This window comes from Lithobates pipiens, unplaced genomic scaffold (assembly GCF_037356315.1).
Source record: "Lithobates pipiens isolate NorthernLeopardFrog02 unplaced genomic scaffold, aLitPip1_a1.2 Scaffold_4, whole genome shotgun sequence".
Taxonomy (NCBI): Eukaryota; Metazoa; Chordata; class Amphibia; order Anura; family Ranidae; genus Lithobates; species Lithobates pipiens.
Genome location: NW_027507852.1, coordinates 1400656 through 1506993, shown reverse-complemented (window position 1 = coordinate 1506993; position 106338 = coordinate 1400656). Strand labels below are relative to the sequence as shown.

At 44.5% G+C, this 106338-nt stretch overlaps 2 protein-coding genes across 7 annotated transcripts; one reads left to right on the top strand and one right to left on the bottom strand.

Moving 5' to 3' along the window:
* Window positions 1-13902: 13902 nt before the first annotated feature.
* On the bottom strand, window positions 13903-19731 carry LOC143956688 (uncharacterized). 2 transcript variants are annotated; one of them, XM_077466885.1, is made up of 2 exons: window positions 19441-19731; window positions 13903-16221 (listed from the first exon to the last, which is right to left on the bottom strand). In XM_077466885.1, the coding sequence occupies exons 1-2, from the start codon at window positions 19559-19561 to the stop codon at window positions 15245-15247; spliced, it is 1098 nt and encodes a 365-aa protein (XP_077323011.1). In that variant the 5' UTR covers window positions 19562-19731; the 3' UTR covers window positions 13903-15244. The 2 variants fall into 2 exon arrangements, with proteins under 2 accessions (XP_077323011.1, XP_077323010.1); XM_077466884.1 differs by lacking the exon at window positions 19441-19731 and adding an exon at window positions 18796-18971.
* Window positions 19732-21538: 1807 nt separating this feature from the next.
* Window positions 21539-105622, top strand: LOC143956686 (uncharacterized). 5 transcript variants are annotated; one of them, XM_077466879.1, is made up of 9 exons: window positions 21539-21687; window positions 34249-34317; window positions 38097-38132; window positions 66589-66858; window positions 83407-83697; window positions 92938-93207; window positions 102950-103003; window positions 103495-103591; window positions 105319-105622. In XM_077466879.1, exons 2-9 carry the CDS (start codon window positions 34290-34292, stop codon window positions 105356-105358), a joined length of 1086 nt encoding a protein of 361 aa, XP_077323005.1. In that variant the 5' UTR covers window positions 21539-21687; window positions 34249-34289; the 3' UTR covers window positions 105359-105622. The 5 variants fall into 5 exon arrangements, with proteins under 5 accessions (XP_077323005.1, XP_077323008.1, XP_077323009.1 ...); XM_077466882.1 differs by lacking the exon at window positions 66589-66858; XM_077466883.1 differs by lacking the exon at window positions 83407-83697.
* Window positions 105623-106338: the final 716 nt, after the last annotated feature.

Below are 106338 nucleotides of genomic sequence, written 5' to 3'. Positions count from 1 at the left end.
AACTGCAAACCTACCAAGACAAGGCCGTCCACTTAAACTGAACGCCCGGGCAAGGAGAGCATTCCTCTGAGAAGAGCCAAGAGGCCCTTGTTCAATGATATGTAAAGGTAAGTCTTTTTTTTTTTTTTTTATAAAATCAAATTAACATACAAACCTCCTCTGTGCATTTGTTTTTGCACAGAGTTGCCCCGATCCTTCTCTTCAGATTTTATTGCTCAGAGCTCATGCATACAATTCAGCTCGAGTGCGGCCTTGTAGAACCTATTTCCAGGGTGGCACTTGTGCGGGTGCGCTCACGTGTCCAGCTTCTTCGTCCATTGACACATAGAGCAGTACTCTGCTTAACCCGCCCCCCCAGCCCCATTGGATACAACATTTTTTTATGGTATTGACAACAGCGAGAGTCAATGGCTGCGCTGCTATCAATATATATAATCTGGAACCCATACCAAGACCCAATCACTGTCTTCTTTAAATATGATATCTGTCGCAAAATGCAAGAGTCACTGCCAACTGTTCTTTGCCCACCATCCGTGCCCACTATCAATGCCCATAAGTGCTTCATGACTGTACATCCTCTTAATGCAAACTAGTGCCACCTATGAGTCCACACAAGTGCCACCTATCAGTGTACTCTAGTGACTCATTGCACACCATTACCGACTCATCAGTGCCCAACAGTGATGCCTCATCATAGCCCATCACTGATAACTTATCATTGCATCCTATCATTGCCCATCAGTGTTACCCCATAATCGTTGTATACACGCAATTCTTAATATAAAATTAAGAATAAGAAAAAACACTTTTAATCCAAGACCTAATGAGTTAGTATGCACTGTATATTATCTTATTAATAAAAAAATAAGTTAGAAAAAGGTCACAGTATCGCATGCAAAGTGAATATATCCTAAAACGTATAGGTTTATTCTAAAATTTAACCTGTTGCCGCCCGCCCACTGTCAAACAACGGTGGGGCAGTTCTTGTTCTGATACGCTGTCATATGACTAGTGGCCCAGAACCTGCTCTTGCGTGACAGTTATCGCACTGTTTTGCTAGGACACGGCGCAACCCCTAGCTTTATAAAGAGAAGCGTATGCGGCTCTTTAAAGATGTGATCGGCTGTGTATAATCACATCTGGTCACATTTAAACAAGGAAGTGTTTTATATAATATATGTAATATAGTTATTGGCATTAATGAACATTATTTTTTATATTTTGCATATTATAAATATACATTTAATTTTATATTCTTAACCACTTGCCGACCGCCTCACGCCGATGTACGTCGGCAGAATGGCACGGGCAGGCATAAGCACGTACATGTACGTGATTTGCCTCCCGCGGGTCGGGGGCCCGATCGGGCCCCCGCCCGGTGCCTGCGGCGGTCGGTTTTCATTCGGGAGCGATCCCGGACGAGGGGACGGCCATTCATTCATGGCCACCCCCTCGCGATCGCTCCCGACGAATGGAAATCCCCGGTGACATCACTTCCTCTCCTGTAATGTAAACACAGGAGAGGAAGTGATGTATTCTCTCCTCCGTGTCGGTATTTTTCGTTCCGACACGGAGGAGAGCGGATCAGTGAGTTGCACCAACACATCCCACACACAGTAGAACATGCCAGGCACACTCACACCCCCCCTTTACCCCCCGATCACCCCCCCAATTACCCCTGCCCCCCCAGTCACAGTGACACCAATGTCATTTTTTTTTTTTTTTTTTTTTTTTTTTGCATTGGTGTCATTTGTGACTGTAATAACTGTTAGGGCAGTTAGGGTTAGCCCCCTTTAGTTCTAATGTACCCCCCTAACCCCCCCAATAAAGGTTTAACCCCGTGATCACCCCCCGTCGCCAGTGTCACTAAGGCTGGGTTCACATTGCAGCGGTTTATGAGAACGAATGTGATTCGCACCGCACTGCAGTGCAAATCACATCCGATCTCTGTGCGATTCGAGTTCAGCCATTCGCCGCACCCGCCGCACCCGCCACACCCGCCGCACCCGCCGCAAATTCGCACGGGACCCTTTTTTTGGCCCGCAGCAGAATCGGATCGCATGGGTGTTCACACCATGCGATCCGAGTTTGCAGATCGCACTGCGATATGCGAACTGATCTGGGGGTGTCAGTAACATTTCACTGACACTCCCAGCAGTTCGCATAGGGCAGTGTGAACTGCCGCCGGGAGGCATGCGATGCGGGAACCCGCCGCGGATTCGCGGCGTTTCCGCATCGCTCCAGTGTGAACCCAGCCTAATAAGCGATCATTTTTCTGATCGCCGTATTAGTGTCACAGGTGACGCTAGTTAGGCAGGTAGGTATTTAGGTTCGCCGCAGCTTTTTATAGCGCTAGGGACCCCCATATACTACCGCATAAAGCCCCCTGATTGCCCCCTAGTTAACCCTTTCACCAGTGATCACCATATAACTGTTACAGGTGACGCTGGTTGGTTAGTTATTTTTTTATAGTTTCAGGGCACCCGCCATTTATTACCTAATAAAGGTTTAACCCCCTGATCACCCGGCAGGTGTCATTTGTGACTAATAACTGTTAGGGCAGTTAGGGTTAGCCCCCTTTAGTTCTAAGGTACCCCCCTAACCCCCCCAATAAAGGTTTAACCCCGTGATCACCCCCCGTCGCCAGTGTCACTAAGGCTGGGTTCACATTGCAGCGGTTTATGAGAACGGATGTGATTCGCACCGCACTGCAGTGCAAATCACATCCGATCTCTGTGCGATTCGAGTTCAGCTATACAGATAGTATGGCTGAATTCGTGTCGCACCCGCCGCACCCGCCGCAAACTCGCACGGGACCCTTTTTTTGGTCCGCAGCAGAATCGGATCGCATGGGTGTTCACACCATGCGATCCAAGTTTGCAGATCGCACTGCGATATGCGAACTGATCTGGGGGTGTCATTAACATTTCACTGACACTCCCAGCAGTTCGCATAGGGCAGTGTGAACTGCCGCCGGGAGGCATGCGATGCGGGAACCCGCCGCGCATTCGTGGCGTTCCCGCATCGCTCCAGTGTGAACCCAGCCTAATAAGCGATCGTTTTTCTGATCGCTGTATTAGTGTCACAGGTGACGCTAGTTAGGCAGGTAGGTATTTAGGTTCGCCGCAGCTTTTTATAGCGCCAGGGACCCCCATATACTACCGCATAAAGCCCCCTGATTGCCCCCTAGTTAACCCTTTCACCAGTGATCACCATATAACTGTTACAGGTGACGCTGGTTGGTTAGTTATTTTTTTATAGTTTCAGGGCACCCGCCATTTATTACCTAGTCTCACTAGTGTACCCCTAAATTTAGGGGTGTCTACTTTCTAAAATGGGGTCATTTGGGGGGGGGGGGGTTTGTGCCATCTTGGCATTTTATGGCCTTCAAAACTGTAACGCCCTTAGAAAGCCTGAAGGCGGTGCTTGGTTTTTGGGGCCCCGTACGCGGCTAGGCTCCCAAAAAGTCCCACATATGTGGTATCCCCGTACTCAGGAGAAGCAGCAGAATTTATTTTGGGGTGTCATTTCACATATGCCCATGGCATGCGTGAGCAATATATCATTTAGTGACAACTTTGTGAAAAAAAAAAAAAGTTTGTAATTTTCCCGCAACTTGTGGCAAAATATAAAATATTCCATGGACTCAACATGCCTCTCAGCAAATAGCTTGGGGTGTCTACTTTCTAAAATGGGGTCATTTGTGGGGGTTTTGTGCCATCTTGGCATTTTATGGCCTTCAAAACTGTAATAGGTAGTGAGAAGTGAACTCAAAAAATTACGCCCTTAGAAAGCCTGAAGGCGGTGCTTGGTTTTCGGGGCCCCGTACGCGGCTAGGCTCCCAAAAAGTCCCACATATGTGGTATCCCCGTACTCAGGAGAAGCAGCAGAATTTATTTTGGGGTGTCATTTCACATATGCCCATGGCATGCATGAGCAATATATCATTTAGTGACAACTTTGTGAAAAAAAAAAAAAAAAAAAAAAAGTTTGTAATTTTCCCGCAACTTGTGGCAAAATATAAAATATTCCATGGACTCAACATGCCTCTCAGCAAATAGCTTGGGGTGTCTACTTTCTAAAATGGGGTCATTTGTGGGGGTTTTGTGCCATCTTGGCATTTTATGGCCTTCAAAACTGTAATAGGTAGTGAGGCGTGAAATCAAAAATTTACGCCCTTAGAAAGCCTGAAGGCGGTGCTTGGTTTTCGGGGCCCTGTACGCGGCTAGGCTCCCAAAAAGTCCCACATATGTGGTATCCCCGTACTCAGGAGAAGCAGCAGAATTTATTTTGGGGTGTCATTTCACATACGCCCATAGCATGTGTGAGCAATATATCATTTAGTGACAACTTTGTGTAAAAAAAAAAAAAAAATTTTTTTTTTGTCATTATTCAATCGCTTGAGGCAAAAAAATAAAATATTCAATGGGCTCAACATGCCTCTTATCAATTTCCTTAGGGGGTCTACTTTCCAAAATGGGGTCATTTGGGGGGGTTTTGTACTGCCCTGTCATTTTAGCACCTCAAGAAATGAGATAGGCAGTCGTAAACTAAAAGCTGCGTAAATTCCAGAAAACGTACCTTAGTTTGTAGATGTGACAACTTTTGCGCAAACCAATAAATATACAATTATTGACTTTTTTTTTACCAAAGACATGTGGCTGAATACATTTTGGCCTAAATGTATGACTAAAATTGAGTTTATTGGATTTTTCTAATAACAAAAAGTAGAAAATATCATTTTTTTTCAAAATTTGCGGTCTTTTTACGTTTATATCGCAAAAAATAAAAATCGCAGAGGCAATCAAATACCATCAAAAGAAAGCTCTATTTGTGGGAAGAAAAGGACGCAAATTTTGTTTGGGTACAACATTGCATGACCGCGCAATTACCAGTTAAAGCAGCGCAGTGCCAAAGTGTAAAAAGACCTCTGGTCATTTACCAGCAAAATGGTCCGGTCTGAAAGTGGTTAAAATAAAATTACTGTATTTTATTTTCAGATTACATCACAATGCCAAAGTGCATTTTTAATTCCTGCCCACATAGGACAGATTTCAAAACGAAATATCCGGATATAAAACTACACATCTTTCCGAAAAATTTTGGATATGATCAAACTATGGCTTGCATCATCTAGTTTGAAAAATTAAGACCTTATTTTTGCAGCAGAAGACATTTTCAAAGACACGAACGGAGATCGTTTTAGAATGTGCTCTGCCCATTTTACAGCAGAGTCATATGATAAGAAAAAAAAAAACACTACTGTTGCTGCCAATGAATGTAATCAATCCGTCTTGGAAAACCAGATTACTAAATGTGATGTGGCTACCCAAACCGTGGAAAAAGACTTTAATTCTTCTATTTCAGAGAAATCATATGGATTTAGAGCCAGCTACTGTGACATTTGTCAGGATCATGATTACTCAGTTTTTTGTCCGATTGTTGATCCCGAATTATTAAAACTACTCCTTCGAAAAGCCATACTAAAAATGCTATTTCAGGGGGCGTGTCCAGATGTAACAGGAGCAGGACGTGTTTCAGAGGAGCTCCGCCATCCTGATTTTATCCGCATCCATCCTGGGCCCTATACTGCAGGAATAGTTTCTACATCACCCCTACCTGACGCCTGCCATCATCTGCAACAGCCCCGGTGGATATTATCCTGGTTGGCCGATCGAGGAATTCCAGGGCTGTGTTGGGCCTCCTGCTCTGTGGAGCCGCCGCCATCTTGAGGCCTACCTCGCCTCCGATCCCCCCGGGCTCCGGTGCCGCGATCTGTGGGTGCGGAGGCAGTGCACCGCAGTGACAACACGGCAGTCATCCCTGGGACAGTGGGGGACGGTGTGGGGGCTGGATGCGCTGAGTGGATCCCTCGAGGCTGCTCCGGAGTGTCCGAGGCTCGCCGCCATCTTGCGGCCTTACAATCGGCCGCCATCCTCCTCCTACGAACACCTGGGGAGTTCCCTGTTCGTCTCCCGGGACCATCAGAGGTCTCCTCCACCCAACCCAGCTGGCATTTGTGGAGCCTGATCAGCGGATTGAGCTTGGCGGGACTGTCTGCTCCATCGGCCCTCACGGCCATCTTGCGGCCTACCCTGCACCCATCATCCGTGGCCTGGGGCTCCACTGTCTGCGGGGGGCAGGGCATCGGCTCCATCTACGCCCACTGGAGGCTCCTGGACTAAGGTTGGTCGGGGAGGGGGCCGGGGGATCCCTTATAGGCACCATCTGGTGCCCTGCTCTCCTGGACTTATCCTTGTCCTTGGTCCTTCTGGGTAGTGCTACCCCACTGTAGTGTTCCTCTACCAGAGACTCCCGCTGTTCCCTGAGGGTGCCTGCACTGCCCTCCCCCCTCCCCTGTGTGCCCAGCAGCACAGATACTGTTCTGCCCTCTGTGTCTCCCCCTGCTGTGTTGGTGCCCTGCTGGAGGCCCGGACCCTGAGCGGGTGGTTCCACTCACTCCTATCCTCGGACCCTACCGCTCCTTCCAACTAGCAACGGGCTCCTCACCCGCAGCACCCTCCAAGATCCTCCCTCACAGCGGGGTGCACCTCGGATGGGCCACCCTAAGACCCGCTGCTCTAAATCCGGCTCCAGGACTCCTTGTGCCCCCCTGCCGGCTGCTGCCTCATCTACAAGGCGGTCCGCGGCTGTGATGGCGTCCGACGCGCGGGAGGCCGCGGATTCTGGGGGCGTGGGGGCTCCCACGGGAGCAGAGATCTTGGCAGCCATAACGTCCTGTAAAGAAACCCTGACAGCCAAGATAGACTTTTTGAGTGTAGATGTTGGTCTTATCCGCCAGGACATGGATAAGTTCCGCTCACGTGTCGCTGAGGTGGAGGATAGACTCTCCGTGGTGGAGGATACAGTCCGTTCAGACTCCAGGGAAGTGAAGGCCTTGCAGATTCAGGTGAAAGCGCTACAAGACCGTGCAATAGATACTGAAAATCGCCTCAGGCGCAATAATATCCGCATACTTGGACTTCCTGAAAGAGCTGAGGGCCCTAGGCCCGCTGAGTTTGCTGAACGACTCCTGTCCACTTTGTTCAACCTGGGGGAGTTGCCACCCACCTTTGTGGTGGAGAGGGCCCATAGGGTCCCACCACTCCCTCCACGGCCTGGAGCACCTCCGCGCCCCTTCCTGCTGCGGCTGTTGAATTACCGCGACAGGGACCGCATCCTGGCGGCGGCTCGCGCCATGCCTGAAATCAAATATGAGAATACCAAACTTCTATTTTTTCCGGACTTCTCTCAGGAAGTGCAGCAAAGACGCAAGTCCTTTACCGATGTGAGACGCCGGCTCAGAGAAAGAGGAATTCGTTTTGGTCTTCTGTATCCCAGCAGGTTACGAATTACCGATGGTGATAACACCCGCTTCTTTGACACCCCGGAGGCTGCGACGGCTTGGCTGGATGGCCGCTAATCCTGGCAACACTTGGTCTTTATTCCCGGCCCTTTCTCCTCATGTAGTTCTGCTTTGCCCTTCCGGATTGATTGTCTATCCTGCATCGTGAGATAGAATGTGTTTACTCCTGCATAAGGAGCTCCGCTGGAGGCCACTGAATTGCCCATTTTTTGTTTGAGACGCACCCCCTGTCTACTTCCCCCCCCCTGTCTCCCTCCACGACTGGACTTCTCTCTCCGAAATTGGTGCAGACTCTACTAGGAAGAACTGTACCCACCTGTGGCCCACCATCCGGGGGCCTCAGTGATCTGCAAGTTCTAAAGTTATGGGAAGAAACCCCGCATCGGTTTGTATGGGTAGATGGCCTACTGTTTTGGTCATTGACCTAGGTTTTTATGATGTTGGGGTAGGGTTTTATATGTTCTGTGGGGTGAGGGTTTTCTGCCTTAAAGGTAATGTTTACACTATGTGCTGTTCGAATACTGAAGAATACGCGTACTGAATTTGGGTCTACTTACACCGACTGGTTGTCTGGGATCATCCTGTTTTTGTTTTCCCCTGATGTCCCGTGATGGCCTCCTCTGATACCGAGTCGCTAACCATACTGTCATGGAACGTCAGGGGACTTAACTCCAAATACAAGCGTTCGCTGTTATTTCAATATTTAAAATTGCATAATCCACATATAGTCCTGCTGCAGGAAACACACCTAACTGGTAGTAAGGTTCTGGCTCTGAAAAAACCCTGGGTGCAGAGGGCGCTGCATGCGACCTACTCCTCGTAATCTCGAGGAGTGTCGATACTGATTAGTAAGCGAGTGCCATGTATGATCCATGAGGTTCACTTGGATCCTCAGGGGAAATTTGCTATGGTGGTGTTGAGCATCTATAATAAGAAATATGTTATTGTTAATGTGTATCTGCCTCCTCCGAGCCAGGTGCAGGTTCTGTATACTTTATATGAGAGGTTGGCTCAGCATTGCCCGGCGTGTGTCCTGTTTATGGGTGATTTTAACGCCACATTGTCCCGTGACCTAGATAGGCCCTCCCCTCAAGCGACTTTCAATCCTAATCTGGGTACATGGGCCCTTGCAACAGACCTCCAGGAGGTGTGGAGGTGGCTTCACCTCCAGGATAGAGCATACTCCTGTTTTTCCTCCATGTTCAAAACGTCCTCCCGCATTGATCTGGCATTTGCTAATGACCTCCTCCTGGCTAATGTCCAGGAGGCTAGTTACCTTCCCTCCGGTTTATCGGATCACCACCCCCTTAAATTGATTATCAGGACCACCAAGACAAGGAGTAGAGCCCTTTGGAGGCTACAGCCCCATTGGATCCATAACGTAACAGTTCACGATAGAGTTGCTCCCTCCTTGCAGGACTACTGGGTGAACAATGCGGGGTCAGCCTCCCTGGAGATGACGTGGGATGCTTTCAAAGCCTATGGTAGGGGACAGTATATTTCTGCCGTGGCGGCAGTCAGGGCGGAACTTGGGGATAGGGTATCCGCTTTGCAGAACGGCGTTGAGGAGGCTTTAGATCGGTACTCCGCCTCGGCGACGGTCCACAATTTCGAGCACCTTTTGTCGCTCAGGCGAGAACTGCATCTCCATGTCTCAAACGCCACCAGGCTGGGTCTACAGGACAGCAGGCAGAAATATTTTGAATATAGAGACAAGAATAGCAAATTGCTAGCTATGCTGGCGCAGCAGGACAGGCCTGTAGCGGTTATACCTGAAATACTCACGGAGGATGGAGCACTGGTTACCTCTCCGGAGGATATCTTATCTGCATTCACCAGGTTTTATACCTCTCTGTATGTCTCCTCACTCCCTCCGGGCTTTGACCCTGCACCAATGACCTCACTGTTAGACACGCTGACATTGGGGTGGCTCTCTGATGTGGAGCGACAGCTCCTTGTTTCGGAGATCACGCCAGAGGAGGTCACGATGGCCATCGGGACCTTCCCGGCAGGGAAGACCCCGGGGCCGGATGGGCTACCCATAGAGTATTATAGAGCCCACGTAGAACTACTCGCCCCCAGGTTGGCTCAGATGTATCGTGCATGTCTTCAACAGGGCTCCCTGCCTCCTTCTATGAGAGCGGCCCATATTGTCCTCATTCCAAAGCCTAATAAGGACCCCAAACAGTGTGCCTCTTACAGGCCGATAGCACTCCTCAATTGTGATTTAAAAATATTGACCAAAATACTGGCCATTAGACTTAATAAAGTAATCAAATCTCTGATTGATTCTGATCAAACTGGCTTTATGCCAGGTAGGTCCACGGATATCAATATCCGTAGACTGTTTTCCAACATACATGCCCCCCATGATAATCAAGGCACTAGGACTATTGCCACCCTTTATATGGAAAAGGCATTTGATACGGTGGAATGGGTGTATCTGTGGGAGGTGCTTAGAAGAATGGGTTTCCCACTGCGGTTTATTGCCTGGATACGCACACTGTACACCGGCCCCCTGGCATGCATTAAATTGAATGGCCCCCTGTCTCCTTCGTTCCCCCTGCAGAGGGGCACCAGGCAGGGATGCCCTCTCTCCCCGGCCTTGTTTGCCCTAGCCATGGAGCCTATTGCTGAGGCTCTCAGGAGTTCGGCTGAGGTCCGTGGTCTTCGGGTGGGCTGGCTGGAGGAGAGAGTGGCTCTCTATGCAGACGATCTTCTGCTTTTTTTTGAACGATCCTGGTGACTCCTTGCAGGGAGCACTCGGGATTATGGATGCCTTCTCTGTCTTCACCGGGTTGAAGGTGAATTGGCATAAGTCTCAACTCTTCCCGGTGGATGAGGGGGCCAGGACCTCTCCATCCTCTACCACGCTTCAGTGGGTGGATAGGTTTACCTACTTGGGTATTATTATCTCAAGAGAGAGCAGGGACTTTGTTCGGCTCAATCTTGAACCTGTTCTGGTAGGGATCAAATCCAAATTGAAGGCATGGGGCAATCTTCCCCTCTCCCTTATAGGTCGCATTAACCTTCTGAAAATGAAGATTCTCCCCAAACTTACGTATATCTTTAGGAACTCTCCACAATGGCTGACAAAAACCTTCTTTAACTCCCTGAGGCAACTTTTCCTCTCCTTCATTTGGGGCCCCAAGTCCCCTAGATTCAGATACACCACTCTCACCAGGCCTGTGGGTAATGGGGGGTTGGCTCTTCCTGATTGCCACAAATATTTCTTAGCTACTCAGCTCGTAACCGCCCACTGGTGGTTGCGACCAGACCTGACCAATGCTGCAACGGTACTGGAGGCAGCTATAGTGGGGTCTCTGGAGGCCTTGAGGGGGTTGATATTCAGGGGGCTAAAAACTCCTCACAGCCTCACCCCTTCTATGCGCACCACTATCAGGGCGTGGAGGGTAGGGGAGGCGCTGAGGGCATCCCTGCCGAACTCCTGGTCTCCCCACACCCCCTTGTGGCTGAATCCTAACCTCCCGCAGTTCAATACCATCCCGGACCCGCAGGCCTGGGCCAAATGCAAAATACTGACCCTTGAACATGTCATCACTAACGGGGACCTTACTCCCTTTCATATATTACGCACGAAATTTGATGTGCCAGCGTGGGCCCATTTTCGATATCTCCAAATAGCGCATGCATATCGATGTCAATTTTTGGGTCAACCGGTTGTGTTAGAATACTCTGAGCTTGAATCCATCCTTCGGGTAAAGGACCTGGAGAAACCCATGTCTCAGATTTATGGGTCCCTGCTGGTTGCTGCCGTCCCCGAGCTGTCCTCCCTCCGCAGGAAATGGGTGGGGGACATACCAGAGTTAGATGACGACGACTGGAGGGAGGTTTGGGATTTTCCATTCTCCCCTCTGGTATCAGCCAGGGACAAACTGGTCCAGTACAAAATTGTTCACAGGGCCCACTATACGCCCCACAGATTGCATCAGATGTCGCCGACGCATTCCTCGGTGTGCTGGCGATGCTCCTATCAGCCAGGAGACTTCATTCATATTTTCTGGACTTGTCCAGCGATTGAGGGTTACTGGAAGGAGGTTCTCCTGGTGATCGGCGAGACTACTAAGATTAGTATCCCTTATGACCCTAAATATTGCCTGCTGGGACTAGTGGAGCAGATGTCGATCCTCAGAGCTAGTAAAACACTTCTATCTTTGTTATTGTACTATGCACGTAAAGCCATCACCATGACATGGTGACAATCGTCTCCCCCCTCTATTAAATTCTGGAAAAACCTGGTGAATGCTAGTTTACCTCTCTATAAGGCCATCTACTCGAGCAGGGGTTGCCTGCAAAAATTTGAGAAGGTGTGGACCTGCTGGTTGGATGATAACACTACGGCAACTGATGTAGTGTTTAATCCATAATTCTTCATTAAGGTCATAGTGGGACGATAGTTTGATCCAATTGTTACTATGATACTCTATCCTGTCTGTATATCACTTAGCAAAAAATCCTACTGTAATACCCTCTCCCCACATTGGGGTATAGTTAGTTAAGGTTGTGTTTGTTTTACGTTGCCCTGCTGCGGCCTGTTGCTGCATCAGGAACCGACTGTATGTTATGAGAATGTGTCCTTATGTGGCCGGTTGCCGCATTTGGAGGCTTGCCCCTGTGTGGGTAATGTTTGGCCCCTGCGTGGGCAATTGTATGCCTTTGAAAACTCAATAAAAATGATTTTTGAAAAAAAATATGCTATTTCAGATTTAGAGATAACCCTAAAGTCTGCTGTTACACAGTCAGATGGTGACTTAACAGAAGCTGTGACTAGTGCTACACAAATAGTTTTATCCGCTGAACAAAGTGTTGTTCAAATGACAATTTCTCATGTCACTGAAACACTTAGTTTAGAATCAGCAGCTAACACCATTATTTCTGGAATTGATGTTACAAATTTGGAAGAAGAGGATAACATTGAGAGTATGGATACAAATGATCCAATGAATACCTCATTAGATGAAAACACTACACTCGATAAAAACTATGCCCCCGATTTTTCGGAATTTTCACAAACCGATATTTCAAGAGATGAAAGTAGCTTTAACACGGATACTATCACTGTTACACCTCCCAATGAATCTTTATGGGTCGAAGAAAGAAAATTCATAGTTTTTGAATCTAGTCTGGATAAATTATTTGAGCATATACTTTGCCACAACGAGCAATGTTTTGAAAAAAGAATTCATTTAGATAAAGTAACGGTTGGCAGCTTACTCTAAGTTTATGGAACATGCAAAGAAAAGCACCAAATGGGAAAGTCAACGAAAAATTGCAAATTTTGCGGCTGGCAATGTAATTCTTGCGTCTGCTATTACTTGCAGTGGATCGTCAATTACCACGGTCAAGGAAATGATGGATCTATGTAAAATACCTATTTTTTCGAAGGCAACATATCACAAATATTTGACAAGATTTATATATGGTGGAATTGATCATATCTGAGTTGAAGAAAAAAATAAAATAAAATCAACGTTGCAAAGAGATTCAATTTTTTTAGTCGGCGACGGACAATGTGATAGTCCAGGGTTTTCTGCCAAATACTGCACATACACAATGATGGAACTGGAGTCTGAAATTATAATTGATTTCAAAACAGTGCAAGTGACTCAAACCACCTCATCCGTTGCCATGGAAAAAATGGCATTTCAAATTGCCTGGACCACATTATAGAAGATAACTATGATGTACAAATTCTTGGAACGGATAGACACGTGGGCATAAAAAAAAATGCGTGAAGAATACAGCCATATTTCTCATCAGTATGACTTATGGCACAATGTCAAATCTTTTAAAGAAAATTAGTAGAGGCCAGCAAGAAAGCTAGTTGTAAAGCGTTTGGCTAGCTGCAGTTGTAAACCATGACTAGTGTAGTCTGAATGTTCCCCTTATACTATTCCTTATCTATTAGAAACGAGACCACACCATAGGTTGGAGTAAACTGGCCACAACAGCCTTTATTAAACATAACTCAAAATTACTCCAATAACTTGTAAATATGAAAATATATAAATATATAAATATATATATAAATATATAAATATAAATAACTTTATTAACATTAAACCACATTTTAATTAACATTAACTGCCCATTCTGGTGATCTCTGACGGTGACCACACTTAAGCCAATACCCAATCACTGCGGTACACCTGACCAACTTCCCAAAGGCCTCCACCTGTGACCGGTCGGAGACAACTTCCGCCAGTGAACATAACCGTATTCCCTCCAACGTTCAGGAATACCCAGAGGGGCCGATCGTTAGATGAGCCCCCCACACCCTCAGATCCCTTCTGAGTACCTGTCTACCGTCAGAAACCACCAGAAAACACACCGCCAACACGAAAAACTTTCAGCTGCCGTGACAACCGACGAAACCTGCAAAAGAAGAAAAGACCAGCAACAAAACACCACAAAACAAACACATAACAATAGGGCGGGAGGGTGGGAAAAACTGCCTCCTCTGTGTCACACTGGGCTCCGAATGATTCCTTAAAGCCACACCTCTCCCTTTTATGTGACCCCTCCCCTACACTGAACTTGTTTCCTGCAAACCTTTTCCTGAACTCCACCCATAAAGCTTAACCCTCTGTGTCCCTCATCCACACTGTCATGTCCAGCACTCCTTATATCATTGCATTCATAATCCGTGCTTCTCTTGACTAGTGTAGTCTGAATGTTCCCCTTATACTATTCCTTATCTATTAGAAACGAGACCACACCATAGGTTGGAGTAAACTGGCCACAACAGCCTTTATTAAACATAACTCAAAATTACTCCAATAACTTGTAAATATGAAAATATATAAATATATAAATATATATATAAATATATAAATATAAATAACTTTATTAACATTAAACCACATTTTAATTAACATTAACTGCCCATTCTGGTGATCTCTGACGGTGACCACACTTAAGCCAATACCCAATCACTGCGGTACACCTGACCAACTTCCCAAAGGCCTCCACCTGTGACCGGTCGGAGACAACTTCCGCCAGTGAACATAACCGTATTCCCTCCAACGTTCAGGAATACCCAGAGGGGCCGATCGTTAGATGAGCCCCCCACACCCTCAGATCCCTTCTGAGTACCTGTCTACCGTCAGAAACCACCAGAAAACACACCGCCACAGCCCGAAAGGGTGACCCCCTCAACCTTGAGGGCCGCCCCACACCCGAAGAGCTTTCTGTATGCCCTCCTGTAAGCCAAAGGACCAGAGGTCAATCCCCACATCCGATAGATGAACGCCATCCCGCCTAAGATAAAGCCCTACATTAACCTCCAATTCCCTGTGTCTTACCACAATGCCCCCGTTCTGCACTACAAACCGCCCAACAACCTTATTAACCCTAATCCTGGTTTTCTCAAGGCTGGCTAAAGACCTGGCCCCCCGCCACACCGTTCTGGCCACAATGTCTGACCACACCAAAATGGTGCCCGGGAAAAGGACTCGCATGCGCAACACATCAGCCTTGATATCCGCCAAAATGTCCTTCACTTTCCGAACTCCCAGGTCATTGCCCCCCGCATGAACAACCAGCACATCCGGGGGCCTATCCCTCAAAGCGAAACGCTCCACCTCCCTCATGACACGCTCCCACCTCATGCCCGGGAAACCCAACCACATCACCCTAGCTACCTCCCTGGGGATACCTAGTTGCCTGCCTGCTGGTAGAGAATCACCTCTCCTGGCCCCCCAGCAGACGTACGAATGCCCCAGGATCCAAACGAGGCGTTGAGAACCTCCATCTGGAATGAAAACAAGAGAAATAACACAACAACCAAAGGAATGTTACAAGCACAGTCCTCCCCCCCATAAATCCCACAGCAAACAACCCCCAGCCGCACCCTCCTTACCCCAGTAGCAACTGCGGCCGGACATAGGACCGGAACCTCCGGGACTCCCATCTACCAATCCGGCGAACCACCGCCTCCTCCAGCCCACATCGAGCCGCCTCCGTGGCCGCCCCAATCCGAAAAGAGTGGGACACGTAGTCCCGCTCATCCAAACCCACCGCCCTCAGGCATTGCCGAAAGACCGACACAAACTGAAAACGGGATAGAAAAGAGCCCTCCTCGTGCACCAAAAAGGGGCCCGCCCTCCCAGGCCGCACCGCCCGGAAAGCCCGTACCGCCGCCACCGGGCACACTACCGAGCCCGGCAGGGCGAGCAGCGTAATCGCCACTCCCTTGCCCCGTTGATCAGTCTTAGACCTACGCAACCGTATACTCACCCGATCCGCCACCACCTGCACATCCTGATCCAACAGACCCCCAGCCACCCGTTTTGAGCGACACACCAACTCCCCAATCCTAAAAGCCCCATAAAACGCCAACGAAAACGCTGCCGTAAACAGGACGGTCTCGTAAGCAGACGAGCAAACGTCCCCCAGCCGAGAACAAATTGCCACCAGATTGTCAAATGACACCGGCCGGCGCGCATCCCTACCCTTCCAATCCCTCCTGTACCCCTTCAACGTTTGCCTCACCCAAAAATCCTTCGTCCCGTCCGGCTCCCCCCACAGTTTGAACAAAAAGGCCAACCCCGCCAGCTTCCGCTCAATAGATGCGGGAGACAGGCCCGTCTCAATGTTCCGGGCAACCCAGTACAATACCACCCAGCGCCGGTCGGAGCCCCGACCAGCCACTCCAACCTCCCGCAGGAACGCCCACCATTCCGCCCACACTCTAGAATAAGCGGACCATGTAGCCTCACTCAACGACCTTTTTAACCAACCTGCGGCGATTCCAAGGGAAGTTCCCACATCCACCCGGGGCATGGCGCCCCCGACTCCTCCGCTCCCGGCGCCAGCTGCCGGAACTTGTCCCACTGAAAACGAGAGAGCGAGTCAGCCAAAGAATTCTCCACCCCAGGTATGTGCACAGCATAAACGTAAACATTGAGCCGCAAACAGCGAAAGACCAGGTGTCGCAGCAGCCGGATGACCGGGGGGGAAGAAGCAGTCATCCGATTGAGGACCTGGACCACCCCCATGTTATCGCAATTGATGCGTAACTTCAAATTACGAAACTCTGCCCCCCACAACTCCAATGCCACCACTATCGGGAACAATTCTAGCAAAACCAAATTGCCCAACAACCCCGCAACCTCCCATGAGCGTGGCCAAGGTTCCGCACTCCACCGACCCCGGAAAAATGCCCCATAACCCGTAGAGCCAGCCGCGTCAGTAACCAACTCCACGTCGAAGTTGCTCACTGGCCCCGACATCCACATAGCCCGCCCATTATACGACTCCAAAAATTCATGCCAAGCCCGCAGGTCCTCCTGGTGTTCCCTTCGCAAACGCACGAAGTGGGTAGGGGCGGTTACCCCGGCAGTGGCCCCCGACAGCCGTCGGCAGAACACACGGCCCATAGGGATGATCCGGCAAGCGAAATTCAGCTTGCCCAACAGGGACTGCAGGGCCCGAAGCTGAACCTTCGGCCGGCCCTGCATGCCTGCCAACTCCGCCTGCAGATCCCGTAATTTATTCTCTGGCAATCGACACTCCATTGCCATAGAATCAATCACGATTCCCAGAAAACTCAATTCCGTCACCGGGCCCTCCGTCTTATCCCCCGCCAACGGCACCCCGAACCTGCCCGCAATGTGCTGCAACGTGGACAGAAGAATCGCACACACATTGGAGGCAGGCGGGCCCACGCACAGAAAATCATCCAAATAGTGGATGACCGACTCCAGGCCCGAAACATCTCTCACCACCCATTCCAAGAATGAACTAAAAGCTTCAAAATAGGCGCATGAAATGGAACAACCCATGGGCAGGCACAAGTCCACATAAAACTTGCCCCGCCAATGGCATCCCAACAGCCGGAAGCTGTCCGGGTGGACCGGCAGAAGGCGAAACGCCGATTCCACATCCGCCTTGGCCATGAGAGCCCCACGACCATACCGCCTGACCCACCGTACCGCCGCGTCAAAAGACGTGTAGGAAACCGTACAGGCCTCCGGGTCAATGAAATCATTGACCGACCCCCCTTTCGGAAAAGACAGGTGATGAATCAAGCGAAACTTCCCCGGCTCCTTCTTAGGAACTACACCCAACGGGGAGACCACCAGGTCCCCCCACGGCTGCACTTCGAAAGGACCACCCATCCGGCCCAGCGCCACCTCTTTACCCAATTTATCATCCACCACCCCCGGGTGATCTAAAGCCGAACGCAAATTCCTGGCCAACGGCGGCACCCCTCCCAAAGAACAGGGAATCCTAAAACCGTCCCGAAAACCCAGAATTAACCCCCGCGCCGCCGCACCATCCGGATACCTATTTAGGAAAGGAAGCATCCTTCCCAGGTTCACCGGCGTCATCCCTTTTTTGACCGGCGGCACCGGCACGCTGACCTTTTTTGAAACAGCGGGACAGGGGGTGGGTGCCGCCGCACCCGGAGCACTCATGCTTGAAGCGGCACGCGCCTCCGAATTTACAAGCCCCTTCATTGAAGGGCCAGCACACCCCCCACTTCTTTCCGGCCGGCAGTCCCGAGGAAGACGCACTCCCGGCCCCCCCCTGAAGAAACGGAGTGGGCGCCCGCGGAGCAGACATAAGCCTCATCCAGAGGCTTATGTCCTTGTGATCCCACCGCAGGTCAGCCCGCACTGCCTTACGCTGACGAAACTGCTCATCATAGCGCAGCCAAGCCAGCCCTCCATACACTCGGTGAGCCTCCCCAATCGCGTCCAGGTAACAAAATAACGCCGAGCAATGCTCGGGGTTCTTTTCCCCTATCACGCTAGCCAAGATAGCGAACGCCTGAAGCCAATTTGCAAATGTGCGCGGGATCAGCCGATACCTACGTTTTTCCTCGTCGTCCTTCTTGGAACTGTCCGGCTTAACCCTGTCCAAATTAAATTTCTCGAGGGGGAGCAAAGAGAAAATCTCCACATACTCACCCTTGCCGATCTTGTCCCGCACCTCCTGCTTCAAATGCGCCCCCAATGGGCCTTCGAAACAAACATAGACTTCGCACCGGGCAGCATCTGCGATCCTAACCAGGTCAGACCGCGCCCCCGGGTCCGCGGGCACCGGGGGGACCCCCGAGCCCACGGCCCCCGCATCCATGCTCCCCGACACCGCAGCAGGCGGTGAATCCCGCGCAGGAATGACCTCCGCCCCCCCGGCCCCCCCCACATTACCCGTCCAGGGGGCCACCTGAGGCGACCCGGAGCCCCCAGCAAACTTACCAACCAGGGCCTGCAGCCCCCCCAACAGCTCCTGCAACTGACCTGACGGCCCCCCCGGGGCCACAGGCCCCGCCCCCTGCGCTGAACCTGCCGCAACCCCCCCCAATACGTCCCGGGATCCCGTGGGTACCGCACCCCCCTGCGCCACCCCCATCAGATCCCGCAAGGCATCCGCCAGCAATGTAGACTCCCGCAACTTACCCGGGCCCCCAGGGGCCTCGGCGACCGGTACCGGTCCGGGTGCAGAAAAGGACCCCTCCTCCTCCTGGGACAGCTCGCTCTCCGAACCGACCTCTCCAGCGCGCACCGGGGACGCGGCCATCCCCCTGTGCTCCGCGCGGTCCATCCGGTCCCTGCGATCCGGGACTGCAGGCAATGTCCTCCTCCCCCTGCCGCCCCCGGCATGCCGGCGTCTAAAACCAGCCCTGCCAGGCACCTTGGCAGCCTTCTGCGACCCACCCTCCCCCCCCTCCAGCATGTGACCCCCCCGGAGCGCCCCCCTCCCCCCCACCGCGTGGATGCTGGCCCCAGACCCAGCATGCCGCAGATCCCCCGCCACGTGCACCCCCCCTTGGCCTGCCGACCCAGAGCCATCCACACTCCCCCCCACCTCCACCGGGCCCCGTGCGGTCCCGGCGCCATTTCCATGCGGCCGCGAAGCCCCGCCCCCCTCCGGTCGGCGGCGCAACGACCGCCCGGACCGGGGGGAGCCGAGAACCTGCCGTTTTGCCGGGGGGACCGATCGGTCCACCCCCGGGCTCCGGGAGTCACGAGGCGGCCGAGGAGTAGGCCCAGGAGAAAAACGCGCCGGAGGCCGAGACCTCCGCGCGCGCAGTGGAACCTCACCTGTCCCGCCGCCGTCCACATCGCCGTCCGCCAGGTCACCCACACGTTCCCGCAGCCAGTCCGCACCGTGCACCTCCGCCGCCCGTCGCAGCCGCGCGAAGAGTCCCTCGAGGTCCGCCATAGCAGAGGAGCAGCGAAAAACTGCCTCCTCTGTGTCACACTGGGCTCCGAATGATTCCTTAAAGCCACACCTCTCCCTTTTATGTGACCCCTCCCCTACACTGAACTTGTTTCCTGCAAACCTTTTCCTGAACTCCACCCATAAAGCTTAACCCTCTGTGTCCCTCATCCACACTGTCATGTCCAGCACTCCTTATATCATTGCATTCATAATCCGTGCTTCTCTTTTTTACTGGTGCAGTAGGCACTGTTATGGAGATACTGCCATTTTTTGGAGCAAATGGACATCCCTACTGTACCATGTACGCAACATTCATGAGTGGGAGGAGGATGGTAAAAAAATGTACTGTCAGCATACTCCAATATCTGACTCTATTAATCATGTGCATTGGTTGAAAAAAAACAGTGCAGCATTTATTGCACTTGAAGATTTAGTACTCTCAACTCAGTTGAAAAATGATGTGCCTCATTTGGTGCTGTATTGTCGCACTAGTGCTATCGAAACCTTCCATTCCAGTGCTCTTAAATATCGGAGGAAACAGTTACATTATAGGATGAACTCCATGGAGGCTCGAACAAAGCTGGCCGTTCTGTCACACAACAACAATGTTGGTCGTTTACAAGCCATTGTTCGCAGACCGACCAAGAAAAGTGAAGAGCTGGGCACAAATTGAACTTCTTTAGAGCACCCCCGCTCTAGGAAAAAATGGATAGTGCGTAAAATATATGATCCTGTAAGCCATGAAAATTTTTCAACAATAATGAAGAGAATTGTGAGTGTTGGTAGTGATTGACGAACTACCAACGGGATGTTTCAGGAACGCGATTCGCGAACGTGCCCAAATGTTCGCGAACCTCAGGTTCGCGGTGGACCCCATTCACTTTAATGGCAGACGAACCTTAAAAATCTCCAGGTCAAATTTCCACCCACAAAATACTTACTAGCTGTGCACACATAGTCCCACAACATGGACACTGACATACCAGAAGTATTAAGTGAATCTGGGATCGACACCGACAAGCATTCTTTTTTTATCTGTGAAATTTTGTCAATTCAGGAGTGCATGAAGGCCATGGAGGAGAGGCAAGGTCAGGCCAGGCTATGAAGGGGGAGCAGGAGATGATCAGTGCCACAGTTAGGGCAGCACAATCCTGTGCCAGTGTCCCAGTGTGCCAACCTGTGCTTGAGCCCCTGACCTCCCTCTGCCCGGCCCTTACCCCCACCTATTCAGGGCTCCACTGCAGTGGCCCGGAGGTGCCAGTCAAGTGCTGATCCTTAGCCATGGTGCTCCCACTGGAGACAATGGAGCAGCAGTTTGAGGGCGGATTGCAGGCATTTTATATTATATTTATATTTCTAACGCTATAGCGCCTGCAAAACGCCCTCGGTGTGAAAGGGGCACCTATCAGAGCCCATCAGTGCAGCCTCATCAGTGCCTCCTCATTAGTGCTCACCAGTGCCGCCTCATCAGTGCCCATCAGTGCCAACTAGCAGTGTCCATCAGGGCAACCTCTTCAGTGGCCATCGATGCAGCCTTTCAGTGCCCATCAGTGCAGCCTCATCTGCGCACATCATTTACGGAGAAAAATTACCTGTTTGCTAAATTTTATAACAAACTACGAGAAAAGAAATTTTCTGTCTTTTTTCGTTAGTTTACCAAAAAAAGAAAAAAAAACAGTGGTGATTAAATACCACCAAAAGAAAGCCCAATTTGTGTGAAAAAAATTATACAAATTTCATATGGGTACAGTGTTTCATGACCGAGCAATTGTTATTCAAAGTGTGACAGCGCTGAAAGCTGAAAATGGGCCTGGCCAGGAAGAGGGTTAAAGTGCCTAGTAGGCAAGTGGTTAAATGTATTTTAGTATGGAAAAAATATGTTTTTGTTTTTAGTTTGGAAGTGACATCAGTACTGATGTCGAATGTGTGATAGCATGACTTTTTTTTTCCCTTTCTTGCATTGTTTGACCTGCATTTCACAATGTTGTAATTAACAGTAGTTTCATCACAGGAAGGGATAAGGAACTTATAACAACTGTTCAACTTCCACAAATGTTGGTTTACAACTTCAAGACAGAAGAAGAACCTAGCTGTGAATACAGGAGAATAAGATCAATACAAAATTGGTATGTATGGAACGCAGTACATAGCACTATCTGTAATGCATTTATGAGTATGTGTTTATCTACTTGTACTCAAATACTATATGTTGTTTTATGTGATCTGAAAAGTTGATCCCTATAAATTATAAAACCCAACATCATTCTCTAATTTAAATATAATGCCTCTAGTATTAGCAAATGTTGAATATATTTTGCTTTGGTATGAATATTTGAAACTGCTCTGCATCACATCTTTAACCACTTCAACCCCGGAAGGATTTACCCCTTCCTGACCAAGCCCTTTTTTGCGATACGGCACTGCGTCGCTTTAACAGACAATTGCGCGGTCATGCGACATTGTACCCAAACAAAATTGTTATTTTTTTCCCACAAACAGAGCTTTCTTTTGGTGGTATTTGATCACCTCTGCGGTTTTTATTTTTTGCACTATAAACAAAAAAAGAGTAACAATTTTGAAAAAAAAGCAACATTTTTGAATTTTTGCTATAATAAATATCCCAAATAATATATATATAAAAAAAAACATTTTATTCCCCAGTTTAGGCCCATATATTCTTCTACATATTTTTGGTAAAAAAAATCGCAATAAGCGTATATTGATTGGTTGCGCAAAAGTTATCGCGTCTACAAAATAGGGGATAGATTTATGGCATTTTTGTTATAATTTTTTTTTTAGTAGTAATGGCAGCAAGCTGCAATTTTTATCATGACTGTGACATTGCGGCGGACAGATCGGACACTTTGGACACTATTTTGGGACCATTGACATTTATACAGCGATCAGTGCTATATAAATGCACTGATTACTATGTAAATGTCAATGGCAGGGAAGGGGTTAAACACTAGGGGGCGATCAATGGGTTAACTGTGTTCCCTCAGCGTGTTCTAACTGTAGGGTGGATGGGCTCACTAGAACATGACAGAGATCACTGCTCCTGATTACTGGGAGCAGTAGATCCCTGTCATGTTGTGCGGCAGAACAGGGAAATGCCTTGTTTACATAGGTATCCCCCCTCTGCCTCTCCGCGCCACAATCGCAGGCCACCGGTGGACATCGAGTCCATGTGATCCACGGAGCGCTCCCGCGGGGTGCGGCAGGCACACACGTGCTCCACCAGCGCCGCATGCCCGCTAGCTGCCGATGATGGAGTCACGCACAGGTACATGGTGTTGCCCATCCGTGCCACTTTGCTGACGAATATCGTCGTGAGCTGGTCGCCAAGTGGTGATAAAACAATTCATCATTTGTTAAGTGTTTAAACCTTGATAAATATTAAAAAAAAAAATGTATGTGTTAATATATTTTTTAGGAATGTGTGTGTGTTATTTATATATTGCTTTTATGGCATTGCACCAAATAAGCAATGAACAACAATATCCATATACAGGAGTTCATGTTGTTTTTACAATTAGGGAGCTTTACAATATTTTGGGAATAAAAACTGAATGGATCGTTTCCCTAAAGCATATTGGCAAATGAAATCCTAATATCAAACACCTAATTTACTAAAATGTAAGTAAGACTTGGTCAGAACTGTGGTTTAAGTTTATGCAAAAAAACATTGGCCAGTATGCATAAAGAAGGTATTAGGACTTTATGTAAATCTTCGGCACCTCTGTGAACTGTGGAGGGCTCAGGGCTGACAATAGTGAACAGTAGAACAGCAACATCACCTGCCAGTGTCCACTGCTCTTGATGATGTCAGAGGGGGTAAAAGTCCCCTCCCACCAACTGTGGCACTCACACCGAAACTGAGAGATCAGAGCTTTGTGGTTGCGTGGCCGCATATAGAAAATGTTAAAAAAAAGGTATTTAACCACTTGCCTACTGATCACTTAAACCCCCTTCCTGCCCGGGCCACTTTTCAGCTTTCAGTGCTGTCGCACTTTGAACGACAGTTGCGTGGTCATGCAACACTGTACCCAAATTTAATTTTTATAATTTTTCTCACACAAATAGAGCTTTCATTTGGTTGTATTTAATCACTGCTAGGTTTTTATTTTTTGCTAAAAAAACCCCCCAAAAAATACAGACATTTAAAAAAAAAAAAAAAAAACAGTTTCATAGTTTGTCATAAAATTTTGAAAACAAGTAAATTTTCTCCTTCATTGATGTGCGCTGATGCAGCTACACTGATGGGCACTGATTAGGTAGAACTGATGGGCACCGATTAGGTAGAACTGATGGGCACTGACAGGTGACACTGATGGGCACTGATGATTGGCACTGATGGATGGCACTGATGAGCACTGGTAGGTGACACTGATAGGCAGCACTGATCGGTGGCACTGATGAGGCACTGATGGGCATTGATTGGCAGCACTGGTGTGCATTGGTAGGTGACACTGGTGTGCAAAGGTAGGTGACACTGTGGGAACTGGTAGGTGACACTGGTGGGTATTGATAGGTGGCACTGGTGGACAAAAGGGGAAAAAAAACTATTACCAATCTTCTGTTTACCTTACCCGATCAGCTGTCATTGGCTATCATTGGCTGACAGCTGATCACATGGTAAGGGGCCGAGATCAGTCCCTTACTCCAATCTGTGATCAATCAGCCAAGCTGTGACAGGCAATTAAGGCCCGCACTGTAGCCATCATTCAGCTATATCGTGGGCGGGAGGTGGTTAAACTGCATACGCAGGGTCATGGGAAGAAAAGAGGAAGAAAAATGTTAATGCTTATTTATTACTTAACTTTTTCTTCTACATTAAACTGTATGTAAACCCTCACCTTGTAGAACAACCCATTCAGTTTAAAATAGAAATGAAAGGCAAAACATTTGCGTATAGAAGTAAAAAAATATATATAAACACTTTTTTCCCTTTTTTATAAGTGGTTCACATTCCCTCTGTTCTCCGCTGCATAAGAGCTGGGGGAGGAGACACAGCAGCCCACTGGTCTTCCCAGTGAATGGCTGTGCAGGGGGGATGTCAGGACAAGTCAGATCATTGGACAAGAGATGGCTGCATTCCCAGCACAGCTAGAGAACTGACCACATTGTGTTCTCCTGTTTAGTGTGGTCAGTTTATAATCGGAAAGCAGAGGGACTGGCAGGAACACCAGGGATTTCACACAAAGGAAGCAACAATACAAAGAGAGCAGGATACTTTTTAAGCACACCAGGTACATATCAAGAATATGAAGTGTTGGGTTTAAATATTTTTTAAACTGATACAACAAATCTTTAGTGCAACATTTGTACAACACAAGCTATTTAAAGTGGAACTCCAAGCAAACAGCTAAATACACAGATGACATAGTAAGCTAATTTTCCTATCAAAGGATTTTTATTTTTTTCTAAGATTTGCACAGCTATGCCACACAGCAGAGTCATGTCTTGTAGGGAAAAAGACCTGATTTTTCTCTGCCGCAGATTAGTAACACACAGATCTCCTCACCACACCCAGCTTGTGGTTGGACAGTGGAAGGAGAAGTATCATACTTATAAGTACATACCTCTGTCACTCTGCCCTCGCCTTCCATAAGCATGCTTCTTACAGTACAGTACTACTGATTGGCTCTGTGGGATTGAATTACTAAAACTGGAGAGTGCGTAGCCAATCAGCTTCTAACTTCATCTTGCTCAAGAAAGCTTTGACAAAAAAAAAAAATGTAAGCTGATCTATGCAGAGCTCCACCAGATTTTACACTCTCCACTTTTAGTAAATAAACCCCTTTGTGTTGCTTATTCCTCTCCTAGTCTGAGTTTTGCTGTAGAGGGTCTGCAATTGCCCAATAAAAAGTCAAACTGTTACTTACACTGCTTCCATTGATAGTTTAGTTGTAAGAATTCTAGGATATTTAATTATTTTCTCAATATCTTCAGGTTGATGTCTCAATCTGAAATGGTATTTAGGGTTAGGGTCAGTTTTCCATTAGACTGTCCAGTCAACTTCATATTTTGCCTAGTTCTGGGTGTAGATCTTAATACACCTGGACAAGTGATGAGAGATGCCACCAAACAGGTTTATCCCATGGACATTTTTACTTTCTTCAGTTGACCTCTTTAGTTCTACAACGTATGTGCTGCATTACTGGCGTATATTACCGCATGGGTTTAAGATATGGGGCCTTCCACGCATTTATTTTATGCTAGGTGGCTCTGTGTTTGTTAGTGGTCTGAATCCCACCACTTAACTAGATCTGCTAAAAAACTGAGATGAATCACCCCTTTCCTCCACGACACGAACAGCTTGGCCTTAACACAAGTGGGAGAGGTTAGACCTTACAGTATGTAACTATGATATTACTGTATACCAGTGTGCTGGAAGTATGGGGGAGCTGCTTGTTGTCAGTTGAATTCATACATCACAGTAATGCAACACGCTATAATATTTACAATACGTTTTTTTTGCTGTAATTACCATCTGCAAAATCAAACTAGCTTATCAAACAGTATCATCTTGAGGGCACTGATCTCGACAGCCAGTAGGCACTGAGCACTTAGTCTTTCGTGGCTCTCAGATAATTCTTTATCAGTGCCAGTTTGCTGAATGTGTATGAATGACTTTTCGCCCAAACAACTAGTGACCATCATTCTCAAATATATTCTAATGCCCCGTAGACACAGTCGGAATTTCAGACAGAAAAAGTCAGACGGAAGCTTTTCATCATATATTCCGACCGTGTGTATCTGACTTTTTACGTCAAAAATTCTGATGGACCTAGAAAGAGAACATGTTCTATATTTTTCAGACGGAACAAATTCCTATTAGGAAAACCGCTCGTTTGTATGCTTTTCCGACGTACCAAAAATGATGATGATTCACTTATCCAGTAACTTTGTTTACTGAGGAATTAGGTGTTGAACAGTGTTTAGCTAATCAACAAAGGTATAAAGAATGGTATAATTTCCAGGTAAACTGCAGCTCCAACTCCCCTCCTGCTAATTGCTGTTTTTGTGCTTCACTGGGGTGCTAATATATTCCAACCAAACTAGTTTCCCCTCACACGTAGTGTACCTTCACAACTCCCACTTTAGGTCCTGCAAGGTGTTTTTCCTGAACTCAATGCAACACTACATCTCGCGTGTTTGGTCACCTCAACTCCCACTAGCAACCAACCACCTGGTTCAACACCTTTCTGCTTAAATATCCCCTTGTACGGGAAGCACCCCTTATCAAAAACACCATAATCACAGCATATTAACTCCAGAATTACTGAATATTAACCCTTAATTACACAATGCAAATTACATTTTAGGCAGATACCTGCAAATGTTCACTGACTAATGTCTGTGCTGTCATACTGACTAACACTGTTAAACATGACACTAATTAGTATCAAAGCCAATAAATCCAATTTTCTTTAAAGAGGAACTGCAGTTTGCTCACATCATGTGTAGTACAAATATCTTTGCCATTCTGGAGCTTCCCTCCAACCACTTTGCATATTATTGAATATATACAGTGATTCTGTACTTGCCAAATATGCTGCAGAAATCTCCCTCCACTTATGCTGTGTACACACGATCCAGCGGTCTTGAAAAGAAGTCTTGACTCAAAAACTTTATAGTCCGGTGGACAATCAGCCCATCTGTGTGCTAGTCCGCTGGACTTTTGAAATGAACGGACTTGCCCACACACGGAGTAAAGTCTGTTCATTTTGAACGTGAGTCCAGGTAGACAGGAATAGCGAAGGAAGTCAATGTCACTGCCTCCAGAAGTGAGATTGACACCTCGTGAGCCCATCGCCTGGTATGGATTTAAAGGGGAAGCCCTACGCTGAAAAAACTGCGTGGGGGTCCCCCCAAAGTTCATACCAGACCTTTATCCGAGCATGCAGCCCGGCCAGTCAGGAAAGGGGGTGTGAACGAGCGAGCCCCCCCCCCCTGAACCATACGAGGCCACGTGCCCTCAACATGGGGGTGTTCCCTGCGGCCCCCCCACCCCAAAGCACCTTGTCCCCATGTTGATGAGGGCAAGGGCCTCTTCCCGATAACCCTGGCCGTTGGTTGTCGGGGGCCTGGGGGAAAAAAGTGTAAATAAAAAACACACAACACAGGTTTTTAAAGTAGTTTATTAGTCAGCTCCGGGGGTCTTCTTCCGTCTTCAGGGGTCTTCTCTTCTGCTCTTTTACCGCTCTTTTAGTAGCGGAGGAGCCCAGCTTTCTTCTTTGTCGTCGCTGCCATCCGGGGGTCTTCTTCCAACTTCGGGGGTCTTGTCCCACTCTTCGCTTCTTCTGCCGGGCCTCCGCTTTCTTCTTCCAGCTCTTTTACTAGCGTTGGCCCGGTCTTGTCACTGTTGCCACCTTCTTCTTCTTGTTCTCTTCTTCTGATGTTGACACGATGCTCTCTCTGTCCGTAATGGCAGGAACGCGTTGCGTGGCGACTTAGGCGATATAGGCATAAGGGGTGGGGTCACCAGGTGATGTCACATGGTGATCCCACCCCTATCATGTCACAGTCCTGGGGGATGCTGGGCGACATCACCCGGTGATCCCGCCCCTTATGCCTATATAAGTCGCTGCGTAACGTGTCCCTGCCATTACGGGCGGAGAGAGCTTTGTGTCAACATCGGAAGAAAAGAAGAAGGAAGATGAAGAAGGTGGCGACAGCGACAAGACCGGGCCAACGCTAGTAAAAGAGCTGGAAGAAGAAAGCGGAGGCCTGGCAGAAGAAACAAAGAGCCGGACAAGACCCCCGAAGTTGGAAGAAGACCCCCGGATGGCGGCGACGACAAAGAAGAAAGCCGGGCTCCTCCGCTACTAAAAGAGCGGTAAAAGAGCAGAAGATAGCGGAGGAGCCCAGCGAGAAGACCCCTGAGGATGGAAGAAGACCCCCGAATGGCGGTGACGACGTAGAAGAAAGCTGGGCTCCTCCGCTACTAAAAGAGTGGTAAAAGAGCAGAAGATAGCGGAGGAGCCCGGTGAGAAGACTTTGGGGGGACCCCCGCGCCGTTTTTTTGGCGTAGGGGTTCCCCTTTAATTCCATACCAGGTGACGGAGCTCACGAGGTGTCAATCTTGCCGATAGAGGTGGCGACATTGACTTCCTTCCCTAGTCCCATCTACCTGGAGTTACGTTCAAAATGAATGGACTTTACTCCGTGTGTCGGCAAGTCCATTCATTTCAAAAGTCTGAACCGCCACCAAAAGACTGGTGGATTGTCCGCCGGACCTAGTCCGCTGGAAAAGTCTGTTCGTTTATGGATGTGTGTGGGCAAGTCCACTCATTCGGAAAGTCTGGCTGACCTCTGCTGCAAAGTCCGGTGGATTGTCCGCCGGATAGTCTGATCGTGTGTACGCGGCATTAGTCTGACAGCATCCATTTTAACTGTGGGCAGCGGAAGCTGCTGCCTGTTCACTTCCTGGATTTACATAGACACACGCCTCCAGCTCTGCAGCTCTCATTGGTCCTCCTTTGGCTCACCCCCCCCCCTCCCTTCCTGGAAAACTCTCACGAGAGTGAGAGAGAGAGAGAGAGCGCTGTGCATGATGTCATAAGCCTAGGCATTTTACCAGACAAGAAACAAGAAGTGGGCTGTGTAAGGTATTTACTGACAGAAAAAAAGATTTTACTATTCAAAGTTAAAATAACAAGGGCAGAAGATTTAAAAGATGGAAAAAATGACTGAAGTTCCACTTTAACTTATTTTCTAATCTTTCATATAATATAGTAAAAGAAGAATTTTAAAAGAACATTACACATCATTTGTATATTTTTCAATTATCTCCTGATCTCAATAGCAGGGTTTCCTTTACAATAGACTTTATGGTGATATTCCATTTGACACGTGTCAGATGTCATTAACCCCGATTACTACTCCAGACAGGTACACTTTTGTTATGTAGCGCTACTCCCACAGGAGCTGCTTGGTAATTTGGGGTTTCTGTTCTGCGCCTCAACTCCAAGAACATCCTCAACCACTTTGATACACATGGTTGAATGTTTTTTTTTTTGTTTTTGTTTTTTACCGCAAACACTTATAAGAACACGTGTATAGAGACTTTATGCATCAGGAAATAGACACAATATTGTTTAGTGGCAAATTAAATTAATGTATTGGTACAGGTTAGAATAAATAGTGGCTTAAGCATAAATGAGCATACACAAGGTAGGTTCAAACACAGTCTACTAGACAGTATGATCACTATGCCAAAGTAACTTAGAACAGAGTTCTGTACCACTAGACTGGGATTAACTCATGAATATGCAAAGTCAGCAATAAACAGTGCATACAGTATAATGCATGTGTTAAACACAAGGCCCGTTGGTCAAATCCGGCCCTCCAGGCTATTCCATGTGGCCCTTGCACCTCTGCTACAGCTGCGGCATCCTCTCATCTTCGCCCTCACTTTGTCCCAACAGTTGGCAGAGAAGACAACAGAACTCCACCGCCAGATCCTGTGCTTCTCTGTGCAACCGCGGAGAGACCTGTCTCTGCCATCTGATGTAAGGGGTTTGGGTGCTCTGGACATCTGTTTATAATTATCATGAGAATAATATAGTTCTATGAATTCTATTTAAAAGGAGGGTTGAACACTGCTGGTATCATCCACAAGAAACTTTATTGGAGACTGCTCAGACTGCTCAGACAGAACACCATGGCAGAACCAATCTCCAGCCTCCAATAAAGTTTCTTGTGGATGATACCAGCAGTGTGCGACCCTCCTTTTCATACTTGGATTATTTGCTACAGGAGTATGAGTGTGCTCCAAGACAGTGTGCACGTGCCCTTCATAGCTTTAAGTCTTAAGTTATTACTAAAACCAGTAATAATCTAACACAATGCCAATTATTTAATATAACAGAACAGATGCATTTTTAGTCTTAGCCCTTGTACACACGGTCGGACATTCCGACGGAAAATGTCCGATCGGACCGTGTTGTCGGATAATCCGACCGTGTGTGGGCTCCAGCGGACTGTTTCCGTCGGAATATCCGACCGACAAAGTTTTAGAGCTGGGCTATAAAATTTTCCGACAACATGATCCCATCGGACTTTGTCCGATCGTTTGTAGAGAATTCCAATCGGACAAAGTGCCACGCATACTCAGATCAAATTCCTACACCATAGCTATTGGCTACTAGCCTGAGCGTAGTCCCGTCATAATGAAATAACGTCATCACGTTCTGAACGATCGGATTTTCCAACAACTTTGTCCGACCGTGTGTATGCAACACAAGTTTTGGACAAAACGGATTTTGTGGTCGGAATGTCCGACCACGGTCCGACATTCCGACAACAAAATCCGTCGGACCGTGGTCAGACATTCCGACAACAAAATCTGTAAGCCCTTGTGCGTACAAGGGCTTACAGAAACAACTGGCCCTTTTTGGGTATCCATAATGCTGATGCTGCCCACAATGAAATTGAGTTTGACATCCCTGGCATTTACCCTGTTTCCCCTAAAATAAGACCTAGCGTGAGTGTCGGTGATGGCTGCAATATAAGCCCTACCCCCCAAATAAGCCCCACCCTCTTTCCCAGAAAATAAGCCCTACCCTGAGAATAAGACATAGAAGGACTTTAACTAGGGCTTATTTGGGGGGTAGGGCTTATATTGCAGCCATCGTCGACAATCACGCTAGGTCTTATTTTAGGGGAAACGGGGTAAGTATTAACTCCAATGTGAATAATATTTCTATAACTAGTTTAGAGCGTACTATATGAGAACAGCAAGCATATAGTGCAATGTCCCATAAGAGGTACCTCTTAAACAATAAACAGTAGTTAAAGGTCACTGTGTAGCAGCTGTAGTCCTAACTCTTCAGCCCGCTAGCATTGGGGACCAGTTGTATGGTTGAATATTAATTCCAGTTACACTGCAGGCAGGACATAAGGCTACTAGATGGCTGAATGGTCAGTTCCTAAAGGGAATCAGTCTCTCCAACAGAAGATAGTAAATCCCCACAGCAGCATTTCACTATTCCCAGCAATATTGCAGGCTTGCCATCTGGTCAAATACAGCTATTAGTCCAACCTCTGCTGTGCACCCTTGGTGACCCTTTCTGTCGGCACCCCCAAACTCAGCACTTCAGATACCATTTAGGCTGCCAATATGCAGCAGTGATGGTACACCCTGGATAGCAATGTGCACTCTCCGGTATCCGTAACAGCGAGAGGAAGTCGTGTCCTGTACTGCATGGGAGAATCCAGCTCTTTCTCCTCCTCCTCCTAGCCAGCTCTCTGGGGAATGTATTTGGAAGCTTTTTATCACCACAGCATAGACTCTTCTTCAGAAGAATCTAATGAGGGGGGATTTTTTCTTTTCTTATTCTGCACCCTTATAATAGCCTATTCATATTTATATTTAGTAGATATGCCGTTATGGACATGAATGTTATTTATGTCCAGCATATAATGCGTCTCTTTTAAGGTCAAGGTTTATACTATAAGGGTATGCATGTCAGACCCATTATTCATTAATACTATTACATTTTAGGCTAGAAATAGACTGCTGTTATTATATTGTGCAGACATCATGGAACAGTGGAACTGAAACTATTACATTTGGAAGAAAGCTTATTAGTTAAACTTGTGGTCTGTCCTGGAGACATCATTACTAATGATGTATCCTACGGAACACAGTAAAACATTGCATCGCTTCACACAAACATTGCATCACTTCCTGAAATGACAAAAAATATTACAAAATACTAAATTTTTAAGTTCTACATAAAAGACACATTTAAGAAGTTTATTCATTGTCTTTTCAGGTTCTCATTTTTCAAGGTCATGGTGTATCAAGTAGTAGTTAGTCACATTAAACTATACTTGACTTAAAGCCCCATGAAATGCAAGAGCAATTGCATCCTCTGTGCTTCTGTTTGACCTATTGTATATGCAAAATGATTGTCTGGTAAGGCTGTTTTGATATGTTTTAACACCAATCTCTCAAAGCATTTCATTACTACTGAAGTTAACACAATCAGCCTATAATCTTTTAGGCTATCTACATGTGCTGCTTTTGGGATTGGACTAATAATAGCTGATTTTTAGGCAAGTTGGTACGACAGGTAATGATAACAATTGATTAAGTATCTTAGTAAAGACACCTACAAGTTGATCCACACAGGCCTTAATGAGCCTTCCTGGGGAATACCATCGGGACCCTCTGCTTTCCTGGTATTCATGGACTTGAATTCCTGTTGCACCTCATTCCCTGCACAAAAGATGTAATGTCATTCAAACCCAATGCCAAGGACTACATTTCCTGAGAATTTGTGACCTCAAAATATGCAGAGAAACCATTTAGTTCCTCAGCTAGTCGAATGCTTGGCTTTGCATCTGTGTCTGTGCTCTCTCTGTAGTTAAAAATATGCTGTAGCCCTTTCCGACCTTCTTGTAGGTTGTTTCTGTTAAAATATTCCTCAATTTTACTTTTAGATTTGGCCTCTTTTATACCTCTCTTTAGGTTTGCCTTGGTTTTGTTACACTTTATCCTATCATCATTTCTAAAGGCAATATCCCATTTTCTCAAGAGACACCAAACTTTGTCATCCAAGGCTTCTAATTAGAAAAAACCCTGATGTGTTTGCCCACTATAACATTATCTACACAGGTTCTTATGTAGCTCAATACTGCTTCAGTGTACACATTTAAACCAAAAAGATTTAAAAATTTTCATGACACACCTGAAAACATTTGCATTGCAGCCTCACCAGTGCGCATCAATGCAGCCTCACCAGTGCCCATCAATTCAGCCTCACCAGTGTCCATTATTGCAGCCTCACCAGTGTTCATAAATGCAGCCTCACCAGTGCCCATAAATTCAGCCTCACCAGTGCCCATAAATGCAGCCTGATCAATGGGCCAGGGCAAATGGGGTGTATTGGAGGGAGATGGGATGTGGGGGTCACCTGCGGTTTTCAGGGTCTCTCATCTGGTAGCTCAGCTCAGTAGGTCATTGCACACGCCTCCTAGGGGGTGATGCTCCTGGTCCTGGGGTAAAGTTTCTGCCAGTGCCCAGCCCCGCAGCCCGAGCCAGTCACACATAACAACTCCATTGCGCACCTTGCCTCCAAGACTCTGGTCTTATCTGTGCTTGAGCTCTCACTACAACTCCCAGAATGCAACAGTGGCCGGTCGCCACGGCCGTGCCCCTGGCTCAACTGTTACAGTGATGGCTCTCATTCTTCAGCTGCACACCCACTACTGTGCCAGGGCACACAGTTTGAGAAACACTGGCTTAAACCATGCTTTAAATTATTTTAAATCGATATGTCATTGTGTTAATCTATATTGCAGATAATATTATTAAGACAATTGTGAGGTATCATAAACTCTTATGCTAATAGTGTGCTAATATTTGCTTCTCATTATGGCCACAATGTATATTTTTTTGTATTCAATAAAATTATAATACATTTTTTAGCAATGTAGCTAGCTTTTTTTTTTGTGCAATGTAATTTGTATATGTCTAAGGTTTGATTTCCTGGCTATCATACAGTGGCGGTACAGTTCTAAGAAAGTGTTATGAATGTAAAAAAAATATTTAAATGTATGGAAAACTCAATAGATTGAATAAATCTTTAAATACTGGAGTTGTAACAAAGAGGAAAATTGTTGAACTAACTTGAAACCATGAACAGATCAGGATATTTAACTCTGCCTTACAGGATAAGGTCTTCATCTGAAGATTCCACTAACTTCTGCTGACATGCCTGGAACCAGAAATTATTTAATATGTAAGTTGATTTTTATAATCTGTGTTGAACTAGTGCAGGTAATAACTTACATTTCCATTCCCAAATACTGCTATACTTAAATGATACTTTCACCATACACATCACCGATTTTAGCCCATACAGTGTGAATGAAAATGGCAAATTCTAATATTATTTTAGGCATATAATCCATATCATTTATGTAATTTATCTACAATATATTATAAGTCCCATGTTCATCCACTTATAGTTTTATTTTTAGCATGATTTACATTGAGTATAACTCATACATTTTTTATTCAGTTATCATTCTTTTAGAATGATATAATTTATCTACATTATATTATAAGTCCCATGTTCATCCACTTATAGTGTTATTTTTAGAATGATTTGCATTGAGTATAACTCATACATTTTTTATTCAGTTATCATTCTTTTAGATAGATTTTATTATATGTTTATTATGTTTATCAAGTTTTATTTTTACATTCATGCTTTATTTTTACATCTTATATACATTACACCATGACATGAATCGCAGCAATTTGGATGGTTCCATTATTGACAAATGGGGGTACGACCTGTAATGCGATTTGGAACTGTCGAACCGCATAACAAATCGCAGCAGTGTGGATGGAGGCTTAATATCAAAGCTTAATTGAACAAGCTGAAGTTAGAAACTTCTTGTTTACTATGCACAGCTGTCCCCAATGCTCTGTGCACCAGTTTTAGTAAATCATTCTCCACCATAGTGTCAATGAAAACATAAATAAAGATAAAATTGCAATGGTATCATGTGCTTAGATACAAAAATTACCCAGAAGTAATACAAAATGTCCAAATAAACAGATGTGAACAGAAACAAAGTTTTCAATTCAATCTTTTATTGCTCTCTTCTGTGAACAAATATTATGCATTTTGCAACAATATACTTTCCACCCTGTGACAAATGTCCTCCTATGCACCACCCCAGAACAATCCACATTGTTTACTTTCACTGAAAGATATTACCTGCTTTCACTAAACTAAAATGCCTTTCTTTCTCAATAAAAGGCACGCAAGCTCAAGCTGTCTCACAAGGAATCCTATGTCAGCATTGATGGCTGTGTGGGACTTCAGACTGCAGTGTCTCCTCTCCTCAAAACAAAGCTTGCACTGTCTTTTAAGGAATCTTTCTCTGCCTTGCCTTCTCTGGTTTTCCATATTCCAAAGGAGGATGATTTGCCAACAGAAGAAGAGCCTATAGCAGTGATGGCGAACCTTGGCACTCCAGATGTTTTGGAACTACATTTCCCATGATGCTCATGCACTCTGCAGTGTAGCTGAGCATCATGGGAAATTTAGTTCCAAAACATCTGGGGTGCCAAGGTTCGCCATCACTGGCCTATAGCAACAAATCATATTGAGGCAGAGTGACAGTGTGGGCAGGAGTACCCAGTACACACAGAGTGAGCCAGATGCTAATTCTTGTGTACACAGGGCTTTTAGGGGTTGGTTTACTAAAACTGAAGAGTGCAAAATCTTGTGCAGCTGTGCATGGTAGCTAATCAGCTTCTAACTTCAGCTTGTTCAATTAGGCATTGACAATAGAACCTGAAAGCTGATTGGGTGTTGGGACTTTAACCACTTAAGGATACGGCTCTGTGTCCCTTTAACTGACAATTGCGCGGTCGTACTATGTTGTACCCAAACACAATTGACGTTCTTTTTTCCCCACAAATAGAGCTTTTTTTGGTGGTATTTGATCACCTCTGTGGTTTTAATTTTTGCTTTATAAACAAAAAAAGAGTGACAATTTTGAAAAATAAAACAATATTTCTTCATCGGTTTAGGCCACTATGTATTGTTCTAAGTGTATATTGATTGGTTTGTGCAAAAGTTATAGCATCTACAAAATAGGGAATAGATTTATGGATTTTTTTTTTTACTAGTAATGGCAGCGCTATGCGATTTTTAGCGGGACTGCGACATTGCGGCAGATAGATCAGACACCTTTGACACTTTTTTGGGACTATTGACATTTATACAGCGATCACTGCTATAAAAATTCACTGATTACTGTGTAAATGTCACTGGCATGGAAGGAGTTAACACTAGGGGGATCAAGGGGTTAAATGTGTTCCCTCATGTGTGTTTCTAACTGTATGGGCATGGGACTGACTAGAGGAGGATACAGATTGCTGTTCCTAATTACTAGGAACAGACGATCTGTCTCTCCTCCCCTGTCAGAACAGGGATTTGTGTGTTTACATACAAATCCCCATTCTGGCTCTCGTGCCCATGATCGTGGGTGACTGGCGGACATCACGGCCGCCGGCATCGGGTCCCCTGCCGTGCATCACATGGCTTTTAATGGGTCTGGCGTACAGCGATGGTGATTTGCGGGAACAAGCCGACCTGCCGCCGTATAATGACGGTGGCTGGTCGGCAAGTGGTTAAAAAGTCCCAACACCCTTTCTTTCTCCTTGCTACTATATACAGAATATATACTCTATACTATATACTCTATACTATACTATCATTCTGTATATAGTATATATTCTGTATATAGTATATACAGAATATATACTATATACAGAATGATACCTCTGTGTTCACATTTTCTCCTATCCTGGAAGCTGGTTTCTATACAGAGCTGCACCAGATTTTGCACTCTCCAGTTTTAGTAAATTAACCCCATATTTTACTGGTGACCAGACTGGATTTTGTATGTCTTGATGCCTGCTTTTATGCACTTGTTACATGTGAGTATAATGTTTTAATTAATTACTTTATAAGAATTTATTAAACGAGAATTTTCTCTCTGTGGGCAAATCATCCTCCTTTGGCATCTGGAACAGCCATCCATATAGGCAGAGAGGGATCCTTGCGAGACGGCTAGAACCTGCTTTCACCCTATTGAGGAGGGGAGGCACTGCAGTCTGAAGTCCCAAGCAATCATCCATGTTGACAGAGGAGGATTCCTTGTAATATAGCTTGAGCTTGTGTGCCTTTTCTTGTGGTGAAAGGTATCACTGTGGATTGTTCTGGGGCAGTGCATAGGAGGACATTTATCAAAGGGGGGAAAGGTATTGGTTGCAAGATGCATGTTCAAAGAAGAGAGTAATGAAAAAGGTTGATGCGGACACTTTATTTCTGTTCACATCTGTTTATTTTGTATCACTATTGGATTTATTTTTGTGTATAACTATTGGATTTATTTTTGTATGTAAGCACAGGATACCATTGCAATTGTATCTATATTTATGTTTTCATTGATGCTATGTTATTATGACCACTTTAAATGTTTTTTGAGATATATATCACTGCACTGTACTATATGAGGTTTTATAAACTTAATGTATTTTATATCCTTGGTATGCATGAAAGTTATTAGTGATATGTATAAAAGTTATATATTAGTAATATTTTTTACTTTTTATGTTGTGTTTCATCCCCCGTGAAGGGGGCAGATAATAGCCCTAGAAATGCTTCGGATTTTATATAGAATTTATGTTTGAAATATAAACCCACCTTTTTGGCTCAGTGCAGCAGTGTGGTACTTCAAATCTAGATTTACGTGTCTGATTTTTTATTTTTTTGGTATTATTACATTTAAAATAAGTGGTACTAATATAACATATGAGATGATATGAGCTAACTCATTTTCTAAGAACTGCATGCATCCAGGGCACTGAAACGTATTCAGATTCTAGTTCATAAATGCGTAGGCAATTTTACTTATCTAATTCACAACCACAGGCTAGTCGTTTTTTTTTTTTGTTTGAAGATCTGTAAGTTTCTTGTCTTATCTCTTGTAGTGCTTTTATCTTGGAGTTTGACCACTTGGTATATAGGTAATGTATGAATGCATTCATAATGAAAATATGAAATTTCTCACTGTTGTGCTTTGCTTAAAAAACAATTATTGGTCTAAACGGGCAAGAAATCCACAACTGTGCGTATTTCTTATCTTAAATTTTAACATATCAGTCACGTTGTCCTGTTAAAAATTGATAGCCTTTTGATCACTTTCTTTAATAAAATCAATAAAACAAATAAAATCTCTTCCCTTATTAAAACTGGTAACAAGCTTAACCTAATACAGGTACTTACCAGACCTATAACATAAGGACCAGGTGGTAACCCCAGCTAAAATAGGGATTGCGGCATCAAATTACATTTGAGAATGGTATATGTACCAAACCTAAAATGTGTTTGCTGTGACTTACATGTAATCAGCTACCTATCTGGGGTGGGCTCAGCCAGCCGGGCACCCAACCTAGGGCTGGGGCTACCCAGGTAATTAAATTTATATTCTACCGAAAGATTAAACTTCTTGTTGGCAGTCACCTAATTTAAAGCACATTTAAAGAGTAACTCCACTTTTGCTGGAAATATAGAAAATATAAAATAATAACATAGCATATACAATTGATACACGAGCCATACTGAAATGTAATGTTATTAAAAATTACCTTTCCTTTTCAATCTGTAGCAATGTATTTTCAACCGGTAGGTGTGCCTTTAACAGATGGTGTACAGAACTTCCCCAGAACTGACATTTCCTGCTTATGTGATTGGCTCACTGTTTTTCCCAGAAGTCTGCACTAAGATACAAGTGACATTTCCTCTAGTCTGCAACAAAAATTAGGGATTAGCAGTGAGCCAATCACAAAGGAAAACCTGTACTGATTCATATGAAATGTCTAGAAACGTCTGTTGGAGATGCTCTAACTTTTATTTGTAGTCCATACTAAATACAGCGTGTCCTTGCTTCTACAGTGCAGTGACTTCCTTTCTTCTACAGGGAGCTTAGAAAATCATCCGCTGAAGTCCTCCTGAATTCAGAAAATTTCTTGCATTCTTTTCAGTTAATAAATGTTGTGGGTGTTGCGGTGGTGAGTGTTCCTCATTATTGTCAGCCCACAGGTTCTTGGGCTAGGCCAGGCACTGTGGGCAGGGCTTACTGCGCCCATGCACTAGGGATACCTTTTCCCGAGAGCGCGCTCATCAATGCCTGGGACCAGGCAGGAGCTGCGGTCATGTGAACAGTCTAATTTAAGGCAATATCCCAACTTAGAAGTGAGCTGACACTGAAAGTAGTATAAAGCCAAATCCCTCTTCCATGAGTTGTCGCATAGCCCTACTTTAAGTGTGTTATATATGTTGCATTCGGAGCAACCGCGTCACTCCACCAGCCAGTGTACCTCCATTATCTCACTCCCAGTAAGTGTTAACTCTTCCATACCATCATTTAGGCTGAGGGCCCCCGTGACGCTGGTCTGCTCCCAGTCACTATGGGAGTGTACTGCTAGGGAGGGAGCCCAAGAAATGTCCCCTTCTAAGTGCAGTAATAAAACACTTTAATGACAAGGAAAGGTTAAAGAGGGATTCCGCCCCAAAAAAAATATTAAAAGCCAGCAGCTATAAATACTACAGCTGCTGACTTTTAATAAATGGACACTCACCTGTCCTGGGTTCCAGCGATGCCGGCAGCCGAGGCCGATCGACCGCTCGGGCCTCGGCTGCTGCCGCCGCCATTCGAGGTGAGGGAATCAGGAAGTAAAGCGAATCGGCTTCACTTCCCGGTTCCCTACTGCGCATGCGCGAGCTGCGCCGCGCAATAGGAAATCTCTGCGCTGTCACTGGGACCCGTGTGTGTCCCAGCAGCCAGCACGGCAGGGCAGGAAATGGCGTAGACTCCCGTCGGAGTCTATGCCCGGAAGTGGGTGAAAATACCTGTCTTTGACAGGTATCTCCACCCCCCTCCCCCCTGAAAGGTGTCAATTGTGACACCGGAGGGGGGGGGGGGGGGTTCCGATCAGCGGAGGTTCCACTTTAGGTTGGAATCCCGCTTTAAAAACACTTACAAGATGGAAGTGAAAAACACTCATATATCAATGAATCCATAACGTCCAGTGGGATACCTCCTGGGAGTAAAGACTGTTTTTCACTTCCATCTTGTAAGTGTTTTTAACCCTTCCTTGTCATTAAAGTGTTTTATTACTCCACTTAGAAGCGCGTTTTCTTCTCTGCTTTATTTTTCCTATAAAGTGTGGTTCCCTCCTCTGAAGTGCTGCTGTGGTGCATTAATCACATTTCAAGAGCCAGTCATGTACTGTTTGTTAACGTCTCCTTGTTATCCATCATCCAGTGTACCCTATTCTCCACTCTTCTTATATAAAGCTTGAATTATTTGTGTACTGGTGTGTAGCTATATGTGATGGACGAGGTGTCAGACCCAGGGCCACCTTAACCAACTTGTGATAAATTATTGGTCAAACTCTCATTGCACCGTCACTGATACACATAGATAGCAGTGTTACTTTGACGTCAAATTTCAATTTAGTTTTCGTCCTAGTCTTTTGACTAAAATGCCATTTTAGTTTTAGTCATATTTTAGTCATATGAATTGTTTCAGTTTTAGTCGTATTTTAGTTGACTAAAATCTCCAGTACATTTTAGTCGGCACCGTAGAGGCTTGGACACGGCATGTCTGATGTCACATCTGGTGACGGTGTTTCTGAGATAGTGGAATGCACAACCATCCACCATATTGTTGTAGGAATGGATGGTGGATCCGAAGGGAAGCACACTGCTTGAATCTGCTGGGTGTCATCTGGGGCACAGAGATATTTGAGTGGGATATTTGTATCCTTTATTGTCTTTTTATTAAATATATGGGTTGTATATTGAACTTGTGTTTGGCTTTCCATTTCTGAGCTGGAAGTGTGCATAGCACATTAAACAGGAATTCAAAGCACTTTGATTTAAGGATTTATTTAGCACACTTTTATGGACTTTTTTTTATTTTACTGCAATTTAATACTGATGGAACTTTATTGGTACTTTAAAGATTGTTGTTTGCACTAGTTTTGTTGTTTATGTATGGACTGATATTGAACACCTAGCGCTCATCTACTTTGAGTAAATTGTTTAATAATAGAAAAGGTAAAATGGTGCAAATAAAACATTCACATTTAGGTTTACAAAAGGGGTATTACAAAGGAAACAAAGACAATAATGCAACAGAAAAACAAAAATGGTTTAAACATGCAAACCCTTACCAAAGCCTTGTTTCTACGAATTTAAAGCGGTAGTAAACCCGCAAATTTTATTTTTTATTTTTTTTAAACCTGCAAAGCAAAAGGCATAATGAGCTAGTATGCACCGCATACTAGCTCATTATGAAATACTTACCTTAGAACGAGGCCCCGACATCTGGCCCGATCCACGCCGAGGGAGCTGACATGCTCCCTCTGCGTTTCTTCCGGGTATCGCGGCTCCGGCACTGTGAGTGGCCGGAGCCGCAATATCGTCACTCCCGCGCTAGCGCGCGGGAGATTTCGTTCCGGCCGGCCGGCCACTGCCGGATTTTCAGGCCGAGAGTCCCCTTGTGTGCATGCGCCGCTGCAGTCAGTGGCGCATACCGAGGGGAATATCTCCTAAACCGTACAGGTTTAGGAGATATTTTTTTTACCTACAGGTAAGCCTTATTATAGGCTTTCCTGTAGGTAAAAGTTAAAAATGTGAGTATACAACCACTTTAACAGTCCAGTCAATGAGCATAAGATCGATCAGTAGCTCTCATAGATTTTGGCTGGTGTTCCTTCTTTGATCGTAAAAAAAGACTGCTGATCAGTCTCTCTTTTCTGGTCCCTGAGGAGGCTGTGGACAGAAATGATCTGACCACTCAGAAGGTCTGAGGAATGGCCGATGGGATGTCATATGTATCTGCCCTCCCTCAAATACAGTTTCATACACATATTAATACCTTATAATACCTATAGCAGTGATGGTGGACCTTGTCATCCTAGATGTTTTGAAACTACATTTCCGATGATGCTGCTCTGGAAACTTGTATATCATTGTCCAGCATGGAATTACTGTTTTATTGAATATAAATATTGGTATCAGCTGCCTAATTAACCTAGGAGAGGTAATGGGCCTAATCTGTTTCAAGTAACTCCTATTATAGCGGTGTTTGGTCTTAAAGTGCAGCTGAATTATTGATACAGGCAATTGTGTCCTTATTCTGGTTGTACTAGTATCATCTCAGGTGTTATGAAATATCCTGAAGTTTGGATTTTCCTGGAAGAGATAGACAGAAATGTGTATGCGCTAATTATCCCAGCTAAACTATTTGCGACCAGTGATTAGCTAGGGCGGTTATCTGTGTAATATTGTAATTACTTAGCCTTGACTTGAAGGTTTTATGAAAGCTATTAGAGTGAGACTGAGATGTTTACTGTGTTAATTTATATTAAGAGGGTTTATGGTGGTTTAATCCCAATTCTGTCAGTGAGAAATGCTGATAACTTGTGTAGATGTTTATTGTTAACAGACATGGAGATGATAAGCAAGCCCTGATATACTGTAATGTTCCATTTCAGACCTCCTGAGATTGAGCTCTAATTGTGGTGCCCTCAGCAGGCTTCTGCTTCCCCTATTGGGGTACCCATACCCGTTCCACCCCCCCAGCGGCATTCCCCCTCCCCCCATGCCCTTTTACTTCCCCCATTCTTCTGTCCTAGGAATCTGACTTATTCTAACCTTTGTAAAAATAAGGAAAATAATCCTACAAAGAAGGTCACCTTTGCAGAGCACCATGGTTGAATAAAGTTAATTTATTATAGAAAATGCACCATCATATTCCAAAAAATGATATTGAAATCCAAATATTCTTCCACAACAAAATAAAATGAAAAAGACAACATTGTCTTAAGACAGATTGCAGCTGCACATATATCCATACACCCCAGCAATCACACTATTAAATCTAGGTACTATATAAAAAATGCATAAAAATGCAGATGGAAACTCAATGATTGAATGTGATTCCTGGCATGGATGCTCAAGAGTAGCTTCAAGTAGGAATAGTCCAGGATAAATCATGGATAAGGAACTGTTTGTAAAGATATTTCCTTAGTCCTGGGACTTCCTAGAGTGGCATTGCATGGTAAGCAAGCAATCCTAGTAATTGGTTCCTGGGATTCAGTTAATCAAACAGGGGCTGAGAATTGTGTACACAAAAATGCATTTGGGGTGAGAAGCAGGCCTTTCTGATTAAAAGCAAATAAGCCTCATGTGACATCTTTTATCAACATACAGGGAAACACTCTTAGGCCGCGTACACACGCGCGGACTGTTGGCCCAACTTTGTCCGTCCAACAGTTTGAGCGAACAGTCCGCTCAAACTTAGCATGGACGGACATGGCCACACACGACGGACGAACAGTTTGCTGAAACCGTGCGCGATGACGTGAACGGCACGTACGACGGGACGAAAAATACGACGTCCTATACACTGCAATGCAACCTTCCGACGTGGAAATCCTTTCTGAGCATGCGCGAGACTTAGTTGGCCGAACAAGCCTACACACGAGCGAACAGTCCGCTGAAACCTTGTTTCAGCGGACAGTTTTTCGGAATTTCCGTAAGACCTTGTTCGGCCAACTGTCCGCTGAAACTGTCCGCTGAAGCCCCACACACGAGCGGACTGTCCGCCCAAACACTGTTCAGCGGACAAGGTTGGGCGAACAGTCCGCGCGTGTGTACGCGGCCTTAGTTGACCACCTCAGCCGTCTCCGCTGTCTCATCTACCAGAAACTCCCATAGCCTGTTCAGGGTGCAGGTACTATCCTGTTGCATTTGAGCTCATGACTCGTCCAGACAGGGCACAGTGTCTCCGCATCCAGTGGTGATGTGCAGTCCCAGGATCTCTATACCATCATCATTAGAAGCTGTCTCTATTGCACATTACATCCAGCCTCTCATCATCGACGTCACTCTGCTTTTCATTAGCTTGGCTTGCTAACTTCTTCAGAGCTCATTTATTTGCCTTTTTTATATAGTACCTAGATTTAAGTGTGATTTTTGGGGTGTATGGATGTATGTGCAGTTACAATCTGTCTCAAGACAACGTTGCCTTTTTAATTTTATTTTGTTGTGGAAGAATATTTTTCACTTGGATTTTAATATAATTTTTTGAATTATGATGGTACATTTTCTATAATAAATTAATTCTTGTAGGATTCTTTTCCTACTTTTTGCATAGTTTTTTTTTTTTTTTGTCACGTGGATTGTGACATTTGAAGGTTCCTGTGGCGATTGACTGAGCTATTATATCTATAATTTCATAGAATTTTTGTGTAGCAGTTGATCCGGGCAAAACAAACTATAACTTTATCCTAACCTTTGACCTATGGATTCCCTTGAACAAGACACTTGTTTTGTTAAGTTTCTAATGTTCCACCTGCCATGATCTTTGCTGTGGTCCTGACAATATTTCTGTCCTATGGTCTTTTTTTAATTATTTATTTGCATTCCCTTTGACAATAACAGAAGATAAATTCACTAATTATCAGGTACCCTATTGGGGGTCTTCTCCTGGCTATGTCTCCACTTTATGTATGTGGGTAATCTTCAGATGAATTTTAATAACAGGGTGGAATATAGGGTGAGGCTATTAGGTGTGTCTAAAGGATGGGGAAAGTGGGAGGGAAGGGGGAAAAGGGAGGTGAAAAGAGAGGTGGTGGTGAATGTGAGGGCACGTGGACTGGTGGGAGTGGTGGTGGTAGGGTATATATAGGAGGAGCTGAAGGGGAGGGGATTAAGGAGGAAGAAAGAAAAGCAAGGGGTGAGAGGAGAGGAGGGAAAGGGTTAGAGTGTTGTGCCAGGTCCATCACAGAGGCCAGAGAAGGACTGCCCACTAAGGGTGATAAAAAGGTTTAAATGTTCTTTTAATGAGGTAGTGCTTTATGCCTGTGGGGTTCGGTGGGTTTTCTTTTACATGAGGAATGTGCAGTACTCCTCACAGAATGTAAACTGAACTGAATAATAAATTGTACCCCCCCCCTTTGGTTCTTTTGGTTTTTCCCCCATAACATCAACCAGTGTTCAATAATCCAACTAAAACAAGCAGCCATATTTAAGAATCCCCCCTGTGTCCCAAAATAATAATTCTTAGGCAGCTGACAGCCAGCAGCCAGCTACATAATAAAATTTCCCAATAAAGAACAGAGTACCACATAGTGAAATACTGTAAAATTCAAAGGGTTAAAAACTTAAGCCTGATGAGTCTAAGATTGCCTTATTGAGTTTAACCACAACAGATGGTTTCAAGTAAACAGATATGTTCTTGATTAACCACTTGGGTACCGCGCTATTGCCGAATGACGGCATTAGCGCGGACCTAGATTTCCGGGACTACGTCTATTGACGTCATCCCGGTTACGAGCGGCCTGCGCGCCCCCTGAGGGGCGCGCGCGGCGCGCTCTGTGATCGGCGAGTCCGTGAGACTCGCCTGATCACCGATCCGTGTAAGGGGTCGATCCCGACCCCTTATCACGTGATCAGCTGTCAGCCAATGACAGCTGATCATGTGATAGAACGGAGCCGGTAATCGGCTATTATTCCTCCTCGCGCTGACAGCGCGGGGAGAAAAAAAAAAAGCCGATCACCGGCGGCCGTGATCGGGACATCAGTCCCGATCACGGCCAGCAATGCAAGGCACCACATGCCACCTGCCAGTGCCCACCTGCCTCCCGCAGTGCCATCCTGAAGAATAACTAAAAGTAAAAGTAAGTGCCCCCCGTCTGTGCCCATAGTGCCCACAGTGCCACCCACAGTGCCACCCACAGTGCCACCCACAGAGCCACCCCACAGTGCCACCCACAGTGCCACCCAATCTGCCTTAAAGGTGCTGCACCCCAGTGCCGCCCATCAGTGCCCAGCAGTGCCGCCCATCAGTGCCCAGCAGTGCCGCCCATCAGTGCCCAGCAGTGCCACCTATCAGAGCCACCTATCAGTGCCACCTATCAGTGCCCATCAGTCCCATCTATCTGTGGTACCTATCAGTGCCCATCCGTGCCACCCATCCGTGCCACTTATCCGTGCCACCCATCCGTGCCATCTTATCTGTGCCCATCTTTGCCCATCAGTGCCGCCTTATCTGTGCCCATCGGTGCCGCCTTATCTGTGCCTATTAGTGCCGCCTTAACTATGCCTATCAGTGCCCACCAGTGCAGCCTATCAGTGCCCACCAATGCAGCCTATCAGTGCCCACCAATGCAGCCCATCAGTGCCCACCAATGCAGCCTATCAGTGCCGCCTTATCAGCGCACTTCAATGAAGGAGAAAAATGACCCGTTTGCAAAATTTTATAACAAACTATTAAAACATGATTTTTTTTTTTTTTTTTTTTGCATCTTTTTTTGTTTGTTTAGCAAAAAATAAAACTCCGAGCTGTAACTAAATACCACCAAAAGAAAGCTCTATTTGTGGGAAAAAAATGATAAAAATTTCATTTGGGTACAGTGTTGTATGCCCGCGCAATTGTCATTCAAAGTGCATCAGCGCTGAAAGCTGAAAATTGGTCTGGGACTGAGGGGGGTTTAAGTGCCCAGTAAGCAAGTGGTTAAAGCTGAAATTAAAAAAATAATAATAAAGGTGACCTGCAAAAGATAAGTTCTTATACTCACCTCACTGGCCAGTGTCTTCTACCTTTCCTTCGTTCAAGTGCTGCAGCATCTGTCAATGTATTTGGAATTCAACACTTCTGAAAGTGCTCTGCTTTGAGCCATGGTTCCATTCTCAGGGACCTGCAGTGGCATATGGAAGAAACCACGACTTGTGATGGAGGCAAAAGGAATTTGACACTCCCACAAGTGCCAAATGCCAAAAAAGGTTGAACGAAGCTGCAGAAATTGAGTGAAGGTAGCAGACGTAGTCTGCCAGGGAGTATAAGAGCTCTTCTCTTGAAGGTCACCTTTATTTGGGTTTTGTTTGGAGTTTCTTTAGTGTGAGTTCCTTTAATATCTGTGGCAGTCAAGTATCAGTGCAAGGATACAAAGTATCCTTAAAAGTTAGGTAAAGCTAAAGCAAGCTCCACCAGTGGTTATTTGGTGTTAATAGAAGCTCATCCCTACTCATATACTCCAGCCTGTTTGAGAAGGAAAACCTCAATAAACCTACATACAAGCAGTGTTAGATTTGACATCAAATTTTCGATTAAGTTTTACTCATAGTCTTTTAACTAAAATGCCATTTTAGTTTTAGTTGTATTTTAGTCAACTGAATTGTTTTAGTTTTTCAACAGTACAAACAAATAGCCACTGCCCCACCTATAACTGGTCTTTGCCGCAAGGACCACACAGAAGGGTGATGTATTTCAAACAACCAAAGAATATTCCCAGTAAGTTGAGCTAGGAATTTCCTTTGGTTTTGTTTTAGTTTTTGTCGTATTTTAGCCAACTAAAATCTCCAGTACAATTTAGTCTACTAAAATCTCAAGTATCAAAAACAAACAAAAATATTACTTTTTGACAAACAAAACTGCCATTTAAAAAAAAAAAAAAAGACTGTAAATGGCATTGCACATATTGCCTCAATATAAACACATTAACAGTTCTAAATAAAACAAATATCAAGTAATATCTTTATAAATAAAATTTCATAAACAGACACGAAAATTGCCTTTTGAGCGCTGTTAGTTCTGATGTCAAATTTGACATTTTAGTTTAGTACACACGACCAAACTTTCCATCAGAATAAACTCTGACGGTATTTCCGACGGAGTTTCCGACGAAGTTCCGACCGAACTGACTTGCCTACACACGATCACACCAAAGTCTGTTCGTTTCGAACGCGATGACGTACGACGGGACTAGAAAAGGAAACTCAAAATTGCCAGTAGCCAATAGCTGTCCTTGCTTCATATTTGGTCCGTCGGACTAGCATACAGACGAACGGTTTTCCCGTTAGGGATTGATCCCATCGGAAAGATTTAAAACATGTTCTATTTCTAGGTCCGTCAGACTTTTTGAAAAAAAAAGTCTGCTGACGCACACACACAATCGGAATATCCGATGAAATGATTCCGTCTGACCTTTTCTGCCGAAAAGTCCGGTCGTGTGTATGCGGCATTTTAGTCATCTGAATTGAAACAGAATTTTACTTTTGCTTCATTTTTTCCACTGAAAACATGCAGCTAATGAAAACTATTACGAAAATATTTTCGTCATCAAATTTAACACTGCATACCAGTAACATTCACCTATTTCGTATTTTACAGTGTTGCAGCCAACAGGCCTGAGCAGATTTGTAAACTTCTCCTTCTGATGATGGTGAACATTATTTTTATTCTCATATGAATTGCCTGTTGTTCACTCTCTACTATGGAGTTAGATTGCTACTACATTTTACACAGGAAATGTCAATGAAAGACAGGTGAATGCCTTTAGATTCTTCTACATTTCATAAATATGTCCCTATTATAAATGTTAGCAGATCTTTTTCTTATATGGCAAATACCCTGCTATAAACCAACTGGATATTCCACCACTGTGGCTGACCCAACTTTCTAAGAGATTATGCTGGGTAATATTTAGGCACATTTGCCTTCTCTTCAACAGTGAAGGTTATGTTTTGTGTGAAAGAGATTATTGAGTCTATTATTGTGTTTTCTGTAACTTCAACAAGGTTTTATGAGCTTTGTCAAATATTTTAGGGGAAAAAAGCTGTGTCACTTACATAGGGCACTTCTCAATCATCACTACCTTTAGTAGCTCAGTAGATGTAACATTTGTACTAGATATACATAGATGTAGATGTGTTTTTCTTGTGGTCTGAAATATCACTTTAGCTTGTCCATCGAGAATATGAGACTACAGTGCTAGAGTGGACGAGTTGAATTCCCCATGGGGATGCAAAACATTAGTCATGTTTCTAAAAATACCTCCCAAACAATAAACTGTATAACTGTTGACTAATGCCGCGCACACACAATCGAATTGTCCGGCAGACTTAGTCCGGCAAACAATCCGGCAAACAGTCCGCCAGACTTTCTAACGAACGGACTTGGACACTTGGGATGAGCTTCGTGTTCGAGTCGCACTGTGACCCCGCATGCTTGGCCAATCGCAGCGCCAGCAGCGAGGAGAGCCATGATTGGCCACAGGCAGGATGTAGTGCACGCCCCACACTATATAAGGCCGCCAGTGCGGCGGCCTTGTGTCGTGTGTTGGCATCTGAAGCAGTGGGTGTTCTGTGTACCTTCAACACAGTACACACCGATAATTTTTGGCCGATTTTCGATCTTGCTGTTGTGTAGTGGTTGTTGTCTGCGTGCCCTGACCGCAGTATACACCGCTATATTCACCTCACCTATATAGCTAGTGATCTATCTTTTATAATAGAGCTTGCAGTCAGTAGTGTTAGGAGCTTGTGCGTGCTGTCTGCGTGCTCTGTACCCAGTACATACCGCTATATCCACCTACATAGCTCTTCTCTATTTGAGACCACTTGCCATCTGCAGGAGTTATTGGAAGTTGTGTGTGCCTCCAGCACAGCACAGTATACATCTGTATATACCCCTTTATCTCTGGTGTTCTATAATAAAGACATCTGCAGGAGTTTGTGGGTGTTGTGTGCCTCTAGCACAATATACACTACCCAACTGCTTTTTTACCCAACTCCCTTCAGGCCATTACCATGTCTGGAAGGCCAGCAAGGAGAGGCAGACAGGCGCGAGCCAATAAAAGAGGGCAAGCAGGCTCTGTGTCTAGAGACAACAGTGCTGGTCGTGGACGCGGTGCATTGTCATCAGCACGTGGCCATGGGACACGCTTGTCCTTCTTTTCGGCAGCTGGACATGTTGAGCCGCAACATGCCAACGACTTGGTAGAGTGGATGACCAAGCCCTCTTCATCCTCCTCATCCTCTCTCACCCAGTCTCAGGGTACTAGCAAAGCAGCTGCCAACGCATCGTCTTCCCTCCTCTCAATGTCATCATCAGTGACTCCTTCCCTAGACCCACCACGTCCTCCTGAGGAGTCTCCTGAACTCTTTGAGCACAGTGTTGGGTACATGCTCCAGGAGGATGCCCAGTGTTTTGTGGGCTCTGATGATGACACTCAGCTAGAGGAAGGCAGTAGCGTGAGCGCAGAGAGAGGGGATGCTCAAGAAGGACAGCAATCTGGCAGTCATGTTCCACAAGCTGCAGCATACTGCCAGGTTTGCTACAGCGATGAAGAGGGAGGGGATGATGAGGGCACTGACTCCACGTGGGTGCCTTGAAGGAGAGAGGAGGAGGAGGAGGAGGCACATGTCCAACGAGGCAGGATGCCCTCTGGGGGCCAGCTTAGGGGCAGCACACCGACTGAATCACACCACAGAGCTCCGCATGTGCAGGGCGCTGTCTCTGCGCGTTATTCTAAAAGTTCTTTGGTGTGGGCCTTTTTTGAGACGAGTGCATCAGATCGCACCGCTGCTATTTGCAACATATGTCTCAAGCGTATCTCGCGTGGCCAAAACATCAGCCGCTTGGGCACCACATGCTTGACCAGACATATGTTGACCTGCCATGCAGCTCGTTGGCAAGCGTACCTCAAAGACCCACACCAAAGAACAAAGCGGACCTCTCCTTGCTCCTCATCAGCTGGCATCTCCAACCCCACTAGACCTTCAGTCCTCTCTGAAACCTGCTCTGAGAGGAATGAAGGTGTAGAATTAGGTGTGTCACAGCCAAGTGCTTCCGGGAACTCTGCTAGCGGTACACCCACATCCGATTATAGCAGGCAAATGTCCCTGCCCCAGCTGCTGGACCAGCGAAAGAAGTTCACTCCCAGCCATCCACATGCCCAGCGGTTGAATGCTAGCTTGGCTAAATTGCTAGCACTTCAACTGCTGCCTTTTCAGTTGGTAGACTTGGCCCCCTTCCGTGAGTTTGTACAATGTGCGATTCCTCAGTGGCAGGTCCCCAAACGCCACTTTTTCTCACGGAAGGCGATTCCGGCTCTCTACCGGCATGTGGAAGGCAATGTCCTTGCCTCGCTGGACAGGGCGGTCAGCGGTAAAGTGCATATTACCGCTGACTCATGGTCCAGCAGGCATGGACAGGGACGTTACCTGTCTTTCACGGCCCATTGGGTCACTCTTCTGGCAGCTGGGAAGGATTCAGGACAAGGTGCAGTAGTGTTGGAGGTTGTTCCGCCACCACGCCTCCAAAATGCTACTATTGGTTGTGACATACCTCTCTCCTCCACCCCCTCCTCTTCTTCTTCCTCCATGGCCTCTTCCAGTGCTCTGTCCTCAGAACCAGCGGTGCTTCGTAGGCGTTCCAGGGGCTACGCAAGTACGCAGGCAAAACGATGCCATGCCGTGCTTGCGCTGGTTTGTTTGGGGGACAGGAGCCACACTGGGGCGGATGTTTTGTCAGCTCTGCAGGGGCAGGCAGAGAGGTGGTTGACGCCACGCCAGCTTAAGCCAGGAATGGTGGTTTGTGACAATGGCACCAACCTCCTCTCCGCCCTCCGACAGGGACAACTGAAACATGTGCCCTGTGTAGCTCACGTCCTTAACCTGGTGGTGCATCGGTTCTTGGGCAGGTACCCCGGCTTACAGGATGTCCTGAAGCAGGCCAGGAAAGTCTGTGTGCATTTCCGCCGATCATTTAATGCCTGTGCTCGGCTGGCTGAGCTCCAAAAGGAGTTGAACCTGCCCAAGAACCGCCTTATATGTGACGTGCCCACCAGATGGAACTCAACGTTGGCCATGCTGCAGCGGCTGCACAGGCAGCAGAGGGCCATCAATGAGTACCTGTGCGACTACGGCACCAGGACAGGGTCAGGGGAGCTCGGTTTTTTCTCACCACGCCAGTGGGGCATGATCAGGGATGCATGCACTGTCCTGTCACCATTTGAGGAGGCCACAAGGATGGTGAGCAGTGACAGTGCATGCATCAGTGACACTGTACCTCTTGTCCACCTCTTGAAGCATACGCTGCGTGGAATAATGGACAGGGCACTTGAGGCAGAACAGAGGCAGGAAGAGGAGGACTTCCTTGCCTCTCAAGGCCCCCTTTATCCAGACAGTGTTCCTGCTGTGCCACCCATCACACAGGAAGAGGAGGAGGAGGAGGAGGAGGAAGAGGAGGAGGAGGATGATTGTGTCAGCATGGAGGTGGAGGCTGGCACTCAGCATCAGCAGCAGCAGCAGTCTTGTAGGGATGATTTACAGTCCCAAGAAACACGTGGACTTGTACGTGGCTGGGAGGAGGTAGCTGCGGATCATGTTGTCCTTAGTGACCCAGAGGACTCAGGACCGAATGCCTCAGCTAACCTACGCTGCATGGCCTCCCTGATCCTGCAAAGCCTGCGGAAGGATCCTCGTATTCTTCGGATCAAGGAGAGGGACCATTACTGGCTGGCCACTCTCCTTGATCCACGGTACAAGGGTAAGGTTGCCGACCTTATCTTGCCATCGCAGAGGGAGCAGAGGATGAGACATCTCCGGGAGGCCTTGCAGAAAGGTCTGTGCAACGCGTTCCTAGAGACTGGGAGGTTACAAACTCCTGGTCCTGGACAACGTGTTGCTGAGGCATCGGTCAGAAGGAGCGGTGGAGAAGGTGGCCGTCTGACTGATGCTTTCAGACAATTTTTTAGTCCGCAGCCCCAAGGTATGATCGGTTCCAACACCCATCGCCAGCGTCTGATTTACATGGTGCAGGAATACCTAGGGGCAAGGTCAGACTTGGACACCTTTCCCACCGAAAATCCTCTGGCTTACTGGGTCTTGAGGATGGATTACTGGCCAGAGCTTGCACAGTATGCAATTGAGCTACTGGCCTGTCCTGCATCCAGCGTTCTTTCGGGACGCACCTTCAGTGCTGCTGGTGGCTTTGTTACAGATCACAGGGTGCGCCTGTCCACCGAATCAGTTGATCGACTGACCTTCATCAAGATGAATCAGTCTTGGATCACCCACAGCTACCAAGCACCTGAAGCTGATGTAACAGAATAATTTGTTTTTAAATATCACATCCCTTCAAGACTGCCTATGCTGATGCTGAGTGACTGTCCTGTTATGTTGATTGTCTATCCTCTTCCTCCTCCGCTGATATGTTGGAAGAACATTTCTGGTTCTGGGTGATGCCATCAGCCCAATTTTTCTGCCCCTGTTTAACAGGGGCGTTTAAGTAAAATTTTTGATGCAATGCTTTGCAGCAGGGCTAATTCCTGCAATCAAACAAGAGTATATGGGAGAGGTTGCAGTGTCGTGGCACCAGCACCAGTGCCTAAGGCCCAATTTTTCTGCCCCTGTTTAACAGGGGCGTTTAAGTACAATTTTTGATGCAATGCTTTGCAGCAGGGCTAATTCCTGCAATAAAACTAGAGTATATGGAAGAGGTTGCAGTGTGGTGGCACCAGCACCAGTGCCTAAGGCCCAATTTTTCTGCCCCTATTTAACAGGGGCGTTTAATTACAATTTTTGATGCAATACTTTGCAGCAGGGCTAATTCCTGCAATAAAACTAGAGTATATGGCAGAGGTTGCAGTGTGGTGGCACCAGCACCAGTGCCTAAGGCCCAATTTTTCTGCCCCTGTTTAACAGGGGCGTTTAAGTACAATTTTTGATGCAATGCTTTGCAGCAGGGCTAATTCCTGCAATAAAACTAGAGTATATGGGAGAGGTTGCAGTGTGGTGGCACCAGCACCAGTGCCTAAGGCCAAATTTTTCTGCCCCTGTTTAACAGGGACATGTAATTACAATTCTTGATATAATATTTCACAGGAGGGCCCCTTCCTGTGCCCACCCAGAGTAACGGTGAGGACTTATAGTGTTGTGGCACCAGCACCACAACCACCAAAGGTCAATTTTTCTACCACTGTTCAACAATGGCATGTAATTACAATTCTTGATATAATCGTTCACAGCGCCCACCAAGAGTCACTTTGAGGGCTTACAATGTTGTGGCAAAACCAACACCTTGTTCCGCCATTTCTGCAGAGCATATAGGGCAGGCCCCTACTTTCAAACATCCAACTTACAAACATCTCCTACTTGCAAACGGAAGGAGACAACAGCAAGTGAGATGAAAAAAGATGGACGACAAAACAAATTATACAGGGGTGATAACCCTTCCCTATGTTTTCCAAAAAGCTTAAAAATAGTTTTTTTGACTGGAGCTACACTTTAAAAATGTACCAGTTGAAAATTACAAACAGATTCAACTTAACACAACCTACACAGTCCCTGTCTTGTTTGCACCGCCTGTATACTGCTGTTCTGAGTATATAGGGCCTGGGGGCCACACGCATTTCCTTTTTTAAATATGGGTACAGGGTTCCCCTTAATATGCGTACAAGACCCAAATAGGCTGGTAATGGGCAGGGAGGGCTACCCATGCCATTTTTCTCAATGATTTTCAACCATATTGCAGGAACCAGATATAACATTAAAACCGCAAGCAGTTTTAAATGGTGTTATTTCCGTTTAATGTCATTTTGTGCAGGGACTGTTCCAAACACGGGAAACACGTGGCACTTCACAGGCATACTACAGACACCCCCCAGGCACCATATTTAAAGGAATATTTCACTTTTTTTTCACTTTAATCGTCATTAAAATCAGTGCTCCCGCCAAAACGGCCATTTTTAAAAACATTTTAGGCATTGACCCATGTCCCCTGGGGCAGGAGCCAGGTCCCCAAACCCTTTTTAGGACAGTATCTTGCATATTAGCCGTTAAAATTAGCACTTTTAATTTAGAACGTTCGAGTCCCATAGACTTCAATGGGGTTCTAACGTTGGTACGAATTTGTGGTCCGTTCGAAAGTTCTGGTGCGAACCGAACCGGGGGGTGTTCGGCTCATCCCTATTGGCCACACACGGACACTCCGAAAGTCCAGGGATTTCTAACGTGATGACGTACAGCACGTACGACGGGATTAGAAAAAGGAAGTTCAATAGCCAGTAGCCAATAGCTTCCTTCTCGTACTTGCTTCTGAGCGTGCGTCATTCTTAGTCCGCCAGACTAGCACACTGACGAATGGATTGTCTGCTGAAAGCCAAGTCCGGCGGACAAATTTTGAGTCAAAACTACTTTCTAAGTCCGCCGGACTTTACGATGAAAAAGTCAGCTGGAGCCCACACACGATCGAATTATACGGCGTAATGCGGTCCGGCGGACTAAGTCCACCGGACAATTTGATTGTGTCTACGTGGCATAAGTAGAAGTAAAATGTTAAGATGATTGTGTGAAATATTTAATTTGGTCATTTTGGAACTGCAGAGTATTTTGAATACTATAGTACGTTGAACCCAAAAACCAGCATTAAAACATGTTCTCTGAAAGCACATATAGTATATACATGACTATTCTTTGCCTTGTAGATCAAGTATGGCATGCAGCTCTTGTTGGTTGGGCAATCCGTTTCTTGGAAAGGTTCTTCTGCTTTTCACCACTTGTTTAATGTCTCTGGACACGCAGGCAACACATTATTCTTTGTCTTCAATACTTTAGATCTTCGTCTCCAGAACTATGGTTCTACCCGCTGATAAAATAATATCAAAATTCCAATAAGCTGAGGGGCATTTTCTTTTCAAGTGAGCTATTCTTTTTTTTTTTTGCAGTACTTTAACTTCTTGCAAACTGGCATTCTGCTTTATTTCCTCATTTAAAGTGGAAGTCCACCCCAACACTTAAATTCTCCCCTGCAGTCATTAATGTGAGCTAAGTTTAGCCTTATGTCTCGAACTATAAAAATCCCAGTTTTTCTACCTTTATTTTGCAGTATACAGTGCTGTCACATGACTTCAATTCTACTTCCCTTTGAGCCTAAAAGCAGCCAGTGGGTGTGATTACTGACAGCTAGTGACATCACTTCCTGGGAGGGGCACTGTTTCTGTGTAGCCAGTGGGTGTATACAGGATGGGAAGAGCTGATCATAGGTTCCCTCCCAGTGTTCTATCATTGTACATCCTAATTCATGACAAAATGAAGAAATAAAAAGCCCCATCCACACAGGACACAGGGTGGGGGGGATCGGAGGTTCAGTGCACATATACAGTATAGCTGTGCACGGAGAAGGGAGCTGGACACAAGGGGGGACAACGACTGTCAGTGTAGCTGAAAGTGCTCTGGGGTCTCAGCTCACAGTCTACAATGATCATAATACAGGCAACCACACTAAGGCCCCTTTCACATTGGGGCCGCGGCTGTGCTCTGCTCGTTTTTGCGGCACGTTAGCGAGGACTAAGCAGCGCTTTTTGACCACTAGAAGGGAGTAAAAACGTATGTGTTGCAGCGTTTATGAAGTGCTTTTCAGGTGCTTTGGAAGCGATGCCCATTCATTGCAATGGCACAGACGTTGCGGGAGCGCTGTATGCAGCGCTCACAAACCGCCCCAAAAATGCTACTTGCAGGACTTTTATGAACATCCCGCAAACTCACCACCTCAGTGTGAAAGCACCCATTTTAATGAATGGGATGCGGTTTTCAGTCGCTTTGCAGCCGCTAAAATACCTCAAAACTGTCCAAGTGTGAAAGGGGTCTAAGGCTGTGTTTCCACTAGTGCGACTTGTAATGCGACTTTGGACATAAAGATAAGTCACAGCCCATTGATTGAAAATCAGCAACTTTTAAAAGGTACCTGCGATGCTTTGATGTGTCTTTTGGTGTAACAAAGTTGCGTCAAAGTCACACTCCAAAGTCACACTCTAGCCTTAGGCTACGTTTCCACTAGTGTGACTCAAAAGCTGTGCGATTTAGAGTGCAACTTTAAGTGTAGATTTGATTCAACTTTACACTCTGGATCAAAGTCATATCAAAAGTTGCATCAAAGTAGTGCAGGCACCTTTTCAAAGTCGCTGATTTTCAAAGGCACATAGATGGGAATGCTTGCCATTGAAATCAATGGGCTGTGATGTGACTTTATGTGTCCAAAGTCATATAACAAAGTCGCACTAGTGGAAACGGAGCCTTAAACTCATTACTTACATGTAGCTCACTCATCTGAGCGTGAGCCACGCCATGCACACAGTGCCCATCACAGTGCCATCACAGTTCCACACCATGCACACAGTGCCCAGCACAGTGCCATGCAGACACAACCACGTGGTTGTACACTTTAGAAAATCTGCAGCATGTTGCACTGTAATCTTACAGTTTCTAACAAACATAACATACTTCCAAAGCCTGCCCCCCCCCCCCCCCCCCTCAGGAGAAACTGCTATCCAAAACAAGGCAACGAAGACAGGAGGAGATCTGTGAAGGCGAGGAGGGGTGGGGGCAGGGCTGGGCTGGGCAGGTCTAGGCATGCCTGTCTAAGAAAGACAGACAACATTTTCAGGAAGTGAAAGACAGCTTATAAAATATAGATAAAGGGAGACAGCATTGTCGGTGAAGAACAGTAAGAATCTGATTGTCTGCCTTAGATAACACTTTCTAAGTGACATAATCAGCTAACCAGAAAATGAATAATAGCAAAGATAACGATATTTAACATACTATTAATAGATCAAATATCACTTTTGAATGGACTACGACTTTACATTTTGTAACAGTTCATGACTTTATACTGTACCACTTTCTAACCAAAATGGTTCACTCAATTATCTTTTTTCGTGTCAGCTGCTTTGGAGAGTGTCTCTACATCTTCAATGAATAGCTGTTTGCCAAGTTGTATTTCTGTAACTGCAGCAACAGCTGTAGTGGTGTTACCAGAACACAGCAGCGCGTCTTCACAGAAGAGCCAACAGTGGTTTTAAGCCAGTTTAGGCTTGTACATTGGTTTCATATAAATACTAGTGTAATTTCTTGCTGCAGCAAGGGCCGCTGATAGAAATCATGGGGCCCTGTACAGCCTACCTGATGGGGCCCCCTTCAGCCCCACCCTTAGCCCCTTCCACCCTTTCAGTGGCTGCAGGAGGAAATTGGAGAGATTGGTTCCTCTAGATCAGTATTTCTCAACATTTTACCAGTCATAGCGAAATATATTCCCTCTTTACTGCCTGTCAACTGCCTCTGAAAAGCGATCTGAGCCTGGATTGCTTTTCAGATGAATGGTATTTTCTCGTTGGTATTATGAACCCACTCTAAAAAAATCAGTTCTCAATGTACAGAAAAAGGGTGTCAGGTTTAAAAGTAACGCTTGTATACACACACACACACATGCATGTAAACACACGTATGCACACTCACACACACATATAAATACACACAAACATGCACACACACACACACACACACCTCTTAAACAGTAGCTGTCTGCTAAGGGGGGGACCTGCAGTTACACATGGCACATGGCATGGGGCTAGATTTACATAGCAGCAGGCAACTTTTTTTTGGTACAGGGAGACAAAAATTACAGATTTCTGGCCAAGCTTTCTCAACAGAATAGGCCCCTCGCTTCTACTATATATCCAAAATCCATGCATTTGAAGGGTCTATGGCAGTGATGGCGAACCTTGGCACTCCTGATGTTTTGAAACTACATTTCCCATGATGCTCCACTACACTGCAGAGTGCATGAGCATCATGGGAAATGTAGTTCCAAAACATCTGGGGTGCCAAGGTTTGCCATCACTGGTCTATGGTCTCCTCTCCTGAGGGATACTATGAGAATTGACCATCTACTATAGTCATTTATATGCCTCTTCTCTGCCTCCTGATTTTAAACACATCCATACAAATATATATGGATTGCTTTTTAAAAAAATGGCAGCAGCAGCAGTACTTGTACCTTCATTCTCCATGTCGGGTACTGCGCTGTAGGGGGAGGCAGAGAGCACAAACTGCAAGACACCTCTCCCTCGCTTTCACATTCAGTGTAAACAGTGACATCGAGCTCCTGCACTGCCGATTTACACACCAGCTGGGTATCGGCAGCCAGCTCTCTAACAATTCAGGCATGGGGGGGGCACAAGGATCCCCTGCAGCATGGGGCCCAGGCACAATGGCTACTTATGTATCCCGTATATGTCTGCCATGAGTGGAGGGAGATGAATCACTCTGCCAGGGAAGGGAATATGCAGGCTGGGACTTGAGCCAACATGCGGAGCAGGCGCGGAAGTGACATGCACCCGAAGTAGAAAAAATAGTCCCTCCCACATACCCACAAGAATATCAATACAATGGTACTCAGAAAGTAGAAAAAAAACAACCTAAAAATTCTCCCACCAGATCTGTGGCCCTTTGTGCATTAAATTACATATTTTCTATTTGTGCTATGTTGTAGGTCCACCCAGACTGAAGCCCAATTTATGGGCATTCCTATGGGGAGCAACAGCACAGCACTAGGCACCACCCCATGACTGAACATTATATATTGTGATTGCAGCACTGCAGGTTTGTGCGATTGATCTGCTAGCTGCCAGTAAACAACCAATGCACCATCAGATAGGTCACATAGCCTAATCAGTGCTGACTATTCATTCACAATTGTAAAAGATAAGTCATGCTTCACAGCACACTGATTTCTGTATGGAACCAGTGGGCTTTTCTGCTGACTCCTGCTGAGTCAAACCTATAACTCTTTAAGACCATAACAATACAGTAATATATATGCAGCGTCCAGGAGGTTGGCTTTAAACGTGGGTGTCGCATAAATGTGCCGAGAGCACACTAGATGAACTATATCAACTTGTGTATTTTTCCAACCTGTCTAACTATGTAACCCTCCCAGCACAGAGACCTGATACAATGTATCTTCCTCCCCATTCAGAAGAAAAAGAAATCACATGAATGGGCTGCACAATGACTGATCACTCAGAGGCTGAGCCAATCAGAGGCTATCGCAGCGAACAGGTTACTGGGAAGTGGGAGTTCTGGGCCCCAGGGCTCGTACTAATGCTTGGGACCCCGGAACTACCACTTCCCAGTCACCTGATCACTGTGATAGCCTCTGATTGGCTATCACAGTGATTAGTCACTGTGCAGCCCGCTTATGTGTTGTCTTTTTCTTCTAAATGGAGAGGAAGATACATTGTATCTTTCTCTCCTTGCAGCAAAGTTAGATGTAAACACACAAAAGTGTGTAAAAAATGTTTTTTATTTTAAAAAATAGCTAGATCAAGGTTTGATTTAGGTCAGTGTCAGGCTTACTGTTAGGGTCAGGGTTAGCATATTTTAGGTATGATTTAAAAAACAAATGAGTGTCAGTGTCAATGGCAGTGTGTTTTGTGTAGGATAAAAAAAAATAATGAAATTTGCACTATTTTTTCTGAAACCTACTATGGGTACAAACAACAAATAATATACACATATGTGGTATTACTGTGATCCTCAGGAGCAGGAAACTGTATTTTGGGTTGTTCTTTGGTGGTAAGTTACGATAATAGGCAAGAGATATAATGCTAAATTTACAGAAACATTATTTTTTTTTACGATTTTGGGCCGGTTTTCCTTTGACCTTTACACCAAATGAAAGCCCAATTTGTCCTGAAAAGAACAAGGTACTACACCAAGTAGTTGCGATCATATGTACAGTTTTACTAACACATGTCAAAGAAAATTGGGTCTGGGTGTTAAGGTTTGTTTTATCCTCAGTCATGAATGGGTTAATCAGCAAAGCTCATGCTCCTTGGTGATTGGAGAGCTCTACGCCCTTGTACACACGGTCAGAGATTCCGACTACCAAATCCGTCAGAGTAATTCCGACGGATTAATTCCGGAAGAGGTCCGGAAGTGATGTTGCATACACACGGTCGGACTAAGTTGTCAGAAAATCCGATTGTACATAACGTGATGACGTTATTTCGTTAGACGGGACTACGTTCAGGCTAGTAGCCAATATCTTTGGTCTAGGAATTTGATCTAAGCATGCGTGGCACTTTGTCCGTCGGAGTAGGCTACACATAATCGGAGTACAGTATGTCCAATAGGAGCATTTTGTCTGAAAATTTTACCGGCAAGTTGGAAAACTTGGTCCGTCGGATATTTCGACGGAAACAGTCCGATGCAGACCACACACAGTCGGAATATCCGACAAAACGGTCCGATAGGAATCTCCGACCGTGTGTACAAGGGCTAAGTCTGATTCAGCACGGGGAATGTTGGACCTTTCCACAGAGACCACTGCTTCCACACATAGATTAAGGGTCCTTCTCTACAACATGGTGTTGGGGTGGGAGACATGCTTTTTGACTCAGGATGCTTTTAAAGAAAGAATTAAAAATGCACTTTGCACATATTTTGATTTGATGCACCTAGAATGTACCTTACCTTAGCTTAGCTTGACTTTAAGAATCAACAGCTAAAAATAAAATAACTCTTCATTTAAAGAAGAAATATAGCCAAAGTTTGTTTGGCTGTACTTCCCCCGTGGATCACATGAGTGTAGTTCATTCTGCACTCCTGTGACAAGTTTACAGCTGACAGCGGGCTCCAGCTCGAATTCGGCTGACATCACAGAGCCGTGGAAAGATTGTGACCATCAAGATCGAATGATCGTAACCCTCCACTGCCCTGCAGTCCAGTGAGCACCGGGGGGAGGGAAACCAAACAGCGGTGACTGACAGTCACCAGCTCTCTGTTCACGGAGCACTGAGAACTGAGTGATTAGTGGTCTTTGATAGCTCAATTCTCAGTCTTAGAGCCATTGGGGGACAGATGCAGCATTGGACTGATGCATCCACTTAGATAAGTATAATTTCTAAGACAAAAAACAAAACAAAACAAAAAAACATACTTATCTTTTAATAAGGCTTTATAAAGTTAATGGACATTGCTTGGGTATCATTCTAAGACATATTAATATAACATGGGAGTTTTCAACAAAATAAAAAAATATTTTTATTCATTGTTTTCTTACTTTTTAGGAACTTTAGCAAGTCATAATAAAAGTGACAGAACCAACCATTCCAGATTTTTTTTTCCAATGCCCTTCGCAACAATCCTATCTCATCAAAATCAGAACTATTATGAAATATTTTGTCGATTACATATAGTATTTATTAGATCAATTATTTTCCCTGAGGCCGGAGGGAGAAAAAGGAAAGACAAGATAGTCCCACTTAATGTATTATAAATTCTCATTATATGTGTTGGTAAAACAATTTATACATACACAAAGGTTTCATATAATAGTACCAGCATGTGTTATTTTTTCCTTTCCTGTATGAAACTATGGGGGTTATTTACTAAAGGAAAATCCACTTTGCACTGCAAGTGCACTTGGAAGTAAAGTCACCATAGATCCGAAGGGGGACATGCAAGGAAAATAAAAGACAGTATTTTAGCTTGCACATGATTGGGTGATAAAATCAGCAGAGCTTCCCCTCATTTCAGATCTACCCTTTAGATTTAGAGTGACTGCACTTCCAAGTGCACTTGCAGTGCAAACTGATTTGCCTTTCGTAAATAACCCCCTATATTACTAATGGCACAATGTACTATCTGGTGGTTATATTTGGCTTCCGCTTACTATGATCTGTTTGCTTTCCTGTCCATGTTGACAACTGTGGTGTATGTAGTGCTGCAATGTTTAAGCAGCAAGTAAAATCACATCATATTCTGATGTTTCCAACATTAAAAACAGGAACAAAGTTTAATTATCATGAAATATCTAAACCGCCGTGGTCAATATGTTTGACTTCTTCATTTCCATATACCAGGACATATTACAAAGGTTAAATAGAAAGCAGCCCCCTCCTTCCACATCTGCCTCATAAAAAATACACATGGACTGTTTTCTTTGTAGACATGCAAAATCTGTTGCATTAATGTCCAACTGCAGTGGTGTTCACAAACTGCCCATCTAGTAACGTATATTCTATGAGGCAAAATGAGCATTTTGAACGTGATTTTTTTCCACAAGTTTTTGGAAAATGAGAAAAGAAAATGAAAATGCATTTTTATTTAGACAAAGTTGGCGATTTATAAGATATTTCTAACACATAGCATGTACATAGAAAAAATGACACCCCAAAATATGTTCTGCTACTCCTCCTGAGTATGGTGATACCATATGTGTGAGACATTTACACAGCCTGGCGACATACAGAGGCCCAACATGCAGGGAGCACCGTGAGGTATTCTAGGGACATAAATTTCAAATCTAATTTGGCTACCTATTACGCTTTTGTGAGGTACTATAGTGGCACTGACGGGCACTGTAGTAACATGAATGTGGCACGGATGAGCACTGATGTGGCATGGATGAGCACTGATGTGGCACGGATGAGCACTGATGTGGCACAGATGAGTACTTATGTAGCATGGATGTGGCAGGGGCGCTTTAGGAGCGGTGTGTACCGCTCCAACAGTGCTGCAAAGATGCTGCTTGCAGGACTTTTTTTACTGTCCTGCAAGGGCACAGCTCCAGTGTGAAAGCAAGAGAGGCTCTTTAAAGGCACTGTTTTTAGCGCTATAGCACCTGTAAAGCGCCTTGGTGTGAAAGAAACCTTACTAGTAAAAAAGAAAAATAAGAGACAACAGAATGCCTATGTGTGTCAAAAAAGGCAAACTTTAATTGGTTCTGATCAGGCTGGATCTAATTTGGATGGGGGGGGAGACGGCGCATCCCCTCCATGAAATGAGTTTGCCACCTCCCTGAAATTAGTTTTTGCAGGTTGGGATGTCTGCAGGCTGTTGTGCCCTCACTGTTGCAACTCTTTCCCACCCTGCCAGGAAATCCTCAATCCCTCCGAAGGCCTCACGGGATGCATGTATCTCAGCCTCTTGCATTGTAACTTGGTTTCTCTTTAACCATTCCTCCAGTGTCTAATTCACCATTAGGCCCTCAGAACTGGCCCTCTTAGGTGGAGACATTTTCTCAGATTGTAGAACATCTGAATTACCATTGCTTGGAGCAATAGCACACTCTTCCCTGTCTGTCAGCTATGGTTAATTCTGCCATGTGCCAAATGCACCAGTTCATAGCAACTTCAAACTCTAGCCGTGACACCCCCTTCCCCATACTGGGGCACCCTTGAACCGTTGTTCCCAGGGACAACCACTTCTATTTTCAGGCATGGATACTACTGCCAGGCATCACCTGCACTAATTTCCAGCAGTTTCAGATACTGGGAGCTTCTCTGGACTGGCCATCTCCCACACAGGCATCCTCCCAGCCATGCACACTAGCTGGTTACACAGTTCCTTCTCAGGGACACCACCTGAAAATGCATTTTGCCACTAGTTGCTCTTTCACACAGAGGTACAAACAGTTTCTAAACATGTACTCACTGTGGAGCAGAGACCCAGATTTCACCGTCTGCTTGCCCCCATCCTGCACCATTTGTGATATGGGGATGTTTATCTTACGTGGCAGATGCACCCATGTCAGTCCAAACTATTTTTAAGGGCCATGGTAGCCCATTTCTATTAAACAGAAATTAAAGTCTTTACAAAGTCTCCCAAAGGGGCTTCAGTTTCACAAAGTAACAACAGAAAATGCAAAGCCGCCTTGCTCTTAAAGCACTAGTGACGACATTGCTGCTCCGGCCACTCACATCGCCGCGATATCCGGAAGACACGCCAAGGGAAAATGTCAGCTCCCTTGGCGTGGATCAGGTGAGATACCGGCGCCTCTTTCTAAGGTAAGTATTTCATAATGAGCTAGTATACGGTGCATACTAGCTCATGCCTTTTCCCTTACAGGTGTAGAAAAAAAAAAAGTCAGCGGCTTTACTACCGCTTTAAGGCTCACTCAGCCTCAGTTGCAGTACCTTGCTGCACTGGCTCACTCCTGGCCTCCAAATGTGGTTCTCCAGTCCCCCCTGCATTTGCTCACTCTCCTCCAGACTTACAGACTTTCCAAATCCAGAGAAAACCCAAGACAAAATTTTCTCTGCTCACACTAGACCTGCTGGCACTTCTCAAACTGACTATTTCAGAATCCTGTGCCCATTTATATAGTGGCAAGCACTCTCGCTATCACACTGGGCTAAGTCCACGTACACACGGTCGGAGATTTTGGCAACCAAATCCGTCGGATTTTTCCCGTCGGATTTTGTCCGACGGATTGTGTCCGAAACTGTTGCATACACACGGTTGGGCCAAGTTGGCGAAAAATCCGATCTTTCAGAACGTGATGACGTAATTTCGTTACGATGGGCCTACATTCAGGCTAGTAGCCAATAGCTTTGATGTAGGAATTTGATCTGAGCATGCGCGGCACTTGGTCCAATGAAAATGCTCTACACATGATCGGATTAGGTCCGTCCGGCCCAGTTGGTCGGGAAATCTTTCCAACATGTTGGAAAATTGGGTCGGACGGAGATTCGGACGGAATCAGTCCGATGCATACCACACACAGTCGGATTATCTAACGACACGGTCCGATAAGACTCATTCCGACAGATTCTCCGACGTGTGTACAAGGGCTCAGAGTAAGTGGTTTGAATGATGCTGGCGCTAGACTGAGGACATCTAGTGGCAGAACAAAGTACTACAGAGGAATTCTCAGCAAAAGCTTTTTGTGTAATTTTATCTTTAAAGCATAACTGAAGGCTAAACGTTTTTTAGTTTTAGATAGAGTGGTAAGAGATTAGAAAACATATCTGGTTTTTATTTGTGACTTTGTTTGGGAGTTTCACCCTCTCTATTTGTCCTGGTGACTGCTATCATCACTGTTATCACCATCAGACTGAAAGTAAAAGAAAATCCTAAATTTCAGTCAGTTAGAAACATTCCCCCAGGATATACTTAACCTCTCCCTGCCCCCTAGTGGTTAACCCCTTCACTACCAGTGACATTTTTTACAGTAATCAATGCAATTTTAAAGCATTGATCGCTGTATTAATGCCAGTGGTCCCAAAAATGTGTCAAAATTGTCCAATGTGTCCGCCATAATGTCCCAGTCATGATAAAAATCTCTGTTTGCCGCCATTACTAGTAAAAAAAATTATTAATAAAAATGTCATAAAACTATCCCCTATTTTGTAGACGCTATAACTTTTGCGCAAACCAATCAATAAACGCTTATTGCAATTTTTGTTTTTACCAAAAATATGTAAAAGAATGCGTATCGGCCTAAACTGAGGGAAAAAAATGTTTTTTTATATATATTTGAGGGATATTTATTATAGCAAAAAGTTAAAGATAATGCGTTTTTTTCAAAATTGTAGGTATTTTTTGCTTATAGCGCAAAAAATAAAAACCGCAGGGGTGATCAAATACCGCCAAAAGAATGCTCTATTTGTGGGAAAAAAAGACGCCAATTTGTTTTTTGGGAGACACGTTGCGCGACCGCGCAATTGTCAGTTAAAGCGACGCAGCGCCGAATCACAAAAAGTGCTCTGGTCAGGAAGGGGGTAAATCCTTCTGGGGCTGAAGTGGTTAAGGGCCCTTGTTGCTGGGCTTTTTTTGCTGCAACAGGGTTTTGTATTTCCATGTAAGTCTATGGGAATGCAGAACCCTCCTGAGCAGGTCAAATGCAAGTCAGAAGGAGGTTTATTATCACTTTAAATTCACCTGTCAGTGTATTCTGAATGATCTCAGAAGCATCTCAAATGGATGCCATCAACACAAGCCTGCTGACATGAGTCCTAGTGTGTTTTTTACTATAATTGTTACTTTGCCTTCTAGAAGCACTCACCAGTCCAGGTATTCAGCTTAATCCTGAGCAGACGGTATACATAGTGGGAGAAAATATCAAAATGACTTGTGTGGCTAACAATCCATCCACTGTTACTGGATACATTTTTTACAAAGACGCAGCAGTAACCTCAAATACTTCAAAAAATATCCTGACCATTGATCTTAAAAGAAGTGATTCTGGAACCTATTTCTGCATATATTACACAGAAAATGGAATAAAATCAGCAGAGAGCATCATTTTAAATCTTAGAGTATTGGGTAAGTAGAAAAAGTCTGTTACTGTTTCACACTTTATTGTAGTTATTTGCATTTATGCTATGCCATGTAGGCTCCCTGGCAGCCTTAGTTGGGAACTCTGCTTACCCTTGCCTCACCCCCTCCAGAATTATTTTGGTTCATCTTTTACAGTAGTGGATGGCACCAGATGCCTCTTAGGACAGGATTTCAATTTTAGAATCACCAAGGCCACTTTTTTTTGCATGCTGTTACCATACACATGGGCGCCCGCTGAACTTTTTTCAGGGGGGGGGGCATCATTTTAAGGTCATGTATTGCAATTTGCAATACAAAAAGATGTGCACAGTGGTGTCATGGCACAGGCACTGCTGTTACCTGTGTTCTTCAGCGATAGGCCCAGGACAGGCACTGACAGGCAGGCAGTGTATTCTCTGTCCTCTCAGCCACTGCACACCCTACGCTCCTGTGACCTGTGGGAGGAGCCGGCGCCAGCCGTATCGGCACAACACACATTTACTCAGGCAGAGGTAGGCTGAGGCAGCAGCCAATCATGAAACAGCCGGATCACGGTGATGTTAAGCAGAGACCGAGCCGCAGAGCCAATCTGATGCTCGGGCCGGGGATGAGGAGGGATGGATGTGTAGTCGGAAAAGACTCAGAGCAGCCCCAGGCCAGCAGCAGACTTTGAAAAAAAAGTCCACGGATGCCGCTGAGGCGGCAGCGGCAGCTATTGCAACACTCTGACTTCAACACTCTTACGATTCCGGGGGGGGGGGGCGAAATTGACCCCCCTTGCCCTATGGTGCGGACGCCCATGACTAGGGATGAGCCGAACACCCCCCGGTTCGGTTCGCACCAGAACTTTCGAACGGACCCCACGTTCGTTACGAACGTTAGAACCCCATTGAAGTCTATGGGACTCGAACGTTCGAAATGGAAAGTGCTAATTTTTTACGGCTAATATGCAAGATACTGTCCTAAAAAGGGTTTGGGGACCTGCCTCCTGCCTCAGGGGACATGGGTCAATGCAAAAAAAAGTTTTAAAAACTGACGTTTTGGCGGGAGCACTGATTTTAATGACGATTAAAGTGAAAAAAAAGTGAAATATTCCTTTAAATATGGTGCCTGGGGGGTGTCTGTAGTATGCCTGTGAAGTGCCACGTGTTTCCCGTGTTTAGAACAGTCCCTGCACAAAATGACATTAAACGGAAATAACACCATTTAAAACTGCTTGCGGTTTTAATGTTATATCTGGTTCCTGCAATATGGTTGAAAATCATTGAGAAAAATGCATATTAAGGGGAACCCTGTACCCATATTAAAAAAAGGAAATGCGTGTGGCCCCCGGGCCCTATTTACTCAGAACAGCAGTATACAGGCTGTGCAAACAAGACAGGGACTGTGTAGGTTTGTTGTGTTAAGTTGAATCTGTTTGTAATTTTCAACTGGTACATTTTTAAAGTGTAGCTCCAGTCAAAAAAACTATTTTTAAGCTTTTTGGAAAACATAGGGAAGGGTTATCACCCCTGTATAATTTGTTTTGTCGTCCATCTTTTTTCATCTCACTTGCTGCTGTCTCCTTGCGTTTGCAAGTAGGAGATGTTTGTAAGTTGAATGTTTGAAAGTAGGGGCCTGCCCTATATTATAGCGGTATGTACTGGGTACAGAGCACGCAGACAGCATGCACTATCTCCTAACACTACTGACTGCAAGCTCTATTAATAAAGATGAACCACTAGCTATATAGGTGAGGTGAATATCGCGGTGTATACTGCGGTCAGGGCACGCAGACAATAACCAGAAAACAGCAGAGATAAAGGGGTATATACAGATGTATACTGTGCTGTGCTGGAGGCACACACAACTTCCAATAACTCCTGCAGATGGCAATTGGGCTCAAATAGAGAACAGCTATGTAGGTGGATTATAGCGGTATGTACTGGGTACAGAGCACGCAGACAGCACGCACTATCTCCTAACACTACTGACTGCAAGCTCTATTATTAAAGATAGATCACTAGCTATATAGGTGAGGTGAATATAGCGGTGTATACTGCGGTCAGGGCACGCAGACAATAACCAGAGAAAGGATGAAAGAACCGCGCTAATCACCACCAGGAGTAGGAAAACCCAAGCCTTAGCCGGATAAGTATAAATCCTCTACGTGTCTAGTAAACCTGTATAACTCTATATAGGCTGCTGCCCCCCGAAGAAAAGGAACCCCCTGAGAGTTTCTTACAAAAAATGAAAATAATAAAAATATATAGCAACCGGGGTCAATAGGCGCTACCTAAAAACAGGTTCTTACTCCATCTGGACTCATAAAGGATAGATGTAGGTGAAAGCCAGGGTTTTTAACCAACGAACCCAATCGCCTCCCTATACCCTATATTAATGAACCCAGGAATAAATGCAAAAACCACAGCTGCACCCAGAAAATGTTACATCAAACAATATATATAATAAGTCTCCAGACCAGCAAAGGTACTAATTTCAAAAACTAAAATTCTAATAACAGGGACTGCTAATCAAACAATATATATATAATGTGTCTCCAATCCAACGGAGATTCTGATATAAAAAAACTGATAATGCTAACTGTGATAAATCACAGAAACCTATCAATGCTGAAATAGGCCAAAAAACTCCCCACTGAGTATAAAGCGACAGCCTCAATCCCAAAAAACTCCAAAATTTAATCAAAAAATCAAAAGATCCCACGTGTAAAAAATTCAATGTATGACCCACTGCGATTATAACTCGAGTCGCATATATGCAAATATATATATAAAATGTGTCATTCAATAGAAAACCTAATACCTAAAATCCCATAAGTGCACTATACCAATATTTAATGATAAAAATATATATGTAATGTATCAATCAATGAAAAAACTTATCAACCTAAAATCACATAAGTACACTATATATGTGTTTAGTGACAAAAATATATATAACCAATAAATAAATGTGAAAAAAATGTGCAGACACTCAGATATCAGAAAAACATGATAATACCAAATAAAAAATGTGTATGTCTATACACACAGGGGGTAATATGAGACCTAATAATATAGCACAACCCCTAGTGATGAAAACCCAAAGAAATAACTTTAAAACCAAAAAAAAACTTAAAAATAAGTGAAAAATACAAAAAACAAGTAGAAAAAAATGAAAAATAAAAATAAAAAATATAAGTAAAAAATAATAAAGTACAAAAAGAAAATTTTTTAAAATATATGATAAATGGCAAAAAATATATATATATATATTAAATAAGTCCCAAATAAATGTTCATTAGTGCAGATCCAGAATTTTTTTTGAAAAAGGTGACTTTAGTGCTTCCTGTGCAATCTTCACCGTGACTTCTGTGCTCCCCCACCAGGAACCCCACTAGCCAGAAATAAGTATCCCTGCAGGGGTTGTTTGCCTTTAAGATCAATCTCCGAATATCCGGTTCTTTACTTCGTAATTGGTGACTAAACGTATCCCAGCATAGATTCCATATATCCTCATAAGAAAAAAATGGGAGCCTCCATAGTGTAATCCATATAAGATATGATTTATTTGCACAAAAAAGTAAAAATGTATAAAAACAACCGTAATAAAACAAACCAAAAAATAAAATAAAAATACTGAATGTAACCACAGCTCTCGTATAGTGAGATACACTGTGGAAACACAGTCCACCGGGGGGATTGATGTGATGATCACCCCAAGTATTCCAGATTAACTCCAGAGAATGCCATAAAAAATATATATAAACTTAGTACCAGAACAATCGCTGTTGTAAACTCTACCTCAGGGAAACCATGAAAAACTCCTCCTAGGGGAATGGAAAAAAGAGCGCCCCTTAATAGGGTGCTTAAGCCGGAATTTACCCTGTAGGAGTGGTGAAACCGTTGCTATATTCCCCCCTGGGATAGAGTCCTTAGCGCATAATGTTCAAAAGATCTCCTCGGAAGCCGTACGGTGGATACGCGGTTTGCGCTCCACCTGCGTTCCAACCACCGACGGCAACCCGGAAGTGACGTAATCAGCGTAGCTCCGTCGAACGCGTTTCGTCATTGACGTCTTCAGCGGCGGTGCTGCGCTCCAACGTCCCATATATTATATAGAAAAATCCCGGATGATTTGATTGGTTGTTGCTCGGGTAGAAGACCCAATAAGGCAACAGCGGAAAAACTTAGTGTACGAACGAACATGCATTATTCCCACACAAATAGCAGACCGCTCACACAAATGGACAATCATCTCCCCCTACAAAATGAACGAATACGACAGCATTCTCCCAATGCGATCCAATAAAAAGCATCCGCTCCTGAAATTTCAGAGGGCTTCGGGGGCATATTATATCCACCTAAAAATAAAAATGAAAATACCCAGCTCATATATGGCAATATGCAAACGAAATTAATCTCACCATCAGTTTCAAATTGTCATTAATAATCACCATTCAGGTCTATTAGCCCAAAGGGTGATCTATCCCATGTGAGAACCCAGCAACACCCTCACCACTCCTTTCTATGTAAACCTTAATGGCCTTTAACATTATAAAAAATTATATATATATAAAAAATAAATAAAAACCCAGCCATTTAAGGATACTTCCAGGGGATTCAATATTCAAGGAATGTTTAAAGGGAACGCTTATATCTATCTCATTGCAAATCAACCAATGGTGCAGTGAAAATGATAATTACTGTTTATAAATATTATGCAAAAAATAAAATATTAATGATAACGCTATATAAGAATCATTCCCAGGAAATCATTTACTTATTAAGACTAAGGGAATTTATAAACAGTAATAGTTTAGGGAAAGACCTCTATATATCACACTACAATCCAGCTATTATGCAGTAAAAATAACCATATGTAGGTTAGTTGGTATTTCCTTTCTACATCATATTAAATCCAACCATTATTATATGCAGATTACTATTACTTCTCCCCATACAATGTGGACTCAGGGTAACAAACAGAGGACGAAAAATAGAGATGTTACACTTCAAAAAATTAAGAAACAGAAATGTTTGTCTATAAACAAGAGGGTAGGGGAACCAAAAACTAAACCATCAATACTCATATCTATAGAATTATACGTCAAACAATGCATACATCCATACGCATGTATATACATGCATATACGTGTATATGACTTGCATGTACAAACGCACCTCCACGCACTTTAATCGGAATCCCAAATCCATACAAAAGAGGAGAAACGGAGGAGGAAGATGGAACCCATCCATACCAATCTCCAATAATCAAAAAACGATTGCGGAAAAAGAAAAAGAAACTAACGCACAAAATTAGTATATCTAAACCCAATATAACACAATCCCATTCCTCAACATCCTATAACAACATTCACATAATGTCAAGAATTAGAGCGATATAAATTAAGACTATAACTGATTAATAGGGGGCACATATCGTTCAATAATATGGGACACCCCTCAAAGGAAGAAACAGAAAAAAACAGAAAAAACCTTATGGGTTAGCTATGAAACAGTTCAGGTCTATATCCAGGTTGAGGCCCCGCGGCACCAGAGACCCCAACCTGTATATCCAAGCAGTTTCGTTCTGCGAGATGAGGGTGGTTTTATTACCTCCCCTCCAATTGCCTTTCACGCAATCTATCCCATAGAATATTAAACCAGAAGGGTCTCTTTGATGAAATTCATCAAAGTGACGGGAAAGGTTATGATTTGGAAACCCTTTCTTGATATTGTTGATATGTTCCCTAATCCTAACGAAAAGGGGACGTGTAGTTCTGCCCACATACTGTAAATTACATGGGCATTCTATAACATATGCTACATGTGTGCTCCGACAAGTGATTAATTCTTTTATTTTGTACTCCTTATGATCTGTCTTTGCTTTGAACGTTTCCCTTCTCCGCGGCTGTTTCTTGCTAACTTTACATGGAAGACATTTCTGGCATCTATAGAAACCCTTCAAATCATTAAATATTTTTATTTGTCTTGGTGGATCAATAGCATTATGGACTAAGAAAGAGCGTAGGGTGGGGGCCCTTTTATATACAAAAAGAGGCTTTTTGGGGAGGACTTTGGATAATATTTTGTCTTCTTGGAGTATAGGCCAATATTTTTTAGTAATTTTTTCTAGATCTCTGTATTGGGTGCTAAACCTTTTTTTATATCAGAATCTCCGTTGGATTGGAGACACATTATATATATATATATTGTTTGATTAGTAGTCCCTGTTATTAGAATTTTAGTTTTTGAAATTAGTACCTTTGCTGGTCTGGAGACTTATTATATATATTGTTTGATGTAACATTTTCTGGGTGCAGCTGTGGTTTTTGCATTTATTCCTGGGTTCATTAATATAGGGTATAGGGAGGCGATTGGGTTCGTTGGTTAAAAACCCTGGCTTTCACCTATATCTATCCTTTATGAGTCCAGATGGAGTAAGAACCTGTTTTTAGGTAGCGCCTATTGACCCCAGTTGCTATATATTTTTATTATTTTCAATAACCAGAGAACACCAGAGATAAAGGGGTATATACAGATGTATACTGTGCTGTGCTGGAAGCACACACAACTTCCAATAACTCCTGAAGATGGCAATTGGGCTCAAATAGAGAACAGCTATGTAGGTGGATTATAGCGGTATGTACTGGGTACAGAGCACGCAGACAGCACGCACTATCTCCTAACACTACTGACTGCAAGCTCTATCATTAAAGATAGATCACTAGCTATATAGGTGAGGTGAATATAGCGGTGTATACTGCGGTCAGGGCACAGACAATAACCACTACACATCAGCAAGATAGGAAATCAGCCAAAAACGATCGGTGTGTACTGTGTTGAAGGTACACAGAACACCCACTGCTTCAGACGCCAACACACTACACGAGGCCGCCTCAAAGGCGGCCTTATATAGTGTGGGGCGTGCACTACACAGCCTGAGCTATGATTGGCCACAGGCAGGATGCCTGTGGCCAATCATGGCTCTCCTCGCTGCTGGCGCTGCGATTGGCCAAGCATGCGGGGTCACAGTGCATGCTTGGCCAATCATGAGCCAGCAATGCACTGCGATGCGACTGCAATTTTGACGCGGACGGACCAAGAGTTCGGATTTCGCTGAACGGACGAACAGCCAATGTTCGAGTCGAACGTACGTTCGACTCGAACACGAAGCTCATCCCTACCCATGACCACACATACTTTAATTGTGGCTGCATAGCCACCAATACTTACTGTAGAAGTGTGATAATTGAATACATTTCAATCTAGTGTTAAATCTTACATACAACTTCAAGTGTAATTTAGGCCACTACTTTTTTATATTTAAATATAGTGGTTTGAGGTTAGAATCCACCATGTTTTTATTGCTTTAGTAAACAAACTTACCCCTTTTCACCAGAATGTAGGATAGGCACAAGGCCCTTTATCAATTCAATCAAATGTTTTACTCATTGCATCCTGTTAGGCCTAAATCCAGCATATCGAGTCAAAATCGTTGCTGGAGTGTTGGGCATTTTTTTTCAAGATTTTTATTGTCCCCTGTGTCCCCCCTAGGAGATTCAGCTTCTGTTTGTCCTGAAAAGCACAGTCTCCAGGACTGAAGTGGAGGAAAAATTTTGAGTTGCCACTAGGGTTGCCACCCTTTCTTATAGCCAAACCCGACACTTCTTCTTCTAGCCACACCAAACACTTTAGCGGCGCACAGCAATTTTTTTTGTTTGTTCTTAGTATATACTAACCATATATTTTGTGATTAAATAATATTTCTAATCATTTATTAAGTTAATGCTGACTTTCCAAATTATTTGCTGTAGAAAGACACTATTTGGGCTTTGAAAGACTGTCTGTATACAAGGGTCAGTGTCACTACCCCCCCCCCCCCCCCCCCCATAATACAGGGTCAGTGTCACATCTCCATAATGCAGAGTCAGTGTCACACCCCCATAATACATTAGTGTCCCCTTATAACAGTGAGCCCCCTTCCTTAAAGACCCCCATTAGATCAGAAACCCCCCTATATCAGTGCTCCCTTAGAGACCCAAAAAACAAAAAATGTTAAAAAATGCAGCACACCCTCCTCCTATAATTATATTAATTCATATATTTCACATATGAATTCATAAATATAATTGTAAGGGGGGGGGGGGTGCTGATCAAAGGGGACTCTGATACAAGGAGGTGGTCTCTGGGGGGTTGCTAATATAACCACTTGCCTTCTGGGCACTTTCTTTCTTGCCCATACCAATTTTCAGCTTTCAGCACTGTCACACTTTGAATGACAATTGCGCAGTCATATTACACTGTACTCAAACTACATTTTTCTCCTTTACTGATGGCCACTGATATGCGGCAATGATTGGCAAAGATAGGCTGCAATGATGGGCACTGATGAAGTGGCACTTCTAAGGCTACACTGATGTGCGACACTGATAGGCGGCAATGATGGGCACTGATGAAGTGGTACTTATAAGGCTACACTGATGTGCGACACTGTGCGGCAATGATGGGCACAGATAGGTGGTAATGATGGGCACAGATAGGCAGCAATGATGGGCACTGATGAAGTGGCATTTATAAGGCTACACTGATGTGCGAAACTGATAGGCGGCAATGATGGGCACAGATAGGCAGCAATGATGGGCACAGATAGGCGGCAATGATGGGCACTGATGAAGTGGTACTTATAAGGCTACACTGATGTGCGACACTGTGCGGCAATGATGGGCACAGATAGGCGGCAATGATGGGCACAGATAGGCAGCAATGATGGGTACTGATGAAGTGGCACTTATAAGGCTACACTGATGTGTGACACTGATAAGCGGCTATGATGGGCACAAATAGGCGGCAGTGATAGGCACATATAGGCGGCAATGGTGGGCATAGATAGGCTACAGTGATGGGCACTGACAAGCATCACTGATAGGGAAGGGGGGGGCATTGATATAAGGGGGGCTGTGAGCTAATAGAGGTCTACAAGGGGGTGCTGCTGATCTAATGGTTGGTTACCACACATTAGATCAGCATTCAGTACCCCCTCTTAGAGACCCCCATTAGCTCACAGCCCCCCCCTTCCTTAGAGACCTCCAGAGATCAGAGAGACCCCCCATCCCTTATAACAGCTCCCCCTGCCCTCTTTAAGACATCCATTCATGTCTTACCGGTGGGACCCGGGAGCCACTACAAGGAGGGAAGTGCGAGAGCCGAGCTGGGGGGCAGAGCTGCTCTTGGGCTTCTCGCAGTGTGTGTGTGTGTGTGTGTGTGTGTGTGTGTGTGTGTGTGTGTGTGTGTACAGAAGAACAGATCATCTGACAGGAATAACTCTCCACATCGGTTTGACAGATGGAGCTGCTGTGTCCACCCGTACCCAAAATGGAGAGTGACCCGAAAGGAAGCGGGGTTTGTAGGCTGTATCTAAAACATGTGGGAGCAGCATATCATCATTACATATATCCATATCTATTCTAGAGAGGCCTCCATGAGATGCAGAGTGACAGGAGTAACACTGCACATCCTTGTTACGCTCTCTCCAAATGTCCCGTAGACCCATCTCATGTATTAAAGCAGCAAAAGGGGATGTACGGGATATCACTCTTTTAGTACCAGGCCTGTCCAGCTGTGGGTCAATAACATTACTGAAGTCCCCAGAGCTAGAACAGGAGTCCCTGGGTGCAGTGCCATAAATTGCGCTAATTTCTTCAGGGGATCAGAATTAAAGGGTGGAGGTATATACATTGCTGCAACAATACATCTGAAGCCCCAAGGTTGCACAACAGGAATACATATTTTTCCTCTCTGCCAATCTGCTTCTCCTGACAATAAAAAGAGATAGTCTTATTAATATGCACACTTACTCCTCTAGAGAGGGAAGAGTATGTGGAGTGGAATTGTACCGGAAATTTACGAGTTTTAAGCAGGTGGACGGAGTCAGGTTGTAAATGTGTCTCCTGGAGACATATGACACACGGTTTCATTCTAATTAAATAATTAAACATTGCTCCTCGCTTTGTCTCATCACTCAAACCCCTCATGATCCATGAGAGGAAGAGTAGACCCTTATTATTATTGGCAGTCATAGTACATAGACAGAATATGGGGGAGTATTATTGGCTTGCCCTCTATATTACAGGACTAGGCCCATAATGTAATATTTCAGCATAAACTGCGGTAGTAACACATGTTTGGCACTCCCTCTAGTGTTAAGTTGAAGAATAGGCAACTGTGGATTTACCTATTTCAGACTCAATTGTAAAGAAAAATGGATATAAAAATAAAAAGAAAGACAAGACTGCTGTAATAAAAATTGTAAAAAAATTAAAATAAAATCAAAACCATAGTTCCAGGACAACAGGACCCAAGTAAACATAAGGTACCACTCATCATGAGGTGGGGTACGTCTACTCAGGACCAGGTTGTTGGGGGGGGAGCGATAACGTAGCCCTAAAGGTAAATAGATCAGACAATTGTCAAATTTGATACCTTAAAGAGGAGTGCCATCTTAAAAAAAAATATTAAAAGTCAGCAGCTACAAATACTGCAGCTGCTGACTTTTAATAAATGGACACTTACTTGTTCCAGGGTCCAGCAATGTCGGCAGCAGATGACGAGCAATCGCTCATCTCTCGGCTGCACCCACTGCCATCCTCTGTCAGGGAATCGGGAAGTGAAGCATTGTGGCTTCACTGCCCAGTACCCTACTGCGTGAAGCACGGTGCGCATCTTCACTGGTCCCCGTTGTATCCCGGGAACGGCATCTTCGGCTAGCGGCGGCTAGCTATTCCCGGAAGTGGGTGCAGATACCTGGTTTATACAGGTATCTACATTCCCCTCCCCCCTGAAAGGTGCCAATTGTGGCACCGGAGGGGGGGAGTTCCAATGAGCGGAACTTCAACTTTAGGGTGGAGGTCATCAGGGTTTACTTCCTCTTTAAGTCTCTCGATATTGATGCCTGATCAGCTATCACATTCCCAGTAACTTTCCAACTGAATTTCATTAAATATAACTTTATTTCTTTTGCTAAAGTACCTAATACCCCGTACACACGGTCTGACTTTCTGGTGGAAAATGTGCGATTGGATCATGTTGTCGGAAAATCTGATAGTGTGTGGGCTCCATTGGACTTTGTCTGAATTTCCGACACACAAAGTTTGAGAGCTGGTCCAAAAATTTTCAACAACAAAATCCGTTTGTTTAAATTCCGATCGTGTGTAGACAATTCCGACAGACAAAGTGCCATGAATGCTCAGAATAAATTACGAGACGAAAGCTATTGACTACTGGCCCGTTTATAGTCCCATCATACGTGTTCTACATCACCGCGTTCAGAATGATCGGATTTTCCGACAACTTTGTGCAACCGCGTGTATACTAGACAAGTTTGGGCCAAAATCCGTCGTAAAAATTACTGTGTAATGCCCTGTACACACGGTCAGACATTCCGACAACAAAACCCATCAGATTTTTTCCGATGGATGTTGGCTCAAATTTGTCTTGCATACACACAGTTGTTCAAAGTTGTCGGAAAATCTGATTGTTCGTCACAAGGTGGCATTCGTTCCATACGACGGGACTACGTAGAGGCCAGTAGACACTAACTTTCGTCTTGTAATTTAGAAGTCCGATAGAGCCCACACATGATCGGATTTTCCGACAACATAATCTGATTTGACCTTTTCCGTCAGAATTTCTGACTGTGTGTACAGGGCATTATTTTACAATAGAAGGAAGGGTTTCCCAGTTATTTTATAGGATCCAAAACATTTCCGCACACGTCCACACATGTTTGCTCCCCACAATCAATGATATAGTCACCTCTTAATTACCCCCCTCCCCTTATGATGTGCAAAAGTGTACTATAATCTTAAATTATCCCCTTTGTGTTTTTCTCCCCAAAAAAATTTATACCATTCCCCACCCATTTCCTTACTCCACATAAAACCTCACTCATGTATCTTCACGTATAAGCCAAATAGCCAAAACCGTTTAACGTGTGGGGTGGGACTATAAGCATTGAGCTGTGATTGGACAAAGTAATCATCACTTTGTCCAATCAGGGTCCTGACAATGCTCTGTGCCCTAATTGGCAAAGCGCTGGTCAGGTGCAAGGCTTCATGCAATTAAAGCTCTAGAATGCACTGTGAAGCACGCATTGTGTTGTGGGGCACTCAGTGGGCGAACATCCCTCCAAGTTATCCACAAATTCATGTGTTTGCCGAACGGGGAACAGGCGATGTTCTGGCCGTACTTTTGCTCAGCGCCAACCATTCGCCCAACACTAATGGAAATCATGAAAGTCTGCCTTTTTTTTTTAATCACAATTATCTCCTAGAATCTTCAGTTCCATCCAGTGGCCTTAATGCTGTATTTTTTATTAATATATTTCAGGAAGATACTGCATTTTGGACACTTATACTTATGCACCCCCTGTGTACAGTAGGTAAATTTAGTTGAGGCTCCTGCTGTGGCCAGAGGAGCCACATGGTTAATATGTTGAGTGTTCGGTTGGTAGAGCTCCAAGGGCTGAGTCTCTGTCACCTCCCCCTGGATTCTAGTAGCTCCTGAAGAGTTCTAGAACTTAGAGGATGGAGAGGCAGAAATGTATGGAGTCTCCTCCAATCCCTGGATGAGGATAGCCCAGAAGGTGGAGAGATATAGCCCATAAGTATTCTGGAGCCTGGCCATGTGAGAGTAGAGTCCAATGTCCTGTGACCTGGAAGGGGACCCCTGTGCTGGGGGCAGAAGGAGCCAGAGAGGAGGAAAGAGAGCAGCAGAAGAAGCCTCACACCCTTTCAGCCTCAGTCAGGCTTAGCTGAGTCACCCTGGGAGCCTTTGGGACCTGTCCAGCAGGTGGCCTGTTCAGCAGTCACCACTTGAGCTACAGAATATTTCAAAGGGACTGAGTGAGTAGTTTCAACCACTACACCCCAGAGCCTATAGACCAGTGGCGGCTGGTGAACAAAATTTTTGGGGGGTGCAAACAAACTAAAAAATTCTAAATAAAACCCCCATCAATTGCAGCCACACTGTGCCATCAAACGCAGCCACTGTGCCCATCAATAGCCACCACTGTACCATCAAACACAGCCACTGTGCCCATCAAACACAGCCACTGTGCCCATCAATTGCCGCCACAGTATCATGAAACACAGCTACTGTGCCATCAAACACAGCCACTGTGCCCATCAAATGCAGCCACTGTGCCCATCAAATGCAGCCACTGTGCCCATCAAACGCAGCCACTGTGCCCATCAAATGCTGCCACTGTGCCCATCAAACGCAGCCACTGTGTCCATCAATTGCCGCCACTGTGCCATCAAACACAGCCACTGTGCCCATCAAATGCAGCCATTGTGCCCATCAAACGCTGCCACTATGCCCATCAAACGCAGCCACTGTGCCCATCAATTGCCGCCACTGTGCCATCAAACACAGCCACTGTGCCATCAAACACAGCCACTGTGCCCATCAATTGCTGCCACTGTGCCATCAAACACAGCCACTGTGCCCATCAAATGCAGCCACTGTGCCCATCAAACGCAGCCACTGTGCCCATCAATAGTCGCCACTGTACCATCAAAAACAGCCACTGTGCCATCAAACACAGCCCCTGTGCCCATCAATTGCCGCCACTGTGCCATCAAACACAGCCACTGTGCCCATCAAATGCAGCCACTGTGCCCATCAATAGTCGCCACTGTACCATCAAAAACAGCCACTGTGCCATCAAACACAGCCACTGTGCCCATCAATTGCCACCACTGTGCCATCAAGCAAAGCCACTGTACCATCAAACGCAGCCACTGTGCCATATCAAATACTCCCACTGTGCCATCGAATGCTTCCACTGTGCCATGAATTGCTTCCACTGTGCCCCATCAAATGCTTCCACTGTGCCATGAATTGCTCCCACTGTGCCCCATCAAATGCTCCCACTGTGCCACATCAAATGCTGCCAGTGTGCCCCCCCCCCCGCCTGCTGTCTGCACTTATCCTGTGTCAGTGGGGCAGCTCCTCGATGTCTTCTCCTGTCCTCTGCTATGATTGGACGCCTGATAGGTGTCCAATCACAGCGCCTGTCATTTCAGCCAATCAGGTGACAGGTAACTGATCTGAGCAGCTAATTGGCAGAGAAGTGGTTTAGTGTTAGGAAAGCGAATATTAATTTGCTTTTCTAACACAGCTCAGTGACGTGCGAGCTCCCAGCATGGCGCTCGCAGGTCACCTTTTTTTACTCCTATTACAGCCTATGGCCCAAACACAGCCACTGTGCCCATCAATTGCCGCCACAGTATCATGAAACACAGCTACTGTGCCATCAAACACAGCCACTGTGCCCATCAAATGCAGCCACTGTGCCCATCAAACGCAGCCACTGTGCCCATCAAATGCTGCCACTGTGCCCATCAAACGCAGCCACTGTGTCCATCAATTGCCGCCACTGTGCCATCAAACACAGCCACTGTGCCATCAAACACAGCCACTGTGCCCATCAAATGCAGCCACTGTGCCCATCAAACGCAGCCACTGTGCCCATCAATAGTCGCCACTGTACCATCAAAAACAGCCACTGTGCCATCAAACACAGCCCCTGTGCCCATCAATTGCTGCCACTGTGCCATCAAACACAGCCACTGTGCCCATCAAATGCAGCCACTGTGCCCATCAATAGTCGCCACTGTACCATCAAAAACAGCCACTGTGCCATCAAACACAGCCACTGTGCCCATCAATTGCCACCACTGTGCCATCAAGCAAAGCCACTGTACCATCAAACGCAGCCACTGTGCCATATCAAATACTCCCACTGTGCCATCGAATGCTTCCACTGTGCCATGAATTGCTTCCACTGTGCCCCATCAAATGCTTCCACTGTGCCATGAATTGCTCCCACTGTGCCCCATCAAATGCTCCCACTGTGCCACATCAAATGCTGCCAGTGTGCCCCCCCCCCCGCCTGCTGTCTGCACTTATCCTGTGTCAGTGGGACAGCTCCTCGATGTCTTCTCCTGTCCTCTGCTATGATTGGACGCCTGATAGGTGTCCAATCACAGCGCCTGTCATTTCAGCCAATCAGGTGACAGGTAACTGATCTGAGCAGCTAATTGGCAGAGAAGTGGTTTAGTGTTAGGAAAGCGAATATTAATTTGCTTTTCTAACACAGCTGAGTGACGTGCGAGCTCCCAGCATGGCGCTCGCAGGTCACCTTTTTTTTACTCCTATTACAGCCTATGGCTCTAATCAGGTTCTTCAAAAACACCCCCCCCCCAGCCGCTGTAATTCAGGCTCCCGTCACCCAAAAAGGGGCCGGGCGCCTGAATGGGGGGGTGGCAGCAACGGGCCATAGATAGATTCATGCAATGCATGAATCTATCTATTGGTGCTAGACTAGAGGGGGCGGCAGGAGAGAGGGGGCGGCGCCCGTGCGCCCTTATGGATGCACCACCACTGCTATAGATGAGAAGCAGTCAGGTGCAAAACCCAGCTAGCCATCAACAGGGGGGAAACTTAGAGCCAGCACAGCTACCCTACACCTCTTGCTTGGGGTTTCTAAAGAGAAGCCAGTGCCTTGGAATTTTTCTACAAAGGAAAATCGCCTACATTCAGTGTTTCAAATGTTTTCGATCTAGCCAAGCTGATCAGCACATCGTCCGGGAGAACAGCTGTGTGATTTTTGGATAGCAGTTTTAAAGTGGATGTAAACCCACTCTCATCCTTTCTAAACTACTGCAATATTGGTTATCTAGAAGGATATACAAGCCTCCAGCATGTATCTTTACCTGTCAAATGTCTCCCCTCTGTCTGCTATGAGACCCGAAAAACTGCAGATTTTGTGGGTGGGCCTGTTTTCCAGGGCTCAGTGGGTGGAGTCGTGATGTCAGTAGGCTCCCCGCCCACCTCCACTCTCCCCTTATCAACATGCATTTTCTCCTGTGTATTTCTTACACTGAACTTCTGCTATGCTCACTAACTTCCAGTCAAAACCCAGAAAAGGCCCCACATGACTTGTGGAACAGCCAATCCTTGCAGTGCTGCTGAAGAAAAGAGAGGGGGTAGGAATTAAAAAATAAATGCATGTCTTAAGCTAGTGTACGAGATATGTAAATCACCTGTCACTCACAGCAAGGGGGAAGAACGGACAAAGATTATTAGGATTGCTCAGAGCTGAATTAACTCTTTGTGTCAAGACTGGGCACAGCTGATCTGAAATCCCATACTCTATATTGTTCCAGACAAAGAAAAAAATGTTTGGGTTTGCATCCACTTTAAGTCCTCGAGTTACATTTAACTACAGTTCTGGGCATCCCATACATCCCATCTCTAAATATGTAAAAGTTGATAAAAAAGAGACAGCTTGTTTCTCCCCCTTTACTATATCAAGGCCTCTTTAGACTTTTCACAAATGGTGTCTTTCTTTAAACTTGTTCAATACTGGTATAGATACGTTCTTGTAAGTTTAAGGCATATACTGTATAACATCTACAAGTCTATGTAAATCACAAACTGTGAAGCAATAACAATTTGCTGAAATAAACTGGACTTCTGTTCAATGTAATGGTTCCTTTTCCAGAGCGACCTCCCGCACCATCACTCTTTGTGACACCCCAGAGACATGTCTTTATAAAAAATAACCCAGCAGTCCTTCAATGTGTAGTACCCAGAGAACAGTCTTCAGCAGCAACTGGAATCACACTTTATCAAAATGGAAGGAAAATATCTGAATCTGATAACTTTGGAGTTCTGAACTATACTGAACTACAGATAACGAACACTGGAAATTACTCCTGTGGGTATTCAGTTACAGTGTCAGGAAGAACCATCGACTCTCAACTCGCCAAAGAAGAAGTTTTGATTGTGATAGGTAAGATTTTGATATAAAAATTACTACAAGGCCAACAACAACAAAAAAAGTTAGTTCTGGTAGTGAGTCATCTGCCCATATGGGAGTGAGCCTTGTGGAGCTTTCAATATGAAGTGTGCATTTAGATGTCTCCCAGACCTTCCCCATAGGTTGTAAAGTAGGGCACTGGGAGTGGGTTTTCGTATATAGAGTGAATTCAGGGAGTGTAAGGGGTTAAGACTGGTTGAATCCAGTGCAAATCTGAAGGGACTGACGGGTGTCAGTTGAGCACTAGGTGGTACTGTTGCAGAGTTTTTTTTTTGGAGCGAAAGTCAGTGCTGGGGACAGCATGGAGTGAGAGGGAGCAGCGTGCAGAGGATTGGACCGGACCCCCCACCCCTGAGAGTGGCAGCGTGGCCGTTGGACTCCCCCACAACTGTGAGCGCCAGCGGGTGATCTGGGGACTCACAGCGGCAGCAGAGCGGGACATCGTGGTGTGGAAGCAGGTGTACTGAGGACAGTAATCACCCCACAGACATAGGCAGAGGAGTCAGGAGGACATCTAGCGGGACCGGGGGGGTGGAAGGCTGACAGGGAACAGCGGCGGGTAAGTGAAGTGCCGACCAGAGGAGGGACAGTGTGAGACTGATTAGTGAGTGCTGGCACTGAAGGTGACTGACTGACTGCTTGTGTCAGATTACAGGGGAGGCTGTGCAGAGTGATGCAGAGACACAAACACCAAAACCTGACTGACAGTGTATGTGAGTACCTGAGTATTGAGAGTTCCTGAGTATTGAGAGTTCCTGAGTATTGGGAGTACCTGTTTATTGTGAGTACCTGTTTATTGTGAGTACCTGTGTTTTGTGAATACCTGATGTTGTTGAGTAGTGTGTGTAGATCATTAGTACCTGTATTGTGAGTGTATGTGGGTAGTGAGTACACGGTATCTGCATGTGCACATAGGCTGCTAGTGCTGCTAGAGAGACTTCTTTCCGGCAAGGTCTGGAGTCTGCTGGGCTTTCAGCTGAGAATCCCCGGAGCGCATGTGCCGCTGAAGTCAGCAGCTCACTGCGAGGGGAATATCTCCTAAATCGTACAGGTTTAGAAGATATTCTTTTTACCTACAGGTAAGCCTTATTATAGGCTTACCTGTAGGTAAAAGTAAAAAAATAACTATACTACCGCTTTAAGGACTGGACCACTGAATTAATAGATGGTCAGATAGACAGGTCCCTTCATAGGGTAAATGATCCAGGCAAAGACAGGAACTCCAGCAGATTCCTCCGGAATATACAAAGGGTGAAGCAAAAACAAATCTAATGCCGCGTACACACGAGCAGAATGTCCGACAGAAAAAGTCAGACGGAAGCATTTCATCATATACTCTGATTGTGTGTATGCCTCATCTGACTTTTTTTAACGAAAATTCTGACGGACCTAGAATTAAAACATGTTTTAAATATTTCTGACGGAACCAATTCCTATCGGCAAAACCGCTCGTGTGTATCCTTTCCGATGGACCAAAAACGCATGCGCTGAAGCAAGTACGAGACGGAAGCGATTGGTGTGGTAAAACTAGCGTTCATATTGGAGTTAGCACATTCCTCACACTGCTAATTCTGTGATCTTTTAATGCAGTGCATTTTTTTCTTCTTTAGAATGCTAGAAGAATGAAATTGTTTTGCTGCTCATATTCACACAGAGTTCTCACAAACTGATTTCTTCCATATTTATCCTCATCTGATGACTAATATTCTATTTTTTAAAAGCCCGATCTCCATAATAATGTTTACAATTATTTTTTATGCTCATCTTTTATCATTTTTATAGTTTTTTATTTCATCAAGATTTACTTAATTATTTTCTAGTGATCTCCATATAATTTGTTTTTTTGAAGTGTCACATTACCACAATAACATGATTATCTTATATTTTTTATTAACCTCAAGGAGGTAGTTGTCCCTTATTAATTTGACATTGTCTTTTTTAAATGTACCTGCCTACTCACAAACAAACTGTCCTTTTTGAATAAAAAGACATAGGAAAGTACAGTGGTGTGAAAAAGTGTTTGCCCCCTTCCTCATTTCCTGTTCCTTTGCATGTTTGTCACACTTAAGTGTTTCGGAACATCAAAGCAATTTAAACAATAGTCAAGGACAACACAAGTAAACACAAAATGCAATTTGTAAATGAAGGTGTTTATTATTAAAGGTGAAAAAAAATCCAAACCATCATGGCCCTGTGTGAAAAAGTGATTGCCCCCTAAACCTAATAACTGGTTGGGCCACCCTTAGCAGCAACAACTGCAACCAAGCGTTTGCGATAACGTGCAATGAGGCTTTTACAGCGTCCTGGAGGAATTTTGGCCCACTCATCTTTTCAGAATTGTCCTAATTCAGTTACATTAGAGGGTTTTCGAGCATGAACGGCCTTTTTAAGGTCATACCACAACATCTCAATAGGATTCAGGTCAGGACTTTGGCTAGGCCACTCCAAAGTCTTCATTTTGTTTTTCTTCAGCCATTCGGTGGTGGACTTGCTGGTGTGTTTAGGATCACTGTCCTGCTGCAGAACCCAAGTTCGTTTCAGCTTGAGTACACGAACAGATGGTCGGACATTCTCCTTCAGGATCTCTTGGTAGACAGCAGAATTCATAGTTCCTTTTATCACGGCAAGTCTTCCAGGTCCTGAAGCAGCAAAACAGCCCCAGACCATCACACTACCACCACCATATTTTACTGTTGGTATAATGTTCTTTTTATGAAATGCAGTGTTCCTTCTAAGCCAGATATACTTGGACACACACCTTCCAAAGAGTTCCACTTTTGTCTCATCGGTCCACAGAATGTTGTCCCAAAAGTCTTGGGGATCATCAAGATGTGTTGTGGAGAAATTGAGATGAGCTTTGATGTTCTTTTTGCTCAGCAGTGGTTTTCTCCTTGGAACTCTGCCATGCAGGCCATTTTTGCCCAGTCTTTTCCTGATGGTGGAGGCATGAACGCTGACCTTAACTGAGGCAAGTGAGGCCTACAGTTCCTTGGACGTTGTTGTGGGGTCTTTTGTGACCTCTTGGATGAGTCGTCGCTGCGCTCTTGGGGTAATTTTGGGCTGCCGGCCACTCCTGGGAAGGTTCACCACTGTTCCATGTCTTCGCCATTTGTGGATAATGGCTCTCACTGTGGTTCGCTGGATTCCCAAAGCTTTGGAAATGGCTTTATAACCCTTTCCAGACTGATAGATCTCAATTACTTTCTTTCTCAATTGTTCCTGAATTTCTTTGGGTCTCGGCATGATGTGTAGCTTTTAAGGATCTTCTGGTGGACCTTACTGTGTCAAGCAGCTCCTATTTAAGTGATGCCTTGATTGTGAACAGGTGTGGCAATAATCAGGCCTGGGTGTGGCTAGAGAAATTGAACTCAGGTGTGGACAACCACAGTTATAGTATGTTTTAACAAGGGGGGCAATCACTTTTTCACACAGGGCCATGATGGTTTGGATTTTTTTTCACCTTTAATAATAAACACCTTCATTTACAAATTGCATTTTGTGTTTACTTGTGTTGTCCTTGACTATTGTTTAAATTGGTTTGATGTTCCGAAACACTTAAGTGTGACAAACATGCAAAGGAACAGGAAATGAGGAAGGGGGCAAACACTTTTTCACACCACTGTATGTTGTGAAAATAAAATATCCATTTATTCTGGGTAACAAAATAAAGAGTAAGTCAACGCCGGACAAACTTTTGTAATTTGCAAAGCCTTTTGGCCTCCATGGCACACCTCAATAAGTCTGTGGAACAGAAAATTGGTAGCTTGAGGAGTCCATATAATTTGGAGCACAATCTGGTCCAGGAATCCCAGAGATCAGGACCAGCAGCAGATGACATATCTGTCCCCAGTTTGTGGTACTACAACAGCGTGCGTCTTCTGTCAGACCAGACTGAACCTAGGCCATCACTTTCTTCTCTTCCCTGCAGACTTCCCTACAGCCTTCCCTGCAGCGTTCCTTGGAGGCTGTGGCTCTGGTGGTGGACTTGTGGCAGGAGGAGGAGGAGGATGGGCAAGCTCACATATGTGGCTGTTCTCAGTCAGCTGGCCCCTCAACTTCTTCTAAAGGGCATCAGGAAAAAATCCCTCACAGAGGAGGCGTTGGCCCTTCTCCAATTCTAGAAACCTGGGGGCTAGATAGAAGCCATAGGCCTCTTCAGCGTTGGGGGGGCTCCTGAGGAAATGGCTGGCTTCCCTAATGAGACCCAGTGCTGCTTCCTGCACTATTGTCCCCTTCCTGGGCCTTTTGGTGGTTAGGCAGAGGGGAGGCACCTGTGATTGGGTGAGGCTCCTACTGGGCTCAGTCACCTCCTGGCTGACACTGGGCACGGCCTCCTCCTGGCTGACGCTTTCCAGACCCTACTCCTGGCTGAGCTCATCCTGTGTATAAAAAAAGGACATAGTTTTAGTTTTTGCATCAATCACACACAATTTTCAGCTCATGACTTGCAAATTGAATGTTAATAAATAGAAAAGACTATCATTCTGACCCCAGCATTTTTCAAGCTGGTCCCAAAATTTTTTGGCCACTACTGTCTAGTGATATGTATACATAATTTTTTTGAATAAAATCATTGATTTGTAGTCAATTATAACATCTAGTTAACATCATTAATATTAGGACAATAAATATGTAAAAAAATAATAGGGCTGTTACTGATTAAAATTTTCGTGTTCGATTAATCGTTTTTTTTTTAAACGGTTAATTGACTCATTTTGATTAATTATAACTCAATACAAATCCAACTACTTTTAGCTGATCTCCTTGCATTGCAACTCTGCATTAGTCAGTGGTAAATGTGGTATACACTATATACAATTACCCGACACTAGTTAGTTTCCACAATCCATGACTTAACTTCACAGTTCACACAAATACGTTTTAAATTCAAACTGTAGCACTGACGTAAGTCTTTTTTTTTTACCACAGTAGCATGACAATCCCTCCACCTCTGGTCTAACTAATCACTCTCACCTTTTGGCATGGACCCCTGTGCAAACAGGTGGTGATGAAAGCGGGCATCAAAAGGGTTAACACGGACCATAAATTTCTCTCACGTCTCCTTAGATCTCAGCAAGGACACCAGGTCATGGGTAGAAAGAAAAGATCTAAGTGCTCACCGCTTAAGTATAAGATTAAATTTTTGTGTTCAAACACAAACTATTCACATAAACATAATAAAAACACAGCATGTAAAGCTGACAATCATGTTAGTTCCATCGGGCAGCAGCGGGTAACATCATGCATAGCTCCTCCTCCATACGCGTTACATTCAATCAGAACTTCAACATCACGGGACTCCTCCCCCCTTCCCTTCGTTAGCAGACGGAGGCACTTGGGGAAGGGGGGAGGATTCCAATGACGTTGATGTCCATGATGTCACTGGATCTCCAACGGAACTCTTTTGATCGAAGAATTAATCTTTAATTTTCACAGCCCTGAAAAATAATATACTTGGCTCCAGCTGGGCGCATCCACTTCTTTCAGGATGGAAGGCCCAGGTTGTTCCTCGTCAGCTTCTGCTGGGGTTGAGGGAAGGGTGGAGGGAAGGCTGCAGGGAAGGGTTGAAAGAGATTCCCTGGCTTCAGTTTGGTCATCCAGAAACCGCAGTTTGTTTAACCACTTGAGACCCGTGCTATAACCAAATGACGGCTACAGCGCGGACCTCCTTTGCCAGGACTACGTCTATTGACGTCGTCCTGTGCACGAGCGGCACGCTCTGTGATCAGCGAGTCTATGAGACTCGCCTGATCACTGAACCGAGCAAGGGGTCGATCCCAACCCCTTATCACGTGATCAGCTGTCAGCCAATGACAGCTGATCATGTGATACAACGGAGCTGGTAATCGGCTATTGTCAGCGCGAGGATACAATACATTAGCAAACAATAAATACATATAATGTGATGTTAAAGGAGAAAACTTACCTTAATATAGTCCTTCTACAGGACCTAAATGATGGCAGAACAGGTCTCTGGAATAATGATCCCCAGAGCCTGGGGGGAGATGCCTGTTAAGAACTTCAGGTACTGCAGACTTCTCCCAGTCGCCAAGTATTGCAACGTGGTGACTAGCCTCTGCTCCGGAGTGATGGCTTGCCTCATGCAGGTATCCTGCCTGCTGATATAAGGGGTAAGCAAAGCCAACAGACGGTGGAAAGCAGGGTCCATCATCCTGTGATCATTCCTAAAATCATCAAGATTATTCTGCTGGATCTCACGAAGCAAAGGCATGTGCAAGAATTGGTCATGCTGGAGTAACCAATTCTTGGTCCATGAACTCCTCCTTGCCCTATTCCTGGACTGGGCTCAGATCAAAATATGAACCCCAACACCAAGCCCCCACACAGCATGATTTCTACAACGAGTACGTACCTGCACCATGGTTTCAAAACGGTTGGCTGGTCAGAACGAACTTAACAGAATGCACTGAAGAACAGCAAGGCCTGTGAAGTGTGAGTGGAAAATCAGTAACGTGCGGACCAGAATGCACTGAAAAACATATGCGAACTGACTACATGCACTGAAAACCAGATACAAACACACAAGCACAAACTGAACAGTATTAAAACGATCAGAAAAAGCTGGATTCTGAAAAGCGCGAATCGTCTCTAACCAAACTTCGTTTGTACGCACAACAATTTTAGCGGAACTCCATTGCAACTCCATCGGAAAAACCTTTGGAGTTTTATTCCCAACTGGAAAACCGGTCGTGTGTACGCGACATAAGTGCTCACTGTGGATCAGTTACAAAGCTGCTTTATTTTAAAAATGGTTACTCACAAACGGCAGTTTAAAAAATGGCATTTCCATCACAGATGGCTGAGTGGTGTGTAAGATGCAGGTTGGCAGTGGGTGATGCCAGCTTGTAGCTCCTCCCCTGTCACCTTTTTTATATTCCGGGGAATATACTGGCGTTTCTGTCTTTGCATTGATCATTTACCCTATGAAGGGACCTGCCTATTTGACCATCTGTTAATTTAGTGGTCCAGTCCTTAAGGTGAGTGAAGCTATTGCTCTGAAGGTGGGGGTCTGCCACCAATATCTTCCTTGAACTGTGCGATTGTCATGTGGAATCCTCTTGGTGCTTGCTGGAACTTTTAGAACTCTTCCCCTTTCTTGTTGGACTTTTTTCTGATTTCTTTTTTAATACTGCATTTATCATTGCATTTTAATTTACCTGTTCTTGCGCTGCACCTTACCGTATGCATTAATGGGGAATACTCGGGATGGTCAAGGATGGGAAGTGGGGTCCCACCAGGGTTCTGTACTGGGACCAATCCTGTTTAATTTGTTCATAAACGACCTGGAGGATGGGGTAAACAGTTCAATCTCTGTATTTGCGGATGACACTAAGCTAAGCAGGGCAAAAACTACTCCGTAGGATGTGGAAACCTTGCAAGAAGATCTGAACAAATTAATTGGGTGGGCAACTACATGGCAAATAAGATTTAATGTAGAAAAATTTAAAATAAGGCATTTGGGTGGCAAAAATATGAATGCAATTTACTGACTAGGGGGAGAACCTCTGGGGGAATCTAGGATGGATTAAGACCTGGGGGTCTTAGTAGACGATAGGCTGCTAACAAAGCAAACAGAATAATGGTATGCATTAAAAAGGGGATTAACTCCAGGGATAAAGCAATAATTCTCCCACTTTACAAGACTTTGGTCTGGCTTCACCTGGAGTTTGCTGTCCAGTTCTGGGCACCAGTCCTCAGGACGGATGCATTGGAAATGGAGCGAGTACAAAAAAGGGCAACAAAGCTAATAAAGGGTATGGAGGGTGTTAGTTATGAAGAAAGGTTGCAAGTACTGAACTTATTCTCTCTGGAGAAGAGACGCTTGAGAGGGGATATGATTTCAATTTACAAATACAATACTGGTGACCCCAAACTAGGGATAAAACTTTTTTTGTGGAAGGGAGTTTAATAAGACATGTGGCCACTCATTAAAATTAAAAGAAAAGGGGTTTAACCTTTAACTGCGTAGAGGGATCTCTACTGTAAGAACGGCAAGGATGTGAAATTCCCTTCCACAGGCAGTGGTTTAAAAAAACTATTAGATAAGCACCTGAATAACCGAAGCATACAGGGATACACAATGTAATACTGACATATAATTACACACATAGGTTGGTCTTTTTTCAACCTCACCTACTATGTAACTATGTAACCTCGAAATAGGTACTTAAAGAGGAGCTCCAGTCTGGACAAAAAATTAAAAGTCAGCAGCTACAAATACTGTAGCTGCTGACTTTTAATTTAAGGACACTTACCTGTCCAGTGATCCTGCGATGTCGGCACCCTGAGCCGATTCATCAATCGGCTTTGGGTGCAGGCGCCGGCATTGTAAGTAAGCAAAAACGGCAGTGAAGTCTTCAGGCTTCACAGCCAGTTTCCTACTGCACATGAGTGAGTCTCACTCCGCTTTCTGAATGGTCCACCTGAGTGTATCCCCGAAGGCATCAGGGGGAGGGGCTGGAAATGCAAGTAGATTGCTGATTGCCGATCTTACTGGATATAGGAGTGAGTACCAGTCAAAACTAGGTACCCGCTCCCCCACCTCAAAAAGTTCCAAATGTGGCAGTGGAGGGGGGAGGGTGCGAACAAACGGAGCTTCCCCTTTTGGGTGGAGCTTCGCATTAAGAATGATATAAACTGACAACTGTATGTCTTCCAGGACCCAGCCCACACTATGATGGAGTTGGGAAGTGAGCAAATATAAACTGGAATTGGGGACTAATAGACCTAAATCTTTTGGACATGAATATTTTTGTATATTTGTTAGGTTTCCAAAGGGATATCCTTGGGTGTTTTTTTCTCTATATCAGGTAGTGGAATAGGGTGTTCTTTTTTTAAAGGTTGTATGTAGGGTCCAGATTGGAGAACTATGCAATATGTAAAGTATCTGAGGCATCCACTGCACAGATTTTAACAAGGCAAGCATTACAATATGTGCACTGGTCCCCTTGCAGGATTTAACAAGTTCTTCTTTAACCTTACCATTAGCTTTAAACTAACCATTAACATTAATGCCTAGCTTTTCTAGGCTGCCTGGTTTTTCTTCTTAGCATTCCTTCCAAGCTCATCGTACCTGTACTTATCCGAATTACATGTAACCAGTTCCTGTCATAAAACCTGCATTCTAATAAGGATATAAGGTTATTTGATATGTGTAATTGAAACTGTATCCTGCTTTAAACTGTTTTTCAGAGCAGCCTCCAATGCCAACATTGCATAATCAAAAACAAACTCGGGAAGTAGAACTGGTATGTGTCGTACAGAATCCTTCCTTTTCCCAAATCCATGGATATCAATTTTATCGAAATGGAAAAGAAATTAAATCAAGTAATCAGGTTAATCCTTTTACCTTGGATTACGCGCTGTTTCTTGATGGATGCTACTCCTGTGAGGCATTTGTAACAATATTAGGAGAAAAGATCCTATCTCAAAGGAGTTTAGAGCGTTTCTTGTCACTAGAAGGTAGGTTTTGTTTTTCGCTAAAAAACATGTTGAATATATTAGCCAAATGTCTTGACAACACAACAAAATCATTTAGTACATGAATATCTAAGTACCTTTTTAATGTGCACCTGTGCCCATACTATGGGCAGCGAAGTATTTACATATTCTTAGAAAGCAGTGGTGTAAATGGGCAACCCCGCCTTCCTCTGACGTCACGTGGCATCAGAGGGGGCGAGGTCACCCGTTTAAGTTACCGGGTGGCCCCGCCCTCAGCTATATAATAGCTGTCATTGAGAAGAATTGTCACTCAGACGGAGCCTCCCATGGAGGCAGAGCTGTTGCGGGAGATTTATATTTTTTTATCTTTTAATAAAGGACTTGTCCCAAAGTGTCTCCTGTCTTTTATATTTTTGACACTTTTTTTGTAAAATGGTAGGGGTACAATGTACCTGTTACCAATTCACATGGGGGGCGGGATCTGGGGGTTCCCTTGTTAAAGGGGACTTCCAGATTCCGATAAGCCCCCTGCCCTCAGACCCCTACAACCACTGAGCAAGGGTTGTGGGGAAGAGGCCCTTGTCCCCATCAACATGGGGACAAGGTGCTTTAGGGGGACTACCCCAAAGCACCCTCCACACTTTGAGGGCACGTGGTCTGGTATGGTTCAGAAGGGGGTGGGCGTTCTCCCCCCCCCCTCTTTTCCTGCGGCCTACCAGGTTGCATTCTTGGATAAGGGTCTGGTATGGATTTTGGGGGGCCCCTACGCCATTTACAAAAAAATTGGTGCAGGGTTCCCCTTAAAATCCATACCAGGCCCTGAAGGGCCCCAAAAATCAATTTTAGGGCCTGAAGGGCCCCAAAACCCATACCAGGCCCTTCAGGTCTGGTATGGATTTTAAGGGGAACCCTGTGCCAATTGTTTTTTAAAAAATGGCGTAGGCCCCCCCCAAAAAAAATCCATACCAGACCCTTCCATTTTGGGACAATTTTTAAAAAAAATTGGTTTGGGGTTCCCCTTAACCACTTTCAGACCGGACCATTTTGCTGGTAAATGACCAGAGGTCTTTTTACAATTTGGCACTGCGCTGCTTTAACTGGTAATTGCGCGGTCATGCAATGTTGTACCCAAACAAAATTTGCGTCCTTTTCTTCCCACAAATAGAGCTTTCTTTTGATGGTATTTGATTGCCTCTGCGATTTTTATTTTTTGCGATATAAACGTAAAAAGACCGCAAATTTTGAAAAAAAATGATATTTTCTACTTTTTGTTATTAGAAAAATCCAATAAACTCAATTTTAGTCATACATTTAGGCCAAAATGTATTCAGCCACATGTCTTTGGTAAAAAAAAAAGTCAATAATTGTATATTTATTGGTTTGCGCAAAAGTTGTCACATCTACAAACTAAGCTACGTTTTCTGGAATTTACGCAGCTTTTAGTTTACGACTGCCTATCTCATTTCTTGAGGTGCTAAAATGGCAGGGCAGTACAAAACCCCCCCAAATGACCCTATTTTGGAAAGTAGACCCCCTAAGGAAATTGATAAGTGGCATATTGAGCCCATTGAATATTTTATTTTTTTGCCTCAAGCGATTGAATAATGACAAAAAAAATATTTTTTTTTTTTTTTACACAAAGTTGTCACTAAATGATATATTGCTCACACATGCTATGGGCATATGTGAAATGACACCCCAAAATAAATTCTGCTGCTTCTCCTGAGTACGGGGATACCACATATGTGGGACTTTTTGGGAGCCTAGCCGCGTACGGGGCCCCGAAAACCAAGCACCGCCTTCAGGCTTTCTAAGGGCGTAAATTTTTGATTTCACTTCTCACTACCTATTACAGTTTTGAAGGCCATAAAATGCCAAGATGGCATAAAACCCCCACAAATGACCCCATTTTAGAAAGTAGACACCCCAAGCTATTTGCTGAGAGGCATGTTGAGTCCATGGAATATTTTATATTTTGTCACAAGTTGCGGGAAAATTACAAACTTTATTTTATTTTTATTTGTTTTCACAAAGTTGTCACTAAATGATATATTGCTCACGCATGCCATGGGCATATGTGAAATGACACCCCAAAATAAATTCTGCTGCTTCTCCTGAGTACGGGGATTCCACATATGTGGGACTTTTTGGGAGTCTAGCCGCGTATAGGGCCCCGAAAACCAAGCACCGCCTTCAGGCTTTCTAAGGGCGTTACAGTTTTGAAGGCCATAAAATGCCAAGATGGCACAAACCCCCCCCAAATGACCCCATTTTGGAAAGTAGACACCCCTAAATTTAGGGGTACACTAGTGAGACTAGGTAATAAATGGCGGGTGCCCTGAAACTATAAAAAAATAACTAACCAACCAGCGTCACCTGTAACAGTTATATGGTGATCACTGGTGAAAGGGTTAACTAGGGGGCAATCAGGGGGCTTTATGCGGTAGTATATGGGGGTCCCTGGCGCTATAAAAAGCTGCGGCGAACCTAAATACCTACCTGCCTAACTAGCGTCACCTGTGACACTAATACAGCGATCAGAATAACGATCGCTTATTAGGCTGGGTTCACACTGGAGCGATGCGGGAACGACACGAATCCGCGGCGGGTTCCCGCATCACATGCCTCCCGGCGGCAGTTCACACTGCCCTATGCGAACTGCTGGGAGTGTCAGTGAAATGTTAATGACACCCCCAGATCAGTTCGCATATCGCAGTGCGATCTGCAAACTCGGATCGCATGGTGTGAACACCCATGCGATCCGATTCTGCTGCGGACCAAAAAAAGGGTCCCGTGCGAGTTTGCGGCGGGTGCGGCGGGTGCGACACGAATTCAGCCATACTATCTGTATGGCTGAACTCGAATCGCACAGAGATCGGATGTGATTTGCACTGCAGTGCGGTGCGAATCACATCCGTTCTCATAAACCGCTGCAATGTGAACCCAGCCTTAGTGACACTGGCGACTGGGGGTGATCACGGGGTTAAACCTTTATTGGGGGGGTTAGGGGGGTACCTTAGAACTAAAGGGGGCTAACCCTAACTGCCCTAACAGTTATTACAGTCACAAATGACACCCGCCGGGTGATCAGGGGGTTAAACCTTTATTAGGTAATAAATGGCGGGTGCCCTGAAACTATAAAAAAATAACTAACCAACCAGCGTCACCTGTAACAGTTATATGATGATCACTGGTGAAAGGGTTAACTAGGGGGCAATCAGGGGGCTTTATGCGGTAGTATATGGGGGTCCCTGGCGCTATAAAAAGCTGCGGCGAACCTAAATACCTACCTGCCTAACTAGCGTCACCTGTGACACTAATACAGCGATCAGAAAAATGATCGCTTATTAGGCTGGGTTCACACTGGAGCGATGCGGGAACGCCACGAATCCGCGGCGGGTTCCCGCATCGCATGCCTCCCGGAGGCAGTTCACACTGCCCTATGCGAACTGCTGGGAGTGTCAGTGAAATGTTAATGACACCCCCAGATCAGTTCGCATATTGCAGTGCGATCTGCAAACTCGGATCGCATGGTGTGAACACCCATGCGATCTGATTCTGCTGCGGGCCAAAAAAAGGGTCCCGTGCGAATTTGCGGCGGGTGCGGCGGGTGCGATGCAAATTCAGCCATACTATCTGTATGGCTAAACTCGAATCGCACAGAGATCGGATGTGATTTGCACTGCAGTGCGGTGCGAATCACATTCGTTCTCATAAACCGCTGCAATGTGAACCCAGCCTTAGTGACACTGGCGACGGGGGGTGATCACGGGGTTAAACCTTTATTGGGGGGGTTAGGGGGGTACATTAGAACTAAAGGGGCTAACCCTAACTGCCCTAACAGTTATTACAGTCACAAATGACACCAATGCAAAAAAAAAAAATGACATTGGTGTCACTGTGACTGGGGGGCAGGGGTAATTGGGGGGGTGATCGGGGGGGTGTGAGTGTGCCTGGCATGTTCTACTGTGAAGTGTCGTGTTGGTGCAACTCACCGATCCTCTCTCCTCGGTGTCGGAACGAAAAATACCGACACGGAGGAGAGATTACATCACTTCCTCTCCTGTGTTTACATTACAGGAGAGGAAGTGATGTCACAAAGGATTTCTATTCGTCGGGAGCGATCGCGAGGGGGTGGCCATGAATGAATGGCCGCCCCCTCATCCCGGATCGCTCGCGAACGAATACCGACCGCCGCAGGCACCAGGCGGGGGCCCGATCGGGCCCCCGACCCGCGGGAAGGCAGGGACGTACAGGTACGCCCATATGCCTGCCCGTGCCATTCTGTCGACGTACATCGTCGTGCGGCGGTCGGGAAGTGGTTAATATACATACCAGACCCAAAGTGCCTGGTAATATACTGAGGGGGCGAACCCATGCCGTTTTTTTCAATGAGTTTTATCTATATTGCCGAGACCCGACAATTCATTACAGCCGTGCTCGGTTTTGAATGACCTTTTTTCCTTTAGAAATGTCATTTTTCTGTGGTACTGTTCTAAACACGGGAAAACTGTGCCCCTTTACAGGCATACTATAGACACCTCCCAAGCACGATAGTTAAAAGAATATTTTATTTTTATTGTTTCACTTTAAGCATTATTAAAATCACTGCTCCCGAAAAAATGGCAGTTTTTAAAACTTTTTTTGCATTGATGCATGTCCCCTGGGGCAGGACCCCGGCCTCCAAACACTTTTTATGACAATAACTTGCATATACGCCTTTAAAATGAGCACTTTTGATTGTTCATGTTCGTGTCATATAGACTTTAACAGTGTTCACATGTTCGTCTGAATTCTTTGCCTGTTCTCATGGTTTGGTGCGAACCGAACCGGGGGGTGTTCGCCTCATCCTTAGTGACAACACTGAAGAAATTACACTTTGCTACAATGTAAAGTAGTGAGTGTACAGCTTGTATAACAGTGTAAATTTCCTGGCCCCTTAAAATAACTCAGCATGCAGCTATTAATGTCTAAACCCCTGGCAACAAAAATGAGTACACCCCTAAGTGAAAATGTCCAAATTTGGCCCAAAGTGTCAATATTTTGTGCGGCCACCATTATTTTCCAGCACTGCCTTAACCCTCTTGGGCATGGAGTTCACCAGAGCTTCACAGGTTGCCACTGGAGTCCTCTTCCACTCCTCCATGACGACATCACTGAGCTTGTGGATCTTAGAGACCTTGCGCTTCTCCACCTTCCATTAGAGGATGCCCCACAGATGCTCAATAGGGTTTAGGTCTGGAGACATGCTTGGCCAGTTCATCACCTTTACCCTCAGCTTCTTTAGCAAGGCAGTGGTCGTCTTGGAGGTGTGTTTGGGGTCGTTATCATATTAAAATGCTGCCCTGCGGCCCAGTTTCTGAAGGGAGGGGATCATGCTCTGATTCAGTATGTCACAGTACATATTGGCATTCATGGTTCCCTCAATGAACTGTAGCTCCCCAGTGCCGGCAGCACTCATGCAGCCCAAGACCATGACACTCCCACCACCATGCTTGACCGTAGGCCAGACACACTTGTCTTTGTACTCCTCACCTTACACCACCTGGACCAAATAAGTTTATCTTGGGCTCATCAGACCACAGGACATGGTTCCAGTAATCCATGTCCTTAGTCTGCTTTTCTTCAACAAGCAGTTTCTTGTGCACCATCTTTAGAAGAGGCTTCCTTCTGGGACGTCAGCCAAGCAGACCGATTTGAGACCGATCTAAAGTACAAAGTGCTGTGCAAATAATGCAATAATAATAGTGTTCAATAATGTGCAAAAAAATATATACAGAGGAATTTGCTATATATGCTCAGATAAATTCCCAATATAAAGCTAATAAAGTGCAAATATGCAATATTAATTTCTCATCGTCACGCTTAATATACAGCGCAAATATCCAAATAAATTCTGAATAGTCCCACAATATATATATATATATAGAAAAATATATACCTGTGCAAATTTGCTTAATTAACCAAAATCAATTATTAAAGCGCAGTCTGCCTGAGGTGATATCTATAATCAGTTTATACAATCATATGACCACAGTTTGACATATAAGATAGTCACACACTCAGTTCATATCCATATATGGCTTCAAATGCAGTTGAAACACGATCAGAGAGGGTACCCCTTATATCTTCACAGCACCATTCCAAACATTTTTGCTCACGATCGTATTTCTCATGGGTATGAGCACTCCCCTGGATGAAGAAAGGGTGCTGGCTCTGCATGCAATAGTCATGTAGTAAAGAAAATTCAGATAGCCGCACTCCAATACAATCACCCTTAATGATATGAAAGACAGTCCAAGAAGTGCAGGAACAGCTTTTTAATAACACGTTTCATATCCCTCACTGGTGCTTAGTCATAGCTGCCCTGTTAAACCGCTATTTGGTCTTGGCCACTGTGCTGCAGTTCAGTTTTAGGGTCTTGGCAATCATCTTATAGACTAGGCCATCTTTATGTAGAACAACAATTCTTTTTTTTCAGATCCTTAGAGAGTTCTTTGCCATGAGGTGCCATGTTGAACTTCCAGTGACCAGTATGAGAGAGTGAGAGTGATAACACCAAATTTAACACACCTGTTTCCCGTTCCCACCTGAGACCTTGTAACACCAACAAGTTCCATGGCACCGGGGAGGGAAAATGGCTAATTGGGCTTAATTTGGACATTTTCACTTAGGGATGTACTCACTTTTGTTGCCAGCGGTTTAGACATTAATGGCTGTGTGCTGAGTTTTTTTGAGGGGACAGAACATTTACACTGTTATACGAGCTGTACACTCACTACTTTACATTGTAGCAAAGGTCATTTCTTCAGTGTTGTCACATGAAAAAATATAATAAAATACGTACAAAAATGTGAGGGGTGTACTCACTTTGTGAGATACTGTGTGTGTGTGTGTGTGTGTATATATAAATATATATATATATATATACAGTACTTTAAAAAAGTATGTGCCCCTTCCTGATTTTTTTTTTTTCATATGTCTCACATTTAAATGATTCAAACAAATTTTTATATTACACAAAGATAACCCGAGTAAATGTAAATGCAAGATGCAGTTTTTGTTGCCGACGGTTTAGACATTAATGGCTGTGTGTTGAGTTTTTTTGAGGGGACAGAACATTTACACTGTTATACGAGCTGTACACTCACTACTTTACATTGTAGCAAAGTGTCATTTCTTCAGTGTTGTCACATATGAAAAAACATAATAAAATATGTACAAAAATGTGAGGGGTGTACTCACTTTTGTGAGATACTGTGTGTGTGTGTGTGTGTATATATATATATATATATATATATATATATATATATATATATACACAGTATATATATACTGTATATAAATATATACAGTGCTGTGAAAAAGTATGTGCCCCTCCCTGATTTTTAATATTTTTTTTGCATATTTCTCACACTTAAATGATTCAAACAAATTTTAATATTACACAAAGATAGCCCGAGTAAATGTGAATGCAAGATGCAGTTTTTTAATTATTATTTCATTTATTAAGGAAAAAAGCTGTTCAAACCTGCCTGGCACTATGTGAAAAAGTAATTGCCCTCCTGCATGCTGAATCATGAATGAACTATGATTAACCACAATTCTTTGAAAAGCTGAGTTAAATTTCACTTGTCACACCCAGGCATGATTACAGCCAGACCTGTTGAATCAGGAAATCACATAAATAGAAGCTGTCTGACAAAGTGAAGCACGCTAACAGATCACAAAAAGCGACACTTCAGGCCACAATCTAAAAAAAAAACAAGAACAGATTAGATATAAAGTAATGTATCAGTCTATTATCAGTCTAGGAAGGGTTTTAAAGCCATTTCTAAGGCTTTGGAACTCAAGTGAATCACAAGGAGAGCCATTATTCACAAATGGAGGTAACTTGGAACAGTGGTGAACCTTCCCAGGTGTGGCCAGCCTACAAAAATTACTCTATGAGCATGACAACGACTCATCCAGGAGGTAAAAAAAAGAACCCAGAACAACATCTAAAGAACTGCACGGCCTCACTTGCCTCAGTGTTGATGATTCAACAATAATAATGAGACTGGGCAAAAATAGCATCCATGGGAGAGTTTAAAAGCCAAATCCACTGCTGACCAAAAAGAACGCAACGTCTCATCTCACATTAACAAAAAAAAGTCTTGATGATCCCCAAGACTTTTAGGCAAATATTCTGTGGACTGATGAGACAAAAAAAATTCGGAATGTGTGCATCCCGTTACATCTGGCATAAAATGAATACAGCATTTCATAGCAAGAATATCATACCAACAGTCAGACATGGTGGTGGTAGCCTAATGGTCTTGGGCTGCTTTACAACTTCAAGACCTGGACGACTTACCATAATTGATGGAACCATGAATTCTGAGCTCTACCAGAAAATCCTAAAGGAGAATGTCCAGTCATCAGTTTGTGACCTCAAGCTCATGATCTGAAACACAGCAGCAAGTCCACCTCCAAATGGTTCAAACAAACAAAATTTAGGTTTTGGAGTGGCCTAGTCAAAGTCCGGACTTAAATCCAATTGAGATGCTGTATCATGGCCTTACACAGGTCATTCATGCTGGAAAACCCTCCAATGTGGATGAATTAAAACGATTCTGCAAAGAAAAGTGGGCCAAAATTTCTCCTCAGCAAAGTGAAAGACTCATTGCCAGTTATCACAAATGCTTGATTGCAGTTGTTGCCACCGAGATTGGCACAGCCAGTTATTAGGTTTAGGGGCAATTACTTTTTCACATAAAGCCAGTTACGTTTGGACAGCTTTTTTGCCTTAATAAATGAAACCATTATTTAAAAACTGCATTTTGTATTTATACGGTTATCTCTGTGTAATAATAACATTTGTTTGATGATCTGAGTCATTTGAATGACTGTTTTAAATGACTGTTTAAATGAATGTATACTGTATACACCTATATTGTATATACAGGGCCTTATCTTATCACATTGGGAAGCCAGCTGTTGGCAAGGTAAACTAAACGTAATATATTATTTAATGCGTTTGTTAATCCCAAAAAAAATGGATCCTGCTCCTTTAAAGCATGTTATATGACACAGTGCTTGTCCTGTGTCATTTGGCCCTCTGTAACACCTAAAAAACCTGTCTGATCCTGCCAGTTTCTACCCTCCCCTATGTAAACTGACCATGGTGTATCATGGCTGCTGAGACCAGACACCGTGGTAAGTTTACATGCCTCTGTCATCAGCTGCCTGCTGTCTGCTCTCCTCTCTGCTCTTGTGTCCTCCTCCCCCCTCCCTTTTCTGTCTGTGTGTGAGCCGACCCTCCTGCTGCTCTCATAACACTAAGCTGTATACACCATCAACACTGCCTCTTATTGCAGTGTCCCCCTCTGTGAATGATTTATAAATATAAATGTTGTAAATACCTAATTTAAGAGCCGAGATTGCGATTACATGACCAGCTTGCTCTCTCCTCCTCCCATTCAGACTGACATCAGCAGAGGAATCTTATCCCCGCCCGCTGCATCTCTCAGAGGAGGAAAGGCGAAAGCTGTCTAGTCATGTGATCGCTATCTCGGCAGCGAAATGAGGTCTTTGCAGCATTTATTTTTATAAATCACACACAGAGTGGGATACTACAATAGGAGGCAGTGCTGATGGTGTATACAGGTTAGAGTGGCTTAACAACCACTTTAAGCCCAAAGTATGGATTTTTCATCTATAATGTAGCAAATATATATGTATTTTTTATTCTGATTAAAATATAATTGTGTCCTTGTTTTAGAAACAGACCAAGGACAATGCCAGGAGAATACGCCCAGTATCTTGTCAAAACCAGGTATAGTTTCACAGATATTTATCCCAGTGGATATAGTTAAGAGCTCTTCCATTCTATTGTCTTTTATAAAATAAAACTTTATTAAACAAGGTATGCTTCAGTTTTCAACCACATAAAAACCAAATAGAATGTTAAAGAGGGACATGTCATGAATCAGGCTTTCAAGAATGCTTCCTGAGATAGGATGACCACATATTTTCCAAATAAAAGGCACTTACTATAAATGACTATAATTGTATGTATTCACTATGCCATGCAGCTATGTATTCACTACGTTATACAGCCCTGCCATCATTAGCACCAATAACATTAAAAACATTTAATAAGAAAAGCTTTTATTCATATAGCTGCTGGACATGTTGAACAATTCCAGGTATGGATATTTTCACATATTTACATCCACATGGCATTATGATTATAAGGAATGATATCAAAAAGTGAATATAAATATTATAAATTCTATGTAATACACATTATTGTTTGTTTCACAGGTTTAAAGTTCTATGGAAGCATACTTGCTGGAAAACTCATAGTCTTGATATTTGTACTTTCTATCTTCGGTGTCTACTTACATGTATTACAACAAAGGTATAATAAGCATTTACAGCATTTAAGATTATCTTCATTTGCAAAATAACCCAAATTTTTTTTATCAATAGATGACATTTTTTTACATAAGATCATTTTAAAACAGCAAGCCGATTTGTAAATATTACTGTGTATCGGCATACAGTCAACATAGTATTCATAAAAACAAAAGTGAGTACACCCCTAAGTGAAAATGTCTAAATAGGGCCCAAAGAATATTCAATATTTTGTAGCACTGCCTTAACCCACTTGGGCATGGAGTTCACCAGAGCTAAACAGGTTGGCACTGGAGTCCTCTTCCACTCCTCCATGATAACATAACAGAGCTGGTGGATGTTAGAGATCTGGCCCTCCTCCACCTTCCATTTAAGGATGCCCCACAGATGCTCAATAAGGTTTAGGTCTGGAGACATGCTTGGCTAGTCCATCACCTTTACTGTCAGCTTCTTTAGCAATACAGTGGTTGTCTTGGAGGTGTGTTTGGAGTCTTTATCATGTTGGAATGCTGCCAACCATGCTTGACTGTAGGCAAGACATACTTGTCTTTGTACTCCTCACCTGGTTGCTGCCACACACGCTTGACACCATCTGAACCAAATAAGTTTATCTTGGTCTCATCAGACCACAGGACATGGTTCCAGTAATCCATGTTCTTAGTCTGCTTGTCTTCAGCAAACTGTTTGCAGGCTTTCTTGAGCATCATCTTTAGAAGAGGCTTCCTTTTGGGACGACAGCTAAAAATAATCATATTATATTATACTATATTATATCTACCCAGATATAATATACATCTATACAGTGGCGGCTGGTGCCTACTATTTTTGGGGGGCACAACCAACACAACTAGCCCCCTCCCCCCACAGAAGACACAGCCACAGCAGGCAATGTTCACCCCAAAGCACCCACTCCCCACGGGAGACACAGATGTGGCCAATGGCAATCACCTCGCAGCACCCCCCCTCCCCCGTCGGGAGACACAACTGGCGGCGATCACCCTGCGGGAGACACGGCAGCCAGCGGTGATCAGCTATCAGCTTACATAGTAGAGGCAAGGAGGAGACACTGAGCCAGTGAATTCTGATTATTATTGTTTGCTAAATCTTCTTTTCTAACTGACCTTATTTTAATTAAAGAGTAACTGCACTTTTAGTGCACTTACCCTTAGTAAACCTGCATCCTTCCCTCTGTATCCCTAGAAAGCCATATACATAAGTGTCCCTATTCTTCTGAGGTCATTGCTGTGTGACTTGCTCAGTTCTTCACAACTTCCTCAAATTTCTCCCAGATAGAGCTATGCGTGCTGTGATCTCCATTTAATTAAATAGAAGGTTTTAATACTAATGCTGCTAGGACAGGAGATGTACAAACTTACCATTGAAATGAACAGTGCATCGGTGGTAAGAGTAGGGCCTAACTGGGAGCCCATCTCCACTCAGAAGAATGTGGACACCTTGACTTGCTAGAGGTGATTTCAAATCAATAGTTCTTTAGAACAATCATGGACATGCATGGCAATATCAGCAAAGTGTACAAGTATTTGCAGTGACCAAACACCAGCCTTATCAGGAGAAGAATAGCCAATAGACTGTGAAAATTACATTTAGGATTTATAATAAATAGAGATATCATTGAACATATTTTGTATTTGGGAACAACATTGCCCTATGCATTTCTGAGCTTCTTGTTTGTTAGATTTTTTAAAATTTTGTTTTATTTCTTTATTTTAGAATTAAGATGTTTGAGGCAGAGGCAAAGGGATACAACTGAAAAAAGAACAAAATCTGCTGCCTTCCTTTACAAGAACTTGCAAAGCCATTCGCCATGCATGTCTTTTATTCCCTTACAAGAAGTTATTAATCTGATTTAGCAGCATTTTGTCTGATATGAATGTATGTTATACTGTAAATAGATAAGCGTATACCTTTTATTAGTCCAGCCTAAATCTATATGGTCTAACAATGCAGAATGATTATCTTTATTGTCTAACAATGCAGAATGATTAAATCTTATCATGTATTTCATGTTTAATAATGATTTTGTCATCAATTCCCTGGTTTTGCTAAGCAGACACAAAATACAGATGAAAACCAAAAAAGAGGCAAAAAATAGGGATTAAAGTGGATTTACAAGAAAAAGATTAAAGCAAACTTATCATCAAGACATGCAAACTGCATAGCAGACACCTTTGTACCTAATCTGGGGATGACACTTCCTAAGGCCTCATTTACAATTGCAGTGGAGGAGAAGTAAAACAATACAGTGGAGCCCACGCCAGTCCTGCAAAGGCAGGGGACAAGTGGGTAAACATGCTGCGGTGCATCGAAAACTGTCCCCCCCATTAAGTTCAGTGGGCAGCAGTGCCCACTGAATGCAACCAATTCAATTGTATGGGGAGTGCGACAACCCCGTGCAATGCATATAGTTGCTGTGTGGTGGTGTGACTTCTTGGGGGTTTAAACAAGTGGTAAGGAGACGACATAGTGCCTCCTCACTGCTTATTAGATGCTCTCTAAAGAGTAATCCACAGATGATCACTCTTCAAAAGGCTAATGCTAATGCAAAAGGTCCAAAAATCATAAATACATATTGATGTTTTTAAATTGATATTTGCATTTAGTTTAGGACAGTCCTGTTTCCCTACATGACAGTGCATGGGGCTGGTGATTAACCATAGCCTCTAAAAATAGTGACCTGTTAGCTCTTCCTGTGCCGCTCAGGCTCAATAAGTAAGGGGTGTATAGGCAGGT

Bases quoted from the DNA above. Each gene is read 5' to 3' on its own strand.
- LOC143956688 (XM_077466884.1), bottom strand. From the start codon at position 18,940: ATGGACCGCGCGGAGCACAGGGGGATGGCCGCGTCCCCGGTGCGCGCT. The intron at 16,222-18,795 runs GTAAGTTGCGGG...TCTCGTTTTCAG, and splicing joins CGAGGCCCCTGGGGGCCCGG to TGGGACAAGTTCCGGCAGCT.
- LOC143956686 (XM_077466879.1), top strand. From the start codon at position 34,290: ATGCCTGGAACCAGAAATTATTTAATAT. The intron at 38,133-66,588 runs GTAATGTATGAA...TTTGCCTTCTAG, and splicing joins TTTGACCACTTGGTATATAG to AAGCACTCACCAGTCCAGGT. The intron at 66,859-83,406 runs GTAAGTAGAAAA...TTCCTTTTCCAG, and splicing joins TTTAAATCTTAGAGTATTGG to AGCGACCTCCCGCACCATCA.